The sequence below is a fragment of the Humulus lupulus genome, chromosome 4, assembly GCF_963169125.1.
Source record: "Humulus lupulus chromosome 4, drHumLupu1.1, whole genome shotgun sequence".
In the NCBI taxonomy this organism is placed as follows: Eukaryota; Viridiplantae; Streptophyta; class Magnoliopsida; order Rosales; family Cannabaceae; genus Humulus; species Humulus lupulus.
Window position 1 is genome coordinate 152375638 of NC_084796.1, and position 144179 is coordinate 152519816.

General features: G+C 38.5%; 1 protein-coding gene and 1 non-coding gene across 2 annotated transcripts; one reads left to right on the top strand and one right to left on the bottom strand.

Annotated features, from left to right (window-relative positions):
• Positions 1 to 16537: 16537 nt before the first annotated feature.
• Positions 16538 to 58366, bottom strand: LOC133832602 (uncharacterized). The gene is made up of 4 exons (XM_062262921.1): positions 58156 to 58366; positions 17888 to 18050; positions 16918 to 17785; positions 16538 to 16747 (listed from the first exon to the last, which is right to left on the bottom strand). Exons 1-4 carry the CDS (start codon positions 58364 to 58366, stop codon positions 16538 to 16540), a joined length of 1452 nt encoding a protein of 483 aa, XP_062118905.1.
• A 76580-nt stretch (positions 58367 to 134946) lies between these two features.
• On the top strand, positions 134947 to 135053 carry LOC133833646 (small nucleolar RNA R71). The gene has a single exon (XR_009893015.1). It is a non-coding gene; the product is annotated as a small nucleolar RNA R71 (small nucleolar RNA).
• The last annotated feature ends 9126 nt before the right edge of the window (positions 135054 to 144179 follow it).

Sequence of the window (144179 nt, forward strand, 5' to 3'; positions counted from 1 at the left end):
AGCTTGATGTAGCGATCAGCCCGATCTAAAAATTCTTGGGTAGTTCTCACTCCTTCCTTTCGGAGACATTTCCAGAGGGGAGAACGACGTTTAACCCCCGCGGTTATGGCCATCATTTTTCCTTCGTCCCCCATCGTTTTTGCTCCAGCTGCCGCTCGCATAAAGCGCTGGATGTACTCCTTCACTGATTCTCCATCCTGCTGGCGAATTTCAACCAGCTGGTTTGCTTCGGTCGGATGCACACGACCTGCATAGAACTGTCCGTAAAACTCCCTTACGAACATCTCCCAGGAAACTATGCTTGCGGGAGGGAACTTAAAAAACCATTCCTGCGCGGCTTCAGAAAGTGTTGCAGGGAAGATCCTGCACCGAGCGTCTTTGGACACTTTCTGAATGTCCATTTGAATTTCAAACTTGTTGACATGAGACACTGGGTCTCCATACCCGTCAAAGTTTGGAAGTGTAGGCATTTTAAACTTGCTTGGAGTTTCGGCATTAGCTATCCTCTATACGAAAGGAGTGCCTTTCCTCCTATCGTGGTCGATATAAGATGTCCTTCCCCCGACCAGCTGTTGCAATGCTTGGTTGAGGGCGTCTATCTGGGCCTGTACAGCGGCAGGAATCGCTGTGGCCTCTGTTGCTGGGGGGACGTTCTCGCCATGCCGCTCGCGGCGATCGTTGAGTACGTCATGCAAATCTTCATCTCTTCTCCGTTGTTCGCTACCCCCGAGCCGATTGAAGACATTATTTTGCCTGGGCTGCCCCCCAGCATCCCGTCTATCGGATTGGTCATCTTGAGGTACCTGGCTCCTGCCTTTACCTCTTTCTTCATTCCTTCGGCCAGCGTTTCCCGTGCATTATCATGCCGTGGGGGACCCCGGACTGCAGAGCCTAACTCTGAGTCCCTCCTGTTACCAGGGGGATACTGACCTATGTTCGGTAGGTTTGGCTCATCACCCCTACGGCGTCTAGGACTACGAGGCTGATGCTCGGCCCTATTCTGCCTCTATTGCGCGGGATTGCCGCGACCAGCTTGGGATGGTGGCTGCGCCTCAGGGTCCAGCGGGACATCGTCATGGGGCGCTTGAGGCTGCTCGGGCCTTTGTGGACTCGAAGGCTGGATCGGTGGGCTTGGATTAGGACCCCTCTGGGGTGGCCCATTGACAGCTTGGTCAGGCTGCGAAACAGGTGCGGTCTGATTCCTTGCCAGCTGCAAGGCCGCCTCGAGGGCTGCCATGGCTTCGCTCTGGCGGCGGTCCATCTCGGCCTGCCTTTCGCTTAATTCCGCTCGCTGCCGCTCAATCTCCCGCTGCTGCCGCACCACAACTTCGGCTGCAGTCTCTTGACTGGCTTTCAGACTAGCCAGCTCTTCCAGCAACGCCCCCAGGGTACTCTTTAGTGTTGCATCATCCATTTCTTCCTCCTCAAAATCCAGATGTGGCTCATCCTCCGCCACACTTGCAAGGGGAGGAGGAGGTGGATTTGATGGCGCAGCAGCGGCCGCCTGTCCAGCTTTCCTTCCAGTTTTCGCCATTAGTTTTCTCAGCAATGATAAATCAAGCTCTCAATGAAAGCAGCAGAATGTTGACCCAGAATTTGGTCAACTGACACGGAGTCAGAATATGCTTGATATGAATGAATGTGTTGAGAAGAACGCAATGACGAAAAAGTAATAAGAACACGATATTTATATAGTGGTTCGGCCCCAGGATCTGGTAATGACCTACGTCCACTTAGACTATTATTGATATAGGAATCAAAGGAGTGATCAAAGAACAAGGGTTCAATGAGTTTCACTAACCTCTGAAGAACAATACAATATTCCAAGGAGAATTACTCTAATCTCAAATAATTCAAAAGCCAAAAGTCCCCTCCTTGAGCTATCTTTTGCTATTTATAGGCTCAAGGGGGATTACAAAATATTGTTACAGATACTCTCTCCTGAATAATAGGATATTCCGGAGATTGTGTGAGTTAAATTCGGGATTTACAAAGATCTTCACAATAATGTTACTTTGTATGTGGAACTATCGACCAGACTGATCGTGTAACGACCCAAAATCGCTAATAAGGCTTAAGGACCTTGATTAGTGTGCCAGGAGGGCATATGGGAATTATGTTTGATTTTAATGAGTAAAATGCATGGTTATGATTTAAAGCATGTTATATAACTAATTGACTATTTGAGATGCATGACTATGTGTATTAGTATGCATGTAGGCCCTGATTGTGTTAGAAGGGCATGATTGTAATTTTGGCCATTTTGGGCATAACTGTATTGATATGTGATGATTGTTGAGACCACAGTGGTATGTGGGTGTATCCGTGATTTGTGACTCGAGACGATCCCAGAGAGCAGATTAGCGGAAAAGTCATGGCGGGAATTTATACCCGGCTCGAAGCGAGCATGGGGGTATAAGCAGGAATTTAGAGAATAGATTGAGATTAATTTTGATGATGGGGAATACTTATTTGGTGATTTATCAGGTGTTGGAAAGCAACGGGAAAATATTAGAGACACTTGAGGATTAGCGGGAATTGGTTAAATTGACTAAAATGGCCCTACATGGACAAAAGGGTTTAGAATTAATAGGGAGGGCATTTTGGTCAATTGGCTTTTTAGAGATTGATTATTGGGGCTTTATATACTTAGTGGGATTGTTAGGAAAAGTGAAAAGGCTGTGGAAAAGAAAGAAAAAGGAAGAAAAGAAAAGAGAGAAAAACAGAGGGGTTTTCCAAAGGATCGGTTTGGGGTTCTAGCACCTCTTCTCTTCAAATTTCTTGGGGCAAAGCTCAGTGGAGTGCTAGGATAGGCTGAGCATCAAGGATCTTAAGTTGGACTTGAAGATTTGGCAAGGATTAGCAAGATCACATTAACTTTTGAGGTAAGTTTTTTTAGAGATTTCAGTTTTAAGGGTTTGGCTGGTTTGAGTTGTGTTTTGAGCTGAGATGATGGAAATTTTAGGGAATTTCTACGCAAGCTTTGAGGATGAGCAAGCTATGAAGGTCTGGGGAATGAATCAAGGTCGAAATTGCATCAACGGTATGAATTCTAAGCCTTTAACCTTGTTGTTTGACTGAATTTCTGGGTTTAGGGTTGATCAAGGTGAATTTTGAGATTTGGGATGAATGTGCTTGGGTTTTGAGGATTTGAGATGCTTGGGATGAGTGGAGAGTGTTTATAAGCATGATTTTGAGTTTGGTAAAGATTTGGGGAAGTTTGGTTGAAAGAAATCGCAGAAAACGATTTCTGGTGTTGCCTGCCTGCAACTAGCGCTACAGCGCTAGTCTTTGGGCGCTGTAGCGCTAGGCCTTCTTTCTGGGGTGGTGCTGATTCTGCTTGTAGCACTATAGCGCTCTCTTTTGAGCGCTATAGCGCTACCATGCGCCCAGAATGGGGTTTTTGGGCTATTTGTGAGGGATTTTGACCTAGGGTTCGGGGTTCGACTCCGCCACCTTGTTTTGTGGATCTAGGACTTCCCAGGGGGGCTCGGGATTGGTCCCGAGGCTAGGTTTTCGGACTTGGGGTTCGGTGTTGACTTTGACCTATGGCTATGTTTAGGTGTGTGCTAAGGCTCGTGTGGGATCGTGCTCAAGGAGTCAAGTGTTGAAAGCTATCAAATTGACAGGTAAGAAAACTATAGCACCCGTAAGACAGGGCATGGGCCCATGATGTGATTTCAGGGCTCGGCCCTATATTGCATGCTGAGATGATTGCAGGGCATGGCCCTATATTACGTTACATGTTAGGGTGCAGACTTGATTGTTTTGATATATGTTCAAATGTTACTTGAGTTAGACTATTTGTGATTATAGTTGAATGAAACGGCGAGGATCCGAGAACGGCAATGGAGCCGAGAACGGCGAAAGGCCGAGGACGGCAGTGGGGCCGGAAGTAACACTTAGCACATGGGATGCTTATAGTCAGGGTAGGACCCAGTGGGTACATGTGATATCCTTTCGGTGGAGACCAAGACCCCCCAGGTTTTGGTAAGGCCTCTAGGACGGCATGGCCGTGTTTGTTTAATCTAATGGAATGCTTGGTTATCTGTGGACTATCTGATATGATTAACTGTATATTTTGCATGTGTTATGTACTGTTTGAGTTTTCTTGCTGGGCTTCGGCTCACGGGTGCTCTGCGTTGCAGGTAAGGGCAGTGATTGAGTCAACCAGCCATGAGTACAGAGAGCATGAAGCGACGCGTACATGTTTGGCCTGCCCAACTGCTTTGGTTGGGGGTTTATTTGAGAAATGGCTGTAATAATCCAAGATTTTATTAATTGAGCAATTGTAAACTTATTTTAGGTTGTAAACAGTTTTCAAACCTTATTTTGGGATCCCAAATGTTTAATACTAGAAGTTTTAGTGAAATAACGCATTTTTAAAGATTACAGCCTTAAACTTTTGATTAGTCACAGTTTTGTTTTAAAAACCTCGGTTAGGGAGTTCATGCACACTGTTTTGTCTTAAAACTCACTTGGTAATGGCTCTAAGGAAGTAGGGCGTTACAGGTCGCAGGTAAGACTGGGCTGCTTACTGCTTCTAATATGTCCTCTGGTCGATATACTAGCAGAGCTCTTCCAGGTGTCAGCCACGTGTCCAGGGATCACTTGCCATGTCATCAATGCTAATTTTTTGGATAACACTTTTGTATCTGAAAACCACCTATCGTATGTGTGGCAGTTAGAATGTTGTGATCCGTAAGGGGAAAGACCGGGTAAAAGCTGTGCAATCCCACATCGCCTGGGGAATGTCAAGTGTGATGATTCTAGGACTGTGTAGGTATGGGACTACATAGTTGAATGGGGCTTAAATGGTTTGATGGGTACTAACTATGCAAACAAGATTCATCTTCTTTTCGGTAGCCCATCACTTGAGAACTCTAAAGTTAAGCGTGCTTGACCTGGAGTAGTCCCATTATGGGTGACCTCCTAGGAAGTTTTCCCAGGAAGTGTGCGAGTGAGGACAAAGCACGTTGGAAAGACTCGTGTTAGTTTGCATGGCCAGTCGTCATTCCAGGAAGCATCCATAGTGACGTGGGCCGTTACAAATGGTATCACAGCCTTAACTCAGCCGAAAGTGTGGCCAACGTGGACGTCGGACCCCTAAGGGTTGGTGATTGTGACAGTCAGAAGCCCGTAATCCGCAGGGGAAAAGACCAGGTAAAAGTTGTGCAATCCCACATCGCCTGAGAAGGTCAAGTGTGATGATTCTAAGACTGTGTAGGTATGGGACTACAAAGTTGAAGAGGGCTTAAATGGATTGATGGATACTACCTATACCAATAAGATGCATATTCTTTTCGGTAGCCCGTCACTTGAGAACTCCAAAGTTAAATGTGCTTGACCTGGAGTAGTCTCATGATGGGTGACCTCCTGGGTAGTTTTCCCAGGAAGGGTGCGAGTGAGGACAAAGCACGCTTGAAAGACTCATGTTGGTTTTTTGGGTTTGTCGTCATTCCAGGAAGCAGCCATAGTGACGTGGGGCGTTAGAATATGAATTTTGAACCTAAAATCATAAAAACTTAAAACCCCTTGATTACAATTTCTCAAGTTAAAAAAATTCAAAGCTAGTAACAAATATGGGAAAGTGTTCACATTCTCATCCCCGTCTCCAGATTCCTGCATACCAAACGACCCCTACAGGTCTTAGAGTAATTCTAGATAATTGTTTGGCTATCTTAGAATTTATTTTGAGGACCCTAGACTATTATTTTATATATGTCTTGGAGATATACATTGATCATTTAAATAATGTAGACTATATTTTATGGTGTAGCCAAAATTATGTGATTAATAGAAGTTTAAGCTAAAGTTTTATTAATATGGTATTAAATGGTTTGGCAACTCATTAAAGGACATAATGATCTTATAATAAGTTAATTTCATTCCCTAAATGCCATTAGAAGCACTATAGAGTTTGACCAGCCCTAGTCATGGAGGAAAATCTTTGATTTCCAGTTATTTGAATATTGAGGGAGTTATCCAGAGGGTAAGAGATTAAGTGGATGATTACCACACATCATTTAACTCAGCTACTTTCATAATTTGAGGGAGAAGAAGATAGGATACCTAGAGGGAAAGAGAAGGGAGAGAACATTGGTTCTCCCTACTTTAAGCCAGTATAGAAGAATTCACAAGGGTGAGTTTTGATCAATTATATTGATTAATTCCATATTTGAAAATGTCCTTAGAAATCCTTTTGTTGTTCTAGAAGTTGGAGATCTCAAAGGGAAATCTCACATAGAATTTTTGCCCTAAAACTTGCATCACTAGAGTAAGTTTTGATCTTTGTCCTTCTTGATGCTTTTGGGTTTAGTGTAAATCTTAGAAGTCTTGATCCAACGGTCACAAAAATTTAAACAAACGTAGGCTTTATGGACTGAAGCGAAATTGATGTCAATGATTGGTTACAGATGCAATGGGGGGTGTGCCACGACTCCAAGAATGTTAAGCATACACACTTGCATCAGTTGAGATACCAAAGTGTGTATAATATTTACCATTGAAAAATGATATCACTCATCTTCTTTGTTAGTGCAAGATATTGCATGGAAGACAAGTGGTTAAAAAAGTCTATCTCTAAGGTGATATGTGTAGGAAAGCTTATTATTCATCTTGCACTATCTTGAGGTGTTTTCTCTATTCATACTCTGTTTTTTTCCATTATATCATATGCATGTGAACATCCCATTCTAGCTATGGCTCCTAGTGTGAGATTTATCTCATGCAAAATAAAATGTTTATTTTCCACATTTTTATTTTAGTGCCACGTGATTGTAGTCAAATCTGGAGTCTAAATAATTTGTCCCAAAGATAATTTTGTAATGTAAAAGTGTATTTAATTGTATGGCCAGGAAGGCTACTTTGTAATCCGTTTATAATTTGAATTGTACTTTAATTTGTAATTTGATTATTTTTATATTGTAGTGATTATAAAGACTTATATTGTCGTTTTGAAATAGTTCTCTTTTAGTATAGGTTAGGATTGTGCGGTTAGTAGCCAATGACGCTAAGGTGCCCCTTACTTTTTATCTTATGGTTCTATTTTCCTAGAACCTTGAACCAGATTAGATTACTAGATGCTGTTTCTTATTCCAATGATTACCATCATTAGATTCTTTCTTGTTTGCTATGCTTATTTATTGATTTACTAAATGTTATAGCTTAACTAATTATTTTATGTTGTAGTTAATGCATATACAAAATGGAGCAGTGAGAGCTTGAATTGGCCTTGCCCTAGTGTACATGTGGTCTTGCCCATGGGAGGTCAAATACTTTTTAAATGTTTTGTTAAACTCCATGAACTGAACTCTCACTCTAGATATTTATTTCACTAAAATTTTTGTAATATTTTAATTATGCACATACATCCGAAAAAAACTATATAATTTTAAAGGAACTATATTTTAAATTAAAAGCCCTTATTTTCGTATTTTAAATTTTCCATATTAGTAGTATGTTATAGTGTACCCTTACAATATTTGGGGATCAGAAAATGAGGCAACAACTATGTAAGTACCAAAAAGGGAATCAAAATTTAAACTTTATCGGAGCAAGCCACGTGTCTAACCATTTGAGGATTAGTTGTTGCACATTTCTGTTACTAAAGACTCAGTAATTGTATTTTTTTAACAAATCTATAAATTAAAAAGGATAAAAAAAACATAGATAACGCTAATATATTTAATAATTTATTTTCTATATTGAGAAATTATATATTTTTTGTAATATAACATAGAGAAATAAATCATCTGGGGCCAGACCTCCATATGTCATGATATGTCGAAATTCAAAAGTACCCCGAAAAACCTCATTCTTGAACTTGATAAAAGTAAAAAATAATTGAAACTTTTAATGTGCTTTTAGCGTCTTCTAGGTAATTAGTCTCATTAATAGTTAAATTTCTACAGTATGCATCATGATTAGTTTGCATGTTTAGAAATAAACCTAAAGCTATTGGAGGACCAGGTTGACCAAGTGGACTAAAAGTTGCTCGTCCCCTTTCAATACATATAGCCAAGTTTTTCCAGCCACTACTAAATATACTTGATAGCCATTATCCAACTTGATGATAACTTGACCCATGTTGAAGCCACTAGTTTCGGCTAACTAAATCCTATTATGTCATGTCGAAATAATAAATTATAACACAAAGTATTAAAATTAGGCATAGGGTTGGTTAGTTAGGCATTTTTTGGGTTAGCTTTCATTTAACCAATTTTTTTTCAATTGGTTCAATTGGTTACTTTTTCGGTTATGACATTTCTCAGCCTTTATATACTCTGAGCTGGTCCTCTTGTAAGTCACATAAACTTTTCGACTGTTTTGACTGAATGAAACAAGTCTTCGTTTCCTATTATGGTATCAATGACTATCTGACCTTTCTTTTTTTCTCCTTTGACTTCATGGCACGAACTAGAGCTACAGGACTTCGATCTACCAGCACCACTTCTACACTTCAGGAGCCTTCAACGGCAGCTACTAATTATTCCATACCCAATCCTGATGCTCATTCTCAAGGACCCCCAATTTCTAGGGTTTTGAGTTCCCCCATCCATGTCTCCAATCAATTATCTTCTTTCCCTGTTCTTGATCGACCTTCCCATGAAGATGGTAGTAGTCCTTACTTCTTGGGCACAGGAGATCACCCAGGCCTTGTTCTTACATCACCTCCCCTCATAGACAAGAATTTTCGACAATGGAGAAGGGATTTCAAGATCTCCATTCGGGCAAAGAACAAACTCCCCTTCATCAATGGATCTCTCCCTCAACCAACTGCAGATGATCCTCTTCTCAATTAATGGCTTCACTGCAATCACATGGTAATCTCTTGGATTCTTCACTCTGTTTCCCGTGACATCAAAAGTAGTATTATGTTCTTGGACACTGCTGCTGCTATGTGGACTGAACTCAACTGCAGGTTTGATCAAAGCAACGGACCTAAGATTTTTTATCTTAGAACATCTCTCATCAGCCTTCCTCAAGGCAATGACTCTATAAGTTCCTACTTCACTAAACTCAAAGCTATATGGGATAAGATTAATGATTTGCGCCCTAGAATTCCTTGTACTTGTGTTGCTTCCACCGACTCTCTTGATTTTCTTAATCAAGAACATGTTCTTCAATTTCTCACGAGTTTGAATGAGTCATTTCATGCTGTTAGAGCTCAAATATTGTTAATCGATCCATTTATCTCTTTGAAAAGTTTTTTCCATGATCATTCAAGAAGAGAATCAAAGGAAACTTCAACCATCTCAACACACAACTTTCATTGCTGATGTCCCTCCCTCTGTTCCGCCTTCTACCTCTTGCACCAAGAAGAAGTGACCTACTTGTACCCATTGTCTCAAACCAGGGCACCTCATGGAGAAATGTTTTTTCCTTCATGGATTTCCACCGGGTCATGGTGATAGATGCAAATCTGAATCTGTCAAGAATAATCAAGTCTTGGTTTCTACTTCTTCACCCAGTGCACCTATCCTTCAACCATCTCAATTGGAACTCAGCCAACAACTTATTGCTTTGTTGAGTCAACAGCTGCATCATACCCCATCCTCAAGTGATATTCATCCTCAAGTATCCAATATCATTGGTAAACTTGTATCTTCTCCTTTTTTTTGGATAGTCGATAGTGGTGCCACACATCATGTATGCCACTCTACCAAGTTCTTTATCTCTTTTAACAATCATATTCTTGATAAATATGTTACTTTACCTAATAGCCATAAAATTTTCATTCATAAATCTTGTACTGTGCGTGTGAACAAAGATCTTTTATTGACGAACGCTCTATATATCCCAGAATTTTTGTTCAATATTTTTCCATACCTCCCTATCTTCACAACAGTCCTAACACTATTTCCTTTACACATTCTCATTTTTTTCTTCAGGGTCCTCAGCTGACTTCAAAGATTGGGATTGCTAAGAAAGTGGGCAACCTATTCTTCATTCAACAAGATTCTTCTTTCTTATATTCGGGTTCTACCAATTTCTTTTTTTCTCATATATCTACTGTTGTGCATCCCTTTAGTCGTAGTAATACTTTGAACTCAAAATGTAATGATTTGAACCAATGGAATTTTTGCCTTGGTCATCCTTCTGTAAAAGTTTCAAAAGCTATCAATAAAACTTTGCAATTTTCATAAACCTCTCAAGATAATGTGTGTTCTATTTGTCATTTAGTAAAACAAAAAAGACTACATTTCCACCCTCAACATAATATGGCTGATTCTTCTTATGATTTAATTCATTTAGACATTTGAGGTGCATTCCATATCATGAGTTTAGAAGGGTACAAATATTTTCTTCCTATTGTTGATGACCACACAAGATATACTTGGTTTTACATGCTTAAGACTAAATCTGAAGTTCAAACCATTATACCTCAAATTTTTAATCTTGTTGCCACTCAATATTCTGCTATTATTAAAGGTATTAGAACTGATAATGCAAAAGAGTTTAATCTTACTACATTTTATGCATCCAAAGGCATTCTTCATTATCACTCATGTGTCGAAAGACCACAACAAAACTCTGTTGTTGAAAGGAAACATCAACACATTTTAAATGTATCCCGAGCCCTTTTATTTCAATCTCAACTATCTCTTCCTTATTGGTCCTATATTGTTAATATAGCGGTTTATCTCATTAATAGAACCCCTTCCATGATTCTCAAAAAGAAAAAATCATTTGAATTACTTCATAATAAACTTCCTTGTTATGATCATCTTCGTGTGCTTGGCTGCTTTGCATTTGCCTCTACTTTAGATAGTAAACGACATAAAAAATTTCCAAGGTCCAAAGCTTGCATATTCATTGGTTACCCTCCTGGAATGAAAGCATATACTCTTCTTGACATAGAAAGCCATCAAATATTCCATTCTCGGGATGTAGTTTTTTATGAGAATATTTTTCCTCTTAAAAATAATCTATCTCATCATAATATTGATTATTTGTTCTCACAATTCATGTTGCCAAATACAGAGATTAACTCTTCTTTACATCCTATATCTCACCAATCTGAAGCTTCACATACTTCACCAACAATCCCTCATTCGTCTACTACTGGACGTGTCATATCACGCCCAAAATACCTTGATGATTATGTTTGTAATCTAACTACCTCTACTGTGCATCCCTTACATGAGTTTTTGTCTTATGACAGACTTAATGGATCATTTTGGGCTGCCGTACTTGCTGTCAACACTATTATGGAGCCCAATAGCTACAAAATTCATCTGTCATACCAGAATGGCAACAAGCGATGGCTGTTGAAATCAAGGCTTTAGAAGATAACAACACGTGGAAAATAGTATCTCTCCCTCCTGGACATCACATCATAGGCAGCAAGTGGATATACAGAGTAAAATATCAAGCCAATGGCTCCATTGATAGGTATAAAACAAGGTTAGTGGCCAAAGGCTACACCCAAAAACAAGGTATTGATTACCTAGACACCTTTGCTCCTATTGCAAAGTTTAATACTCTCAAATTATTACTTGCTCTTGCTGCAATAAAAAATTGTTCATTATCTCAATTAGACATTAACAATGCCTTCCTTCATGGAGACTTAAATGAATATGTCTATATGAAACTACGAAAGGGTTATCAACCCAAAGTAGCTTTACCCCAAAATGTTGTTTGTAAATTAACCAAGAGTCTATATGGCTTAAAACAAGCCTCAATACAATGGTACACAAAACTCAGCACATATCTTACTTCAAATGGTTTTAAACAATCATATTCTGATAACTCTTTGTTCATCAAGAGTACCTATAGCACATTTATTGCTATCTTAATTTATGTTGATGATATAGTAATTGCATCTAATAATGACTGTTGTTTCCTTGTTTAAACAACAACTAAACTCAGTTTTTTAGTTAAAGGACCTTGGTCCTTTATGATTCTTTTTAAGGTTGGAAATTGGACATTAACACAGTGGGATTTCTGTATCGCAGCGCCGTTTAACTTTACAACTTTTAAATGACACAGGTTGCTTTGGCACTAAAGTTTCCTCCACTCCTATGGAGCCAAATACAAAACTCAGTAAGGATGAAGGTCCTCTCTTATTTGATCCTACAGCTTATAGACGTCTTATTGGTAAATTAATTTACTTAACTATAACTCATCCTAACATCTCCTTTGTTGTAAATCATTTAAGTCGGTTTTTAACTTCTCCTAGAATGCCTCATATGCAAGCTGCCCAACACATCCTTCATTACTTAAAGGGTACCTCGGCCCAAGGCCTTTTCTTTCACTCTTCTTCTACATCCCACTTAAGTGCTCATGATCAATCTAATTTTACTTCAGACTTCAGTCTTAAAAAAATTTCAGATGCCGATTGGGGATCTTGTCTTGATACAAGACGCTCAGTCTCGGGCTACTGCATATTCCTTGGCCAATCTCTCATTTCATGGAAGTCCAAGAAGCAAAGCATAGTATCTTGCTCTTCTGCTGAAGCTGAATACCGTGCTATGGCTAATGCTACTTGTGAAGTAACATGGTTGATTGCCCTTCTCAAAGACTTCCACATCATTCACAATAATCTAGCTTTCTTATATTGTGACAGTACAGCTGCAATTCATATATCAGAAATTTCTGTTTTTCATGAGAGAACAAAACACATTGACATAGATTGTCCCATTGTCCACGACAAAATACAAGAGGGCTGCATCAAACCCATTCATGTCCCTACAAAGCACAATATCGCTGACCTGCTCACCAAACCTTTATTTTCAACTCAATTTAAAGACTTAATCTCGAAGATGAAAGTTAAAAACTTGTACATTTCATCTTGAGGGGGTCTATTAGAATTAGGGTCATGGTTGGTTAGTTAGGCCTTGATTGGGTTAGCTTTAATTTAACCAATTTTGTTTAAATTAGTTCAGTTGGTTGCTTTTTCGGTTATGACCTTTCTCAACCTTTATATACTCTGAGCTGATCCTCTTGTAAGTCACATTAACTTTTTGACTGAATGAAACAAGTCTTCTTTTCCTAATACAAAGTACCAAAAGAAATATTATTTCAAAATAAATAGTGTGTTCACAGTTAGATCATATTAGGAGATCATGATATTGAACTTTTTTCACTCAAGTGAGATTCGGGTAGAACAAAATCTATAGGAATTGATGTACTCACTTTCACAAATTCGGGCACAACGTAGAAACAAGATTACTCACCTTCCTAGAAAAATAAAACTCACAAGTAAATTACGCAAATGGACGTTTGGAAAAATATATTTTTCTCATATCATTATTCAAAATGAACATTTTTTTATAATTTTTTTTTACAAAGTAGCCTTCCTGACACACTTGACATCTTGTCTGTAAGGCTACCTTACAAAGAATTACAGAAGAAAAAAAAAAGTCAATTTGCAAGGTAAGGGTAAAAAATATCTATTTTTGCCATTTAAACATTACATAAAATATCATAATCAAAAACAAGTTAACTACTCTAGAAATAAATATATGTATTTGTAAGAGAGTTACCCTATAAAATGTTAACTAACTCTTATGATCATAGTAAAAAGTAGGATTAACCTAAAGAAAAAAAATAGATGAAACCTTATAATTTATTTATTGAGTAATGATAATGTATTCCTACAACTTGAGTTGAGTTTAATTATTATTCAACAAATAAATATCTATTAAAATATATCATTTTAACATTAAAACTCACCGTCTAGCGAACTCAAATGATATCGTCCCTATTTTGTATTGTCATTTGACCTAAAGTATATTGTGAACCAGTGATGACATTATCAAATGTATAAAAAGCTTGCAGTTGTTCCACGTACTTCTTGTAAGGATTAGACTTTGTTCGAACATTTGCTTGCTATTATTAAATTTTAAATTAAATGGCACTTCAATAATACAAAATACTAATTAATACATAAACAATAAAGAAATCAAAATTAATGTGACATGCTTTCATGAAGTCCTGTAGTTTGCGATGTAAGTGGACTAATTGTGTTAGGAATAGGTCTTTGTAAATAACTTAGCTCTAATAAGATCTTCTTTGGTAAATTTCCTTATGGGGACTGTTCTAACTGGACGTCTTTTACCCTTAAATCTATTTTTCATTGATACTTGTCTCCCTATTCTGGTGCTCTTTTTAATTTATCGTCACCTTAGGACAAGAAGAAGGTTTCATCTACCACATAAATATATACAATGACTGTATACATATATCTGTATATTACAAAAATTTACTAGAATTTAACAAGTGTAGCAAAAAAAAACCTGAAAATCATAAATGTTGTTCTTTATTAAAGAATGATCGAAAGTTGGTTGTTTGTAAAAATCTACACAATCATAAATGTCTCCACTTTGTGTCTGTATATTTCACAAAACAAGTCAAATATATATATATATATATATATGCTATCTAAGGAGATATGAAGATGAAAAGAAAATACCATTATAGTCTTGATTGATGACTTATTTATACGCTCAAGTTGATTCTCTATTTTCAACTGTTCATTTCTGGATAATTTCACTGATTGTCCTTCGGCTTTGCAATAATATAAAAGTGTACACAACATAATAACTACCATAAAAAATCTCCTCATGTCCATATCCATGTATATGGATTTTATATATAATAAATATATATATATTCAACTAGCCAAACAATCAAAGTAAATCCACCAACAACAAAAAGCTAAATTTACTTACATATACAAATGAATTAGTATATTATGTCGAGAGTTATTACATATGTTACTTTCCTCACATAATAACCCTTCCACACATTAAAAAAATGTTATATCTAGTAACATTATATTCACCATTTCAATTCACACATTAAAAATATTCATTAAAAAAATGAATACTAGTAACAATATATTCACCATTTCAATTCTCTCACGATGTAGCAACCCTATTTTGTAAGACTAGACTCACGGGAAAACAACAACGAAGTCCTAGTGGTCAACTCAACCCTGGCAGTCAAATTTTGTAAAAACGGGTCGTTCGGGGTCTTAAATAACTTTGATAAACTAAATAAAGTATTTACATCGCAAAAACAAGTTTGAAAATATAAATGAGTCTCAGATCTTAGTAGTTTAAAACAGAACATAGTTAAAAATTGAATTTCCGTTTTTTATGATTACCAACTTAATTATTCAAATTAAATAATTAACTGCTGAACTGTTATATAAATGTTTAAACGGACACAGAGATTGTTTGAACGGAAACCAGATATGTTTAAACAGTTTATCACCAGAAGATAAAAACAAACATAAAGTAAAGAACACACAAAATTATACGTGGTATCAGCCATCTTTGCAGATTGCTACTAGTCCACGGGGCCACGCCCAGAGAATGAAATTTATTAGAAGAATATCTAAACGATTACAAAACCAAATTGACTTATACAAATAAAGACTCCCTCTTGAATTTGTCGCAACTATTGCAATCTAAACTCCTAATCAAATTTCTGAAGTGCTAAGATCTTGAACTCCCTTCAAATCATAACACTTGCACTTTTCTTCCCGAAAAGTGACTCATGAGCAAGACTTCTCCCGAAGCTTGATGAATAATGTCCAAGTGTGTTCAACCTGCACAATTAGCACAAAGAAAACAATACAGAAGTACACCGTAATAAATCACTAAGAACTTGATGGACTCAAGTTCTTAACACAATAAAAACTCTCTCTAAAGCTTAAAAAATATTTGAAAAATAATTCTCTCAGAGAGATACCGAAAAACCAACGACCTAAGGATGTCTATATACCATTTAGAATTCCTTTAGGTCGTGGAACACAAATCAGAAACCAATCAGCCAATAAATGGAAACTCTTCCCAAAAAGGAAATTCAGAATCTGTACAAACAGACTGTCAATCCGTTCAAACAGATTCATTGAACATAGATAGTTTTTAAACCCAGTTTCCTTAAATAAATAAGGAAAGAATATATACATTATCTTGGCAAGTTGTACACGGTTTCTAGACAAACAAATCATATCAAGAAATTAAAATAAATACCAATAATTTCCGTGTATACAAAAGTCAATAAAAGATATTCTTTTATAGGAAATAATATATTTATTTTATTAACATATATAGAATAATCTAATTAGAAAACATTTCACAGTAAAACAAGAACCAAACAATTTCAAAAATACCACACAATATATTTCGAAAATACATCCATAACTAATTTTGTCAATTTTATCAAATATGCCAATAAAGAATTTTACAATCTCCCCCTTTGGCAATTTGATAGACAAAATTAATTCAAAAAACCTGCAACACAAATGTTAGAAACAAGTAAGGAGAAAAAACTCCCCCTGCAAACATGCATTAACTTATAACAAACATATAAAGAAACTAAGACTTAACTCCCCCTCAAAATAAGAAGGTCCAGAGTTAAACAAAACAAAAACAAAGCAAGTTTTTGGATGTATCTACTCTCCCCCTTTGTGTCTTTCAAAGAAGCCAAAGAAACAAAATGCAAAAATAAAGACAAGAAGCCTAAGACAAAAGAAAGTATCAATGTTCTTAGGAAAAAAAAAACATAGAAATAAGGAAAACTAAACCGCTGGACCATTGGACAAAGCTTTAACAACATCCAAAGCAGAATGTTGCAGTCCTTCAATTGTCATCACTCGAGCAGCCAAAGAATTAACAGAGGCACGAACAACAGCTAGTTCTGTAGCAACAGGTGCTGAATCTGTGGGAACAGAGGAGGATTTAGGAGGAATGACATCCGAGGCAAATTTCAGGGATTGAGGCTTGGCTTTCTAGGATGATGGAGCATCAGCAACTTTAGTAGTTGGAGTAGATGCTTTGTAGGAAGCAGCAGTAGTGGGAGCCACCAAATCTTCTTGATCTTTCTTGAGATCTATTTTCTACATACTCAACACTTAATAAATAACTTGAGGAAAAGGAAGATTCAAGTTTCTCTTATTACCTTGTCGAAAGCCAAGTATATACCAATTCTGGTCACCACTTTGTACAAAAAGGAAGCCATGTCAAATGAAATAGTTGCGGTGTGAGAAGTTGGTTTCCAATTCGTTGTGGCAAACTTATGGAGAACAGCATAAGTGTAGGTGAGATTGGTAATCGAGATGACTGTATTAGGTGGCCATACCATTTTTTGCCCTACTAATTCAGTGATGACCTCATCCTTGTCAAGAGAGTCAAGATCATCATCATTCTCAACATCAAGAGGAAGATGCAAAGCCTGTGCAATATCTTGTGGGGAAAAAGAGAACCAATGTCCCCTAACATACACTTTACAATACAAAGGAGATTTAGGGTCAATAATTTCATCAGTAATATTGTAATAGAATTCCTTGACTATTCTATCCACAAAACCAGTAAATTTAACCAAGGAACCTGTCCATTTTTTATCTTGAAGCATAGTTAGCACACCATAAGGACGATGATCACTTAAGACATAATTTTTCTCAATGAGAAATTTCCTTTGAGCATAGAGAACCATATCACGAGCATTGTCATTATAACAAAAAAAAATAGGAGAATGAGGTTTGAAATTAACACCTGAGAGTCCTTGAGATGATACAGAATTAGAGATAGGTTTCTTGCCTTTAGCCTTGGACGACAATGGAGTTGCAACTAGCTCTGTGTAAGATTCGTCTTCTTGTTTAGTAGGGACAATGACTTCTTGTTCTGGCTCATTAGACTCAGCCTCTGATTCAGCATTGTCAGGAATAGATTCATCAGATATGGTGGTATCATGGGTTTCGTTAGACTCAAATTTTGCTTCCTCAGGTTCAGATTCAGAGGAAGACGAAGAAGGGGGGTGAGCCTTCAATCTTTTCTTGGCAGTAGTCAAGGGAGATGAAGACGAGCCCAACACCAACTTTCTTTCAGTAGCCAAAGAGTTCTTCTTGGACTAGCTCGGCTTCATGGGCAACTTGAGTAACCCAGCAGCAGCAGCTTTGGAAGAAGATGAAATAGACTTGGATTTTTCCCTAGCCGCCAGAGATGATTCAAATGGAAAAGGAGATTGGTTCTTGGCTCGAGAGGGCACCACCACTTCAGATGGTGGTGCGTCGTCGACAATATCAAACGAGATATCTGGAAACACCATAGGGTGTTCAGTAGAGAGAGAATGTAAGGAAAATATGTATTTTGCCTCAATGGAAATAATAATAAATTACAACTCTATGCAATATATTACAAATAAATAATGATTGATTAAAAAGAGTTACAACTCTATAATTGAAAATTACAAATAAACAAAGAAAATGAAGAAGCTGATGAAGGAGAAGAGAATAGTAAAATACAACTCTAAGAAAAAGGTTACAAATAAAGTGTTGACTCTCGTTTTGGTCAACTGTCACGGAGTCAAATGCTTGATGTGATGGAAAGTGTTGAAATAGATCTAATGGAAAGAACAGTAAACGACACAACAAATTATAGTGGTTCGGCCCCACGAATTGGTAATGACCTACGTTCGCTTAGGCTATTATTGATATTAATTGTCTAAGGAGTGATCAAAGAACTAGGGTTCTCCGAGTTTCACAAGCCTTAGAAGGATGAATAATACAATTGGAAGATAATAACTATAATTCTCTTGTAAAGCATAAACTTAAATTAGCCAAAAGTCCTTTCCTTGAGCTATTTTTCTCTATTTATAGGCTCAAGGAGGATTACATGAATTAGTTACAGATATTGTTTCCTAAATAATCGGATCATTAGGAATTATGGGAGATAATCTCGGATATGATTACAATTGTACAAGATCATCTCAAAATACACAAAGTATATGACCAAGCTGGTCGTATATAAAATCCAAATGTTATGCCAGGGAGAATCTCACTGGTCGATGGTCGAATAGAACCTCTGCCAGGTGTCAGCCATGTGTCAAAAATGTCTGCCAGGTCATCCATGCCTACTTTTGGATAACATTTGCCCCCCTAAATTTATTTATTACGTCCAGCAATAAATAAACTTTTAGCAAAACGACCCTTCGATTACCCCACCAAATCTATTAGAGTAGTTCGTGCCTCCTTGGAAAAAGTGACCTACTCACGTCTAATCATGCCTTTTCGGTTCCCAAGCAATCCTATGACGGCTATCACTCTTCCCCACACCTTGAAAAAAGGGAACTTATGATTACCTCTTTTTCCATATCTCAGAAGAAATATATAGCTTCCAGAATTTCCTTTTTACTTTACGCAAGCTATTTTCCTATCAAGAACTCCCAAGTCAGAACCCAGAATCTCTCTGAAGACCATCCTTCGACGTTCCAGGAATCGGCCTTTCGCACACCTACACTCGGAATTTCTTCAGAACTTCATAATCTTCGTATAGGTAAGCTTCAGAACTTTTGCACCCTTCATTTTGCTGTGCATGCCGATTTAAGTTAGATTTTTAGGTTCTGATATTGCTCTATGTTCTTGGGTAGAGATGCATGACAATAGGGTGTTTGTCGAGTGATGCTAGATAGGGTGGTGTATATTTGCCATTTAAGAGTTATGAATCAGTTTGATAGTCGAGATCATAAATTTAGGACGTAAAATCGAAGTAGAAATTCAATTTTTATGCTAGTTGAAAAACTGGGTTTTTCCCGCCCTTACTGAAGTTGAAAAAGCTTTTTCAGAAAAAACTTTTTGCTTTCACTTTTTGATCTGTTTTTCAAACTGTTCGTATGAAAAAATTAGTTTTTGTTAGAATGGTGTTGTATAAAAGTTAGAATTTTATACACGAGCAGCATTATTCTAACCAACTTTTTAGGCTCTTCATCCTCACCTCCCCATTTTTCTGTCCGCAGATTTTAATGCCAGATTTGTGGGGAGGTGAGAGGCCGATCGACGACGATCTTCTTACGCAGCTGCTCGAGGGCGAAGAACAGCCAACTCAGTGCGTCCACGAGATTCCTTTCTCTATAATTTCTCCTTCCAGACCTTAACCAACTCCAGCCAGAATGGGTCGTGTCAAGTCCACTACCCAAAAGAAGAAAAAACCTGAACACCCTTCAAACCCTCCAGCCCAGCCTGATTCACAGGCTGGGATTCCCTCGACCAGTGGTCGAGAAAACATTGTTCCAGACCCTCTCATCCAAGTTAGGGCCCGCCCTTGACATTCAGTTTTTCCCAATGTCGAGTGGTATATTTTCTCACTTAGCCAAGTAACCTCCAAGATGCTGGCCAACTACTTCAGAAAGTATGGCCTTACTGGGGTAACTCTCAAAATCTTTACTGCAGATCAGAGGGCAAATTTTCCTGGAGGTGTTTACAACGCCTGGTCAAGGTATCATATAGAGGCTGGGGCTACCCTTCCTCTCCATCCATTCTTCCAGGGGGTGGTGAACTACTTTGGTGTCGGCCACTTCCAAATTACACCCAACGGATATAGAATGCTAGCTGCACTCTATATCCTTTATAACCATAAAAAATGGCCAGAGCCTATCCCCCATGAGGTCAATTATCTTTTTGACCTTAAGTCCAACCCCCAACAATCTGGTACGGGGTCCTTTCATTTTTTTCACCAGGAGACTACCCGAACCTTCCTGAGTGACACCACCCACATTTCCAACGTGGGGAAATACAGTCAGGAGTATTTCCTCATGCTTGACATGGTCGCGAATAACTTGGCCTTCACTCGAGGAGGAAAATGTCTTTTTCCACTGGTCGCTATTTTTACTTAGCAAATTTCCTTGCATTTTTCTAAAACATCTTGTGTTTTTCAGGCCCATGGTTGCGACTAGACCCAACACCAGACATGGTGTTGAGGTCTGCCATGTTGGCCAGCATGACGGACGTTGAGAAGAGTGCCAAGTCCCTGGTCACCGAGGCCAACTTGAGGCTAGTTGGCCTCCTGGCCCCTCACTAGGATGTGAGGGAACCCGTGGTAGGAAGTGCGGCTGCTGAGGAAAATCCCGAGCAACAACCACAAGCGTCTCCTCCTCGATGGAGACCGACTGGGGTTACAATTAGGGAACCCGCTGGCACTCCCCCAGCAGAAAGGTCTTCTGCTCCCCAAGGAAAGGGAAAACAAAAGGCAGTCAAGCCTGTCATAGACTTAGACGAGTCCTCTGACGAAAACGGTATTGTTATTCCACTCTTAGATAACTTGCCAATTCCCTGTCATTTATTCGACGGGGACGACAATTTTACATATGCTCCAAACCTAGGGCCAGAGTTCTTCATGCTAGAGAGTGAGTGTATGACTAGTAGAGTCAATAGTATAGTGACCAGTAGTAATAGCTCGGGTATTTGACTCTGTAATTTTCTTTATTTCTTTTCTGATGTAGCATAACTTGTCATCTATTTTTGACTTACTGTCTGCATGTTTACCTCTTTGGCAGAAATGGCTTCTGCAAACATTTTTGATCTATACAGCACTCAGGGAAAATTTATACCCGGGCAGTTAACGATGATTGTCCAAGGTGGAAATGAGGAATCTCAGGAACTCGTCCCTAATCCTGAGATTGAAAAACCTCAGAATGCCGAAGGGGAAAATATCATCTTAAGTGATGATATTGACCCCAGAATAGGCGAGGATAAATTCGAGCTCCAAGATATCGAAGAGCTTGAGGAGGTAAATATCGATCAAGAGAATCCCTCGCGGATGGTAAAGCTCGGGAAAAATCTATGTGGCAAGAGGAAGGCGGAGCTGATTAAGCTCCTGCAGGAGAACCTGGACTTGTTCGCATGGTCTCATGAGGACATGGTGGGGATCAGTTCGAGCGTCATCATGCACACCCTCCATTTGGATAAAAGCGTGCCTGCAAAATCCCAGAAACAGAGGCGCCTAGGAACAACCTGAGCTGAAGCCCTAGAAAAGGAAGTAGCCCAGCTATTAAAGTGCAGCTTTATCCGCGAAGCTAAGTTCCCGGTCTGGGTCGCCAATCCTGTGTTGGTCCCGAAGCCCAATGGGAAATGGCGGACCTTCATCGACTTCTCCGATCTGAACAAAGCTTGCCCCAAAGACTATTTCCCCTTGCCAAGGATCGACCAATTGGTAGACGCCACGGCGGGGCACGAGCTCATGTCCTTTATGGATGCATATTCGGGACATGAATCAGATCGCCATGAATCCAGTGGACCAGGAGCACACTAGCTTCATGACCCTAACTAACATTTATTGTTACAAGGTCATGCCATTCGGGCTGAAGAACGCCGGGGCTACATACCAGAGGTTGGTCAACAGGATGTTTGCCAACTAGATCGGGAAGAACATGGAAGTGTACGTTGACGACGTGCTGGTCAATTCGAAAATTGCCGATAACCATGTTTATGACCTGGAGGAATGCTTTAAGATACTGAGAGAATACGGCATGAGGCTTAACCCACAGAAGTGCACTTTCGGGGTCGCATCAGGGAAATTCCTTGATTTCATTGTCAATACGAGAGGAATCGAGGAAAACCCCGATAAGATCAGGTCGTTGCTCGAGCTGCCCTCACCTCGGTCACGAAAGGACGTTCAAGGCCTGACAGGAAGGGTGGCGGCCCTTAATCGGTTTATCTCTAAATCTACCAACAAGTGTCTGCCATTCTACAACCTGCTCCAAGGGAATAAGAAGTTCGAATGGACTGAGGAGTGCGAACGTGCCTTCCTCGATCTAAAAGCACATTTAGCCGAGCCACCCGTATTGTCCAAACCAATGGTAGGAGGCCTCTTTTCCTTTACCTAGCTGTCACGGAAGATGCAGCTAGTGCCGTATTGGTCCGAGAAGAAGACCGATCTCAGAAGCCAGTCTATTACATCAGCAAGAGGCTTCTCGGAGCTGAGTCCCGGTATCCATTGATGGAAAAGATGGCTTTCTGTCTCATTAAGGCCTCCCAAAAGCTTAGGCCGTATTTCCAATCCCACTCAATACATGTCATAACCGATCAACCTTTAAGGCAGGTTTTGCAAAAACCTGAAGCATCGGGACATCTGTTGAAGTGGGCTATTGAGCTCATCCAGTTCGAGATTTTGTACACTCCGCGAACTGCAATAAAAAGCCAGGCCCTGGCTGATTTTGTGGCAGAATGCACAGGATTCTGAGAAGATCCTGTGGAAGATTCACCCCAGGCCTCCTTAGTCCAGGCCTTATGGAAGGTCTTCGTAGATGGCTATTCTAACGAAAATGGCTCCGGGGATGGAATCATTTTGATATCCTCAGAAGGACATAGATTCCACTCGGCGTTGAGATTCAGATTCAAGGCGTTCAACAACGAGGTTGAATATGAAGCTTTACTGGTCGGGCTAAGGGTGGCCCAGGAGCTGAAGGCCAGCTCCGTTCACTGTTACAGCGATTCCCAGCTTGTGGTAAACCAGGTGCTAGGTGAATACCAAGCACGGGGAACTAAGATGGGTACTTACCTGGCCAAGGTAAAAGTCGAGCTGCCTGCATTTGAACGGGGCTCAATCGAGCAGATACCTCGGGAGCAGAATGCCAACGCAGACGCCCTCGTAAAGCTCGCTACCTCCGGGGAGATGGAGACTTTGGGGTTAGTACCGGTAGAGTTCTTGGAGAAACCAAGCATAGAAGAAGTCGGGGCGGAGGTCGAGATGATCGACGCCAGACCTACCTGGATGACCCCCATCCTTGAATATCTCACAGTAGGAAAGTTACCTGAAGAGCGTAATGACACAAGGTGGGTACTTTACCAGGCTCCAAGGTATACAATGGTAGATGGGATATTATACCGGCGTAGGCACTCTCTACCCATCCTACGATGTGTTCTGCCAGGTGAGGCGAAGACCATTTTGCAAGAATAGCACGAGGGCTTTTGCGGAGATCACACTAGGGGGCAAAGCTTGGCCCTGAAGATCTTAAGGCAAGGATACTACTGGCCCACCCTATCAAAGGACTCGGTCTCTTACGTCAACAAATGTGACAAGTGCCAGCGACTCGCCACAGTTGCCCGAGCTCCCCCAGTCGAGCTGAAGATGATCTCGTCCCCATGGCCATTCGCGGTCTGGGGAATCGACTTGGTTGGCGCCCTCCCTACTAGAAAGGGAGGAGTCTGTTATGCGGTGGTGGCTATCGACTACTTCACCAAGTGGGCAGAAGCAGAACCCCTGGCAACAATCACTTCAAAAAGAGTCCTCTACTTCGTGGTCAAAAGCATTATCTGCCGATTCGGGCTGCCAAAGAAGATCGTATCAGATAATGGAATGCAGTTCGACAACGACCTCTTCACCGAATTCTGTGAGAGGCACAACATTGTAAAAAGCTTCTCCTCTGTGGCCTATCCCCAGGCAAATGGGCAGGTCGAGGCCGTCAATAAGACGCTAAAGGCAAGCCTTAAGAAAAGACTGGACGAAGCCAAGGGAGTCTGGCCAGAATAGCTCCCCCAGGTATTGTGGGCATACCGAACCTTACATTGAACGCCAACGGGTCATACTCCTTTCTCCCTGGCTTTTGGGAGTGAGGCAGTCCTTCCTGTCGAAGTAAAGGTAGCTTCGCATAGAGTCCAGGCATTTGACCAAGACCGCAATCACGAATTCCTCTGCGCGTCCCTTAACCTGATTGACGAAAGACGAGAAGATGCACAGCTACAGGTTGCGCACTATCAACAAAAGATCACTCGTTATTTCAACTCAAAGGTCAGAAAACGTGCCTTTAGCATTGGCGACCTGGTCCTCATAAGAGTCTTCTTAGCCAGTAAAGATCCCAAAGAAGGAGTATTGGGACCGAACTGGAAAGGGCCATACCAAATAACGGAGGTCATAAAGGAAGGAACCTACAAGTTAGCTCGGCTTAATGGAGAAGCAGTGCCACGAACTTGGAATGCCATCCATTTGAAGAGATATTATCAGTGATACCTTTGTAAGGCTTAGTCAGAAAGGCCACCTTTTGTTTATTAAGTAATGAGAATTAAATCTTTCTTCATTATTGTGTATATTTGTGGATGTAATGTCAAGTAACCACAAAAGACCCTTTCATAATTACTTGGGGGGCACATGTCCTGAATATAACCAGGTCGTCCTAAAAAACATAGAAGTTAATTCAAATTGATTGATCGATGTTTTTCTTAAAAAAACATGAGATATTAATAATGGATTAACGTGAACTAAGTTTTCAAATTAACATCCTGGATTCAACCAGGTCCTAAAAAACTTAGAAGTTAATTCAAATTGATTGATCGATGTTTTTCTTAAAAAACACGAGATATTAATAAAGGATTAACGCGAACTAAGTTTTCAAATTAACGTCTTGGATGTAACCAGGTCCTAAAACTTAGAAGTTAATTCAAATTGATTGATTGATGTTTTTCTTAAAAAGCACGAGATATTAATAAAGGATTAACATGAACTAAGTTTTCAAATTAATGTACTAGATACAACCAGAACTTAACTCTTAGAAGTTGCTTCAAGGTTGTTAACAGATGTTTTTCTTAGAAAAGCATAAGATGTCAATCACAACACCAACAGAAACTAAGATTATTACCAAAAGCATAGAAGAGAAATAAGATAGAGGCAAAAAGATGCAAATCAATTAAAAATAAAGTTGAAGAAATCAATTGTCTCGAGGTTGAAAAACCTCATCATATAAAGTTACAAAAAACCAATAAACGATAAAGGAGAAGGAGAAAATTCCTAGGCCCCACCGGGTCGCTCTGTTGAACTCACCACCTCGCCGTCCTGCTCGATTGCGGCTGGAGTTTCCCCGGTCTCGGAGGGCGCCTCTTGTTGGAGGCGAGCTTGAACTTCCCCAGGAAGGACTCCCACGCTTCCGTCCCCAAGAAGGAAAAGTCACCATCTGGGTTGAAGGCCCAGCAATGGTACAGCATGTTCTCCATGGAGGTGGTGGAGGTCGCCTTCTCAGCTGCAAGGGCAGCCTTAGCTTCTTCAAATTCCACCCTCGCGGTATCCAGGGCGACCTTGGTGGACTCGGCCTCCAGCATCTTAGGTCGAGATGCGTCCAGCTCAGCCTGCACGGTTGCCAGGGCGTCTTTGGCATCCTGTTCCTGTTTCTGGGCAGTCGCAAGGGCGGCCATGGCAGTCTGATGCTCGCTCCTCATCTCCTCGAGCCTAGCCCTAGATCAGGATATGCTCCGGTGAAGATCCAAAGACGCCTACGAGAAAGAAAAAATGTGTAAGGCAGATGCCTTAGAAATAAAGCAAATGAAAAGAAACGAATGGTAGAGCTTACTTACCGTGAGGGTCATCCCCAATGAAGACTCCATCACGTTCTCAGGACTCCTCGTCTTGATCTCCCGTTGGTCCCTCAGGGTGGCGTTGTAATAGTGGTCCACGGTGTAGCTCGCAGTCTCGTAGACTGTCCCCCAAAAGACATCAAGGATTTTCTCCAAGGCCCAGGGATTGACCGGGACGCGCACCTCAGGGGGCGTAATTGGCAAGGTCCCAACAACCGCCTCCTTTTCCCGAGCAGGGATGGGAGGTCACGGTAGAGGTGAAACCATCTTCTCTGTGGCAGGAGGGGGTGGAGGCACCTTTTCAGTGGCAGAAGAGCCTGGGTGTTTCCCCTTAGCCGGGGACTTAGAGGATGTCCCAACAGCCTGTTTCATCAACCGGAGCCTCTTCACCAAAGGCCCCGAGGGAGGATTTCCCTCTGGAACATGGCCCGCAAGTTGTCATCCCCAGCCTGCAACATCTCTATTGAAACAAAGACAAAGCATTAATATACATGTAGAAATATTTGTGCAAAAAAAAAAAAAAAATAGAGCTCAAGTATGTATTGAAAGGGGTCCTACCCTCCGAGCTAGAGGAGGAATCTATGGTCACGACCTCCGGCCCCGGAGCATTAGCAGGGGAGTCTAAGATAACGACTTCGCGAGCTAGAAGAGGCTCTGGGTCCAGATCTGCCTCGGGACTGGACTCTTCTACGTACTGCCTAAGACCCGGAGCTACTACACCCTCCAGGAGGGAGGGCCACGACCTAAGGTTGGTCCCATACTCCTCAAAGAAGGCCGACCTAAAGGCTAGGGTGTTGTCTACTACTACCGTTCCCCTAGGGCGACCCATTTCATTACACAGCACGAGCTGGTCAACACACTGGAGTAAGGTGATGTTGCGGTCTGGGTCTGTTCGGTGGCGGTGAACGATTTGGCTGGGGTTAAACCTAGCAAGCCTTAAGTCTGTAGTGGCTCTATCTAAATCCTTAAATAAATAAGGATTACCTTGGCCGGAGGGGCCGGCTGCTACCTCGGACTAGGCCCTCTCCATATTTATTTCTTGGGCAACCTCCAGAGACCGTTTCCACCGCACGAGGGGCACTTCATCCTCCTCGTCCTCATCCTCGCCCGGGGCCTCCTCCTCGGGGATGGGCACCATCTCGCGAGCAGCAGGGATGGTCCGCGGTCTCCTCAAGGCCAGATTCTGGCCCGGAGAAACTAACTTACACGCCAGCATCGTCTCGTCAGACACGAGCTGACGACAATCCTTTTCACTTGGGGGGAGCCCCGCCAAGGTCTCATATTGACCCCCAAGGGTCACTGACTTGGTCGTCCTCGTGAAAATGGCTACATGATAGTTTATAAGTCAGGAACGAATAAAAGAAGCTAATCAGCAATCAACTTACGAGCTGAGAGTAGAAGGTACTTATGAGGACGGTTGAAGTAATGGTGTTCGCAGTTGCGAAACCCCTTGGACATAAAAAAATGGTCCTTAAAGTCATTGGGGTGGCTGGGCAGCTCGATGACCACATCCGAATTCAGAAAACGGGTCAGGTAGTAGAACCCGTCGCCACGCCCCCGCTGCTCTGGGCTGGCCTTGAGGCAGAAGAAGTAGAGGATGTCCGCCGACGTGGGGACCTCCTGTTCCTGCTTCAGGAATAGATACTTCAACCCCGCTAACAGACGATATGAGTTAGGGGGGAGCTGGAAGGGAGCCAACTTCGCGTAATTTAAAAAATCTGCGAAGTACTAGTCCAGTAGAAGGAAGGCCCCAGCCTTGTGGTGCTCGTCGCTCCAAGCAGCGTACTCCTCATCGAGCGGCACGTCGCTCCGCTCACCTTCAAGGGGATGTCATGCGTCTAGGGCCCCCCTCCCTATCTCAATGTTATGGGAAAGGAAGATTTTATTCACTTTCCCCTGGGTGGTGACCTTCGAGGCGATCCTCTTGGCCTCGAAGAAAGCGTCGGGCCCCACCTCGACCTCCTTCTCCACAGCTGGACCGAAGGTGGGGATCCGGGAATCCGTGGCCACCTCATTTCCCTTGTTGGCTTGCTGGGAAGACGAGCTACGAGCACTCTTCTTGGTTGCGCTCTTCTTTGGTCCCATCTGGTCGCCTAATGAACAAAAGAAGAACATTTAGAAAGGGCGACCTAACAATAAGAAAGAATCTAGCGCGAAGTGTTTCCTTTACACGGGCTGAGGTATTCTCAGCCCGTGGAGAGTGAGACCACGTGGTTCTATGAACACGCGCCTGTGCTCCCAACGGGTCCCCGATTACTTGGAATCCGTGTGTCAGAAGGGTCAGAGTAAAAGTTTGCCTTGGAAGGAAAGTTTCAGTAGGCAACAGTGCAAAACCGTCTGTGAAGCGTGTCCCCTAAGCTACCCGGTTTTTGCACCCTAAGAACTGGTTATTCCAAACAGGCATACAAAAATTTTACCAAGAAAATCTCCCCAGAAAGTCTACCCTATGAGTCATGCTCCTAAATGGTTTTTCCTACAGTCAATGCCTCTAGGATAAAAACCTACGCCTAACCTACCAACAAAAAACCAGCAACATACTGCATGCTATTATAGAGACAATTTACCTAAACAACAGTGAAGGAAAACATTTAAAAAAATGCACAAACGGAGGACTTACATAAATGTTTTGCTGTGATGAGACGGAAAGGGTCATCTGGGTTGGAATCCTGCTGGGATTGCTGGTATCGAAGTCTCGAAGGAGCTCTCGTGCCTGAATTTTTGGAACCCTGGGAACAGTGACCGGAAGAAAGAGAGGGCTGGCCTTGAGACTGAGAAGAAAGAAGAAGATGAGAAAATGAGAAAATTTTCAAATGAACGGGTAGCCCATGCGAGAGGTGGCCAGCCCTTTTATATACGTAAAAGGCCAAAGGAGGAGGGTCGTTGGATCACCTTGATGTAGGATACGAGGATCACTACTCGAAAGATGAAACGACGGCCGAATATAGGCTAGGCCATTTAATGTAGTTCTCGGAAGACGTACCATCACCAACCACGATGCTCCACGTATTTGATGCCAGCGTAATGGGCGAAATGTGAAGAGTCCACAAAGAAGCCTAAAAGCCCCCACTGTGGCCCTAGGTGACGTCATATGCCACGAGCAGGGGCCTGGGGGGCAAATGAACGCCCTAAATATCCACGGGCTATTAGCGAGCTGAGAAATGGCATAATTATATCAGCCACGTGGATGTCACATACCCAGAGCTGCTGTTACCAAGTCCTACCTCTTTAGCTCGAGGTAACCAAAGTCTTAATGAGATTACTAAGGAGTCGGGTCAGGATTATGGACACCACGAGCTGAGAGTACATCAAGCTCGAGGTGCGAGCTTGAGTTGGCACCCCTGACCCCTTATAAAGTCAACCACGCAATGTAAATGTGCATATATCAGACATCACGTGTCTGACCCATCCTTGAATTCTTAGACACGCAGCATAAACGTGCGTATTCAGGCACCCATGACTGGGTTGGGCAGTGCGGCCCATTATCCCCCTTACCTATTGATTAGACCACACTTCATTGTCAGGTTTTAGGAATTAATCATGAATGTCACAGAAGTGACATGATGGGTAAGAAGGTCACGGGATGACCTCCCTTGCCAACCCCCAGGTGCCCTCTCCCTATAAATATGGAGACCCTGGGAGTTGCAAAGGGTTGGATTCTATTTTGTAAAGAAATACCCTGTAAAGAATATTAGAAAGATAGCAATAATATTGGCTGGTGGACTAGAAGGATTTTAACCTTTGAACCACCTAAAAAAGTATTTGTTTTATCATTTTACTTTGAGATCATCCATCTATTACGGTTCATTATTTAGCACTAATCCCACTCTTTACTCTATTAATTATCTGTTGCCGAAGAACCGCGTCAACAATATCTATTCGCAGGACCGAACCAAGCATAGTACTTTGGCTTGATTTAGCAAAATATAAATTTTGAAAAATACTCTAAGTACCGTAGCATGCTTTCACTTATTTTGTTCATGTGTTTACATACCTCTTGGTATGCTTTTCTTTCTATGTGCCTTATATGCCCCTCAAGTGATTGAGGAGCTTTAGGTCCTTGGTCACTTGCCTTGACCACAACCTGTACGAACATTATTGCTCGATATAAAATGCAAAACTTATAATACAGTAAAAAAACACACGTAATGAACAAGTACTTGTAAAAAATTACAAAGTTTGGCAAGAATGACTGGCTGCGCACAGTCCCTTATAAATCTTGTATTTAAATGGACTAAACATGTCTTTATGAGTGATCTTTGAAAGATCTTACACTTATAAGCGATTAGCCATATAACATGACTAACCCTTTTTCAAAACTTGGAAGAAGTAAAAATTAATACACGCCAGTCCTTTAAGAAGGACTGTTTACTGATAATACTTGCGCAAGTGTTCTCCATTCCAATAGCGCGGAACGAGATCTCCATTTAAGCCTGCAAGTTTGTATGTGCCTGGATGAAGGACTTCTTTAATCTGGTAAGGTCCTTCTCAGTTTGGTCCGAGTACTCCAGCAGTCGGGTCGCGGGTGTTTAAGAAAACTCTTCGATGTACTAACTCTCTGATGTTGAACTTTCTCTCTTTTACTTTAGAGTTAAAATATCGAGCGACTTTTTGCAGGTACTCGAAGTTGGGCTTTCTCTCGTTTCTCCTCAATCAAGTCTAGGGACTCCATCAGCAGTTGGCTATTTTGGTCTTGGTCGTATGTGATTCTTCGATGTGAGGGCGGATTTAACTCAACTGGAAACATAGCTTCATACTCGTATGCTAAAGAAGATGGGGTATGACTTGTTCCTGTTCGATGAGAAGTTCTATACGACCAGAGTACTTTAGGCAGCTGTTCTAGCCATACTCCTTTAGCTTCCTCGAGCCTTTTCTTCAAGGTATCCTTCAATGTCTTATTTACTGCTTCTACTTGCCCATTTTCTTGCGGATGAGCAACTGAAGAAAAGCTCTTGATGATGTCATGCCTTTCGCAGAAGTCTATGAACAAGTCACTGTCAAACTGGGTGCCATTGTCCGAGACAATCTTTCTTGGCAATCCATATCAGCAAACAATGTTCTTGATGACAAAATCAAGTACTTTCTTTGTCGTTATGGTTGCGAGTGGTTCAGCCTCGGCCCATTTGGTGATGTAGTCGACCGCCACAACTGCGTATTTCACCCCACCTTTTCCTGTTGGCAAGGACCCAATTAAATCTATACCCCATACTGCGAAGGGCCATGGACTTTGCATCTGCTTTAACTCATTAGGAGCTACCCGTGGGATCTTGGAAAACCTCTGACACTTATCGCATTTTCGCACAAACTCCATCGAGTCTTCGTTCATGGTCGGCCAGAAATAACCCTGCCTTAGAATCTTCTTTGATAAACTCTGCCCCCCAGCGTGATCTCCACAAAAGCCTTCATGTACCTCCTTCATCGGCTCTTTAGCCTTTTCTGGTGTAACACACCTAAGCAGTGGCATTGAGTATCCTCTTCGGTATAGAACCCCATCGACAAGGATATACCTAACAACTTGTCTCTAAAGGGTCCTGTCTTTGTTTCCATCTGTTGGTAGTATACCACTCATGAGATACTCCAAGTATGGTGCCATCTAGGTATCTGCTAACCGGACCTCTATATTTGTTTCTTCTGCTCGTATGCTTGGCGCGAGTAGCAGCTCAACTGGCACTATATTCAAAGTGTCAGCATCCTTTGCACTCGCAAGTTTGGCTAAGGCATCTGCATTTGAATTCTGATCTTGTAACGCCCTACTACCTTAGAGCCGTTACTAAGTGAGTTTAAAATAGAAATCGTGCTTTTGACTGACTCTAAGTGGTTTCTAAAACCAAAAGTGTGGATAAATCAGAATTTAAGGCTGTACTCTTTAAAATGTTTAACTTCATTGAAAACGTAAGTATAAAACATCTGGGATCCCAAAATAAGGTTTACAAAATATTTACAACTCAAAATAGATTTACATCAGGTTAACTATCAAAAGAATGGATCAATACAGCCATTTACAAAATGCCCCCAACCAAAGCAGTCGGGCAGGCCGAACATGTACGCGCCGCCCCCACGCTCTCCATACTCATGGCCGGTTGACAGACTCCTTGCTTTTACCTGCCACACGGAGCACCCATGAGCCGAAGCCCAGCAAGAAAACCCAAATAGCACATAACATATGCAATAATAATATCACTGGCATAATTCACTGATAAATAGGAAAATCATCGATTTAAACAAGCACGGCCATGCCGCCCCAGAGGCCTTACCAAAGCTTGGGGTCTCGGTCATTACCGTAGGATAACTCATGTATCCCTTGGGTCCCATCCTCGCTATAGCATCCCATGTGCTGAGCGTTGCTTCCGGCCCCACAGCCGTACCCGACCCTTGCCGCTCTCGGCCTTGCCGTTCATTCAATTACAATCACACATATCATACATTATGAAATAACCATTCAAACATACAATAGTTTATCTAAGATTACACATTTGGACACAATACAAGCTAGGGTCGTGCCCTACAATCACACAGTGGGCCCATGCCCTAATCTCAGGTGTTACGGTTTTCTTACCTTTAGATTCGGTAGCCTTGATCACCTGACTCCTTGAGCACGATCCTAACTGAGCCCTAGCGCTTACCTAAGAAAAATTCACAAGTCAAAGTCATCACCAATCCTCAAGTCCGAAACCTAGCCTCGGGACTAATCCCGAGCCCCCGGGAAGTCCTAGATCCCCAAAACAAAGTGGCGGAATCAAGCCCCGAACCCTAGGTCAAAATCCCTTCACAAAAGCCCAAAAATCCCCTCTTTGAACAGTGCAGCGCTACAGCACTCAAAAGAGGGCACTGTAGCGCTACAAGCAAAACCACCCTCACCAGACAGGGGCTGGCGCTACAGCGCCCCCTGCCTAGCGCTGTAGCGCTAGTTGCAGCAGACCAAAACCAAAAATCGCATCTTGCGATTTTCTTCCCCCATTTCGACCCCAAACTTGTCCAACTCTTTCTCAAGCCCAAAATCAAACTTATACACACCACACACTCATCCCAAGCACCCCATGAACTCAATCCCAAGCTCAAGCAACCCACAATTCAAAATCTAACCCAATGAACCCAAAAACCAAAAAATCACTCAAACAACAAGGATAGGGTCTTAGAAATCATACCGTGGGTGAAATTTCGACCTTGAATTGAACCCTAGACCTCCTTGGCTTGCACCTTCACAACCTTGACCTGTTTTCCCAAAAAACCCCATCCATTTAGCTCAAAAACACAGCTCAAAACCAGCAAAACCCTAAAACTGAAAACCTCAAGAACTTACCTCAAATCTCTGATGTGATCTTGCTAATCCCCAAGCCTAGCTTAGGATCCTTGATGCTCAGCTAACCCTAGCTTTCCACTGAACTTAACCTCAAGAAAAATCAAGGGAAAAGGTTGGGAGAGCCACAAACCGAACCTTCAAAGCCAAACCCTTCAGCTTCCCTCTCTTTTCTTTTCTCTTCTTTCTTTCTTCCTTTTCAGCCTATAACTTTTCTCTACTAAATCCACTAAGTATAAAGACCTTCTTTAATTTATCTCTTGCAAGCCTAATGACCAAAATACCCTCCCTTACTAATTCTAAACCTTTAAGTCCATAAAGGGCATTTTAGTCATATTACCCAAATTCCCACTAATTCCTCAAGTGTTCCTAATAATTCCCACTCGCTACCCAATACCGGATTAATCATCAAATATATTCCCAGATTCTCAATTAAACTCCCCAGGCTTAACCCAAGCCTGGTACAGGTTCCCGCTCTGACTTTCCGCTAACCCGCTCATTCTAGGATCGTCTCGAGTCATAGATCACAGGTATCAACGTAGTCATGCCCAACATGGCCAAATTACAAATATGCTCAATCAGGTCTACATGCATACTAATTCACATAGTCATGCATTACAATTAATCACATAATCATATAACGTGCATTAAATCATAATCATGCATAAAACTCATTAAAGACACACACAGAATTCCATTATGCCCTCCAGGCACACTATCCCAGGCCCTAAGCCTTAATACCGGATTTGGGGTCGTTACAACTATCCCCTCCTCATGAAAATTTCGTCCTCGAAATTTACCTGAACAACTCGGGATACCGCTCCCGCATATCCGACTCCAGTTCCCATGTCGCCTCTTCGACCTTGCTATTCCTCCACAGTATCTTAACCAAGGCGATGGTCTTGCTCCTCAAGACCTTGTCCTTCCTATCAAGGATCTGAACAGGCTTTTCTTCGTACGATAAATCCTGATCCAATTCCAAGTTCTCAAAGCTCAACACATGAGTAGAGTCCGAAACATACTTCCGGAGCATGGATACATGAAACACGTCATGAACCCCTGATAGAGCTGGAGGCATTGCTAACCTATAAGCCACCTCCCCGACTCGTTCCAGAACCTCAAAGGGGCCAACAAACCTGGGACTCAGCTTGCCCCGAACGCCGAATCGTTTTACTCCTCTCAGGGGTGAAACCCTGAGGAATACATGATCACCACCCTGAAATTCCACGCTCCTGCGTTTCTGATCTGAATAACTCTTCTGGCGACTCTGGGAGGCGAGCATACGAGCTCTAATCTTCTCAAGTGCCTCATTGGTCCTCTGAACCATCTCAGGACCTAAATACCTTCTCTCACCAGCCTCATCCCAGTGAATCGGCGATCTGCACTTTCTCCCATACAGCATCTCATACGGAGCCACTCCGATAGTCGCCTGATAACTATTGTTGTATGAGAACTCAATCAGAGGGAGATACCTACTCCAAGATCCCTTAAAATCCAACACACAAGCTCGCAACATATCCTCCAGTATCTGAATTGTCCTCTCAGACTGCCCATCCGTCTGAGGATGATAAGCGGTACTAAACCGGAGCTGCGTGCCCATAGCCTTCTGCAGGCTCTTCCAAAACTTGGAAGTGAAAGTGGGGTCTCTGTCGGATACTATCGACCTCGGAGCCCCATGAAGTCGAACAATCTCCTTTACATAAAGCTCTGCATACTGATCCACAGTATAAGTCGTCTTCACAGGTAAGAAGTGGGCGGACTTCGTATACCTGTCCACAATCACCCACACCGAGTCATGCTAACCCACGGTCTTTGGCAATCCTACCACAAAGTCCATGGCAATATCTTGCCATTTCCACTCGGGAATCTCTAGAGGCTGTAATAATCCTGCTGGTCTCTGATGTTCTGCCTTAATCTGCTGACAGGTTAAGCATCTAGCCACATAGTCCACCACGTCCCTCTTCATGCCTGACCACCAATACAAAACCTTCAGGTCATGGTACATCATCGTAGAACCTGGGTGCAAAGAGTAGGGAGTGGTATGAGACTCGTCCAGAATCTCTCGTCGAATAACTGGATCAATCGGAACACAAACCCGTCCTTTGTACTTCAATAGGCCCATCTCAGAGAGAGAGAAGTCCTTGACTGCTCCAGTTAGGACATTCTCTCTACGTTCAACTAACTGGGGATCCATTCCCTGTGCTTCCTTAATCCTCTCGAGGAGCGTTGACTGAAGAGTAATGTTGGCTAACCTACCAACCACTAACTCTATACCTGCTCCGGTCATCTCTCCTGCTAGTCTGTCGGATATCTGCCTCGAACTATACAACTGTCCTGGGCCCCTCCGGCTCAATGCATCAGCCACTACATTAGCCTTCCCAGGATGGTACAGGATATCACAATCGTAGTCCTTTACCAGCTCTAGCCACCGTCTCTAGCGCATATTCAAGTCCTTCTGGGTAAAGAAATACTTTAGACTTTTGTGATCAGTGTATATCTCGCACCTCTCTCCATACAGATAGTGTCTCCAAACCTTAAGTGCGAATACCACTGCAGCTAACTCCAGGTCGTGCGTGGGATACCTCTGCTCGTACTCCTTTAATTGTCTTGATACGTACGCTATCACTTTCCCAGCCTACATCAACACGCATCCCAGACCCTGTCTAGAAGCGTCACAGTAGACCACAAACTTCTCATCATCTGTTGGCAGGCTCAGCACTGGTGCAGTAATCAACCGCCGCTTCAACTCTTTAAAGTTGTTCTCACATCGATCTGTCCACACATACTTGGTCTTCTTCCTTGTCAATTCTGTCAATGGAGTAGCAATCCTGGAGAACCCCTCTACAAATCGCCGGTAGTATCCTGCTAGTCCAAAGAAACTTCTAACTTCGGGAACATTGCTGGGTCTAGGCCAATCTCTTACAGCTTCCGTCTTGCTCGGGTCGACCAGTAACCCATCCTTACTGATAATATGGCCTAGAAATGAAACTTGCGATAACCAGAACTCGCATTTGCTAAACTTAGCATATAACTTATGCTCTCTTAACCGCTGCAACACCAGGCGCAGATGATGCTCGTGCTCTGACTCTGACTGGGAGTATACTAGGATATCATCAATAAACACAATCACGAACTTGTCCAGGTAATCCTTGAAAATCCTATTCATCAAATCCATAAACGTCGCTGGGGCATTGGTTAATCCAAAGGACATAACCAAAAATTCATAATGCCCATACCGTGACCGAAAAGCAGTCTTTGGTATGTCCTCTTCTCTGATCCTCAACTGATAGTAGCCTGATCGGAGGTCAATCTTCGAAAACACTGTACTCCCTCGAAGTTGATCAAATAAATCGTCGATCCTAGGCAATGGGTACTTGTTCTTGATGGTCAACTTATTCAACTCTCTGTAATCGATGCACATCCTGAGCGATCCATCCTTTTTCTTAACAAATAAAACTGGAGCTCCCCACGGCGAGAAACTCGGTCTGATAAACCCCAAATCGAGTAGTTCCTGCAACTGAATCTTCAATTCCTTTAATTCTGCCGGAGCCATTCTGTAAGGTGTCTTGGATACTGGCTCTGCTCCCGGAGCCAACTCTATGACGAACTCAATCTCCTGCTGTGGCGGCAACCCCGGCAGATCCGCTGGAAACAAGTCTGGAAACTCGCAGACAACTCTGGTTTCATTCGGTCCCACTGCCGCCACCTTGGAGGAATCTACTATACTCGCTAGGAATCCTATGCAACCCTCCTGCATCAGATCTCTAGCCTTTAGTGCCGAGATCATAGGCACCCGCGGTCCATCCACCGTTCCCACGAACACAAAGGGTGCCTCGCCCTCCGGTTCAAAGGTCACCATTCGTCGCCTACAATCAATGGTTGCTCCATACCGCGTCAACCAATCCATCCCTAGTATTATATCAAAATCGTCCATCTCTAGTTCAATCAAGTCGACAAACAATTCTCTACCATCTACCACTACTGGTAAGGCTATAACCCACCTCCTAGAGACTACCAGCTCTCCTGTAGGCAATATAGTCTGAAAACCCCTAGCATACAAAATACTAGGTCTACACAGCTGATCAATCACCCTAGCAGAAACAAATTAGTGCGTAGCACCAGAATCAATCAATGCAGTAAACAAGGATCCAGCGCTAAAAATCTGACCTGTGACCACTGAAGGACTGGCCTCAGCCTCAATCTGAGTCAAGGTGAAAACCCTAGCAGGTGCGAGGCTGTCTCCTTGCCTAGGCTCCACCTTCTTAGCATGCGGGCAATCTTTCTTCAAGTGACTGGTGCTCCCACAAACAAAGCATGCCCTGGTCCGGCACTCGCCCTGATGGCGTCGCCTGCATCGAGGACACATCGGAAGGCTTCTCCAGCTGTCATTTCCGCCCTGGCGGCCACCCATAGAAACGCGAACCCTCCGGTCAGAACCATAAGGAGCAAATGAGTCTGGTACTCTCCTCTTCTGCTCACTGGGGCCGCTGCCCCGACTAGGCCCAGAAGAAGAAGGCACTACTCTCCTGGTATCACGCCTAGCAGCGCCATCCTTCCAGATCTGATCCTCAGCCCTCTCAACAGTGAGGGCCTTGTCTACCACTTGAGCATAGGTAGACTCTGGAGTCATTGTGATACTCACGTCACGGGTGATCATTACATTTAATCCCCGTATAAATCTGTCCCTTCTGGCCGCATCAGTCGGCACTAACTCTGGCGCAAACTTCGCCAATCTGTCGAACACCAGGGCGTACTCGGTGACGGATAACCTGCACTGAGTCAGGTTGTTGAACTCATCCGCCTTCGCAGCTCAGACGGCTACGCTGTAGTATTTCTCGTTAAAAATGCCCTTGAATTCTTCCCAAGTCATAGTTGCAGTATCTCTCCGCTGTCCAACTACCTCCCACCATATTCGTGCATCCTTTCTAAGCATATAACTGGCACAATCAACCCTATCCCTTCCTTCAACCCTCATGAAGTCCAGGATCACATACATCGTACCCATCCACTGCTCAGCTTGCAGTGGGTCTGCTCCGCCCTCAAAGGTAGGGGGTTGCTGTTTTCTTAATCTTTCATACAGAGGTTCCAACCTCTTCCCAGTCACAGGTTGAACCGGAGCTGGTACCACGCTAGGCGGTGGTGGTATCACTGTGGCTGGTGGAGGAGCTGGTTGCCTCAACTGACTAAGCTCTTCCTCTGTTTTCCTCAACCTAGCCTCCATCTCGGCTAAAATCTGCTGCCAGTTCTGAGGAGCAGGTGGAGGGTCCTGCCCCTGGTTATAATCCTCGGCCTGAATGCCGCGGAGTTTCGATGATTGGCGAGGCATTGCACTAAATGCCTGCAATCAGTGACACCGCTCATTAGGCATGATAACAAGGTCAAATTTCCACCTCTCAATCTCAACAACAACCAAGATCAACCGACCAAAATGTCATGCAAATATCATACAGCATACATCGGGCCTTGCCCTAGCATCATGCATATGTTATTTCAATCATCATGCTCCTAATAACTTAAGCAGGCACACAAAGCATTAAACATATATTCATGAATACATCAATCGACCATACCAATCAACCCTGAGTCGAGTTTTTCAATGGCAGCGTGCGTACATGTTCGGTCGATCTCCAGAACCAATAAACCTTGGCTCGCTCTGATACCAAGTTGTAACGCCCTACTACCTTAGAGCCGTTACTAAGTGAGTTTAAAATAGAAATCGTGCTTTTGACTGACTCTAAGTGGTTTCTAAAACCAAAAGTGTGGATAAATTAGAATTTAAGGCTGTACTCTTTAAAATGTTTAACTTCATTGAAAACGTAAGTATAAAACATCTGGGATCCCAAAATAAGGTTTACAAAATATTTACAACTCAAAATAGATTTACATCAGGTTAACTATCAAAAGAATGGATCAATACAGTCATTTACAAAATGCCCCCAACCAAAGCAGTCGGGCAGGCCAAACATGTACGCGCCGCCCCCACGCTCTCCATACTCATGGCCGGTTGACAGACTCCTTGCTTTTACCTGCCACACGGAGCACCCGTGAGCCGAAGCCCAGCAAGAAAACCCAAATAGCACATAACATATACTATAATAATATCACTGGCATAATTCACTGATAAATAGGAAAATCATCGATTTAAACAAGCACGGCCATGCCGCCCCAGAGGCCTTACCAAAGCTTGGGGTCTCAGTCATTACCGTAGGATAACTCATGTATCCCTTGGGTCCCACCCTCGCTATAGCATCCCATGTGCTGAGCGTTGCTTCCGGCCCCACTGCCGTACCCGGCCCTTGCCGCTCTCGGCCTTGCCGTTCATTCAATTACAATCACACATATCATACATTATGAAAAAACCATTCAAACATACAATAGTTTATCTAAGATTACACATTTGCACACAATACAAGCTAGGGCCGTGCCCTACAATCACACAGTGGGCCCATGCCCTAATCTCAGGTGTTACGGTTTTCTTACCTTTAGATTCGGTAGCCTTGATCACCTGACTCCTTGAGCACGATCCTACCCGAGCCCTAGCGCTTACCTAAGCAAAATTCACAAGTCAAAGTCATCACCAATCCTCAAGTCCGAAACCTAGCCTCGGGACTAATCCCGAGCCCCCGGGAAGTCCTAGATCCCCAAAACAAAGTGGCGGAATCAAGCCCCGAACCCTAGGTCAAAATCCCTTCACAAAAGCCCAAAAATCCCCTCTGTAAACAGTGCAGCGCTACAACGCTCAAAAGAGGGCGCTGTAGCGCTACAAGCAAAACCACCCTCACCAGACAGGGGCTAGCGCTACAGCGCCCCCTGCCTAGCGCTGTAGCGCTAGTTGCAGCAGACCAAAACCAAAAATCGCATCTTGCGATTTTCTTCCCCCATTTCGACCCCAAACTTGTCCAACTCTTTCTCAAGCCCAAAATCAAACTTATACACACCACACACTCATCCCAAGCACCCCATGAACTCAATCCCAAGCTCAAGCAACCCACAATTCAAAATCTAACCCAATGAACCCAAAAACCAAAATATCACTCAAACAACAAGGATAGGGTCTTAGAAATCATACCGTGGGTGAAATTTCGACCTTGAACTGAACCCTAGACCTCCTTGGCTTGCACCTTCACAACCTTGACCTGTTTTCCCCAAAAACCCCATCCATTTAGCTCAAAAACACAGCTCAAAACCAGCAAAACCCTAAAACCGAAAACCTCAAGAACTTACCTCAAATCTCTGATGTGATCTTGCTAATCCCCAAGCCTAGCTTAGGATCCTTGATGCTCAGCTAACCCTAGCTTTCCACTGAACTTAACCTCAAGAAAAATCAAGGGAAAAGGTTGGGAGAGCCACAAACCGAACCTTCAAAGCCAAACCCTTCAGCTTCCCTCTCTTTTCTTTTCTCTTCTTTCTTTCTTCCTTTTCAGCCTATAACTTTTCTCTACTAAATCCACTAAGTATAAAGACCTTCTTTAATTTATCTCTTGCAAGCCTAATGACCAAAATACCCTCCCTTACTAATTCTAAACCTTTAAGTCCATAAAGGGCATTTTAGTCATATTACCCAAATTCCCACTAATTCCTCAAGTGTTCCTAATAATTCCCACTCGCTACCCAATACCGGATTAATCATCAAATATATTCCCAGATTCTCAATTAAACTCCCCAGGCTTAACCCAAGCCTGGTACAGGTTCCCGCTCTGACTTTCCGCTAACCCGCTCATTCTAGGATCGTCTCGAGTCATAGATCACAGGTATCAACGTAGTCATGCCCAACATGGCCAAATTACAAATATGCTCAATCAGGTCTACATGCATACTAATTCACATAGTCATGCATCACAATTAATCACATAATCATATAACGTGCATTAAATCATAATCATGCATAAAACTCATTAAAGACACACACAGAATTCCATTATGCCCTCTAGGCACACTATCCCAAGCCCTAAGCCTTAATACCGAATTTGGGGTCGTTACAGATCTCGAGGTATTTGCTGGAGGGTATATTTCTCAAATTACGCCAACAGATCTTTGGTTTTGTTCAGATAGGCCACCATTTTCAGACCTCGTGCTTGATACTCCCCTAAGACCTGATTCACTACCAGCTGTGAATCACTGTAAATATCTAGCACTTTTATGCTTATGTCTTTGGCCAACCTTAACCCAGCGAGTAGGGCTTCATACTCGGCTTCGTTTTTTGAAGCGGAGAAATCAAATCTAATTGCGCAGTGAAATCCATGCCCTTCTGGTGTTATTAATATCACTTCTGCTCCTGCATGAGATTCGTTGGATGATCTGTCTGTGAATTGCTTCCACGAAGGAGCTTCAACTTGAGGCTCAGGCGCACTAGGCTTTTCACCCTACTCGTTGTCTGGGAGTTCAGTAAATTCGGCAATGAGATCAGCCAAGACTTGTCCTTTTATTGCTACTTGTGGTGAGTACGTTATATTGAACTGCCCGAGTTCGACTACCCATTTCAACAAACAGCCAGCAGCCTCTGGCTTTTGCAAAACTTGCCGAAGGGGCTGATCAGTCAAGATTGTGATTGGATGAGCTTGGAAGTAAGGACGTAACTTCCGCGAGGCCAAAATTAGGCAATAGGCTAATCTTTCAATGGGAGGATATCTCAATTCGGCCCCGATTAATCTCTTTCTCATATAATACACCGCCTTTTGTACGCCTTCTTCTTCTCTTACTAGCACCGCACTAGCAGCATATTCGATGATCGCCAGGTAAATAAACAAAGTTTCCCCATCTATAGGCTTTGATAAGATGGGAGGGTGCGCCATGTGGGCTTTTAAGGCTTGGAAAGCCCGTTCATAGTCTTCAGTCCACTCGAACTTCTTGTTGCCCCTAAGTAGATTAAAGAACGGGACGCATTTATCCATCGATTTTGAAATAAATCTACTGAGCGCGGCAATTCTTCCAGTCAAACTTTGCACATCTTTGATCTTTATAGGCGATTTCATATCGATCAGGGCTTTGATCTTTTCAGGATTAGCTTCGATTCCCCTCGAATTGACAATGAACCCCAAGAACTTCCCTGATCCTACTCCGAAGGAACACTTGAGAGGATTTAGCTTCATTTGATATTTATTCAAAACATTGAAAAACTCTTGTAAATCCTTCACATGTCCTTTTGCCATTTTTGACTTTACCAGCATGTCATCAACGTATACCTCCATGTTTACTCCGATCAACTCCTTAAAAATGTTGTTAACTAGTCGCTGGTAAGTCGCACCAGCGTTTTTCAATCTGAAGGGCATTACTTTATAACAGTATAGCCCTGTATCGGTCCAAAAGATAGTGTGATCCTCGTCAGGGGGATGCATACTAATCTGATTGTATCCTGAGTATGCATCCATGAAAGAGAGGATCTCATGGCCTGCAGTTGCATCGACCAGCTGGTCAATCCTTGGGAGTGGGAAGCAATCCTTAGGGCAGGCTTTATTAAGGTCTGTGAAATCGACACAGGTTCGCCATTTTCCATTAGGCTTGGGAACCAATACTGGATTAGAGACCCATGATGGATAAAACGCCACCCTAATGAACCCATTCTCCTTTAGTTTTTCAACTTCTTCTTTTAAGGCTTTCGATCTTTCTTTATCAAGCACCCTTCTTTTATGTTGCACGGGTGTAAAGCTTTTGTCAACGTTCAGGACATGGTTGATGACTGCAGGATCTATCCTAGCCATGTCTTTATGTGACCACGCGAAAACTTCCTGGTTCTTCCTCAAAAATTCCACTAGTGCTTGTTTGGTTGTTGCTTCTAAATTTTTGCCGACCTTTACAACTCTGGCTGGAAAATTTTCATCGAGTTATACCTCCTCAAGGTCCTCGACAGGTCCTACATCTTCTTCAAAATCCCCAAAGCGAGGATCTAAGTCTCTATCCTCACTTTGGGAAACACCATGTTTGGTGACTTCATCACCTGATTGGGCTTGTATATCAATGGTCATCTGTAACTTTTCTGGGGGAGCGCTCCTCGACATTCCCTTCTTGGCCTTAGTGATTGAGGCATTATAGCACTCCCTTGCTTCCCTCTGGTTTCCCAACACGCGTCCTACCCCTGCGTGTGTTGGGAATTTCATGGCCAGGTGCCATATTGAGGTGACGGCTCGAAGGTCAACTAGTATGGGTCTTCCAATTACAGCATTGTAGGCCGAAGGACAATCGACTACTATGAAAGTAGTGAGTAATGTCCTGGTAGCGGGCGTTGTACCTGCTGTTACTGGAAGCCTGATTGACCCTGTTGGAGCGAGTCCCTCACCAAAGAAACCGTAAATTGTTTGGTTGCAGGGCTCCAAGTCTTTGACGGACAACTTCATTCGTTCTAGCGAAGATTGATACAGGATGTTAACTGAACTTCCTGTATCAACCAACACTCTTTTCACCATCGTATTGGCAATTTGAACATCCACGACCAGCGGATCAGAATGTGGGAATCGGACATGTTGGGCATCACAGTCAGAGAAGGTTATTTCACCGTCCTCTATCCGAGCCTTCTTTGATGCCCGATCCTCCACAGTCATCATCTCGATGTCCTGGTCGTGGCGTAGGGTCCGAGCGTATCGTTCCCTTGCCTTTCCGCTGTTTCACACAAGATGCGGGCCTCCGCAGATGGTGAGTAAGGTGTCAGCCACGGGGTCAGGCTGTAAAGGTGCCGAGCGTTGGCGTGTAGACACCTTCTTGTTGCCACCTAGAGCCTCTCGTTGGGAAGCTCCCGAGGCTCATACGTATCTCCTCAAGTGTCCTTGTCTAATAAGGAACTCGATTTCATCCTTCAGCTGGTTGCACGCGTTCGTATCATGTCCGTAGTCGTTGTGAAAATGACAGATCTTGGTGGTATCCCCTTTCGAAATATCCTTTCGAATGGCAGCAGGTCTTTTATAAGGCACACTGGAACTTGTGGCCTGATACACCTCTGCTCGAGACTCAACAAGGGCAGTGTATTTAGTGAACCGTGGTTCATGACGGTTGCCCTTAGCGCGCTTGCTCTTGGAAGTAGAGGGTTCATTATGGGGCCTCTTCCCCCCATTCTTGCCATTTCCATTCCCATTGCCTTTGCCTATGCCATTGGGTTTTGACCCATTGGCGGGTTTGGCGGGGTCTTCGGTCCCCTTATCTTTATTTGGGGTCTTTCCCTCGCTAGCAATGGCATCCTCGAGCTTGATGTATCGATCAGCTCAATCCAAAAATTCTTGGCTAGTTTTAACCCCATGCTTCTTGAGGCTACTCCAAAGGGGCGTACGGCGCCTACTCCTGCAGTTAAGGCCATCATTTTTCCTTCGTCTCCCACTATTTTGGCTCCAACTGCAGCTCGCATAAAACACTGGGCGTAGTCTTTCAGTGGTTCTCCTTCTTGCTGGTGTATCTCGACCAGCTGGTTTGCCTCTGTTGGGTGCACACGACCCGCATAGAATTTTCCATAAAAATCCTTTACGAAACATCTCCCAAGATACAATACTTCCAGGAGGGAACTTAAAGAACCACTCCTGTGCAGCATCAAAAAGTGTTGCAGGAAAGATCCTGCACCGAGCATCTTCGGACACCTTCTGAATGTCCATTTATATCTCAAACATGTTGACATGAGATACCGGGTCACCATACCCGTCAAAGTTCGGCAATGTGGGCATTTTAAACTTACTGGGAGTTTCCGCCACAGTGGTCCTCTGAACGAAAGGAGTGCCCCTTCTCCTGTCGTACTCGATGTGTGACGTTCTTCCCCCGACCAGCTATTGTACTGCTTGGTTCAGGGCATCTATCTGGGCCTGAATGGCTTCAGGAATTGCTAGGGCCTCTGGTGCTGGGGGATTGTACTCGTCATGCCGTTCCCGGCGGTTGTTGAGTACATCCCTTAAGTCGTCATCTCTTCGTCGTTGCTCGTTGGCTCCGAGCCGGCTAAAGACATTGTTTTGCTTGGGCTGCCCCCCAGTATTACGTCTCGCTTGTTGGTCTTCTCTAGGTGGTGGGCTTCTGCCCCCACCTCTCTCCTCGTTCCTCCGACCAGCATTCCCTCTGCCTGAGTCGGCCTCATTGTAGCCATGGCCATCTCTGAACCTCGATTGGCTATGGTGGGATTGACTGTCTCCTCGGTTGCCTCCTCGGGCTGGAACTTCCCGAGCGTTAGGGGGAGGCCTGCGCTGGTCGGTAGGTCCCCATGCATTATCATACCGTTGGGGGCCCCTTACTGCAAAGCCTGTCTCTGAGTTCCTTCTGTTGCTAGAAGGATGATGTCCCCTGCTCGGTGGGTGCGGCTCTTCACCCCCCTGGCGTCTAGGGCTGTGGGGCTGCTTCCCAGCCTTATTCTGCCTTGGCTGTGGGAGATTTCCTCGACCAGCCTAGGATGGAGGACCCTAGGTGGGACATCATCTTGAAGCATTGGTGGCTGCTCCGGCCTTTTGGCTGGATTGGAGGGCTAGGACTAGGACCCCTTTGAGGTGGCCCATTTGAGGGTTGATCAGGCTGCGAGGCAGGTGCAGCCTGATTCCTAGCCAATTGTAGGGCTGCTTCGAGGGTTGCCATGGCCTCCCTCTGACGACAGTCCATCTCCGCCTGTCTTTCACTCAGTTATTGGCGCTGACGCTCTATTTCTTGCTACTGTCGCGCCATGGTCTCCCTAGAACTTTCTTAACTGGCCCTCAGATTGGGCAATTCATCTTGCAATACTCCCAGGGTGTTTCTCAGCATTTCAAAATCTAGTTCCTCCTCATCAAATTCCAAATGTGGCTCATTTTTAGCCATGTTCAGAGGAGGAGGATGAGATGGTGCAGCGCCAGTCGCCTGCCCAGTCTTCTTTGCTGTCTTTGCCATTAGTGCTTGAACAACCTCGGCCCCATGAATTGGTAATGACCTATGTCCACTTAGGCTATTATTGATATTAATTCTCTAAGGAGTGATAAAAGAAATAGGGTTCTTCGAGTTTCGAAAGCCTTAGAAGGATGAATAATACAATCGGAAGATAATAGCTATAATTCTCTTGTAAAGCATAAACTTAAATTAGCCAAAAGTCCCTTCCTTGAGCTATTTTTTTTCTATTTATAGGCTCAAGGAGGATTACATGAATTAGTTACAGATATTCTTTCCTAAATAATCGGATCATCAGGAATTATGGGAGATAATATCGGATATGATCACAATTGTACAAGATCATCTCAAAATACACGGAGTAGACGACCAAGTTGGTCGTATATAAAATCCAAATGTTATTCTAGGGGGAATCTCACTGGTCGATGGTCGAACAGAACCTCTGCCAGGTGTTAGCCACGTGTCAAAATTGTCTACCACATCATCCATGCCTGCTTTTTGGATAACATAAAGTAAAGTTTTGGAAACAAAAGAAAAGAAAAGATTACAACTCTTGAACAAGAAATACAAGTAAATAGAGAAGAACAATATAAAGATGAAAAGCAATAGAATGAAAGAAAGGAACAAGATATAAAAGATAAACAACTTTAACTCACACTACCAAAGTGAAGAGTGTTGGGGATCACCAACTTGAACAAGGTTTGAAACTTTTGTCCAAAAACTTATTTCCCCCTAACTCAAGCACTAAGGGATCTCTCACAGATTATAGGAAATGCTTTCTGGAATTATCAAGCCTCAAGGTGTTTCTAGCCAAGTGCTCTAATGGATAGAAATGTTGTGTCTTACAAGTGACTTGGATAAAAACCTAATGCTCACTTGTAAGACACAACATTTCTATTCATTAGAGCACTTGGCTAGAAACACCTTGAGGCTTGATAATTCCATAAAGCATTTCCTATAATCTGTGAGAGACCCCTTAGTGCTTGAGTTAGGGGGAAATAAGCTTTTGGACAAAGGTTTCAAACCTTGTTCAAGTTGGTGATCCCCAACACTCTTCACTTTGGTAGTGTGAGTGAAAGTTGTTTATCTTTTGTATCTTGTTCCTTTCTTTCATTCTATTGCTTTTCATCTTTATATTGTTCTTCTCTATTTACTTGTATTTCTTGTTCAAGAGTTGTAATCTTTTCTTTTCATTTTTTTCAAACACTTTACTTTATTTGTAACCTTTTGCTTAGAGTTGTATTTTACTATTCTCTTCTCCTTCATCATCTTCTTCATTTTCTTTGTTTATTTGTAATTTTCAATTATAGAGTTGTAACTCTTTTTAATCAATCATTATTTATTTGTAATATATTGCATAGAGTTATAATTTATTATTATTTCCATTGAGGCAAAATACATATTTTCCTAACATTCAAAAGCTTATCCCTTTTTGTTTCAATGGAAGGGGAGACCATCAAGATCATGAACCAAGATCTAGTGAGGTTGGATAGGTTTGATGGATCCAATTTCACTAGGTGGCAAGACAAGGTAAAATTCCTTTTGAAAACACTCAAGATAGCCTACATCCTTGAGTTATCCTTGGCACCTCTAGCCGAGCCATCCGAGAAAGACACTCCCGAGGAGGTGGAGAAATGAAGGAAGAGAGAAGAGGACAACCTTCTTTGTAGGGGTCATATCCTTAATGCCCTATCTGATAGGCTCTATGACCTCTACACCGAGACCAAATTGGCCAAGGAGATATGGGATGCACTTGAGAAAAAAATTTAGGCGGAAGAGGAAGGTACCAAAAAGTTTTTGATATCTCAATACTTCGATTTCAAATATTTTGGTGATAAACCTATTCTTCCTCAAATTCATGAATTGGAAATAATTGTTAACAAACTGAAAGTTTTAAAGATTGAGCTTCCCGAGGCCTTTCAAGTTGGTGCTATAGTGGCTAAATTACCACCAACTTAGAAGAGCTATAGGAAAAGAATCCTTCATAAAAAATGAGGATTATTCTTTGGAGGAAATCCAAAAAAATATTCGAATCGATGAGGAATCGATATGTAGAGATAAACTTGTGGAGGGGTCTAATGGAGAGACTTCCAAAGCAAATGCGGTGTCACAACCAAAACATCCCAAAAACAAAGGGAAAAAGGGTAACGAGAAACCTTTTGGTCCAAAAACCAACCCAAAAAAGTATAAGGGCGAGAAATTTCCTTGCCTTGTGTGTGGGAAAAAGGGTCACTATGCTAGAGAGTGTAGGCATAGAAAAGACCAACAAGGACCTAAGGTGAACGCAACTCAAGAGGAAAACATAGTTGTTACCCTTAGTGAGGTGAATGCGGTCCAAGGCAAGGTGAAAGGGTTGTGGTATGATACATGTGCCACTGTCCATGTCACCTATGAAAAATCATTGTTCAAGACCTTTGAAGAGACAAAGGGCAACCATGAGATACAAATGGGCAACGAGGGCAAATCCAAGGTACTTGGCAAAGGTACTATTGAAGGCTACTTCTCCTCCGGCAAGAAAGTTACATTAGTGAATGTACTTTATGTTCCCGAAATGAGTAGAAACTTGGTAAGTGGTGATTTGCTTGGCAAGCCCGGCATTAAAGCCATTTTTGAGTCCGGTAAACTTATACTTACCAAATCAAATGTATTTTTGGGAAAAGGGTACTCTTGTGATGGAATGGTTAAATTTTGCACCAATGATGTAACTTTCAATGTTATCAATAAAAATGTTAATTCCGTCTATATTATTGAGTATGATTCTTTATTTTTGTGGCATCTTAGACTATCGCATATAGGTTTTTCTACCATGAAAAGAGTAGTAAAATTTGGTATGATTGCATGCAATATTAAAAACTATGGTAAATGTGAAACATGTGTTAAGGAAAAAATGATTAAGAAACCATTTCCTAGTGTAGAAAGATCATCTAATTTACTAGATTTAATCCATAGTGATCTTTGTGAATTAAATGGTGTTTTAACTAGAGGTGGTAAAAGGTATTTTCTTACTTTTATAGATGATTTTAGTAGATATACCTATGTGTTCCTTTTAAAGCATAAAGATGAAATTTTTGATGCTTTTAAATTGTATAAATTAGAAGTTGAAAATCAACTAAATAAAAAGATTAAGGTGCTAAGAAGTGATAGACGAGGAGAGTACTTCTCTAATGAATTTAATACATTTTGTGAAGAAAATGGTATAATTCATGAGTGCACTGCACCTTATACACCATAACACAATGGTGTTGCCGAAAGGAAAAATAGGACTTATCTAGAGATGATAAATTCTATGTTGGTGTTTTCTAAGTTGAACTTCAACATATGGGGTGAAGCGCTTTTAACCGCTTGTCACATTCTTAATCGAATACCGATGAAGAAAAATGAGATATCTCCATATGAGTTATGGAAAGGAAGAAAACCCAACATAGGGTACTTCAAAGTGTGGGGGTGTCTTGCATATTGCAAGAAAAACGAACCTAATATAACAAAGTTAGGTTCAAGAGCCATAAAGTGTGCTTTTGTTGGTTATGCCAACAATAGTAAAGCTTTTAGGCTATTAGACTTAGAGTCTAATATTGTGATCGAATCTAAAGAAGTTGAATTATTTGAGAATATGTTATGTGACAACAATTCTCAAGCTTCAACATCTCTAAAGGAGAATTTGTTATATGAGAACAATTCTCAAGCTTCTACATCCAAAGTTGATTCTCAAGAGGAGAATTCTCAAAAGTATGTAAAGCAACCCTTTGAACCTAGAAGAAGTCAAAGGCTTAAAAATTATAAAAGTCTAGTAGTGGATGAGATAGATTCTCAACGAATTTCATTCTACATGGTAGAAGGAAATAGAGAGGAAGTCATTAGGAAAATTCCTATTGTTCTTCTGGTTGAGGATGATCCTAAGACTTATAGAGAAGCTATGCAATCGAGAGATAGTGAATTTTGGAAAGAAGCCATCAATGATGAGATGGATCCCATTCTTTCCAATAACACTTGGGAAATGGTAGACCTCCCACTGGGGTCTAAGCCAATTTTGTGTAAGTGGATATTTAGGAGAAAATACCACACTGACAGCACTATCCAAACCTTTAAAGCTAGATTAGTAGCTAAAGGGTTTAGGCAAAAAGAGGGTATCGATTATTTCGATACCTATGCGCCTGTTGGAAGAACAACTTCTATAAGAATTTTGTTCGCTTTAGCTTCTATACACAACTTGTATGTTCATCAAATGGATGTCAAAACGACATTCATTTATGGTTACCTCAATGAGGAGGTCTATATGGAACAACCCGAAGGATTTTTTCTACAAAAATATGAACATAAAGTTTGTAGACTTGTAAAATCCTTATATGGATTGAAACAAGCTCCTAAGCAATGGCATGAGAAATTTGATCAAGCCATCATGTCTAATGGGTTTATACATAACAATGGAGACAAGTGTTTGTATTCCAAAACTTGTAAGGGATATGTGATCATTGTTTGCTTATATGTGGATGACATGCTTATTCTAAGTAATAGCATGAAAGGGATAGAAGAAACGAAGAGGTTTCTATCATCAACCTTCAAGATGAAAGATCTTGGAGAAGTTGATACCATACTCGGTATCAAAGTAAAGAAACATAGTGGGGGTTTTGCGTTAGGGCAAGCCCACTATGTTGAGAAAATATTGAACAAATTTAACCATCTCGAGGTTAAAGATGCCAATGCTCAATTCGATCATAGTATAAAACTAGAGAAGAATGAAGGAAGAGCGGTGGCTCAATTGGAGTATGCTAGTGCTATAGGGAGTCTAATGTACGCTTCCCTATGTACTAGACCTGATATAGCATTTGCGGTAAGTAAACTTAGTATGTTTACAAGTAATCCAAGTGTGGATCACTGGAAGGCAATTGGAAGAGTCCTAGGTTATCTCAAGAAAACCAAAGGACTAAGCCTTCACTACTCAAAATTTCCTTCGATATTAGAAGGATATACAGATGCAAGTTGGATATCCAATCATGGGGACAACTTGTCCACAACTAGTTGGGTATTTACACTTGGTGGAGGTGCAATTTCTTGGGGTTCCAAGAAACAAACCTGTATATCTCATTCAACTATGGAAGCAGAGTTCATAGCTCTAGCTGCTACCGGCAAAGAGGCCGAATGATTAAGGGATCTGTTGATAGAGATTCCCGTAATCAATGAGAATGTATCTACTATATCGATACATTGTGATAGCCAAGCGACATTGGCTAGAGCATATAGCGGAGTGTATAATGGGAAGTCTAGACACATTAGTCTAAGTCATGGATATGTAAGAGAATTGATTCAAAGAGGAGTCATCTCAATATCCTATGTGAGAACAAGTGAAAATCTGGCGGATCCATTCACTAAGTCACTAACGAGGGATTTAGTGGCCGCATCATCTCGAGGGATGGGACTTAAACTCCCTAAAGAGATTCACGATTGATGGTAACCTATCTTAACACTAGTTATTCAACTAGTGTTAGGTTCAATAGGTAATAACAAGTCAATCAAGTGAATATTAGTTTTACTCAAAACAAGTCCCATCTGAGATATTGAGTACTTGTTTGTTACCAAGTGGAGGGTTGAAACTGAAAGGTTTTTTTTAATAGAATTCAGTCTTGTAAAGACAATTATTTTTGGTAACAAAATACTGTAAGAATTCTACCTATATGGACCTAGGGGTGGTGCCGCCTCTCATGAGAATTGAGAGTATTCTCAAGAACGTCCATGAATGGAAAGTGCACATGGCCATTAACGGTGCAAAGCGAGACATTGAGGTCTCAAGTGAACATCGCAAAGGTGTGTGTGTTATCACCAATTTGTTATCATGAAAAGATGGTTCAATGCCTAGTGCAACCAAATTTTCGACAAATTTTGTGATAATTACACTATAGTAAAGTTTAAGTTGAAAAACAATTTTCTTTATGTATCAATGCAATGACTCCTATAAGAGAGAGTTCTTATTTAATCAAGTGGGGGATATGTTATATTTTTAAATATAATGATTGATTAAATAAGTGTTACAATAGATGACTATTTAATCTAGTGGGGGAATGTTATATTATTTTATAATATAATGTAATATTATATTATTTTATATGTGACATAGAGTGTCACATATTGTAACATATAATATTGAGTTACATTATTTGGATATATGTGAAATATCCAAACATGTAACATATTTGGTGTTACAAATTCATCACAAAATTGTAACTCCTAAATATCACCCATTATTGTGTAGATTTGTTGTTACACAATATTGAGATGAATTTCTCAAAGCCATATGAGAAATGGCTGATAGAGATGTGATTTTAACTCCCATATTGTGTATGGAAGTTACAAAATCAAGTGGGAATAAATTGGAAAGTTTTGGAAAAAACTAAAAAATTGGTTGCTGAAAATGACCAAGGGCCACGGCGCTTGAAACAAGCGCCCCGGCCCTAATGGCTGACAGCTTCATACAAATTCAGTTTTTATCAAATTTTGAACGTTTCCAAAAGCCAAGTAACTCTCAAATCTCTATTTTAATTCCATAAAACATCAAATTAATCATTGGTAACAACTATGGGGGTTGGTGGAATTTGAAATTCAAAGGGTGTCTCAAAACTCTATAAATAGGAGCCTAATGCTCATTTGTAAGACACAACATTTCTATCCATTAGAGCACTTGGCTAGAAACACCTTGAGGCTTGATAATTCCAAAAAGCATTTCCTATAATCTGTGAGAGATCCCTTAGAGCTTGAGTTAGGGGGAAATAATTTTTTGGACAAAGGTTTCAAACCTTGTTCAAGTGTGTGATCCCCAACACTCTTCACTTTGGTAGTGTGAGTGAGAGTTGTTTCTATTTATTTTGTTTGTTCTTTCTTTCTATTCTATTTCTCTACATCTTCATATTCTTCTCTTTTGTTTATTTGTATTTCTTGTTTTGGGTTGTAATCTTCTTTTCTTTATTTCAAACATTTTACTTTACTTGTAACATTTTGCTTTGAGTTGTATTTTCACTATTCTATTCTTCTTCTCTTCTTCTTGTTTTTTAGTTTATTTGTATTTTCAGTTATAGAGTTGTAACCTTATTCAATCAATAAATATTTATTTGTAATATATTGTCTAGAGTTGTAATTATCTTACCTATTTCCATTGAGGCAAATACATATTTTCCTAACAGAGATCACCTTCTTGCGCGCCTTGGATTTGAGAGTTTTCCCAACAGATGCCGCTGGTGCAGGTGTAGGTGAAGGCGTCGTTGACACGGATGGAGGAGGTGATAGAGAGGGTTGAGCAATGAGCTTTCTGGATTGAGTAGTAGGAATCTTGTTAGAGGAAGCTCCACAAGTTTTCACCATTGTTTCTTCTCTAAAAAACAACAAACACTCACAAAACAATGAGAGAAAAAAATAAGAAGAAGAAGAAGAGACTTATAAGGATCGTGGGTGGGTGAGAAAGTGGGAAGGTTACAAGCTTTTTAAGGACAAAGACTTTCCCATTTAAGACACACATGACAAAAAGAAGTTTCCCCTTTTTTTATTTAAAAATAAATAAAAAGGAAACAAACCTATTACACACGATCAGAGAAAAACTTACCCTTTTTTATTTTTTTATAATAAAATAAATAGAAAATGCCAATACTAAAAAGGTAATTGAAAACCCCACACGATCTTCCTAATGAACTTTTCCCCTTTTTTAAAAAAAAATGCTAAAAATGCAACAAAGTAAAAAACAATAAAGAGACATATCATGGTATTCCAAATAGAGTAAGTTGACAAAATAAATTCCTTGGAGACAAAGAATATATTAAATCACACAAAATAAATGCACAATTTCACATAATTGCCACAAAGATTCGGTCCACCATTAATTTCCTTGTCAATCAAATATTGTTTTTATATAAAAAATGCACAAAAATAAAACCCAACCAATAATATATGCTTTGATCAATGAGTGTCATCCTGAAAAAAAATAGAATCAAGCAACAGAAAATAAGTGTTAGTGTATAACCTGGATAAGAACACTTGTGAAAATGAAAAATTAGAATGAATATTCAAGAGAAATAATGCACAATTCAGTCACAAACACATATTCTTAAGGGAATCAATCAACATGTATGAGTCTTACACACATTTTTTTTTATATTATAAACTGTGTACAATTTTTTTTGCATAGTTTCAAGTATAAGTGTGTGACAGTGTATGCAAGGGAACATTGCCCAATGACAAATAAGTCTTTTTCGAAATTGTAAATAATTGTAACCCATAGAGACGCTACCACACTAAACCAGTGGTAGCCCTTTTCTATGTTAGCATATCCTCTTTATTACTCCGAAGTACAAAGTTCCAACTTACTCAAAAGATGGCTTTCACACACTGATGTAGGTAGCTCTATTCTTGCACAGGAGCTTGAAACAATGCTACACAAATGGAAGCTCAAACATCAAACATTGATTGGTTGATTGAATAGAATATGCCTAGGAGGAATTGATTATTTTTTTTTCTCTCAAGAATATACAACTAAAAGCTCATAAACACAAGTTATATTATCTTGCTTGACACACAACAAAATTTTCAAATTAATTGATAATTTTCTTAAACTTAAACAACACACATTTGATCAAGAGTATCTACATAATAACAAGGAAATTTAAAGAGAACAAACCCCCAAATATTGTCGGAGGAAATCAAAGCGAACCGAATCAGGAGCTTTAGTGAATATATTAGCAATCTGTTTATGTGCTTCAATATATTCCAAGACAAGAACTTTATTTCTCTTGTGAAATGATGGCGAATATCAATATGTTTAGTATGTGAATGTTGCACATGATTTTTTGAAATATTAATTTCACTTGTATTATCACAAAAAATAGTTAAAATGTCAAGATCAAACCCATAATCCACCATCATTTGCTTCATCCACAAAAGTTGTGCACAACAACTTCCTGCTGCAATGTATTCGGCCTCAGCTGTTGATAATGAAATAGAATTATGTTTCTTGCTGTGCCAAGAAACTAGATTATTTACAAAGTAGAAACATCCTCCAGTAGTGCTTTTTTTATCATCAGTGTTACTTGCCCAATCAGCATCACTAAAACACACTAGATTAGAGTTGGTTTCTTTTTAATACAAAATACGATAATCAACAGTCCCATGAGCATTTCGAATGATTCTTTTGACAGCTGCAACATGAGACTCCATGGGATTTCCTTGGTACCTGGCACACACACCAACACTATAACTCAAATTAGGTCTACTAGCAGTGAGATAAAGAAGACTACCAATCATGCTCCTATACAGTGTAGAATCAACTTTGACACCATTTTCATCTTTGGATAGCTTCACAGTCTTTCCCATTGGTGTTTTGGCAATCTTTGAACTTTCAAGTCTAAACTTTTTGACAAAGTTCTTAGCATATTTGCTTTGAGAAGCAAATGTGCCTCCATCTAACTACTTGACTTGCAAACCTAAGAAATAGGTCAATTCTCCCACCATGCTCATTTCAAATTCTTCTTTCATTTGTTCACAAATACCTGCACCTCATTGTCACAAGTAGAGCCAAACACAATATCATCAACATAAATCTAAGCAATAATTATGTTAGATTTATTATTTTTGATAAATAAAGTTTTATCTACTCCACCCCTTTTGTGTCCATGAGAAACAAGAAATTGAGTGAGTCTCTCATACCAAGCCCGAGGGGCTTGCTTCAAACCATAAAGAGCTTTCTCCAATTTGTAAACATGATCAGGTGCATGGGGATCTTCAAACCCTTTGGGATGTTCAACATATACCTCTTCATTCAAGATCCCATTGAGAAATGCGGATTTGACATCCATTTGGAACAACCTGAAAAAAATCAAACAAGAAATAGACAATAATAATCTAATTGATTCAAGTCTTGCAACAGGTGCAAATGTTTCATCAGAGTCTATTCCTTCCACTTGTGTGTACCCTTGTGCCACTAATCTAGCTTTGTTTCGAACAATTGTACCAAATTCATCATATTTATTATTGAAAATCCATTTTGTACCAATAATATTGGTATGCAACGGTCTTGGCACAAGAATCCACACTTTGTTTCTAAAAAGTTGTTCCAATTCCTCTTGCATAGCTTTAATCCAATTTTCATCAGCTAAAGCTTCTTTCACTTTTTGAGGCTCAAGTAAAGATAAGAAACAGACAAATTGAACAACATTACTAAACCTTCTTCATGTGACCATACTGTCTTTTGGATTTCCAAGTATTAAATCTGCTGGATGATTTAATTTAACTCTTGTTGATGGCTCCTTTTGAACTTCATATGAAATAATATCTGGAAATTTCTTTTCTTTTTCTGTCTGTCCAGAATCTGTTTCATCGGATTCGTGATCTGTTGGAACAGATGGTCAAGACGTTGCCACAATAGTATCATTGACAGAAGCTTCTTCGAGTTTTTCAGTAGGTTCATCAATAAACCTATCAATTTCTTCCTCAGTATAAAACTCAGAAAGATCCCTGGCATCATCAATAACAACGTTAGCCGACTCCATTATAGTTTGGGTTCTCATGTTATACACACGATAAACCCTACTGTTAGTGGAGTATCCAATAAAAATACCTTCATCACTCTTAGCATCAAACTTACCAAGATTTTCTCTATCTCTCAAAATGTAACAAACACATCCAAAAACATGAAAATAAGCCACACTTGGTTTCTTACCTTTCCAAATTTCATAAGATCTTCTAGATGTACCTGGACGGAGAAAAACACGATTTATGACATGGCAAGCAGTGTTAATTGCTTCTGCCCATAACCGTTTGGTCAAGTTTTTGCTATCTAGCATCACTCTAGCCATTTCTTGAAGAGTGCGGTTTTTCCTTTCTACAACTCCATTCTGTTGAGTTTTGGGAGCTGAAAACTCATGGGAAATACCTGCAGACTTACAAATATTATCATAGACAGAATTCTCAAACTCTTTACCATGATCACTTCTTATATGAACAATTTTCCCAATGTTGCAATCTTTTTCAACTTTTAATTTTAAGCAAAGAGTTTTAAATGCATCAAAATTATCAAATTTTTCTTTCAAGAAATCCACCCAAGTATATTTAGAAAAATCATCCACATAAACAAAAATATACATTTTCCCATTTAAACTCTCAATTTGAATTGGATCCATAAGATCCATGTGAAGCAATTCTAAAACTTTTGAAGTGTTTATGTCAGAAACACTTTTATGTGTAATTTTTAATTGCTTACCAAGTTGGCAACTCTTGCACTTACCATCAGATTCTTTACCTAGCTTAGATAAACCACGAACAATCCCTGCATATGACAATTTTTTAAAAGTTTTGAAATTTATGTGACCAAGTTTAGCATGCCATACATCAGTGTTATTACTCACAGCAGATTGACACAATATAGAAGGCAGAAGAGTATAGCAATTGTCATTAGATCTAATACCTTCAAGAACATTCTCACCATTCTTGTTTAAAACAAAGCAATTCTCTTTATCAAAGCTAAGAATATAACCTTGATCACAAATTTGAATTATGCTAAGCAAGTTAGCTTTAAGTCCTTCCACAAGTAGCACTCTTTTGATTCTATGTAACCCATCAAAGTTAAGAGTACCCATTCCAAGAACATTACCTTCAATTCCATTCCCAAAAGTAACAGATCCACAGTGCATAGGTTTTATGTCTGTAAGAATAGACCTGTCACCTGTCATATGTCTTGAACAACCACTGTCAAAATACCAAAAATATGAAGAAGCAGATCTATCATATTCACTAGTAAAACAAGCAAAACAATTATTCTTTTTTATCCATATTTTCTTTGATTGAACATTTTCCTTTTTTACTCTTTTGGAATTATCAAAATAATTGAATTTCTCAAAATATTCACTTTTGGCAAAATTCATAAGAGTAAAACACTTAGGTCGAATATGACCCTTCCTACCACACAAATGACAGATTGGAATGAATTTTTCGAACTTTCCATTGGATTTACCTGCTGACTCTGTCCTTTCTATTGGAACAATCTGAGTACTAGATGCAACATATTTCAGTGAAGATGACACAGGAACATCAGACGATAGCATCCCAGCTGAGATAAAGACAATTTTCTTTGATTTTTGAGAACTTGAAGCACCAAGTCCTATATGACTTCTTTGACCTGCATTCTGTATATTCGCAAAAACAGTTGAATCGGGGTTAAGCATTCTAACATTTTTCTCAAGAGTATCCAAATATTTAGACAACTTATTAATTTCAACATTGTTTGAAATTATTTCCTTTTCAAATTTTTCATTTAAGTCAGTAGGTTGTTTATTTTCAAAGGATAAATCTTTATTTTTGCTTACCAATGACCGATTTTCAGAACACACTTTCACCCATGAACCATACATTTTATGTAAGATTCACTCAAAGACTCATCATTCAATTCAGATTCATCACTATCAAAATTTTCTTCATCTTTTGAAACATTATTCCAGCAAATAATTTTTTCATTTTCAGATTTAGAAACAGGTAAAATAGAAGTGAAAGTGACATCACCTTCCTCATCTTCACTACTTTCAGAGTCATTATCACTCCAAGTAGCAATCATACCTTTTTTGTTCTTTTTGAAGGTGTTTGCACATTCAGACTGGATGTGGCCAAATCCCTCACATTCCCTACACTGAATAACCTTTTTATTAGTTTGAAAAGGTTTAAGAGAAGAAGGATTACCTTTTGACGGCTTGCCATTGAACTTCTTATTTCCTATCTTCTTCATATATTTTTTAAAATTCTTTGCAAGCATTGCCATTTCATTACGACCATCTTCATCATCTGATGCTTCTTTTTCAGTACTTCTGAATGTTATGGTCTTCTCATTCTCTTTGGAAGTACTTGGCTTGTCTTTTTTACGAATCTTTTGATTTAACTCAAAGGTACGAAGTGATCCCATCAATTCTTCTACTTTCATAGTACTGAAATCTTTTGCCTCTTCCATAGTAGTGAGCTTAACATTGAACCTGTCAGGAAGAACTCGAACAATTTTTCTAACAAGAACAGAATCATCAAGTTTCTCACCAAGTGAAAAATACTCATTAGAAATATCAGATAATCTCTCATAAAATTCAGATAGTGTTTAAGAATCAGACATCCTAAGGTCATCAAACCTAGTTTGTAACATAATAAATCTAGATCTTTTGACATCTACAGTTCCTTCAAACTGAGTTTAAAGAATTTTCCAAGCATCTTTAGCCGATACACATGTAGAAATAAGTTTAATAAAACTTTCTCCAACACCATTGAAAATGGCGTGAAGAGCTTTATTATTATAACTGGATAATTTTTCTTCTTCTATATCCTAAATAAGTTCAGATTTTACATTTGTGCTTCCATCTTCACCTTTATCAGTAGGTGGTGACCATCCAGAAAAAATTTCTCTCCATGCTTTCTCATCTTGAGCTTTTTTAAAAGCTCTCATCCTAATTTTCCAATATGGATAGTTTGAATCATTAAGCAATGGAGGTCGAGACACCGAACTACCTTCTGCAAAGAAAGACATTTCACAAAAAAAAAAAAAAACGGAAAATAACCACAAGATCTCACTAAGAGTTCAGTGAACCGCTCTGATACCAATTGAATTTCCGTTTTTTATGATAACCAACTTAATTATTCAAATTAAATAATTAATTGCTGACCTATTACAGAAATGTTTAAACAGACACAAAGACTGTTTGAACAGAAACCTGATATGTTTAAACAGTTTATCACAATAAGATAAAAACAAACATAAAGTAAAGAACACACGAAATTATACGTGGTATGAGCAATCTTTGCAGATTGCAACTAGTCCACGGGGCCACACCCAGAGAATGAAATTTATTAGAAGAATATCTAAACGATTACAAAACCAAATTGAATTATACAAATAAAGACTCCCTCTTGAATTTGTCGCAACTGTTGTAATCTAAACTCCTAATCAAATTTTTGAAGTGCTATGATCTTGAACTCCCTTCAAATCATAACACTTGCACTTTTCCTCCCGGAAAGATACTCATGAGCAAGACTTCTCCTGAAGCTTGATGAAAAATGTCCAAGTGTGTTCAACCTGCACAATTAGGACAAAGAAAACAATACGGAAGTACACTATAATAAACCACTAAGAACTTGCTGGACCCAAGTTCTTCACACAATTGAAACTATCTCTAAAAATTGAAAAATATTTGGAAAATAATACTCCCAGAGAGATACCGAAAAACCAACTACCTAAGGATGTCTATATACCCTTTAGAATCCCTTTAGGTTGTGGAACACAAATCAGAAACCAATAAGCCAATAAATGGAAAATCTTCCCAAAACGGAAAGTCAAAATCTGTGCAACCAAACTGGCAATCCGTTCAAACAGATTCATTGAACCTGGAAAGTTTTTAAACCCAATTTCCTTAAGTAAATAAGGAAACAATATATATTATCTCTGCAAGCTGTACACAGTTTCTAGACAAATAAATCAGATCAAGAAATTAAAATAAATACCAATAATTTCAATATATACAAATGTAAAGAAAATATATTCTTTTATAGGAAATTATATATTTATTTTATTAACATATATACAATAATCTGATTATAAAACATTTCACAGTGAAACAAGAACCAAACCATTTCGAAAATACCACACAATATATTTTGAAAATACATCCATAATTAATTTTGTCAATTTTATCAAATATGCCAATAAAGAATTTTACAAAAATAATCTTAAAAGAAAGTATTTGGCTATAAGGTCTTCTTAACCCAAACATGTAAATAAAACATAAAAGTCATTGACTTGAAACATAGCAGAAAACTTGAGGATACTCTTTCAACCTTGCAAGTTGGTTGATTCACAATATGCATACTTCAGACAAAATCTTTTCCAGCTACCAGCACGACTTCTAAGCTTTTCCCTTACCTACACACAGAGTAACTGATGAGTAATAGCTCCTAGTAAGGAAGCTAAGTACATACTAGAGAACACAAGTCTCAAAATCATAGCATAAACTCAATGCAATGTAAACTTTAATTTAACTAGCAATATATCTCAGACATTCATAAGCCAAGTATCTCATAATAAACACTTTCATGGCCATCTAGTTTAACATAGGGGTGATGAGCCTTGCAGCCTCCGCGGCCCGGAGAATACTTACCCCTGTACCAAATGGCATACTCCGCTAATTCCTCTATGACGTTACCTTTATTGTGGTTAGTCCCACTGTACGACTGCGTGGGGACCACATTTATAAAGTTCACATAGCAAGCACAAAATCATAACATTTGCACCTAAAACATTCAAACATAACTAATGCATTGAACCCTAATAGATGGGTTCTAATATGCACATTTCTAGCCATATAATTCAAATATACATTCGCGCATTTAATCTAGCAGCATTCAAAGCATGCAAACATTCATAGCAAATATTTCCAAAAACTAAGTTACTCTTTGTGTATACTTCCTTACATCTTCTCCTTAGCTTTTTGTGAAAAATTCCCTGGTGAGTGTTTCTAAATGTTTTTTAGATCCCATAAAAATAATGGGACAATATGACTAGTTTATGACTTACTAGGTTCTTACAAAGAGCATAGGGATTTAAGAAACAAAATACTATTCTTGACTCCCAGCCCAAACTCGAGCCCTCAGGGTAAAATGACCAAAATACCCCTTTTATAAACCCGTACTTAACTTACAAAATTATTAATCCCAATAATAATATAATCTTAATCCATGTCTGAAATTTCGAGTTATAACTTCAAGTATTATGACTTAACCCTTCCCGAGCCATAAGCTCTGAAGGGTAATTTTGTAAGCTTAAAATATTTTCTACATCTTTAATATATTTTCCTCAACTTTTTCTTAACAAACTTGAAATTAAAAAATAAAATCCCGAGTCTAAATCATAACTCGAAATTCAAGTAATAATTTCCTGATCCTTGTGCTCATTAAATTAATAAATGTTGCTTCTTATATGTAAAGTATCATATTCTATTACTTTGTAAAAACGTTTCTTATCTCATAGATAATTAGAAAAATACCACTTAACCGAAAAAATTATGTAGGGTCTTGATAAAACATGCAAGTTGGGTCCAATAGTTTAAAATAAAAATAAAGTGTCTGTATGAAACGTTTGAGGAAAAATAAAAATTCAAGTCCCACTGGTAAATTTAATAAAAAATTGGATGCTTATTTTGATCATTTATTCGTTCGTAGGAAATCCCCACGCCATACACACTCAGACGTTAGAACTCCCCACATCACAGCGTGTGCTAGAGAGAAACCATATTTATTACATGAAAGGGGGAAAGTAAGGGGGTGAGCTAAAAGCTCAATATGGAAGTACAACAAAATCAAAGATACGATAGGAAAGACATGTGTTACATAACAAAATTATTCATAATATCATCATACTCATATCTCATAATCAAAAATGTAACATAGTCATACATCACATTCATTTAACATAGTACATTATTCTTTGTAACATACAAGTCTTACCATTTGATAGCATAAACATAGGAATTTCATCTAACTTCCTTACGTTAGGTCCGAGCAGGGAAAAAATGAGAAAAACTTCACAACGAGCCTGTAATCATAATCAAACACCGTCGCTTAGAATCAAATAAAAATACTTATCCCCAACATATATACCCCACGTGTGCATGGGCCATGCACACGTGGCACAAGTTGCTCAATAATTGCAAACATACAACATTTCCACATAAAATCATAAAAGAATAATGCTAACTTTACCTATTAACCCTTCATGGTTACAATGTAAAAATAATGTGTTTGAATAATAGACATATATTTGAACGTAAAAATGCATTTACATGCAACATGCATACGTGGGAGCGTTCTTAAAATCTAACGTTTTAAAATTATAATTCTTACATACTTATTTCTTGCCTCTTCAATCAAAATTCAGCAACATAATTTAATTACCATTATTTGTTTCTCTAACTCCCAAAATTGTTAAGCAAATTTTAACAAATCATTTTTACTTTATAAAATAATCCATTAAGCCTTTTGTAATTTCTCATAAAATAATAATTCCATTTATTATTTAAATAGCATATAAAAATGTGAAAAAATTTGTAGCTATTTAGAATTACTCAAATAGGTTTCTTTTTTCCTTTAGAAGATAACTTTACTAATCTAAAACAAAATACATGTTTTAAGATGTGAAAATTTACAAATAAGTGTGGAAAATCACATTTTAATATATATTGTTCAAGACCTAAATTATTGAGGTGTAGGACTTATTTATCTTAATTAAAATAATCATTTTATCTTAATAACCCAAACTTTCAGAAACTATTATTTTGTTTAAAAACCACAAATGAATTTAAACCATAATCTTATTCACATTTTAAATAAAAAAACCTGCACAAAAATAATAATATGTAAAATACATATTTGCATTTGAAAAATACCACATTTATCATATACAAAGCTTAAAGTTTAATTTATTTGATGTATTGATTATATTTATCTCCTTTTAAATGACTTTTCTTATTATTAACCAAAAATTTCATAAACTATTTATTCAATAAAAATCACCAACTGGGATTAAAACTATATTTCCTTTCATAAAATATACAAAAAAAAATATTCATGTATTAATTTGATAAATACACCATTTACATGTGAAATAATATGTCAATTTATTTACTTATAATCAAATACCATTTTAAGAATTCATATGTGCAATTCAAAACATTAATCTACCATTATACTCACAATTTATAAAAAAAAAAAAAGAACAACAATCATAATTTACATAATACCCACTTTTAATCATGTTTAAACATTTGATTAGACCAAAACTTCATATACCAATTAGATCATCATTTGTAAGTGACTTAAAACAAATTCCCAAATTTAACAAAATAACCTATCATGTTTCTAATGACTATATGTGACATCAAATAAAATAAAATGACCAACATGGATTAATAAACCCTATAGGCCGAAACTTCATGGCACCAATCATGAACACAATACTAATAAACCCATTTGAAAATTCTCATATCAAGACCCCTTGCACCAAAATCCATCAAAGCATGACAAAACCCAATACAACAAAATCACAACCTTTCATCATTAACCTATATTGACCAAACCATAAAATACCACAAAAAACATAACCAAGAATGGATTCATCCAATCAACATTGGTAGAGAAAACCATTACCTTCCTTGGTAGAAAATCAAGGATTCAAAAATTCGGCCACCACTTGATTACCCCTAGGGCTTTGAAATCCACACAAAGAAGAGAGAAACAATCATGAATCTTAGATTCAATAGTAAGTAGAAACAAACAAAAACGTCATAAACCAAATACTTACCCTAGGGGTTTCGAACCCTAGCCACCAACCTTCTATGTTTTTGAAACACAATCAAAAATATTATCACCATCATTTTTCCTAGCTTAGAATCAAGAAGAAGAGAGAAAAACAACAAGGAAAAACAAAACTATAAACCTCAACAAATACCTTAAGAACACTAGCCTTGGCCATCTCCTCTTTTCCCTTCTTCTCTTCTCCTTCACATTTTTCTTCTGTCCCTCTCTCTCTCTAGAACTCTAAATCTCTCTCTCCCCCTTCTCTCGAAGCACACGACAGCCACCAAACCAAAATGAGAACCCTCATGTTCTCTTTGTTCTTATAGAGGCCCTAGTGGCCGAACCCTAGCTAATGGAAAAAGGAAATGTCCCAAATTTGTTTGATTGATAGCCTATTCCTCCTTTCTAGCCATTAATATCATTTCCTATTAAGAAATAAAGAAAATAAATAAACTAAACTCCTTTTCCCTTGGCTATCCATGGCTAATAAAGGAATTTATGTTATTCTCGTAACTCTAGGATCCTGGGACTTGGGGCTGGGTTTTGACCCGATTCTGTTGTGTTTTAGGGTAAACATGATTTCACAAAAGTTGTAGGAAATTTCAATAGCTTCCGATTGGTACTAGTTGTGTCTAAATCGGATATCCACAGCCCATGCTATGCACATTTTTCTGAGACTGGGTCCAAGGTTACGAGAAATCAGAAAAAGGCAACTCCCTTTTTCTACACTTGTTTCCCAATTCTTATTTATGTGAACACAAAAGCTTACCCTATTTAATTATCCCATTAATCCTCTTTTTTATTTAATAAAAATAATAAAATAAAACTAATTAATTAATAAGGGAAAAATCTAGAAGAATGCATGGGAAAATCCTTGCATGCTGACCATGCAATCATGCACATGCAGACACACAAGTGCTAAGGTGCATTTCTACTAACCATGCACCTTGGCGCATTCAACCAATACTCATTTTACTTACAAATTAAATAAATAAACTAACAATTAAATTCACATAATTTCTAACAAAAAATTCAAACAATTATATAATTTCTAACACTTAACAATTATTAATAAAACAAAGCACAAAATTAATTAATCTAAAATAAATTCGATGCCTTACAATACACCCTCCGTAAAAGGAATATTGTCCAGAAATTTTTTCTTACCAAATAATTTAGGGTATCTTTCTCTCATGTCTTCCTCCAGTTCCCATGTTGCTTCTCTTTCTGTGTTATTCTTCCACATGACCTTAACTAATGGAATCCTTTTGGATCTTAGTTCCTTGATTCCCTTTTCAATGATATGCTCTGGCTATTCATCGTAACTCATGTCCTGCTTCAGTTGTAACTGCTCATAACTCAGAACATGAGAGGGATCTGACACATACTTACGCAACATCAAGATGTGAAAGACGTTATGCATTTCAGCTAGTGCTTGGGGCTGTCCTAAACGGTACACAACTTGCCCTACTCTGTCCAAAATATCAAATGGACCTATAAATCTCAGGCTCAACTTCCATTTCTTCCCAAAACTCATAATACCTTTCATCGGTGAGACTCACAAGAACACAAACTCGCCCACCGAAAACTCGATGTCTCTTCTCTTAAGGTCTCTATAATTCTTTTGCCTACTTTGATGATAAGCATCCTTTGGCAAATTTTCTTGATCGCCTCGGTGGCTTCCCTAACTGCCTCGGGGCCTAATATTTGCTTCTCCCAAACCTCATCGCAGTGCAAGGGAGATCTACACTTGAGCCTATAAAGCATCTCATAGGGAGACATCCCAATAGTGGACCGATTGCTATTGTTATAGGAGAAATCCATCAAGGGTAGATATCAACTTCAAGATTTTGAAAAGTCCAATGCACAACATCTCAACATGTCCTCTAAAATATGTATAGTCCTTTCAGACTGCCCATCGGCCTGGGATGAAAAGCGGTACTGAACTTTAATCTTGTACCCATAGCTTTCTGTAATCCATTCAAGAAAGAAGTTCGACATGAATACTATCCCTCGATCATAAATAATCAACTTTGGAACCGCATGAAATCTCACTATCTCACTCACATATAACTCTACATACTACTTCGCCGAGTAGGTGGTCTTAACTGGTAGAAAATGGGCGGACTTAGTGAGCCTATCCATTATTACCCAAGCAAAATCATGTTGTTTTGTGGTCCAAGGTAACCCTACCACAAAATCAATTGTTATATCTTCCCATTTCCATTACAGAACATAAAGCAGTTGAAGTAACCCTACTGGCCTTTGGTTTTTGGCTTTGACTTGCTGACATGTCAAATATCTGACAAGAAACTCAGCAATGTCCTTCTTCATTCCAGGCCACCAATACAAAGCCTTAAGGTCTTGGTACATCTTTGTAGACCCTGAATGTAAGGAATAGGGTGTTGTATGTGCCTCTTTCATAATACTTTTCTTAATCTCATCATTGCTAGGCACACAGATCCTACCACTTTTCTATACCAATGCCTCTTGCTTCATTAGAGCATCATCCACTTTCTACCCTTCCCTAATATGTTCCAGTAGGGAGGATTATAGAGTGAGGTTTGCTAGGCCTCCTATCATGAACTCAATACCGGCGTTTATAATCTCTTTATGCAGATGCATCTCTATTGTGCTCAGAGATGAGACATTCCCATGTCCTCACCTACTAAATGCATCGACAACCACATTGGACTTGCTCGGGTGGTATCGAATTTCGCAATTATAGTCATTCACTAACTCTAACCACCTCTTCTGTCTCACATTCTCTTCTTTTGGAGTGAAGAAGTACTTTACACTTTTGTGATTAGTGTAGATTTCACACTTATCACAATAAAGGTGATGTCTCCATATTTTTAGTGCGAACATCACTGCTGCTAACTCAAGGTCATGGGTGGGATACCGTTGCTCATAGTCCTTGAGTTGTCTTGAAGAATAAGCTACCACCTTCCCATTCTGCATCAACACACAACTAAGCCATTCATTGATGCATTGCAATACACCACAAATTTCTCACCCTCTATGGGAACACAAAGGAAAGGTGAAGAGATCAACTTATCATTCATAGTCAGAAAGCTTTCTTCACATTTCTCACTCCATGTGAACTTCTGGTGTATGCGGGTCAAGTTGGTCAAGGATGTGGCAATCTTTGAAAAAACCCTTGACAAACTTCTGGTCAAAACCTGCTGGGGCCAGTCTCTAATGGCCTTGATCTTCGCCAGATCCACTGCTATTCCATTCTTCAACACTATATGCCCTAGGAAAGTCACTTGTTCCAACCAAAACTCATACTTAGAAAAATTAGCATATAGTCAATGCTCTCGTAGTTTATTTAGTGTCAACCTCAGGTGCTCCTCATGCTCTTCCTTAGTCTTTGAGTAGATAAGGATGTCATCTATAAACACTACTACAAATTTATCCAAGTAGTCCTGAAATACTCTGTTCATCCTGTCCATGAATGTTGCTGGGGCATTAGTGAGTCCAATAGACATCACTAGAAACTCATACTGTCAGTAACAAGTTCTGAAAGTTGTTTTAGGAATATCTCCCTCCTTTATCTTTAACTGATGCTACCTGGATCGTAGATCAATCTTTGAGAGCACTGCTACGCCATGTAGTTGATCAAAACGGTAATCAATCCTAGGCAAAGGATATTTGTTCTTAATGGTGACCTTATTGAGTTCTTGGTAATCGATGCACATTCTCATGCTTCCATCATTCTTTTTCACAAATAGGACTGGTGCCCCCCACGGCGAATGACTAGGTCATATGAAACCCTTATTCAACAATTCTTGTAGCTAGGTCTTGAGTTAATACAACTCTACAGATGCCATTCGATAGGGTGCTTTAGATATTGGTGTTGTTTCTGGTGTAAGTGTTAGGAACAAGTTTCCTAATACGCAACGGAATTGTGTGACGGGTTGGCCAAGTGTACAACAAAATTTTTGTAACATATTTAAACTACTTTTAAATATGCGGATCCATTAATATACATACATTAATCATAAACAATAAAAGAATAAAGAACATTCCTCTTGATGCATCAAGTGTCCTTGCTATCTTTTCGTAAAATAAATGATCTTCCTATCAAAGCTGCTCCCAAGTACTCACACCAAGATCTTCCACAGCGTTCTCTACACCTCAAGAAGTGTGTGGGCACTTAGAGAATAAAGGATGGCATATTTCTGATTCAACTTAATGTACTCAACACATGAGATCAAGAGAATAGGCCTGAGATTGGTTCTGTATCTTTTCAGGGAGAGATGGAAAGTATCGTTCTTTTCTTATACCGAATAATTGAGTATTAAGTATATTTGTTATTTTCTGATAAGTCTAACTTATATAGAAAATATTTAAATTTAAATATGTAACCAATTACAGTTTATCTTTAAATTAATTAATTATCTTATTAATGAAAATATCAAAACTATCTTTTTGAATTTTTCATTAATTAAATAAAACTGAAAAATTCATTCCCTGATTTCTATAGCTGCAAGCCACACACAGTCCAGGGATTATGTGTGTCGTGCAGCACCCTATAAAATAGAGGAATGTGATTTTTCAACAATAATTTAATTATTTATTCAAACTACCTTATCAGATAAAATCCAACTACTTGATACTTAATTCAAATTTGAATCTATTATCTTTTTAACTAATTATCAAATATAATTAATTATTTGAATAAATATTAATCTTTTTAAATTCAAATCCAATTTGAACTTGTCAAATTGTTATCTCTCACTCAAATAAAGATATTTAATTAATTCTACTAACTAATCAAAACAAATATTAATTTCAAAAATGTAATATTCATTTTATTATAATTTCAAAAATTATAATAAATTAATTATTTATATAATTTTGAAAATTATACAATATTTAATTATTAATTAATTTTGATAATTACAACTAATTTTTAATTAATTAATTAATTACTATTATCACATAATTGCATATTTGGCTCAAAGAACAAAATTCTTCTTAAATATGTCTTTTTACCATTTTACCATTTATATCAACTCTTGCCTTGAATAATGTTGATATAGCCGTTGTGGGGACCTATGGATCTATAATTCTAACTCCAATAAATTTGTGATTATTAATTAAACTCTTTAATTAAATAATCTTAATTTATTAATATCATGATTACTTCACTATAAATATGAGATTGTACTCTTGTAATTATAGACATTTCATTTACTGAGTACTTTATAACAATAAAGTGTTCATTGATATAATCATTACATACAAATTAACCCTCTAATAATGGTTCATAATTAACCGGGAATAAAACTACCATTTTACCCTTTTAATTATATCTTGTTTCCTTAAGTACCATCGACTTTACTAGTGAAGGTTAATTCATAACCAAATTATGAATTTGAGCTCAATAACCTTTCAGTCCCAAAAGTCAACCCTTAAGAGAATCATTATTCAATCTCTTATGAGAAGCTATAGATTCCTTATCTGCATACTATGTCCCCAACTATTTACATTAATGAGTTCCCAAAACAAAAGTTTATAGTCTGATCATTCTGACAAACCCTAATGAGTGAATCAAAGAACTCATATAACATAAACAGGAGTTCATAGTAACTTCAGGAATAAGAACTATTTGTATATGATCATCAGTTGATATATTTAATTAATACTTCGAAACAGTATTTAACTAAGTATAAATAAACATATCTGGTCCAGTTCTATATATTCTCTAATATATAAAGCACACTCACTAAAGTGTCCTACTACACTAGTAATCCGGCTCTAGATCACATGTATTCGTAATACTAGTGGACCGTACTTGTAGTAATTAATCTAAAGATTATTTTACTGCGAACTATTCAAGTTCAGTTATCTCAATCACAATCTTCCCGTACCAATACATGGTTGAGAACACATATATGAACTTAGGAATTTTTCTGATATTTACTTAATATTATCACATAATAATATAGTCCATAAAATATATGCATACCAAATTCAATTTATCTATTTATTTCTTAAAAACAACGTCTACTGCATATGCTTTTAGGGCACAATTCCCAATAGTAAGTTCAATCACAAATTTGATTTCTCTGTCCGGGGGTAAACCTGGTAATTCCTCGGGAAACACTTTCGGAAACTCACAAACGATGTGGACATTCTATAGTTTCAACTCTATCTTCGTAGATTTATCCACCATACTAGCCAAATATGCCAAACACCCATGCTGCATCATATTCGGAGCTTCCAGTGCCGATATTATGGGTCTACAAAAGCCCAGCACTTCTCCCTTAAAAGAAAAGACTTATCCTTCCTCTGGTCGGAACTCCACGGTCTTTTGCTGATAGTCAATCATCGCTCTGTATTTGGATAACCAATCCATGACATGTATGGTGTCATAGTCTGGTATGTCTAACTCTATAAGGTATGTTGGGCACTCTCTTCCCTCTACTATTATAGATACTGATTGTAACCACCTCGTTGACGACATCATGTCTTTTGATGGTAACATTGTACGAAAACTACGCTCAAATAGTTTACAAGGCATACCCAGTTTATCATTTACATTAATAGAAACATAAGAGTGAGTCACTGAAGAATCAATAAGGACTCTACATATCATACCAAAAATAGGGAGCTAACCTGTGACCATGGTGTTACTATTGGTTGCTTCCTTTTGGGTCATTGCAAAAACCCTCGCTGGCACTAGGATGTTGTTACCACCTTGCCCTGCTTTCCACTCTGGGAAATCCTTCTTCAGATGGCCTGCCTGACCGCACTTGTAACACTTGTTGGTGGCAAATTGACATTCTCTCAAATGTCAACATGAGCATTTAGGGCAGTTGGGGTGCTCAACTTTGTTGTTCTGGTGATTTTTGTTGTTATGATCATTATTGTTACTATTACAGTTGTTGTGGTTGTTATGATCGTTGTTATTCGTGGTCAGGGGTCTTGGCCTCTTGTCATTTTCGCTACTCTGACCTTCATGGGTTTTCCTTTTATTGCCCTCATGGAAGCCCTTGATTTTGTTGGCCACTCTCTTGTAGCACTGCCCTTCCATACACAGTCCTCCAAGTATTCTGCTTCTAGTGCCTTACCCAACCCCTCAGCATAACTAACCACCTCAGCACTGGTCATCTTGAGATCTTAAGAAATCATTTGCTTTAGATCTCTCATGAACCTTTGGACCTGTATGGCTTTAGTTGGTGCTATCTCAGGTGAATACCTTGCCAACCTATCAAACTTTTGTGCATAGTCGGTAACAGAGAGGTTCCCTTGAACCAAATTCACGAACTCGTCCACCCTGGTTTCCAACACAGTTCCACTGTAGCACTTCTTACCAAATGCCTAAACAAAGTCCGCCCAGGTCATAGTATTCAAGTCACGAGTCTGCTTTACCACATCCCACCATATTCATGAATCCAACTTGAGTAGGTGGGTTGCACATGAAATCCTTCGATGATCGTTCAACTCCATGTGATCAAAGATGGCTTCTGTCGATTTCAACCAATCCTCTGCCACCATAGGGCTAGCTTTCCCTTTGAAACAAGGTATGGCTTGTCTAACGCCCTGGATAGCCAAGTCCGTTACACTGTGTGTTTATAAAGTGCCAGACTTGCTAATCCCAAGTCATTTAAATAAAATCGTGTCATTGAAACTATAAAGGAACTAGGGTTAAAAGCGTTTTGGTCTCAAAAGCCACATTTTCATTAAAAAGTATTATCTGTTACATGGGATCCCAAAAATATTAAGTTCAAAGATCGTTTACAAAAGACTCAGGGTTTATATACAACAACTGGCCATGCTAAGGAAAAACTAGTAGTTAAGTGATCCCTGTCCTGGTCCACTCCTCGACCATGGCGGTCGAACCGCTGGCTATGTACATTCCACCTCGGAGCTCTCCACCTCAGCCTTGGTCCAGCTTGCACTTGCCTTTACCTGCACCACGTAGCACCCGTGAGCCAAGGCCCAGCAAGAAAACACAACAACAACAGAGCATGAACAATTAGCAGACAAGTCAATATCTCATGTTGCATCACATAAATTCAGACATATCACCAGTCAGTATAATCAAGTATTCCATATACTAGGCATATCAGTTCATAGCATACACAGTTCACAAATGATAACCAGGGCTAGCGCTCTCGGGTTGCTCCCTCCGTTATCCTGTTATTCCTGGCTACCAATGGCCAGTTCGCGCCCTGTGCGCTAATATCAAGTACGGCACTCTTAGGCCGCTTTTACATGTCCCTTGGCGTGATACCAACATTGACACGACACAATTCTTGGGAGCACATAGTCCCATCACCAACATTTATCCGGGTGCAGTTTTCTTACCTTTCAATTCACTGGTTTCCGATGCCACGAAGTCGCGAGCACGGTCCTCTACCCCGAGCCTCTCCAAAGTCCTAATCACAACACAAATGAAACATCCTTCGTCACTAATCAATCCAAAGCTACCTCCCCGGAACAAATCCCACACTCTCGGAACCCCCAAATCCCTAAAACAATGCACCGAAGACATCCCCCGAACCCCCGGAGCAAAGGCTCAAAATTGCAAATTCCCATATCCTGAAATTGGCCTAGCATCGCGGCGCTGCCCTATAGGGCCGCGGCGCCCAGCAAGTCAGAGAGCACACACACCGCCCAGAAACAGCCTTGCGCCGCGGCGCGCTAGAACAGCGCCACGACGCTCCTTCGCGAGCCCAGAATTCTGGGTTTTTCCCCTGCGTTTTCCCGAACCCAAATCACTCCAAATCACCCCAAACTTATACCTAAGCCTCAAAACCAACTCAAAACCCCAAATAAACCTTTCAAAAACCTACAAACATCATAATCTAACTCAATCACACAACTATTCTCAGAATTCACACTTAAATTTCAGATTCAAACACTTAAACCAAAACTTGAGAATAGCACAAACCAGACTTCTAAATCCTTAAACCATAACAGCTACGAGATTGCAAACATATTTCATACCCTTACCTCAATCAGAAATTCAACTTGAGCTTCCTCCAATCCAAGCTTTAAATTGAGTTTCCCCTTGACAAACCAGCTGAGTTTTCATGCAAAACAAGCCACAAACTTGCTTCAATTCATGCTTATCCTCCAAAAACTAGACTTGAAACTTAAACAAATCATAGATAGACCCTTACCTCTGAGAAATCTTGGCCTAGGCTTAGCTTAATTGCCTTGAATCATCAAAATTCTCTTCTTAGGTCACCCAACTTCAGCTTCCCTCTTTCTCTCCTTTCTTCTAGATTTTCCTCTAATTTTCAGCATAAATCAATCTTCCTAAGTGTTATACGTGACTAACTTTTCCTCAGCTGAAGCTCATCTATTCACTGCCAAAAGACCACTTTAGCCTTCCTCAAATATCCCTTTCTAACTAAACCTCAAGGGCACACTTGTCTTTTTACTAACATTACAATTCTACCACTTTCCAGCAAAACCTGTTACTCTCTATGGTTACTAACAGTCACGCAGGTTACCAAATCACCAGTTACCATTATCTAGCTTTCTAGGACCGTCCCGGCACGTGCATCACATTGATACCACCACACCCACGCGGTACAAATCACATAGCATAATTATCACATAACATAATTCACATAGTCATATAACATACTTTAAATCATAGTCATGCATCTTAATCATAAAAATCACACATAATTCCCATTATGCCCTCCAGGCACACTAATCAAGGCCCTTAAGCCTAATTAGTGAATTTGGGTCGTTACAGCTTGCTTTCTGAAGCACTCATAGACTAGCTCAAATCCATAAGCCATAGGCAGTGGTGCAGGTGGTGGTACTGGAGGCTCAGGTTGTACCACCGGTACTTCAGGAACATGGAGTGCTTTCATAGCTTGATCCAACTCCTCATCCCTCTGTCTCAGTTGTTCCCTCAACCTCGATATTTCTACAACCAAATCCACGGTCAGTGCAGCTGGGGCTGCTAGTTGGGCTGGTGGCATTCCCATATCAGGAATTTATGTAGCATTAAAACTTGTAGAGGCACCTCTTCCTCATCCTCTCCCTTTTCCCTTTCCTCTTCTTGCTCCTTTTCCTCTTGTTGACATTATGAAATTCTAAGGCACCAAAAGAAACTCATCAGAGAGGATAAATTGCATAATGGTTTGGTTCTTAAAGAAAGTCATGAAAGTTGTCATACATTCCATATCCACACCATTTAGAGTTTGCAAGAGAGAAAATATCAAACCATAATATTCAAACCTTGTTCAAAATTATTCAAAAATTTAAACTTCCCATAAAATGTTTAATAACCATAATAAAATCCATAAGTTCTATAAGGATTATTAAGAAAAGTCCCATTTTATTCGTTAACATTTATTGAAGGAAAATTCGAGACGGGCTCTAGTCCTCAATCGTGGACTCGTCCCCTGAACTGTAGTCGAAGACGTCTTTCAGTACGTGGAAGTAATTAGGAGCGCTAGCCAATGTCCTCATCCTAGCACTTACTTTTGCTATGGTGTGCACTGCTTCAAAACGCGTCATCTCCCCTTCCAAATCATGGACCGTCTCGAATCATTCCTCCATCATCTTTCTTTACCATGATTGGCTCCAAACGACTAAAATTGTAATTGTCTACGAGCTCGTAAATCGTGTATTCGATCGTGCTGAAATCCAACTCCTCCTGAACGACATCGTGCCATGCTATGGTCAGGTGGAGGAGAGCCCGGGATATGTAGACAACGATTCCCTCAGCACCTAGTATTATTCTATGGGTCACAACAGCGCCCCTCTTTTGTTAATCAATCCTTGGATACGATCGCAAACAACTGGTATCATTTCAGTACGGCGATCCTCTAATCGATGTGATCCTCGTCGAGTTGAACCTTAGATATTGCGCGAATCTCATTGTGTAATTGTTTCTTATTGGTTCTAATAATAGGAGGTGTCCTTCTAACTGCAATTACAAAACTATGAAATTTAAAAGTGGAAAAATATAAATAACACTTAGAGCAAGTACTTACAACGCGGTGAGGTGAGATTTTCCCATCTTTAGTGTGTATGGGGAGGATCATTGGAAACATGAACGACCTATCTCTGATACCATTAGTAAAGTGTAATATTCTATTACTTTGTAAAAATGTCTCTTAACTCGTAGATAATTAGAAAAATACCACTTAACAAACAGAATTCAGTGAGGCCTTGATAAAACATGCAAGTTGGGCCCAACAGTTTTAAATAAAAATAAAGTGTTCATATGAAACGTTTAGATAATAAAAATAAAAATTTAAGTCCCACTAGTAAATTTAAAAATAAAGTCCATAACTAAAGGCCTTTTAAACTCGAGGCTTAAATTGATCGTTTATTCGTTCATAGGAAACTCCAACGTCATACACACCCATCTGTTGGAACTCCCCACATCACAGCGCGTCCCGGAGAGAAACCCTATTTATTACCTGAAAGGGGGGAAAGTAAGGGCCTGAGCTAAAAGCCCAGTAAGGAAGTACAACAAAATAAAAGATACGACAAAAAATATATGTATAACATTACAAAACAATTCATAATATCATCATTCTCACATCTCATAATCAAAATTGAAACTGTTAGGAAAACTTATACATGATCTTTATTTATTTTCATGAATATCTAGTATTAAACCAATTAATACGAGATAGCCTAAAACATGTTTCTAAAATTGAATTCAAAGAGAAACAAAGAATAGAATACTTATAGTATATGCAGCGGAATGAAACAGTCATTCCTTCAATTTCTCTAACTCATGTATCCTCTCTGTCGTAGAGTATTATCAAGAAACTGAACCGATCTTCTATTTTCTTCACAATCTTCCAATGTATCCTTAGAACCACCTAGACTAGTGTGGGAAATTCTAAACACATGAGATAGATATAGAGAGAATAAGGGAAAATAACAAAGAGGCTTAGAAAAGGACTTTTGTTCAAAGAGAATCTAAAACTATCAGAAAACCAGTGATTAAACTTCTTTGTCGTCTCAGAAATCTTCACTGATGACTTCTCTCTAAGCACTCCTTTTATAGAATCAATTAGGCCATTTAATTTAATTAAAAAATCAATAAAATAATAGCCATTTTGAAGCCCTAGGTAGAAATTATCATGGGCTTTAGGCCCGTGAAATTTCCCATTTGATTATAAGCCCATTGGACTTAAAATCAAGGCCTGTATTATTTTCTATTGATTTAATTAATTAAATAATTATTTAAATCCTTTATCAAATTAATTATTTATAATTTGATCCTTGATTTAAACTTATTTATTAATTTAGATACCAATTTATCTTAATTAATAAATCTGCCATAATTTCTCTTTTCTTCTCAAAATTACACAACTCTGTGAAACTATGCAAAATTGACCTAGTCAACTTTGATAATTCTAATTGATGATTAAATCAATTAATTGAGACTATCTAGATGATTTTATCCAATGTACAATGGGGACCATGGGCCTATGAAATCAAGCTGCAATAAGTTATCAGAAATCTAACAAATAAATTTACTAACTTATTAATTCCTCGTGACTCCACTATAGACTCGGAATTGCACTCTTGAATTCATAGAACGCTCTATAACAAATATAGATACGCTATTAATTATCAATTGTTACAACCATAATTGTCACTCAGTCCTCTATAGACGGTCTACAATGAGATAGGACTAAAATACCATTTTACCCCTCATTGTATTTTATCCTTAAAACACTTAGTTCCTTGTAAATGATATTTTAGTAAACTAATTTAATTACTAAAATGAGATCTCTATCATTTAGCACCTTAAACAAAACTAAAAGGAAACCATCATTTCACTTCTTCATCAAAAGCTATAGATGTTCATATCTATGATTAACACTCCCACTCAATTATACAACCGAGTTCCCAAGATGTAAGTATGGGCTCACTGCACCAAACAACCATTTCTACAATACATGATTATAACTTTATTGAAAAAGTATTATAATAAGTAAATTAAAGAATCCATAAATTGAAACAAAATGGAAAGGAATTGAAAAAGTATTATAATAGATATGGTGGGAAAGTGAAACTAAAAAATAAGGCGCTAGTTTTTGGGCAAAGCCCGCTCATTTTTTCAGTTTGACTTTATAATTTAGTCACATTTGTCATAGACTTGCTTCGTTCCCATTCTATGAAACTCTCATTTTCTCTCTTTTTCTCCCACTTTTCATTGTCACTCTCTCTGCTCGATTCCTTTCTCTCCAGCGACTTCGCCTATGCAGGTACTCTCTTCCCCCCCCCCCCCCCCATTATATATAATGTATATATATTTATGAGTAAAACCCTAACTTTACTAATCTTAAAATCCAACTCAATTCACTTTCGCACTTTTTTGTGACCTCTCTCTCATTCCACCTTTCACCTTATCTCACAACTCCTCTATCTCTCTCAAATTCTTAATTATTCATTACAGGGCAGCAATCAACGGAAGTGCAACCCAGTGACCACATTATCTTTCTCTCACAGTCATGGCAATAAAATACCCTGACTTTCATCAATAATTTGAGCTAGTACTCTGTCTTTGGATGTGTTTTGTTCTACAATTTAAATATATATATATATAATGTTCTGGAAAACGCATCTCTGAAAGGTTTGAGAAGAAAACAACGGAAGTGCAACCCTATTGTTCCTGGGGTATGATATATCTTTAACTCTCACCAATTTCTAAAATTTATACATGTATATGAATGTACCATTAACAGAAAGATCTATTTATAATGAACCGCTTCCACGTAAAAATCTTGGGTGAGCAGAGCACTGAGCAAAATATAAATACTTTTTATCATTGGATGGCTATCATAAATAGGATTGTGTTCTAGTGTTTGTTTTTCATATTTTTCAAAATTAAAAAGCATCCTTTTTTTAATTATATTTTCTCTTGAAATCGTACAAAGTTTCCTAGGTGGTTTTATATAAGTTACATAATATTAAGTGAAATTTAACAAGGATATATATGCAATTGTCATGGAGTGGAAGTTGCAGGTGTGATGGTAATTGCCCTTGCTAATGGTGAAGTGAGTAGATTAGTCCTTAAATTTATTTTCTGTTCATTCCACAATTATTTTCACCTAGTCTTGACATTTATTTCCCATTTCAAGGGGAAGGTACATATTAGATATAGTGATATTTTATTTTTATCTTATATATAACTAATTGGTAAGTGTGTAATTATTTGTTGAATTATATTAATTTTCTTGGAGATTGAGAAAATATATAAAATATTATAATTGTATTCTACTGTATAAAGGTTATCTATTGCGGTCGGCAATGTAATCTAATTGCCATCAACAGATTAGTTTCTTTGTTTCATACTAATGAGTTTATTATCTTTCAGAATTGTAGGCTTGTAATCATTTACAACAATTTATGTAAATGTTTGTAGCAAACAAGTCTAAGCTAGATTCATATGAACGAGTCAAAAAGTTTTTTATTCTCAAATTCATGCAGGGTATGGTATTTTCCATTTTTCGATTTTTTGCAATTTTAAATGCCATGAATTTTTCCTTTAACTCTTGTTAATTTGGTGCAGTAGAGGAATATTAATTTATCTATTTCTTGTTCTGGATTATCTATGTTAGATTTATAATTTGCATTCATTTTTGTTAATAATTATGATATTATGTTGTATATTTGAGTCTTTGTTGGCAGATTAACTTATTATGTATCTATGTTTCTTAACAATTCATTATGAATATTGTGTAGCAAGGTGCACTTTTAACTCTGCTTTTTGATATCTTTGACTTTAGTTCTGGGATCTTCTTAGCTACACAAGTGACATTCTTCTTTCTTTTTATTAGAAAGAGTTCTTTTTTCTAACTTTATTTTTAGTTTTATTGCAGAAATTCGACTAAACCTTATATTAAATATGCTAAAGAAGTTTCCAGGTGCATTTTATTTTATTGCTTTTCTTTATGATTTTGTTGTATAAGAAGTCAAAGTGTGATTCTGTTTATATTCTTTAATTTTTTTGGGGATATATTGACAGAATTTGGAGTTCTAGAATCAATTCTTCCTCACATACTTTTTTTATCATTGAGAATGATAAATTTGTTATCTTGATACATTTCACAAGCCTTGTTTTAAGTTGCATGTTTTGCTGCTTTAGTCGTTGTTTTGCATGGTAGTACATCTTGCTATACCCTGCTGTTTCGTCAAGTTTTGGAGTTATTACAAATTTAATTTAAACTTTATATGCTTACAGGTTGAAACTAGCTTAAGTCTTGTGTTCTTAATAATAAAAGGGCTTTTCTTTTACAATGTGCAGGTATATTGAGAAGATTTCTTTGGAGCAATTCTTGACAACATTTGTAGTTGAGGCCTTTAGAATGGAAGAATGTATTTCACTAATTTTTGTATACATTTCTTGTTTTGTATTTAGTGATAAAGGAATTTGAATTGGGCATAAATTATGTTGTAATATGATTTCTTAAGCCTAGACTAGTAGACTAAATATTGTAATTACATTTGAGTAAGTAATAAAAATCTATTTATGTTACCTTATTTGGTTTCAATTTTCATATTTTTTTTCCTATTCTTGTGTAAGTAAAAAAAGATTATGTTTCTGTAAGCTAATATATACAAAAAGAACTAAAGTTATCTAAATATTAATAATGTTAGAAAAGTATTATAGTATAATATATTATAATACTTTTGTATAAGCATGAAGATGTGTTATATCATCTATTATATATAATAATATACAAAGCTTATAAAAGTATTATAATAATATAAAAAAATTGTTATCGTATACAATATTATAATACATCTTTATAAGTATTGTTGACTGCGTTTTTAGCCAATGACGTGAGAACGTCAATAACGACAAGCCTTCAAGAGAAATAAACGACAACAGACGGTATAATAATGAAAATAAAGAACACACAAGAGATTTTTATAGTGGTTCAGCCCCGATTGTCGGTAATAGCCTAATCCACTTAGAGTTTTGATTTATAGACTATACTCAAGATCAGATGGACTGAGCCAACTGAGTTTCTTCAGTACAGATTGTGAAAATACAAGAATTCTCTCAGATTTCAGCACTTTCTCTCTCTAGAATAGACAGACCCAATTTTCTCTCTCTAGAAAGAAGAAGCAGAAGAAGCCCTTCTATCATCCCATAAGCTCTCTATTTATAGGCCTGGGATCCTCAACTGATATCCCCTTATAATAGGGATATTTTATTATATTTATTACATTTATATTACAAATAAACATTCAAAATTCGAAATGTAACAAACTCCCCATTTGTGGGAAGAATGAGAGATTCCCGCGTATGTTGTTGAAGCTGTGTCTGACTTAGTCTCCTCTAGCTAGTTGGTCCACCTCCTACTCACTACCCATGCAAGTGCTGGTTGAACATGAATGGTGGTAGGATATGCATGGTGGTAGGACATGTTTTTGGTGGGTTGAACGTGCATGGTGGTAGGAGATGCACTTCTCTCCTCTAACATGCACTCTCCTCTAGCATGCCATGTTCCTCCTTGAACCAATCTCCTTGGCTTCTCCTCGGACCAAGGTGGTCCGAGGCAACCTCCTTGGCACCTCACCTTGGACAACATTGAGGCAACCTCACCTTGAACAACATTGAGGCAACCTCACCTTGAACAACATTGAGGCAACCTCACCTTGAACAACATTGAGGCAACCTCACCTTGAACAACATTGAGGCAACCTCACCTTGAACAACATTGAGGCAACCTCACCTTGGACAACATTGAGGCAACCTCACCTTGGACAACATTGAGGCAACCTCACCTTGGAAAACACTGAGGCAACCTCCTTATCAAAATCTAAGTCTCCATTCTCTTGCATGAGACTCCTCCTCCTTAGCTATTTACCTTGGACACGTTCGAGCCAACACTTAGAAAACCTTGGGAGGCTTACCTCCTACACACCCTTGGGATCTCCTAGGACCACATCCTCCTTGGGGTCTCCTAGGACCATTCCCCTTAACTCTCCTAGAATGCACCTTCCTATTTTTTGGGTATAACAAGTATTGAAATGTGCTATATAATAAACTTTAAATAATATAATTAAACACTTATCTATTTATTAAAGTAACACAGAAAGTGTGTTATCATTGACAATATAATAACACATCTGTATAACAATGATAAAGTGTTATGTAAAGTACCCTGACCTACGATAACATAGTCGGTCTTCACACATCAAAAAGTGTTATGGTATGAATTGATAACACATTTTTGGTGTTATTAAAAGCATTTTTTCTTGTAGTGGCTAGTCCGTAGGGTAAGCTGGTAACGAACAAGTCAAAGAACTCAAATAATACAATCAGTTAGAATACTAACCACTCAGAATTGAGATTGAATTGACCTATGGTCAACTATATGATATGACTAGAATAGATAATAACTGTATGTTTACTTATCTTATCAACTGTCAATATCGTACCTGTCCGATGTAACAAATACATCCGATCTTATCTACTTTGCTAATGTTCTGGAAAGAACATAACATTGTAATGTGTAAGTAGATCATATCGTAGATTGGCAAGTCAGTGTAAATCCTGTGCACTGACTAATCTTAGGACTAACTTATTTTGAACATGTAATTATATTTATATTCCACTATGATTACGTCACTATAAATAAGATTAGCTATATGCTCGGGATTTAATAGAAGTTTATATTAAATAAATAATCATGAAAATAAAACATGTGAGCAAAGTGATGGACCAAGTCAAAAAATGATTTCTATTCTTTTATTGATAATAAAATGAGATTACAAAGAATTTGGGTTTTAATTAGAGCATAAAACCCCAATAGAAACATGGTGTTACATCACATTCATTTATCATAACCATACTCTTTGTGATCATGGCACCTCTGTTGTCCATGTCACACCTTGAGGTAACCAATATAACTGGGCTGGTAAAACCTCCTCTGTGAGGTAAACATGATCTCAAGTCCTTCAATAACCTCGGCATGTTTTCCCTCTGAGTTACGTCATGTCCATAGTAATTCGTTTGTGGCATTGCGTTCAGCACGCTAGCAACCATCTCTTTTCATTCAGCATAAAAAAACATGTATTCCATTTCACATCAAAACAAAGGAAATACATGTTGCCTCACACTTGTCATAATATTTCAAGATAGAATTCCATTTTCCATATTACATGGTTTATCATCAAAACATAGCACATTATTCCTTGTAACATACGAGTATTACCATTTCACAGCATAAACATAGAAATTCTATCTAATTTCCTTACCTCAGGTCCGAGCAATGCAAAAATGAGAAAAAATTCACAACGAGCCTATAATAATAATCAAACGTCCTCTCTTAGAATCACATAAAAATACTCATGCCAAACACATATACCCCATGTGCATGGGCCATGCACACGTGGCACAAGTTGCTCAATAATTGCAAACATAAAACATTTCCACATAAAATCATAAAAGAATAATGCTAGCTGTACCTATTAACCCTTCATGGTTACAAAGTAAAAATCATGTGTTTGAATAATAGGCAAATATTTGAACATAAAAATGCATTTGCATGTGACATGCATACGTGGGAGCGTTCTTAAAATCTAATGTTTTAAAATGATAATTCCTACATATTTACTGCTTTCCTCTTCAATCAAAATTCAGTAACATAACTTAATTGTCGTTATTTGCTTCTCTAACTACAAAAATTGTTAAAAAAAATTAATACATCTTTTTCACTTTACAAAATAATCCATTTAGCCTTTTCTAATTTCTCATAAAATAATAATTTGATTTATTGTTTAAATAGCAAATAAAAATGTGACCAAATTTGTAACTATTTAGAATTTCTTACATAAGTTTCTTATTTCCTTTAGAAAAGAACTTTACTAATCTAAAAAAATACTACATGTTTTTAGATGTGAAAATTTATAAATAAGTGTGGAAAATTACATTATCATATATATTGTTTAAGACATAAATTATTGACGTGTAGGACTTATTTATATTAATTAAAATAACAATTTTCTCTTAGTCACTACTACAAAATACCATTTAAGAGTCACCTTTTTATGACACACACCTAAATGTATGTCCTAAAAAATGTCTCTGGAGTTTTTAGGACTCTCATTGAGTGTCCTTAAAAAACACATTTTAGGACTCGCAATGAGTGTCCTAAAAACATATATGAGTCCTAAAAAATGTATTCAGGGCTCCCAAAGTGAGCCATAAAAACTTTTAAGTAAAATTTGATAAATAATGGTCATCATTTTCGAATTGAGGTTTTTAGAGAGTTAGGGTTCATAAAAAACTTTCAGCACACAAAGAAGAGAAGAGAGAAGAAAGGTCTCAACTGGGGTTTGAAACCAAGGGGTGACAACGGCGATGGCAGCAACGGAGGGGACGCAGGCCCCACAGCAGGCGCGCATACGGTTTCTGGGACGCAGGCGCCTAATGTAATGCCCCAAAATCCCTAATGTGGTTTAATGGTCGGATTAGTTGGCCGGGAGGGCCATAATTGCTTTATTATGCCATTAAACTATTATATGCATGTTTATGTGAATTATATTATAATATGATGTTAAATGCATGCATTTGGGTCCACATTTCATGACATGGGTATTTCGGTAATTTGGCCCGTTGAGGGCATAATTTTATATTTGTATGCATGTCGGTGATATATTGTTGAGGCCACATTATAATGTGTATTTTTTCGAGCTATTCGGCATGAGACGATCTTTGAGTATAAATTAGCAGTTTAATCATAACGAGATTAAATTCGAGGCTCGGGGTGAGTCTCGAGGTGCTTTAATGATTAGAACGTTGCCGGGAATTAAAGGGGTAACAGGATGTGAATTTTTGGTATTTGAGAATATCGAGAATAGCGGGAATTGGAGAGCGTTAATTATGATTAACGAAATAAGTGGAAGAGGACAATTTTACCCTTGGGAGTTTTTAGAAACTTTTAAATGACTAGGGGAAATTTGGTCATTTGGCAAGGGATATGTATGACCTTGGTAAGCTGTAGAAGGCCATTAGCATAATCAAAACAAAGCAAGATTTTTTCCTCACCCGTGCACCATTTTTCCTCCTTCTTACTTCTGATTTTTGAAGCCCAATTTGAAGAAATAAGCTAGGAAATTAAAGGTTTGAGCTTAGGATCTTGGTTCATCCATTGAAGAGGACTCAAAACCAGCTTGAGGTAAGAAATCATCCCTGAACTTTAAGCTTTATTGTAGCGTCCCAAATTTGCTAATAAGGCTTGGGGCCTTGATTAGCCTGCCTAGAGGGCAATAAGTGATTTATTATTATCACATATGAATTTGATGAGTATGTGACTAGAAATGCATGTTTAGGTGAATTAAATATGCATGTGGACCCCATTTGGTTATTAGGGGCATGTTTGTAATTTAAGCCCGTTGAGGGCATAAATGAAATATATGTGATATATTGGTGATATATTTGTGATGCATGATCCGAGATGGTCCTAGGGAGCCGATTAGCTAGAAAGTCAGAACGGGGTTAAATACCCGGCTCGGGAGGAGCTTAGGGGTATTTTGGGAATATTATAAAGTATTTGGGAATTATTGGATAGCAGGTAGTAATTTAGTAATGATTGAGATATGTCAGGATTAAATGGGGATTTGTAGGTTCACCTGAGGAGGTAGCAGAATAAGGAAAAGGACGGAATTGCCCTTGAGGATAGTGTGGGAGTCTTATTAGAAAGATGGGCAAATGGGTCTTTTGGTGAGGATGTACATGAGCTAGATGGGCTGAGTAGTTTTGAGGGATTACTAGAACTCAGAGAAAGAAGGAAAATAAAAACTCTCAGCTTAACTCACTGTTTTTCTCTCTCAAAATCATTTTTCTCTCTTTGGTGGCTAAGGATTTTAGAGGAAAGCAATCTTAGGAATTCAAAGCTAAATGTCAGCTGAGTTTGGGGAGAATTGAAGTTGGAGCAACTGGAGTTAAGCCTAGGGCAAAACTAATACAATGGTAAGGGTTTAAACTTGATTTCTATTTAATTTTCCTCTGTTTTGCTGAAGTTTGAGGGGTTAAAGCTTAGATAATTGAACTTGTGTTATAGTAGGATTTTGGTTGGTTTCTCTCGGCTTATGTGCTGCTTAAAGTGTATTAGGATGATCATGGAACTCAATTTTGTTGCTGGGGTGCATTTGGGATGATTTCCAGAGGAGTTAGCTTGTAAAATTGCATGGAATTTCTGGGTTTCGGGGTTGAGCCGCGGCCCTGTTCATCAGCGCCACGGCCTACTTGAGTTTATAGGTTAGTGGAACTTCGGGAAATTTCCTAGGCACCGCAATGCAAGGTTTGGGCGCCGTGGCCCTAGGCTGGCAGATGAGAGGCAATTTTGCCTCTGCTTTGGGGCGTGCCGCGGCGCTTAAGGGAGGCTAAGTCATGGCCCAAATGTGGATTTTTGGCAAATTGAGGGTTTTAAGCTCGGGAACTTGAATGTTAAGGCTCTGGAAGGTTTCTACTACCCAGTTCGGTAGAAACCAAGGTCCCGGAGGTTAGAATTATTTCTTGGAACTATTTAATGAATTAGAATGTGATGGTTGATTATTGTTCATGTGTTGTGACTAGGATTTCTTCAAGGCTCGGGTTAGGGGACTGTGTTCGTGATCGCGGTGCACGGATAGCTTGGGGCACAAGTAAGAAAACTATTGTACCCATAGAGCAGGGCGAGGCCCTATAGTTTATGTTGTAGAGCCTAGCCCCATTGATTGTGTTTATACATGTTTAAATACTTGTTAATTATGCTATGTGTGCATATATGTGAATGAATGGCAAGAGTCGGGAACGGCGAGGGGCGGGAACGGCAAAGGCTGAGAACGGCAAGGGGCCAGGAGCAGCGTTTAGCACGTGGAGTGCGAGTTGCCAGGGCGAGACCATAAAGGATATCTGGGATATCCTCACAGTGTGGACCGCGAACCCAGGGCCTGGTAAAGCGCCTGGGATGGCATGGTCATATGTGCTTAGCTTATTGGCGGCTTGGTTACATGTTGAAAGTTAAGTATGTATATGTTATCTACTTGTGAGGGTTTTCTTGTTGGGCTTCGGCTCACGGATGCTCTATGGTGCAAGTAAGGGCAAGGGGAAAGTCAACCAACCATGAGTACGGAGAGCGTGAAGCGGCACGTATATGTTTGGCCTTCCTGGCTGCCACGACCAGGGGTATTTTGGGAGATAGTTGTACTAAACCTAGATTTTTTCGTTTAGCCGACTTTAGTTGTAATGACCCAAATTTGCTAATAAGGCTTAGGGCCTTGATTAGTGTTCCTGGAGGGCAATAAGTGAATTTGTGTGAATATGTGATTAGAGATGCATGTTTAGGTGAATTAAATATGCATGTGGGCCCCGTCTGGTTATTAGGGGCATGATTGTAATTTTAGCCCGTCAAGGGCATAAATGTGATATATCTTTGTTGCACGATCTGAGACAGTCTTAGGGAGCAGTTAGCTAGAAAGTCACAATGGGATCGAAAATCCGACATGGGGCAAGTTGAGGGGTAATTTGGGGATTAGACAATTTTATGGGGTTATCGGGTTATGGAAATAAATATTTGGAGATATATCTGAGGATACGATGTTTAGGAGGGAATATTGGGGAAATTTACTATTTTGGCCTCGAGGACCTAATAGGATTTGGTAAATGACTAAATTGTCCTTGGGTTGCTTAAGGATGGAGGTTAAGCTTTAGGGGCAGCTTGGTCATTTGGCAGGGGTATTATTTGTTTTAGATGACTTAAGAATCTGCTGGAACTAAGTACAGGAAACAACTTCTAGCTTCATATCACTTGGTCGATTCAGCACTTTCCTCTTGGGTGCATCATTTTGAGAGACTCTAACCAGGAATCTAAGGCTTGGAGCTTGGAAGAGATGAGCTTTGGAGGTTGAGGAGCTAGTGAAAGCTTGAATTCATCAGTTGAGGTAAGGAGCCTAACTCTAAAAATCCCTTAAGTTTCAGTTGAATTATAGCTAGATCTTTAAGTTGCATGTGAACCAGAATTTTGAGTTAAGTTTGTTTATGGGGTGAGTTTATATGATAGTTTTGGATTTTTTGTGGAGCCTAGATGATGTGGTAGGGAGGTTCAAGATTAATTTTGGGTTTAGGTATTGAGATGGGATGGTTTTAGAAGGTTTGGCATGAAGGAAATGCAGGGTGAAATGGAGGTTTTCTGGGTTTGGAGGTGAGGGTCGCGGCCCTAGGAGGGGCATGCCGCGGCACGTGTGCACACAAGGCCTGGGGAGGCCACTGACCTTGGGGCGCACCGCAGCGCTTGGCCAAGCATGGCGCAGCCCGTGTGTGTTTCCAGGGAGGCATTTAGCCTCTACTTTGAGGAAATTTGCAACCCTTAAGGGGGTGGGCCGCAGCCCTAGTTCAAAATGCAAGGTGTCTTGAGGGATTTAACTTGGGAACGTAATTGTTAAGGCTCGGGATGGATTTTATCACCTAGATTGAGAAAATCCAAGGTCTCGGAGACTAGAATTATGATCCAAAGCTATTTAATTGATTAGAACTTAATGAGTGGATATTTTTAATGCGTTGTGACTAGAGTTCTGGCGAGGCTCAAACTAGGGAACTGTGCTCGGGACATCAGTGCTTGGAAAGCTTGGGACACAGGTAAGAAAACTACTGCTCCCATAGAGCTTGGGTTTGAGGGAATGGCCCTATATGACTATGTTTCAGGGCATAGCCCTTTGATTGAATTTATATGTGTTTAAATATCTGTTTAGTTATATTGTGTGTACATATAAATGAATGAACGGCGATGACCAGGAATGGCGAAGGTCGAGAATGGCACGGGGCTAGGAGGAGGGTTTAGCACGCAAAGTGCGAGTTGCCAGGGCGAGCCTCTATAGGATACCTGAGATATCGTCACGGTGAGGACCGCGTACCCAGGACCTGGTAAAGCGCCTGGGATGGCATGGCCGTTTGTGTATAGTCTGATGATGGCTTGTTTATATGTTAAGTGTTTGATATGCATATATTATCTGCTTGTAAGGGTTTTCTTGCTGGGCTTCGGTTCACATGTGCCCTATGGTGCAGGTAATGGCAAGGGGAAAGTCGACCAATCTTGAGTATGGTGAGCGTGATGAGCGGTGCGTACATGTGTGGTCTGCCTGGCTGCCACAGCCAGGAATACCTTTGGGAGAAGCTTATACTAAACTTAAATTTTGTCATTTAGCCGACTCTTGTTATATTTTTTAATTGTAAATATTTCTAATTAATATTTTTGGGATCCCAAATGTTAAATGCTTTACAATTTTAAATGAAAGGTTTATTTTCAAAGTTTATGACACTAATAATGGTTAAATTACACTTTTTGTCTTAAAACCTCAATTAGCGAGTTAATTGCATGTTTAAAACTCACTTAGTAACGGCTCTAAGGCAGTAGGCCATTACAACTTGGTATCAGAGCAAGCCAAGGTTTATGGTTTCTGGAGAATGACCGAACATGTACGCTCACTGTCAGTGGCAAGCTCGACTCAGGGTTGGTTGGTAATAATTGACTTATATGTTGAAATATGTGGTTAAATGCCCTGTTTACCCGTTTATTTCATATAGAGCATGATGAATGAATTAACATAAGCATGATGCCAGGGCATGGCCCGTTGAGTGTTATATGCTATTTGTATGTTATATGGATTGTTGTTTGTGGTTGACTGATATTAATGGGAGGTGGTTTTGGATGTTTTATCATGCCTGATGAGCGGCGTCATTGATTGCAGGCATATTTGTTGAGATGCCTCGACAATCATCTAGACTCCGCAGAAGTCAGGCCGAGGATGATAACCAGGGTTAGGACCCTCCACCTGCCCCACAGAATTGGCAACAGATGTTTGCCGAAATGGAAGCAAGACTGCAACAAATAGAAGAAGAACTTTGACAGTTGAGGCAACGGGCCCCTCCACAGGTCACTGGGTTGCCAATTCAGCAGGTTATGGCTCCAGTGCCAGTTCAACTTGTTGTGGAGAACAAATGGGAACCTTTATATGAGAGGTTCAGAAATCAGCATCCTCCCACCTTTGAGGGTGGACCAGACCCACTGTGGGCAGAGCAGTGGATGAATATGATTTCCTCTATTCTCAATTTTATGAGGATTGAGGGGAACGAGAGGGTAGCTTGTGCAAGCTACATGTTCAGAGAGGATGCCCGCATCTAGTGGGATGTAGTAGTTTAGAGGAGAAATGTGACAGCTATGACGTGGGAAGAGTTCATGAATATTTTCAAAGAGAAGTATTATAGTGTTGCAGTCCAAGCTGGGAAGGTTGATGAGTTTATCAACCTGACCCAGAACTGGTTGACCGTAACAGAGTATGCTCTGAAATTTGACCAATTGGCAAAGTTTTTGCCAGATTTAGTGCCGACAGATGCGGCAAAAAGAGACAGATTTATACAGGGATTGAACGTTATGATCGTCCATGATGTGAAGATCACTTTGGATCCAGAGACTACTACCTATGCTCATGTTATGGACAAGGCCCTTACAGCTGAGGGGGACGAGGACCAGATCTGGAGAGAGAGCGCTATCAGGCGCGATGCCAGGAAGACAGTGCCTCCTTTTATTGGATCCAGTCAGGGTAGTGGATCCAGTGAGCAGAAGAGGAAGGCCTTAGATTCCTTTGTTCCTTCCAGTTCAGATAGGAGGACATGGGGTGGTTCCAGTGGCCGTCAGGGTGGAAGTGACAACTGGAGGAGTTTTCCAGTGTGTCCTCAGTGCAGAAGAAGACATCAAGGTGAGTGCAGGATTAGGGCCTACTTTGTCTGTGGGAGTGCCAATCATCTGAAGAAGGACTGCCACAAGCCAGGAAGGAGGAGCCAAAGTAGGGCGACAGTCTCGCTCCTGCCAAGGTGTTTACTTTGCCTCAGACTGAGGCAGAGGCTAGCCCCTCGGTGGTGACATGTCAGATTGCTAGTGCTGGTTTTTCTTATACTGCATTGTTTGATTCGGGAGCTACTCACTCATTTGTGTCTGCTAGAGTGATAGATCAGTTGTGTAGACCTAGTGTTTTGTATGCTAGGGGTTTTTAGACTTTGTTGCCAACTGGGGAACTTGTAGCCTCTAGGAGATGGATTAGAGCTTTACCAGTAGAGGTAGATGGTAGGGAGTTGTCTGTTGATCTGATTGAGCTTGCGATGGATTGACTGCAAGCGCAGGATTGTGAATTTTGAACCAAAAGGGGAGGTACCCTTTGTATTTGTGGGGAGAGCTAGTGGACTGCGAGTACCTATGATTTCAGCACTGAAGGCTAGAGACCTGATGTAGGGAGGTTGCATAGGATTCCTAGCGAATTTTTTGGATACCTTTAAGGTTGTGTCGGTTGGACCAGGGGAGACCAGATTGGTATGTGAGCTTCTAGATTTATTTCCATCAGATCTGCCAGGTCTGCCGCCATAGTGGGAGATTTATTTTGTTATAGATTTGGTACCAGAAGCGGAGCCAGTATCTAGTACACCTTATAGAATGGCTCCGGTGGAGTTGAAGATTCAGTTGCAAGAGTTATAGGATTTGGGGTTCATCAGACCGAGTTTCTCGCCATGGGGTGCTTCAGTGTTGTTTGTCAAGAAGAATGATAGATTTCTTAGGAGGTGTATTGAATACAGGGAGCTGAATAACTTGACCATTAAGAATAAGTATCCATTGCCTAAGATTGACGATTTATTCGACCAGTTATAGGGAAGAATAGTGTTTTCCAATATTGATCTCCGGTCAGGTTTCCATCAGTTAAGGATCAAAGAGGAGGACATAATAAAGACTGCTTTCCGCACGAGGTATGGACACTATGAATTCCTGGTTATGTCCTTTGGATTAACCAATGCCCCAGCAGCTTTTATGGACATGATGAATAGGGTTTTCAAGGACTATTTGGACAAGTTTGTGATTCTGTTCATCGATGACATTCTGGTGTACTCTCAGTCAGAGACAGAGCATGAGCAGCATCTGCGACTGGTATTGCAGCAGTTGAGGGAGCATAGGTTATATGCTAAGTTCTGCAAGTGTGAGTTCTGGTTACCGCAAGTTACGTTTCTGGGCCATATTGTCAGTAAGGAGGGGATTCTGGTTGACCCAAGTAAGATTGAGGCAGTGAGAGACTGGCCTAGACCGAGCAGTGTTCCTAAAGTGAGGAGTTTTCTGGGATTGGCAGGGTATTATTAGCGTTTTGTTGAGAGGTTCTCTAGGATAGCTACACCATTGACAGAATTGACAAAGAAGAAGACAAAGTATGTTTGGACAGACAAATGTGAGAACAGTTTCAAAGAGTTGAAGCAGCGACTAAACACTGCGCCGGTGTTGAGTTTGCAGACGAACAATGAGAAGGTCATGGATTATCGTGATGCTTCCAGACAGGGTTTAGGGTGTGTGCTGATGCAAGCTGTGAAGTTGATAGCCTAGGCATCAAGACTGTAACTCCCTGGATAGCCAAGACCGTTACACTGTGTGTTTATAAAGTGCTAGACTTGCTAATCTAGTCGTTTAATTAAGAACGTGTTATTGAAACTATAAAGGAACTAGGGTTAAAATATTTTGGTCTCAAAAGTCACATTATTCATAAAAAGACGTTTCCTGTTTACACGGGATCCCAAAAATATTCAGATTAAAGACCGTTTACAAAAGACATAAGGTTTAAATACAATATTAGCCATATTAAGGAAAAACAGACAGTTAGGCAATCCCTGTCCTGATCCACTCCTCGACCATGATGATCGAACAGCTGGCTATGTACATTCAACCCCGCAGCTCTCCATCTCAGGATTGGTCCAACTTTCCTTTGCCTTTACCTGCACCACATAGCACCCGTGAGCCAAGGCCCAGCAAGAAAACACAACAGAGCATAAGCAATCAACAGACAATTCAATATCTCATATTGCATCACATATCCTTAATCATATCAATCATTCAGAATAGTGAAGTATTCAGCATACTAAACATATCATTTCATAGCACACACCAAATCACATATGATAACTATGGTTAGCGCCCTCAGGCCGCACCCTCTGTTATCCCACTGACTCTGGCCCGCTTAAACCGAGCTCAGTGAATATTAAGATGTCCTCGGCTACCAGTGTCCAAGCCACGCCCTGTGCGCAAATATTGTGTACGGCACCCTTAGGCCGCTATCACATGTTCCATGGCATAATACCATCATTGACATAATACAAATATCGGGAGCACTTAGTCCCATCACAAACATATAACCGGGTGCAGTTTTCTTACCTTTCGATTCGCTACCTTTGATCACTTGACTCCTTGAGCATGATCCCTCTTGAGCCCTAGCGCTCACCTAAACACAACCATAGGTCAAAGTCATCACCAAACCTCAAGTTCAAACCTAGCCTCGAGACCAATCCTGAGCCCCCGGGAAGTCCTAGTTCCACCAAACAAGGTGGTGGAATGGAACCTCGAACCCTTGGTCAAAAACCCTTGAAAACAACCCTAAAATCCCTTTCTGGAAACAGGGCAGCGCTACAGCGATCTTAGGAGGGCGCTACAGTGCTACAAGCATAACCAAATTCCCCCAGAAAGCTTGGCCTAGCGCTACAGCGCCCAAGGCTAGCGCTGTAGCGCTAGTCACAGACAGGCAATACCTCAATTTTCCTTCCTGCGATTTCCTCGAACCGAAATCAACCAAAACTTCTCCAAACCTTCACCAAACTCAAAAACAAGCTTATTAACACACTCCATTCATCCCAAGCACCCAAAATACTCAAAACCCAAGCACATGCATCCCTAATCTCAAAATTCACCATAGCAACTTCTAGACTTGAAAACTCATCAGAAACCAGTCAAAACATCAAAGTTAAAAGCTCAGGGTTTATACCTTTGATGGAAATTCAACCTCGTGTTTCCTCTAGACTTCCTTATCCAGCTCCTCCTCAACCCTTGGCTCCAACTTCCCTAGAATTCCCCATCAACTCAGCTTAGATACCTTAGTTAAAAACCAAAACCAGAACTGAAGGAACTACAGAATTTTACCTCAAGTGATGGCCTATCCTTGCTAAATCCTTGCCAAATCCTCAAGCTTAGCTCATAAACCTTATGGCTTAGTTGACCTAGCTCTCCTCTGAATTTTTCTCCAAGAAGACATAAAGAAATGCTGAAGGAGATTACCAACCGACCCTTAGAAAACCAGCTCTGTTTTCCTCCCTTTCTCTTTTCTTTCTTTTCCTTCTTTTCTTTCTTTCCTCAGACTTCTGTAGTATTCTACTACTTCCACTAACATAAAGCGTCAATAATACCCATCTTTAAAAAGCCTAATGACCTCAATGCCCTCCCTTTTAATTCCAAACCCTTTAATCCACTTAGGGGCATTTTAGTCATTTCACCCCAATTCCCGCTAACTCCTCGAGTGTCTCTAATATTTATCGCTTAATTCCCGATACCTAATTAATCACCAATTATGTTCCTCGATGTCAAAATAGACTCCAATATACTCACTAAATTCCCATTTATACCCCCAGGCTCACTCCGAGCCGAGTATAAATCCCCGCCATGACTTTTTCGCTAATCTGCTCCCTAGGATCGTCTCGAGTCACAGATCACAGATATATCCACATAATAATGTGTTCTCGACAATTATCACATATATCAATACAGTTATGCCCATAATGGCCAAAATTACGATTATGCCCTTCTAACCTAATCAAGGCCTACATGCATACTAATACACATAGTCATGCATCTCAAATATTCAAATAGTCATTTAACATGCTTTAAATCATAATCATGCAGTTTACTCATTAAAGTCACACATAATTCCCATTATGCCCTCCAGGAACACTAATCAAGGCCCTTAAGCCTTATTAGCGAATTTGGGTCGTTACAGAGATAGTTAAAGGAGTATGAGCAGAGATATCCCACGCATGATGTAGAACTGGCAGTGGTATTCGAACTTAATATTTGGAGACATTATCTATATGGCGAGAAGTGCGAGATATACACCGACCATAAGAGCTTGAAATACTTCTTTACTCAAAAGGATCTAAATATGCATCAGAGGCGGTGGCTAGAGTTGGTTAAGGATTACGATTGTGACATCCTATACCATCTGGGGAAGGCTAAAGCAGTCGCTGATGAATTGATCCGGAAAGGCCCAGGACAGCTGTTCAGTTCGAGACAGATATCTGATAAGCAAGCTGAGGAGATGGCTAGAGCGGGTATAGAGTTGGTGGTTGTTCGGTTAGCCAACATCACTCTTCAATCCACGCTTCTTGAGAGGATTAAGGAGGTGTAGGAGAAAGATTCTCAATTGAAGGGTCATAGGGAGAACGTCTTAGTCGGAGCAGCTAAGGACTTCTCTATCTCAGAGATGGGGTTACTGAAGTGCAAAGGTCGGATCTGTGTTCCGATGGATTCAGTTATCCGACAAGAGATCTTAGATGAACTGCATACTACTCCCTGTTCTTTACATCCAGGTACGACGAAGATGTACCCGGATCTAAGAGCTTTGTATTGGTTGTCGGGCTTGAAAAGGGATGTGGTGGATTATGTGGCCAAATGCTTAACTTTTTAGCAGGTCAAGGCTGAACATCAAAGGCCAGCAGGGCTGCTGCAGCCTCTAGGAATTCCAGAGTGGAAGTGGGAGGATATCACCATGGATTTCTTAGTTGGTTTACCGAAGACCGTGGGACAGAATGATTCCGTGTGGGTGATTGTGGATAGGTACACCAAGTCCGCCCACTTTTTACCAGTCAGGACAACTTATACTGTGGAGCAGTATGCCGAGTTATATGTGATGGAAATTTTTCGACTTCATGGGGCTCCAAGGTCGATAGTATCCGACAGGGACCCCACCTTCACCTCCAAGTTTTGGGAGAGTCTGCAGAAGGCTATGGGCACGCAGTTACGGTTTAGTACCACTTATCATCCTTAGACAGATGGACAGTCTGAGAGGACAATTCAGGTATTGTAGGACATGCTACGAGCCTGTGCGCTAGATTTTGGGGTATCTTAGAGTAAGTACCTTCCTTTGATTGAGTTCTCATACAACAGCAGTCATTAGGTGACTATCGGAGTCGCTCCGTATGAGATGCTATATGGGAGGAAGTGCAGATCACCTATCCATTGGGATGAGATAGGTGAGAGGAGGTACTTAGGTCCTGAAATGGTTCAGAGGACCAATAAGGTGGTTGAGAAGATTAGAGCCCGAATGCTCGCCTCCCAGAGTCGCCAGAAGAGTTACTCAAACCTGAAATGCAGGAGCGTGGAATTTTAGGTTGGTGACCATTTGTTCCTTAGGGTTTCACCTTTGAGGGGAGTGAAACGATTTGGTGTTCGGGGCAAGCTGAGCCCTAGATTTGTGGGCCCCCTTCAAGATTCTGGAATGGGTTGGAGAGGTAGCTTACAGATTGGCGATGCCTCCAGCCTTGTCAGAGGTTCATGATGTGTTTCACGTGTCCATGCTCCGGGAGTATGTGTCTGATTCGACGAATGTTCTGAGTTATGAGAATTTGGTGCTAGATCAGGATTTGTCTTATGAGGAGAAGTCAGTTCAAATTCTCGACCGGAAGGACAAAGTCTTGCAGAGCAAGACCATCACTTTGCTGAAAGTGCTATGGAGGAACAGCAAGGTCAAGGAGGCGACGTAGGAACTTGAATCTGAGATGCGGGAGCGGTATCCTGAGTTGTTCAGGTAATTTTGAGAATGAAATCTCTGTAATTAGGGGATAGTTGTAACGACCCAAATTTTCTAATAAGGCATAGGGCCTTGATTAGTGTGCCTTGAGGGAAATAAGTGATTTATTGTTATAGTATGTGAATTTGTGTGAATATGTAATTAGAGATGCATGTTTAGGTGAATTAAATATGCATGTGGGCCCCGTCTGGTTATTAGGGGCATAATTGTAATTTTAGCTCGTTAATGGCATAAATGTGATATATCTTTGTTGCACGATCCTAGACAGTCTTAGGGAGCGGTTAGCTAGAAATTCACAACAGGATCGAAAATCTGACGCAGGGCGAGTCGAGGGGTAATTTGGGGATTAGACATTTTTATGGGGTTATCGGGTTATGGAAATAAATATTTGGAGATATATCTGAGGATAAGATGTTTAGGAGGGAATATTGGGGAAATCTACTATTTTGGCCTCGAGGACTTAATAGGATTTGGTAAATGACTAAATTGTCCTTAGGTTGCTTAAGGATAGAGATTAAGCTTAAGGGGCAGCTTGGTCATTTGGCAGGGGAATTATTTGTTTTAGATGACTTAAGAATCTGCTGGAACTAAGTAAAGGAAACAACTTCTAGCTTCCCATCACTTGGTCGGTTCAACACTTTCCTCTTGGGTGCATGATTTTGAGAGACTCTAACATGGAATCTAAGGCTTGGAGCTTGGAAGAGGTGAGCTTTGGAGGTTGAGGAGCTAGTGAAAGCTTGAATTCATCAATTTAGGTAAGGAGCCTAACTCTAAAAATCCCTTGAGTTTTAGTTGAATTACAGCTAGAGCTGTAAGTTGCATGTGAACCATGAATTTTGAGTTATGTTTGGTTATGGGCTGAGTTTATATGACTGTTTTGGATTTGTTGTGGAGCTTAGATGATGTGGTAGGGAGGTACAAATTTAATTTTGGGTTTAGGTATTGAGTTGGGATGATTTTAGAAGGTTTGGCACGAAGGAAATGTAGGGTGAAATGGAGGATTTCTGGGTTTGGACGTGAGGGCCGCAGCCCTAGGAAGGGCATGCCGTGGCCCATGTGCACACAAGGCCTAGGGAGACCACTGACCTTGGGGCGCGCCGCGGTCTTGGCCAAGCATGCCGCGACCCGTGTGTGTTTCCAGGGAGATATTTAGCCTCTTCTTTGAGGCAAGTCGCCACCCTTAAGGGGGTGGGCCGCGGCCCTAGTTCAAAATGCAGGGTGTCTTGTGGGATTTGACTTGGGAACCTAATTGTTAAGGCTCAGGATGGATTTTTTCACCCAGATTGATAAAATCCTAGGTCCCGGAGACTAGAATTATGACCCAAAGTTATTTAATGGATTAGAACTTAATGAGTGGATATTGTTAATGCGTTGTGACTAGGGTTCCGGCGAGGCTCAGACTAGAGAATTGTGCTCAGGACATCGATGCTTGGAAAGCTTGGGATAGAGGTAAGAAAACTACTGCCCCCATAGAGCTTGGGTTGCAAGGCTCGACCCTATATGACTTTGTTGTAGGGTGTAGCCCTTTGATTAAATTTATATGTGCTTAAATATCTATTTAGTTATATTGTGTGTACATATAAATGAATGAACGGCGATGGCTGGGAATGGCGAATGCCGGGAATGGCGAAGGCCGAGAACGACGAAGGTTGAGAATGGCAAGGGGCCGAGAGCAGCGTTTAGCATACGAAGTGGGAGTTTCCAGGGCGAGACCCTAAAGGATACCTGGGATATCCTCACGGTGTGGACCGCGTACCCAGGGCCTCGTAAATCGCCTGGGATGGTATGGCCATTTGTGTATAGTCTGATGATGGCTTGTGTTATATGTTAAGTGTTTGATATGCATATATTATCTGCTTGTGAGGGTTTTCTTACTGAGCTTCGGCTCACAGGTGCTCTATGGTGCAGGTAAAGGCAAGGGGAAAGTCGACCAATCTTGAGTATGGTGAGCGTGATGAGTGGCGCGTACATGTCTGCTCTGCCTGGCTGCCATGGCCAGGAATACGTTTGGGACATGATTGTACTAATCTTAAATTTTGTCGTTTAGCCGACTCTTGTTATATTTTTTAATTGTAAATATTTCTAAACAATATTTTTGGGATCCCAAATGTTAAATGCTTTACAATTTTCAATGAAAGGTTTATTTTCAAAGTTTATGACACTGATAATGGTTTAATTACACTTTTTGTCTTAAAACCTTGATTAGCAAGTTAATTTCACGTTTTAAACTCACTTAGTAATGGCTCTAAGGCAGTAGGGCGTTACATTAGTTATACTTTTGAGCTGTAAATATTTGTAAACAGTACTTTGGGATCCCAAATGTTAAATTCCTTATGTTTTTCAATGAACGGAATTATTTTCAAAATATGAGACTCTGTTTATAGTTTAATTACACATATGCCTTAAAACCTTGATTAGCAAGTTAATTGCACGATTTAAACTCACTTAGTAGCAGCTCTAAGGAAGTAGGGCATTACATTTACTCTATTTTTCTTATAGTTTTTCAGCTTATAGATTTTGATGCGGATAGTTGGGAATTAGTGGAAGTTTTTGAGTAAGATTTCTTGGATTTTTATGAGGGTTTGATGTAGATGAAGTTTAGGGGTTGAATTGGATGTTTTGGTAAGGTTTGGGATTGGTTTGGAGGGTTGGTTTCAAGGGAAATCACAAGGAGGGAAAACCAGAAATTTCTCTGGTCTGAAGATGGCGCCCCAGTGCTATGCAGGGCAGGGACGTGGGCCTCTCTGCCTTGGGACAGTGCCCCAGCACCAATTGGAAGCACCCCAGCGCTAGGCCAATTGCAGCAAATCTCATTTTTAGGGCTCGGGATGATTTTTAAGGCTCGGGGGTTGGTTCCTTTACCCCATTTGAGTAGATTGAGATTCTCGAGAGTTTGGGATTGATCCCGGGAGTGTGGTTTTAGATTGTGAACCATTTATTGATTTAATTTATTAATGGATTCCAATTGGTTATGACTAGGTGGCCACTAAGGAACTAAAAGACAGATCATTCTCAAGGGTCGTTCTGTTATTATTTCTCGCTCGAACTCGAGGTAAGAAAACTGCACCTTGTGTATATGACATGTGTGGTTTTTTTGAGGCATGTTGGTTATTAAATGGGGACATTGATTTCATATTAAATGCTTAGCAAATCTCGCTTACTTGTGTATGTCACTGACTATTCAGAATCGGCACTGTTCGCGTATTACTGACCTGGGAGTTAGGAACGGCATAAGCGTCTTGAACGCAGAGCCGATAAAAGATTAGATCTAATCAATATCAGTGTTGAATGACTCTAGGAGCATTAATGTTGGACTGACCCTAAGGTCGATGAAAATTATAAGCGCTTGACTAGTCTAAGACTAGTTACTCAGACAGTGGGCCTGGGGCCTAGGTGATTATTTGTCACGTGGCTAGGGAGCGGAATCCCATGGTTGTGACTCTATGGTCATGCGGTAGGTTATTTTCGTGACTAGTACATCAAACACCTATCTTGTTAAGCTAGTGAAAGGATCACTTATTTATAAAGCCCAGGTGACCCTATCGTCACATGGCTGGTGGGAACGGAACCCACCTTAGTGACTTTTACAACTGTCACTCCTCTATTTTGGACCGAAAGTCCTGAATGATTATTACGATCATTGTTGATATTATATTCATGCAATATTGTGTTTTCTTGTTGGGCTTTGGCTCATGGGTGCTATGTGGTGCAGGTAAAGGGAAAGAAAAGCTCACCCACCCTTGAGTGGAGAGCTTAAGTGGTGATGTGTACATATGCGGCCGCTTGACCACCACGGCCAACGAGTTCTCAGAGGAACTAGGGGGTTTACCCTATTTTTGCCGCTTAGGTGGGCGGGTTGTAAAGTTTAAACTGTAATGACCATTTTTAGTTGTAAATAACTTGTAAATATTTTGATGGGCCCATGGACAGTTTTATGTTTAAAATAAAATGTATCATGTCCTTTTGATTGGTTTTCCACCTTAACCTATTAATAACACCTTGAAGCACAATTTTAACCAAAGAACTCGGTTAGCGAGTTAATTTCACGGTTCAACGTTCACCATAACGGTCTTGGGGTATCCAAGGCGTTACACCTGGTTTTCTCAGCCACGACTCTTTGGCAGTTGGGTTTCTCGTCGGCAGTTGGCGATGGCAGCAGGTCTGGCAGCGGCAGCAGCAGGGACGGCGACGGCAACACGTATATTTCCTCTTTTTTTCATTTCTTTGAGTAATAATGTTTTACATTCATTTTATTGAGTGGGTAATTATTCTCTTTGAGTTTGTTTATGTTAAATTAATTCTTTGCTAAATTTATGAGTTTCAATTATTAAAAATCCAAAAATTTCAGAAATTATATATAATAGATAGTTATATATGAAACCTACATTCTTTGTTTTTAAATGTGTATATAATAGATAGTAATTGTTGATTGAAGATATTTCTTTATTTTTTTTAATCTAACTAAAAAAATTACTGTTGTATTATGATAAAAACAAGTGTGAAGAGTAGTTCTCGTAGAAAGTTATAGAAACATTCATGAATATTATTCTACTTATTACTAATTATTTAACAATTATGAAATAATGTGTTTATGATTTATAAAATATTTTACTTATTCCTTTTAAAAATAAAAGAATTAGTTATTTGAAACACTTGGTATAAGATCTATAGGAATTAACATGATTTACTATTTGAATTATATTTATGTGCACTTTTTAAAATTAATGTCAACATCTAACTTTTTTATTTTTTATAATGTTGATAATAATGTTTAGGTTAATATTCTGATTGGTCTTGAAGCATTGGATTGGTAGCTAATTGCAAGAAGTATGTTGTATTTGATTTTTTTTAATTTTCAATATTTTTACAATTTTGAATGATAACTGTATTACTTTAGTGGAGTTTGAATATCTTAGATATTCATCCGTAGTGAAGTAGGTTCTGGGAATTATGTGTGCTGCGGTGATAACGGAAGATTGAGAACCTGAATGTCTTAGTGAAGTAGGTTCTGAGAATTTTGTGTGCTGCGGTGATATATGGATGAAAACCTATGTGTTGTTTGATTTGTTTGACATGTTGGTGTTGATTGTGACAGATGGCTAGGCTAGTAAATTAGGGGATATGCTGTCCGATTTTCTATAGATTTTTTTATACTTAGTTTTTATTTTCTATGTTTATTTTATTTTCTTAATTTTATTTTTTATTAAAACAAATAGGCGCAATATGGAAAAGGAATGGATGTCAGCTAATAGGTTGTCAGTAGAATATATAAAATGGGTCGATGAGTTTCTTAAATTTAGTTTGGATCATGCGAAAGATTCAAACTATATTTGTTCTCCTTGTAGCAAGTGTGGAAATATGAAAAAGATGACCGCCACAATGATAAAAGAGCACTTATATTTCCACGAGATAGACAAAAGTTATAAAATATGGTATTGGCATGGTGAAGAGCTTCATGTTACTCCATACCCTCCTAGGATGAATGAAGTTAGGAATTATAGGCAATTTGATCATGAGGATAATTTAGATGAAATGAATGATGATGCATATTATGAATCAGAAGTAGATCCCACTAAGTTTGAAAATCTTCTTAATGACGCTGAAAAGCCGATGTACCCTAGTTGCACTAAATTTACAAAGTTGTCAGCCCTTCTTAGATTGTACAATATGAAAGCCAACAATGGATAGAGTGAGAAGAGTTTCACGAAATTGTTAGTTTTTTTGAAAGATTTATTGCCTAAAGAAAATGAGATGCCCGTATCATTTTATGAGGCTAAGAAAACTATGTACTCATTAGGCTTGCAAAATGAAAAAATACATGCTTATCCTAATGATTGTGTATTATATCGGAACAGCCTTGTAGATGTGAATTTGTGTCCTACTTGTGGTGTGTCTAGATGGAAAAAGAAAAAGAATTCAGAGAAAGTTAAGGAAGGAGTACTAGCAAAAGTTTTATGCTAGTCATATATAATTTACTGCCGTGGCTTTGTATGAAGAGGAAGTTTACCTTATTGACCTTGTTGATATCAGGACCTAAAAAACATGGTAATGATATTGACATCTACTTATCTCCCCTAATTGATGACTTGAAAACTTTATGGAGTGAAGGGGCTAGGGCTTATGACGCATATCGAAAAGAATAGTTTACCCTTCGAGTGGTGTTGTTATGGACAATCAACGACTTCTCCGCTTATAGAAATTTATCCAGTTATAGCGTAAAAGGATACAAAGCTTGTCCTATTTGTGAGGAGAAGACGTTTTCTTGATATTTGAAACATTCCCCCAAGGTGCGCTATCTGAGACATAGAAAATTCTCGCCACGGAGACATTATTTTAGAACTTTGAAAAATGCGTTCAATGGTGAACAAGAGTTTTGTTTGGCTCTAGTTCCTTTGACTGGGAATCATGTACTTAATAAAGTATCTGCAATTCAGTTTTATGTAGGAAAGCCTATTGTTTGTCCAATTAAGAAGAGGAAGGGTCATGGAAAGATTGTTGGCAAGGATCAAACTGAAGTTAGTATGACTAGTCCAGATGAGTCTAAAAGTCTTTGGAAGAAAAAATCAATTTTCTTTGAGCTTGAATATTGGGGAATCTTACTTTTTCTACATAATTTAGATGTTATGCACATTGATAAAAATGTGTGTGATAGTCTAATAGGAACTTTATTAAATATTCCTAGTAAAAGTAGGGATGGCAGTAAAGCTCGGAACGACTTGGCTGCAATGGGCTTGCGAAAAAAGCTACATCCAAAAGCTAGCCCTAAGAGAACATTTTTACCGGCAGTTTGTTACACACTCACTAAGGATGAGAAAATAGAACTTTGTGGTTGTTTATACAATATTAAAGTTCTGAAGGGTATTCTTCAAACATAAGAACGTTGGTGGATATGAAGAATTTGAATTTGTTCAGTGTGAAATCTCATGATTGTCATGTCCTAGTCCAACACAATCTACCTGTGGCTATTCGTGGTGTGCTACCTAAAAAGGTTCAAGAGATAATCACACGGATGTATTTATTTTTCAAGTATTTGTGTCGTAAGACGATTGATGTTTCGACGTTGGACAATTTACAAGTGGAGATTACTATAATCCTGTGTTACTTGGAGTGATTCTTCCCACCTTTTTTTGACATAATGGTGCATCTTACAGTCCATTTAGTTATAGAGATTAAACTATGAGGATCTGTTTACTTAAGATGGATGTATCCCTTTGAGCGATACATGAAGATTCTTGAGAGTTATGTTAGAAATAGAAGTAGACCCGAAGGATGTATTGTTGAATGCTATATTGCAAAAGAAGCCATTGAATTTTGTTCATAATACTTGCATGGTGTGACAAGCGTGGGTGATCAATCTACATTAGATAAAAGTAATGGTAGTTATGGTGGAAAAGGTGGTGCTGTATGCTCAATCAGCCAAGATGAAAGACATGAAGCACACTGTCTTGTATTTCAAAACATTGATGAGATTCAACCTTACATCGAGTAAGTTATCTTTGACAGTACAATATGATAAAACATTATTGTGATATTTGTATTAATTCATACTAATTTTGTACACATTTATGAAGGGATCATTTCGTTTGGATTCAAAAAAAATATCCATCTAAGTAAAAGAACCAAAAATGGATCCAAGATGAACACTATCGTACGTTTAGTACTTGGTTAGAGAACAAGGTATTGACTTGAGTACATAATTTTATATCTTTTGTTTTGAATGCATGACATGTCATTAATTTTTTATTTCATTTTTGGTTTTTAACAAATGTTGCAATTGAAGTGACTCAAACATCAAGTCATGTGTTAGACATAGTTAAGTGAATTTCCTGTGGTCCTTCTCTGAATGTGTTTAAGTACCCATCATATATCATCAATGGTACTCAATTTAATACTTTGGAACAAGATAATGTAAGAACCACACAGATAGTGGAGTTTTTATTGTAGCAAAAACTGTGCAAATCTCTAGTTCAAAGGACAAAAATCTTGTAGAATGTGATATGACATTTTATGGACTATTCCAAGAAATTTGGGAATTAGATTATATTACAACTAGAGTGTCAGTCTTCTTATGTGATTGGGTGAAAAGTGACAAGGGAGAAAAGGATGATGATTTAGGTTTTACATCGGTTGAATTAAATTGAATTGGGCACAAAAATGATCGTTTTTAATGGCAATACAAGTCAAACTAGTTTTTTATGTGAGTGAGCCATCAGACAAGCAATGGCCAGTCGTGGTTCCTACTCAACCGATAGATTGGAGAGACAAAGAGAATGATGTACATGACCTACCACTCCTTCAGCAACCTATCACAATTCCCAAACCACAGCTAACTGAATACCCTATTGATGATGGTGTAGATGACGATGATATTTGTTTGCGTTTTGATGGTGACGATGTATGGGCTGATCATATAAGTTGATAAATGTTGACTTTTTTTTTTTTCTTCTAATGGTTGGATGTGTCATTCTATATTTAATTTTCCTATTATGTTGATGATTGTCTATTAACATTGTTAATAACCGTTTCCTTTTCCAATATTTCCATGGCTGATCCAGGAGGTTTTGATAATGATTTTCCACTTCTTGGACTTGATGATTATTTTCTACTTCCTAGACTTGATGATGTTGGTCAGGTGAAGAATGATGAAGATGGTATAGAGGAGGTGGGATCTGGTAGAGGACTATGTACCATGCCTGACATAGCCAAGATGCGAAGTGAAGGTGTTAAGGTACCGATCAAGTTTGACAAATATGGACAAGCGATCGGTACAATAAGATCAAAATTAGGATTAATGATCGGATCAACTATAAAGAGGTGTGCTTTAATCACACATGCGAGTTGGGATAAAGTCCGAGAATCAGACAAAGAAAAATTTTAGAATACCATTACGGTATTTTCTCTATCACTATAATATATGTTGTTTGTATTTTTAATATAGACTAATGATATGTATTGTTTTCAATTGTAGGTTACATTTGACATAGACTATAAAGAAAAAATAAAAATTATGTCAGGGGCGGCAAAACAATGGAGATTATTCAAGTCCTATCTGACTAAAGTATGCATCCACAATAAGCTAGATGCAAATCCGACCATCAAGACGTTCAAAATGCCAAGAGGTTACACACAGTTGATCACTAAAACAGAATGGGATGAGTTTTTTCTTTCTCGTCTGAGTGATGATTGGAAGAAAAAAAGAAAAATACATCAAGATCATCGAAAAAAAGAAACACAACCATCATATGTCATGAGGTGGGTATTTGTTGGCAGCAGAAAGGCTACAACAAAAAAATTTTGGACTAGAGGTGTCTAAAATCGACAGGTCACAGTTGTGGTTGGTGGGACATTTTAACAAAAAAGGTGAGCATATTGGTACCGAGGCAACAAGCATAGCTCGCAACATAGTAAGTGTACTACTTCTTATATGATTGTATTACTTAGTTTTAATGAGAATAACTATATTTTAATTTTAATTTTTTGCAGGAGCACTATAGTTAGCTCATGAGTGATGGAAAATTCGAACCATATGGGTCGAAGGATGTGCTTACTATGGCCTTAGGCACACTTGAGAGTAGAGGGTGAGTGAGGGGTATTGGGCTCGGTGTAATGCCTAGTCAATTCTGGAAAACCCCATGATCCAGTAAGAAGAAGGGAAAAGAATTTGAGACTTCCTCAGTTGACGCTCGATTTACAATGATGGAAGAAAACTACCATCAACAAGAAGAAATAATGAAAAAATAGTAGGAAATGATCAAACGACGAGGAAATGATGCAAAAATTTATGGAACAGATGAAAGAAAAACATAGTGGCTTTGGAGGATCTTCTCATGCGTCAATGCCAAACAATGGATCACCCATAGACCAGGCGACACCATCTCATCGGACATCACCGCAATCACAGCATCAACCTCTAGCGCCACCTCCCCCACAACTAGAGGAGGCACATGTGTTTATCCCCACTCCTGGCTCAAATAAGGTATAACTTTATCTTTTTAAAGTCTAAATTCTTGAACTTGTATAACATATTTATAAATAAAAATTTACAAATATGTGCGGGATAAAATGTTTGAATGCAAATTTGCATTAGGGTCTATAACCAACATTGTTGGTAGGGGATGCATTCTAGTTAGTAGTAGCACAGTCATCCATGGAGAAAATATAGGAGAAAACTACCACTGTGCAATTGAGTTTGTTGGCGATGCTCTACTTGTTAACATGATCCGTACCAGTGAGATTTATATGGTCAAACAAGATATTGAGACTTTGATACGTTGGCCCAAGTCGCTAGTCATCTTCAATGGAGCGACACAGGTAATTTTTTTTAAGACCATTAAATTTTTATTTACTTATTCCATTATTAATTATTTGTTATGCATTTATTAGGAGGTCGTGAAAAAAACAGGAAAGCAAGCTAGAAAAAAAACTTCTCTACCATTAGCACCACAAACACAAAAACTAGTTCTAAAACGAGCACCTAAGGCATCATTGTCACAAGAGGTGCAACAACCATCTCCATTGTCGCCTAAGTTGAGACAAGTATATGAAATCGTCAATGATTGGCCTAAACATGATTATGTCGTTGAATTGTTCATTGACTTTGATGTGTTATGCTATGCTTGTGAATACTTTGCTCTGTTTCGGGATGAAATACTTGAATTTTGTAGAAAGGAGATGATTAGACAATCATACATTGTATTCTACATGAGGTATTCTCTATATGAAGTTAATAATATTTCTTGTAAGGATTTTCTTTCATCAACTATTTAGTTTTCTTTTAACTTTTATTTTTAATTAATGATATTTGTTGGTAGGATTTTGTACCTGACACTATTATTAGATGAGGAAAAGAGAGGATCGTTGTTGTTTATGAATCCGAATAAAGTTTCTACTTCTGTGACTCGTGCAGATGGTTATTCCCTATAACCATGGGTAAGTTTAATTGATATGCTTTTCATTGATACAAAAAAATAGAATCTAAAGTTAAAAACTTTGTAAAACTTGTTCTTTCAACAGGGAGCATTGGATGTTATTTTTATTATATCCCAATTGACATTATTGTTGTTTTCTCAATCCTCTCAATGCACCATTAGATAACAAGACATCCATCAAGGAGACCATCCATGATGCATTTGAGATGTATTTCACAAAAAGAATGAAAGCACGTAAAAAGATCAACAAACACCCAACAGGAGTAATGTTTTTCCAACGTACGGTATGTTTTTAGTTGTATATGGGTTTATGTATATATAAAGATGTTTAAGATATTTAATACTAAGATTTGTACATGTATTACCAATCTTTATATAGTTTCGTAAACAATCAAACAATATCAACTGCGAATAATACATTATGAAGATGATGTAGAATGTACTTATCAATGCTCCTTATATCAAACATTTCTTGTCGAAAAAGGTAACAATGAATATACAACTACATAATATTAATATAGTATAATTTTTGTATATGCTTTGAATTTATTACCACTGATATAATTCTAATTAAATTTTTGTTTCTTTATTTTTTTAGTTTACCTCTAACAAACCATATACTACTCCAGAAATTGATAAAGTTCGAGAAGAATGGGCGATGTCATTTTTACAATTGGTTAGAGAAAAATGAAAGATGTTATAATAGCTAGCTTACAATACATGTTGAGAAATTTAAATTTCTTTAAAAAAAATGAGCGTTTTTTTAGTATTTTCTTTTCAAATTTCTTTTACTACATTTTGGACACTCAAGGGGATATGTTTTTTAAATCAAAATGAAAATTGTAGCTGTATTTTTTTTAAAAAAATAACTTTTAAGAGAATGCAAAGAGATCTCTAAACACATTGCGAGTCGTAAACACATTGTTTTACGACTCGCAATGCGAGTCCTAAAAAACGTTAGTTTTGAAGGCTCTCAAATAGAGGACTTGTTCCACGTGAGCCCTAAAAACCCTTTTTTGTAGTAGTACCCAAAGTTTCAGCAACTATTATTTTTTTAAAAAATGAAAAATGAATTTAAACCATAATCTTTTTCACATTTTAAATAAAAAATACTACACATAAATAATAATGTGAAAAATACATATTTGCATTTTTAAAATACCACATTTATCATATACATAGCTTAAGGTTTAATTTATTTGATACACTAGTTTTATCTATCTCCTTTAAAAGACTTTTCTTATTATCAACAAAAAATTCAAGCAACTATTTATTCAATCAAAATCAACAACTTGGATTAAAACTATATTTCCTTTCATAAAATATACAAAAAAAATGTGCATGTATTAATTTGATAAAAGCACCATTAACATGTGAAATAATATGCCATTTTATTTACTTAAAATAAAATACCATTTTGAGAATTCATATGTGCAATTCAAAACATTAATTTACTATTGTACTCACAATTTATAAAAGAAAAAAAAGTAGCAAGCATAATTAACAGAAAATCCACTTTTAATCATGTTTAAACAATCGCTTAGACCAGAACTTCATATACCAATTAGATCATCATTTGTAAGGGACTTAAAATAAATTCTCAAATTTAACAAAATAACCTATCATGTTCCTAATGTCTATATGTGACATCAAATAAAATAAAATGGCCAACATGGATCAATAAACCTTATAGGTCGAAACTTCATGGCACCAATCATGAACACAATACCAATAAAACCCATTTGAAAATCTTCATATCAAGACCCCTTGCACAAAAATCCATCAAAGCATGACAAAACCCAATACAACAAAATCACAACCTTTCATCGTTAACCTATAATGACCAAACCATGAAATACCACAAAAAACATAACCAAGAATGGATTCATCCAATCAACATGGGTAGAGAAAACCATTACCTTCCTTGGTAGAAAATCAAGGATTCAAAAATTCGGCCACCACTTGATTACCCCTAGGGTTTTGAAATCCACACAAAGAAGAGAGAAACAATCATGAATCTTGGTTTCACGAGTAAGTAGAAACTAACAAAAATGCCATAAACCAAATATTTATACTAGGGATTTCTAACCCTAGCCACCAACCTTATGAGCTTTTGCAACACAATCAAACCTATCATCACCATCATTTTTCCTTGCTTAAAATAAATAAGTAGAGAGAAAAACAACAAGGAAAAATAAAACTATAAACCTCAACCCATACCTTAAGATCATTAGTCTTGGCCTTCTCCTCTTTTCCCTTCTCTTTCTCTTCTCCTTCACATTTTTCTTCTCTCCCTCTCTCTAGAACTCGAGCTCTCTCTCTCTCTCTCTCTCTCCCTTCTCTCTAAGCATATGGCAGCCACCAAGCCAAAATGAGAACCCTCATGTTCTCTTTGCTCTTATAGAGGCCCTAGTGGCAGAACCCTAGCTAGTGGGAAAAGGAAATGTCCCAAATTTGTTTGATTGATTGCATATTCCTCCTTTCCAGCCATGAAGATCATTTTCTATTAAGAAATAAAGAAAAGAAATAAACTAAACCCCTTTTTCCTTGGCTGTCCATGGCTAATAAAGGAATTTATGTTATTCTCGTAACTCTAGGGTCCTACGACTTGGGGCTGGGTTTTAGACTGTTTTTGTTTCGTTTTAGGGAAAATATGATCTCACAAAAGTTGTAGGAAATTTCATTAGCTTTCTAACGATACTAATTGTGTATAAATTGGATATAACAACTGAAGTTATGTTCATTTTTCTGAGACTGGGTCCAGGGTTACGGGAAATCAGAAAAAGTGACTCCCTTTTTCTACACTTGTTTCCCAATTCTTATTTGTGTGAACACAAAAGCTTACCGTATTTACTTTTCCCATTAATCCTCCTTTTTATTTAATAAAATTAATTAAACAAAATTAATTAATAATGAAAAAATCTAGAATAATGCATGGGAAAATCCTTGCATGCTCACCATGCAACCATCCACATGCACACACACAAGTGCTAAGGTGCATTTCTACTAACCATACACCTTGGTGCATTCAACCAAAACTCATTTTGCTTACAAATTAAATAAATAAATAAAACAACTAACAATTAAATTCACATAATTCCTACCAAACAATTAAAATAATTTCTAACACTTAACAATTATTAATAAAACAAAGCACAAAATTTATTAAACTAAAAAAAAAATAGTGTGCTACATTAAAATTATTCAAATTCCCAATGAATAATTCTCAAGCCTTGGTGTTACTAAACCCGAGACCTTTGTTAAACATACTAAGTATTGGGACCAAATTACCATTTTGGTCCCTTATAAACATGTAAAAAAAGCACCCATTTCTTTATCGGTTCTGGGAGAGCAAAGAAAAAAGGGGATGTTTTGTTAATAGGAAAATGAGTTGTTTGTAGCCGCAGTGATATAAACAAGAATACTCATCCGAACCGCAGGAATGCATGAGACGTGTCTCGAGCACCTAAATGGTGTTAGTGACTTTTGACTTACACCAATTGGACTCACTAAAGTCCTTCCAACACCACGAACAATATCATCATCTTCCCCAATATCATCATCAACAACCTCATCCAAACCACCACCCATAGGTGGTTACACCTCTCGACCATAGCATTAAAGCCCCAGGGCTAGTGCTTCCCTTTCTTTCTGATCCTATCATCACATCTTCGAGCACCTTGGAGTGCTAACCACCCAAACCATGGATTTTGGTAACATGTATACCAAGTGTGCAGCGGAATGCACTGGGTGGTGGGCCCGAGAGATTTTAAAAAAATTATTTAAATAAAATTTGAATAACAGATCCATAAATATACATACATTAATCCATACACATATAAAGATTAAGAACATACCAGTTGAAGTCTATCAAGAGTCCTTCCAATCTTTTAGTATATAAATAACGAACATCCAATCCTAGCAATCTCTAGGTACTGAGACCATGATCTTCCAAGATGTTCTATACACCTCAAAACGTGTATGGGCACTTAGAGTAGTGATGAAATTTTTAGTGATTCACAAGATGTACTTAAAACATAAGATCTTGGAATCAGGTCTGAGAGATTCGTTTTCAAGTTTAGAGAAAAGATACGATAAATTTCTCTCTTGGAAAATCTGAGTCAAAACTTGGAAGTTTCTATAAACTTTTTCTATGAGATTCTTTTATAATTGAATTAAAATCAAAATTAAAAAATTAAACAGTTTGATTATTAATATTATTAAATAAATAAAATACCTCAAGACTGAGTCTGGGACTCAGTTACACGCTAGTCACAATGCAAGCACTGTGATTGGCTGGGGACACTTGTCATTTTCAGGGCATGTGTCGTAACCATTTTATTTATTAATTATTTAATAATCTATTTATTCAAAAAATTATAAAATATCTTAAAACTCATAACCAATCTTATCATATAAATATTTTAATCATCTAAATAAAAATATGAACCAATTCAAACCCAATTTGACTATCAGATTTATTTTTCACATTATAAATAAAAAAACTTAACTAATTCAAAATTAATTATTTTTATTATTTTTTAATAATTTCAAAAATTATAAAAAATTAATTAATTAATCTCAATTGCATATTTGCCTTGAGGAACAAATTTCTTCCAAATATGCAATTTCACTTATTAATCCCGGTTTCAAATCTTACATTAACAATGTTGATAGAGCCACCTCGGGGACCCACGGACCTATAATTTCAATATCCAATAAATTTATATTATTAATTAAATCTTTTTAATATAATAACCTTAATTTATTAATCTCAATAATATTTCACTAAAAATATAAGACTGCACTCTTACAATTATAATCATTTATTTACAGAGTACTTTTTAATGAAAAAGCATCCATCAATTTAATCATTACATACAATTCAATCATCTATTAATGGTTCATAATTAAAGTAGAGATAAGATAATTGTTTTACCTATTTAATTATTTCTTGTATCCTTAATGTAACGACCCAAAATTCTCTAATAAGGCTTAAGGGCCTTGATTAGTGTGCCAGGAGGGCATTAATGGATTAATTGTGATTATATGTTTAGTAATGTTTTTATGATAATTTGATATATATATATATATGTGTGTGTGTGTGATAAATGTGAGAACCACATTATTATGTGGGTAGGTTTGCAGGGCACGACTCGGGGTGATCCTAGAGCTAGATAGCGGAAAAGAAAGTCACAACGCGATTTAAAATATGACTTTGGAAAAGTAAGGGGTACTTTAGACTATCGGGTCATGAAAATAAATATATGGAGATATATGTGAGGTTAGAATGTCTAGGCGGGAGTATTGGGGGAATTTACCGTTTTGGCCTCGGGGACAGTTCCGACACCCCGAGCCCTAGGATTAACTTAAGGAGAAGGATAAAAGTTTAGAAGCTTTTAGAAAAGTAATAAACCGACTTTATTTTCTACTCAGTTGGTTACTCTCTCTCTCACTCTCAAGGGAAACAAGGGAAGAAACACTCAGAGGAAAATTGGGAAATTAGAGCTGAAGAATTGCTGGAAATTTAGAGGAACTCAGGAGCAACTTAGAGGATTAGCTCAGTAGACAATCAAGGATTGAACCAGGGCTAAGGTAAGCATGAATTTCTTTCATTCTGTGGTTAGAAATTGAGTTTCAGCTTGGTTATTGAGGTGTGTTCAATTGATGGTTAGGGTGGATTTGAGCTTGGAAAATCCTTGGAATCAGCTGGGTTTTGGCTTGAGGAAGGGTTCTATCAAGAAGGTAAGTTTTACTCCAAGAGTTAATGATTTGAATTTGAGTTTTGACTGGTTAAAAATTAGGTGTTTAGGTTCTTAGAGTTTTAAGAATTGAAAGTGAGATATCTATGGGTTTTGAGCTGAATTTCTGTTGAATTGTGTAGCATAAGTTGTGGTAATGTTGGGTGTTGAGTTAGGGAGCTTAGGGGTGGTTTTGGCTGAGGTTTTGAGCTTTAAAATGGTGGGTTTTCTGGGCACGAAGGGAAGGGCCGCAGCTCTGTTCTAGAGCGCTACATCCCTAGGATGAAGTTAGGCCAAGGAGGCTCGGCCAAAGGTTGGTGTCGCAGCGCCCAAAGCAAGGGCCGCGGCGGGTGTCTTTGTTAGGTTGGCCTTTGTTTTGTTTTGAGGCTAGGGCCGCGGCTAAACTTCAAGGGCTACAGCCCTTGGTTGTGCACATGAACTTTTGGGGATTTTAGGCATGGGAATGTGGTCTAATTTGCTCGGGATTGGTTTCACCACCATGTTGTTGGTTTTTATTGATCAAATCAGAGATTATGCGCAGCAGAACAACAATCAAATTGTCAATTTAATCCCATAAGATTTCTAGATCTACTTCTTCACACTCATATATATATTGAATCAAGGACAAGAATAGAAACATTACCTCAGGTCCTTCCTTGCTGCTATCTTTTCGTATGGCTGAATCCTTGAGATCTCACACCAAGATCTTCCAAAATGTTCTCAGTCACACAAAGAACGAGTGTGGGCTCGATATACAAATAATAGGCAATAACTATTTATCAGATATTCTCAACACATGAGATCTGATAAAGTTTGGACCTAGGTTTTGTGAAGAACAATGACCTTTGCTTTTGTCACTGATCTTTTTTTTTTAGAGAATCCTAGATATTTTTCTATCCCTGAAAACTTACGTACTGTGAAAACTGATATCCAATATTTAATAATATCCAATATATTAAAATATTTGTTATTTTAAACAAATTCAAAATAACTGATCAGTTATCAGATTTTTGTTTAAATAATAATATTTAAATCAAATCAAAATATCTCATTATTTATTTAATATTTAAATAACTAAAATTGTGGAATCAAGAGACCAAGTCTATCTCTTATGCGTGTAGCACAGTGCCTATGCACTGTGCCACACGTGTACCACATGCATGTGCAGGCATGTGATTTTTCCCAATTTTATTATTATTTAAATACCAAAAATCCCAAAAATAAATTAATTCAAAATTAATTATATTTTTGTTAAATCAAATAATTAATTAATTACACATAATTAAACAATAATTATGTTTGATACATAAAAAAATATTTTACTTATCACATAAGTCATTTTTGCCCATTTTTGTATTTGCCTTTGGCTGTGATTGTTTGAGCCATTTTGGGGACCATGGACCTATAACATTAAGCTCCAATAAATTGAAACTAAATAATTAAACTCTTTAATTATAATAGTTAATTTATTAATTTTGATATTACTCCACTATAAATTCAGAATTGCACTCTTTATGTTATAGATATACTTTTACAGAAATCTTTTTCTTAAGTCGTCCATTGATATAACCATCTTACAATAGTTCAACCCTCTAATTAATTAGTTCATAAATTAGAATGAGAGAATTACCATTTCACCTTTCTAATTTACTTCTTATTCCTTAAGTACCATTAATTCACTAGTGAATAATTAATCTATAATCTAATTATAGATTTGAGCTCAAAATAATTCAGTTCCAGAATTAACCCTTAAGGGAACTAATATACGATCCGTTAGGAAAGATTAGATTCTGTATTGTTGATACATGTTCCCAGCCATCCATGATATTAAATCTCCAAAACAAAAGTCATTAGCCTCATTCTTTGAAGAGACCTTAACGAATGAATCAAAAGATTTAATAAACATGAACAGGAGTTCATGAACACTCAGGATTAAGGTTGATCTATAAATGATCATCAGTTATGATATGAATTACAAGTCTTTATTATTAAATGGTTTTTGGATAAAGACTTTAATTCACATCGGTCCATGTCATATATAATCATATTATATAAAGCACCTTTACCGAGATGTCTTTCCACATTAATAATCCGAATCTAGATTATTTGTATCATTATGATACTTAGTAAACCATACTTACAACTCCAATTAAAGAATTCCATAACTTTAATTTGTTGTTGTTGACTATTTTTATTCATTCATGTGATCTTAATTCTCTCGTACTAATACAAGATCACATCCTCAATAATGAATATGGAATTTTTCTGATATTTACAAAATTATTCAAACAATAATTTAACAATCTAAATATAACAATAATAATAAACCCATCGTATTTATTTATTCACAGAAAAAAGCAAATGTCTTTACATGCTTTTAGGACACACTCCTAACACATGCTTGGTGGAATTCAGATTCCCGGGAGATAGTTTTGTAGCCGGAAACCTATATTTGAATGACAATGGAACCTATGGTTTGGTTGTGGCTAGGTGATAAAGGCTTAGGCTCAGGAACGAATTGTGCTTGAGGAGCGTTGCTCGTAATTCAACAACTGTAAAGATTAAAGGTAAGAAAACTGCACCTGGTTGAATATATGTGACGGGGCTAAGGGTTCCCTATTGTAAAGGCTTGAAATGATGGTACTATGCCATGCAAGCCATTTATTGAACCAACGGCCTAAGGGTGCCAAGGGTTTCACTAGTGCACAGGGCGCGGCTCGGCCACTGGTAGCCGAGGACAGCTTATTATGCACTGAGCTCGGTTTAAGCGGGCTGGAGTCAGTGGGTTAAACAGAGGGTGCAGCCTAAGTCGTCAACCCTGAATATTATGTGATATGAGTGATTGATTGCATCTTGAATCTGGGTATATGTGCTGAATTAAATGTTGAGAAATCATGCTTGATGACTTAACTGTTAGATATCATTGATTGTGTTATATATGATGTTTTCTTTCTGGGCCTTGGCTCGTGGGTGCTACGTGGTGCAGGTAAAGGCAATGGCAAGTTGGATCAGCCCTGATTGGAGAGCTCAGCGAGTGGAATGTACATGGCCAGTTGCTCAGCCGCCACGGTTGAGGTTTAGGCAGGGACGCAAGACCCAAAAACTATCTATTTTTCCTTAGTATGGCTAATGACTACTCATATACCTTTGGGAGTCTATAAACTTACTTGTAACTCTGTTTCTTTTGGGATCCCGTGTATGTAATAGTTTAATTATATAAAATGAGTCTTTTGAGACCAAAACCTTTTTTAACCCTAGCTCTTACAAGTTTAATGACACGTTTTTAAAATAATGACTTGGTTAGCAAGTCTTGCACCGTTATAAGTTTTTAAAATAATGACTTGGTTAGCGGTCTTGGCTATCCAGGGCGTTACACTTAAGTACCATTAATGTTACTAGTGAATGTTAATTCATGAACTGGTTTATGAATTTGAGCTCAATAACCTTTCTATTCTGAAGGTTAACCCTTATGGGAACCATTATTCAATTACTCTTAGAAAAGTATAGATTCCATATTTGTATACTATGTCCTCAGCCACTTACATCAATGAGTTCTTAAAACAAAAGTTTTCAGCCTGATCATTTTGACAAACCATAACGAGTGAATCAAAGGACTCAAATGACATAAAAATGAGTTCATAGTAACTTTAGGATTGAGATCAATTTATATATGATCATCTTATTGATATGTTTAATTAATACTTATAAAACAAAACAGTATTTAACTAAGTATCAATAACATATCGGGTCCAGTTCTTTGTAATCACATTATACAAAGTACCTCCACTAAGATGTCCTACTACGCCAGTAATCCAGATCTAGATTACATGTATTCATAACACTATTGAATCGTACTACAATTTATAATCCAAATATTCCATATTTCATAACAAAAGTGAATCGTAATACAGTTTATAATCCATAGATTCCATATAACTTTTTTTTACTGTGAACTATTTAAATTTGTTACCTACAATCTTAATCCTCTCATACCAATACATGATTGTAGTAAAAATAACGAATTTGGAAATTTTCTAATATTCATATAATATTATTCAAATAATAATAATAAATAATTAATATATAAAAAATTCTTCTCAATTATTTATTTCATAAAAATATTATCCAATATATTTGCTTTAAAGGGAATTGCATCGCCCTACTAATCCAGGATTGTTACACCGTGTGTTTAATGCTTAACTCGGTAAGAGAGTCATTTGGACTCCAAAGTATAATTAAAATTATACGATGGTTTAGGTACTAAAAATTTTGGTAAATAAACTTGAACTTTTTATTAAAAGATATTGAGGAGAGATGAAACGAATCGTGGCTTGATAACTTCTAAAATGTATTAAAGAAGCCACTATCATTCCAATTAGTGGATACTTAACCGATTTGTTCTCAAATTCAATTATATAAATCCCGAGCTAGAGACTTGTTGGCTTAACGAGTGAAGAAAAAAGTTAATAAGGAGAGATAAAACTAATAGTTGCCCTAAAAATTCTAAAATGTCCCAAAGAACTAACTAGCATTCCAATTAGTGGATATTTTACCAATTAGTACTCAAATTAGATTCAATAAGTTCCGAGGTAGTGAGTTGTGAGTTTAACGAGAGATAAAGAAAGATATTAGGGAGAGATAAAACAAATTGTTGCCCTATACATTCTAAAATTCCTAAAAAGCCACTAGCATTCCAATTATTTGATATTTTACCATTCAGTTCTCAAATTAGATTCAAAGTTTCGAGGTAGTGAGTTGTGAGTTTAACGAGAGACATAGAAAGATATTAGGGAGAAATAAAACAAATCATGGCCATCTATACATTCTAAAATGTCTTAAAGAAGCAACTCGCATTACAATAAGTGGATACTTCACCAATTTGTTCTCAAATTTAATTCAATAAATCTCGAGGTAGTTACTTGTGGGCTTAACGAGTGAAAAACAAAGTTATTAAGGAGAGATAAAGCGAATTTTGGCGCTATACATTCTAAAATGTCCCAAAGAAGCAACTATCATTCTAATTAGTGGATATTTTACCAATTAGTTCTCAAATTAGATTCAATAATTTATGAGGTAGTGAGATGTGAGTTTAACGAGAGATGAAGAAATATATTAGGGAAAGATAAAATGAATCGTGGCCCTATACATTCTTAAATGCCCCAACGAAGGCACTAGCATTCCAATTAATGGATACTTCACCAATTTTATTTCATATTGATTCAATAAATCCTGAGCTAGTGACTTGTGGCTTTAACGAGTGAAAAAGAAAGATATTAGGGAGAGATAAAATGAATTGTTTAACAATACATTCTAAATTTTTTCAAAGAAGCTTCAAGCATTCCTATTAGTGGATATTTTTCATATTAGTTCTCAAATTTAGATTCAATAAGCTCTGAGTGAGTGAGGTGTGAGTTTAACGAGAGATAAAGAAAGATATTGAGGAGATATAAAACGAATCATGGCCCTATACATTCTAAAATATCTTACAGAAGCATCTAGCATTCCAATTAGTGGATACTTCACCAATTTGTTCTCAAATTTAATTCAATAAATCCTAAGCAAGTGACTTGCGGGTTTAACGAGAGAAAAAAAAAGGTATTAAGGAGAGATAAAATGAATTGTTTCCCTATACATTCTAAAATGTCCCAAAGAAGCAACTAGCATTCTAATTAGTGGATATTGTACCAATTAGTTCTCAATTTAGATTCAATAAGTTCCGAGGAAGTGAATTGTGAGTTTAATGAGAGATAAAGATATTAGGGAAAGATAAACGAATTGTGGCCCTATACATTCTTAAATATCCCAAAGAAGCCACTAGCATTCCAATTAGTGGATACTTCACCAATTCTCTTTAAATTTGATTCAATAAATCTCGACCTAGTGACTTGTGCATTTAACGAGTGAAAAAGAAAGGTATTAGGGAGAGATAAAGTGAATTGTTGCCCTGTACATTCTAAAATGTCCCAAAGAAGCAACTAGCATTCTAATTATCAGGTATTTTTCAAATTAGTTCTCAAATTTAGATTCAACAAGTTCTGAGGTAGTGAGTTGTGAGTTTAAAGATATTCAAATTTAGATTCCAATTAGTGGATACTTCAGCCATTTTCTTTCAAATTTGATTCAATAAGTCCCGAGCTAGTGACTTATTGCTTTAACGAGAAAAAGAAAGGTATTACGAAGAGATAAAATGAATTGTTTAATAATACATTCAAAATTGTTTCAAATAAGCTTATAACATTCCTATTAGTGGATATTTTTCAAATTATTTCTCAAATTTAGGTTCAATAAGTTTTCGAGGAAGTGAGTTGTGAGTTTAACGAGAGATAAAACGAATCGTGGCCCTATACATTCTAAAATGTCTTAAACAAGCAAATTACATTCCAATTAAGGGATACTTCACCAATTTGTTCTCAAATTTAATTCAATGATTCCCGAGGTAGTTATTGTGGGCTTAACGAGTGAAAAGGAAAGGTATTAAGGAGAGATCAAGCGAATTGCTGCCCTTTACATTCTAAAATGTCCCAAAGAAGCTATTAGCATTCTAATTAGTGGATATTTTTCAAATTAGTTCTCAAATTTAAAATCAATAAGTTCGGAGGAAGTTAGTTGTGAGTTTAACGAGAAATAAAGAAAGATATTGAGGAGAGATAAAATGAATCGTGGCTCGATACATTCTAAAATGTCTTTAAGAAGCAACTAGCATTCCAATTAGTGGATACTTAACCAATTTTTTCTCAAATTCAATTCTATAAATCCTGAGCTAGTGACTTGTTGGCTTAAAGAGTGAAAAAAAAAGTATTAAGGAGAGATAAAACTAATTGTTGCCCTATAAATTCTAAAATGTCCCAAAGAAGCAACTAGCATTCCAATTAGTGGATATTTTACCAATTAGTACTCAAATTAGATTCAATAAGTTCCAAGGTAGTGAGTTGTGAGTTGTGGGTAATCCGGGGGGGTAATTATTGGCGACTAATTGTCAGCTAGGACGGTCCCATCGCTATTCCCTTTGGGCATTCAGATGGTCACGAGATCGTCTCTATCCTTGACGTTTTGGTCTCGGTCACCGTCTCTTCGATCGCTCAGATGTTCACACAAATTAGGGTCATTCATCGGTCTTGCTCCTTCTCAAAGGTGGGTGACGAGTTGTCAATGTTGGCACCATCTACTGCCTCATCTCGCCCACGTGGATAGTCATGAAGCGAGCGTCTAACTTGAACCTCCACCATGAACCTACGGCTAAGGTTGTTGCCGATATCCCTAGATTAGAGGTTGAGGGCATCGTTTTTCCTGGGTTCGAGATCTCTCAGGATTCACGGTGCTCCTTGAGCTTTCCCTTACTCCTGACTGGCGAGCTGTTGATTGCTCCACCCTTCTCTGTTTATGAGATGGGTTCTTCTTGGGGAGGCTTGGCGACCTCTTATTGCCATGCGGAGCATCACTTCAAAGGCGAGGGTCGCCTCTCTCTGACATTCTACTATTTCCCGTCGCTGAGCAGCCATCTTGACTACAACAACAGTGTTCTTGGCACGCATCAGTGCCATCTCTTATTTTAGGGTGGCGACGTCCTCCTAGACTACTTCAGGCTCTTGGGGGACATGGTCACCATCTCCTTCTTCAAAGTTCTCATGATGGTCTTCCTCAATGTTCCTTAGAGGAGGAGGAGGAGGAGGACTTGGTGGGGTCACAAGGGTCGTTTTGATTGGTTGTACTACATATGTGACATGACCAGCGAGGGTGTGAGCAACCTTGGGTTGTAGGCGAGGAGAAATGTAATGCCCTGGATAGCCAAGACCGTTACACTGTGTGTTTATAAATGTGCAAAGCTTGCTAATCAAGTCATTTAGTTAGAAACGTGTTACTGAGACTATAATTGAACTAGAGTTAAAAGTTTTCGGTCACAAAAGTTACATTTCATATATTCAAACACACTTTTACATGGGATCCCAAAAGTAATAACGTTTAAAAAGACAGTCTACAAAATTTCAGGTTAAAAGTACAGCTACTAGCCACTCTAAGGGGCAAACAAACATTTAGGCTTTTCCCGTCCTGTACCACTCCTCGACAGTGGCGGCCGATCAGCTTACTATGTACATTCAGCCTCAAAGCTCTCCCACTCAGGACTGGTCCACTTTACCCTTGCCTTTACCTGCACCACGTAGCACCCCGCGAGCCAAGGCCCAGCAAGAAAACACGATAATAGAGCATAATCATCAATCAAATATTCAGATAATTCATACAGTGTAATCATACACTCAACAGTCCAAGACATGCATATAATCAGGCATTTAGCATACCAAGCCTATCAATTATCATTAACAACCAATTCACATATAACAATTAGGGTCGATGCCCTTAGGTCGCACCCTCTATTTATCCCACTGACTCCGGCCCACTTAAACCGAGCTCAGTGAATATCAAGTTGTCCTCAGCTACCAGTGGTTGAGCCGCGCCCTATGCGCAAATATTGATTCCAGCACTCTTAGGTCATTTATCACATTTCCCATGGCATAATACCATCTATGACATCATACAGATATAGGGAGCTCTTATTCCCAATACAATCACATAACCAGGTGCAGTTATCTTACCTTTGAATTCCGGTAGCTTTGATCAATGATGAAAACCCTCAAGAACGATCCCTTCTGAGCCCTAGCGTACACCTAGTCACGGTCATAAGTTAGAACCATTACCAAACTTCAATCCCAAAACCTAACCTCAGGACCAATCCTGAGCCCTCGGGAAGCCCTAATTCCACCAAACGGGGTGGTGGAATCAAACCCCGAGCCCCCGGGCAAAAACCCTAAGAAATAACCCAAAAATCCCCTTCTGGAAACAGGGTAGCGCTACAGCGCCCTAAAGTGGGTGCTATAGCGCTACAAAGAGAAGAAAAAATGCCCAAATCAGCCAAGCATAGTGTTGTAGCGCCCAAAGGCTAGCGAGTCGCAAGTTACAAATATATCCACATAATAATGTGGTCTCAAAATTTTATCACAAATATTTATATTTATGCCCTCAACAGGCCAAAATTACAAATATACCCTTATAACCTAATCAAGGCCTACATGCATACTAGTACACATAGTCATGCATCACATTTATCCAATTAGTCATATAAGCATGCATTTAATCATTTAAATCACTCATAATCCAGTTATGCCCTCCCGGCACACTAATCAAGGCCCTTAAGCCTTATTAGTAATTTTTGGGTCGTTACAATTATCCCCTCCGTCTCAAAGGTCACCATCTTCTTTCTGCAGTCAATAGTAGCTTCGTATCTAACCAGCCAATCCATGCCTAAAATCATATCAAAGTCCTTCATACCCAACTCAATCAAGTCTACTGACAATTCCCTACCATCAACCATCACTGGCAGTGCTCTAATCCACCTCCTAGAGGCTACTAGTTCTCCTATAGGCAAAATAGTGCCAAATCCCGAAGTATAATACTCACTAGGTCTACACAGTCTATCAATTACCTTACTAGAAACAAATGAATGTGTAGCACCAGAGTTAATCAATATAGTTTAAGGAGAGCCAGTGCTAGAAACCTGACCTGTCACTACCGAGGGACTAGCCTCGGCCTCCTCCTGCGTCAGGGTGAACACTCGAGCTGGAGTCAAGCTGTCCACCTTCCGTGCATCTCCTTTCTTCACTATTGGGTAGTCCTTCTTGAGGTGTCCCACTACCCCGCACACATAACAGGCCTTAGCCTGACATTCACCCGGATGGCATCTTCTGCACCTCGTGCACTCACGATAGCTCCTCCATGAATCACCACCTCCCTAACGGCCACTCTGAGTACCCCGACCTCTCCTATCAGGACCAGGAGTGGTCGAAGCATCAGGGGTCTTTCTCTTCAGATCACTGGCGCCTCGACCCCAACCAGAACCAAAATATGGAGGCACCGCCTTGTGGCCATCCCGGCTTGCTGCACTCTCTCTCCGGATCTTATCTTCTGCTTCCTCAGTAGTAAGAGCCTTCTCAACATCCTGGGCATAAGTTGTCCCTCTAGGAACTGTTGTAATCCTCACATCTCAGGCTATCATAGCATTAAGCCCTCTGATAAATCTATCCTGCCTAGCTACATCAGTTGGCATAAGATCTGGTGCAAACTTCGCAAGTCTGTCAAACTTCAGGGCATATTCTGTAACTGTCATGTTGCCATGAACCAGCCCCACAAACTCATTTACATTCACTGCCCTGATGGCAACCTTATAGAATTTCTTACTGAATAGGTCCTTGAATCCCTCCCAACTCAGAGTGGTAACATCTCTGGTCTGTGATGCCACTTCCCACCAAATATGGGCATCCTCTCTCAGCATATATGTGGCACAGGCCACTCTGTCATGTCCCTGTACCCTCATGAAATCTAGGATAGTAGTAATCATAGTCATCCACTGCTCGGCCTTCAATGGATCAGGTCCTCCCTCAAAGATTGGGGGTTACTGCTTTCTGAACCGCTCATTCAACGACTCCCATCTGTTCCCAACCTCTACTGGCTGTACAACAGGTACCACTGCAGGTGGCACAAAAGGGGCTGCACTCCCTGATGGAGCCTGCTGTCGCAGAATTTGGATCTGCTCATCCTGGCTCTGTAGCCGTGCTTGCATGTCTGCCATAAGTTGCTGCCAGTTCTCAGGGACTGGTGGAGGGTTCTGGCCCTAGTCATCACCTCTAGTCTCAGACCTGATGCTGGCTAGTCGCGTAGACTATAGTTGAACTAGGGTTAAAAGTTTTCGGTCACAAAAGTTACATTCCATATATTCAAACACACTTTTACATGGGATCCCAAAAGTAATAACGTTTAAAAAGACAGTTTACAAAATTTTAGGTTAAAAGTGCAGCTACTTGCCACTCTAAGGGAAAAAATAGACATTTAGGCTTTTCCTGTCCTGTACCACTCCTCGGCCGTGGTGATCGATCAGCTGACTATGTACATTTAGCCTCAAAGCTCTCCCACTCAGGACTGGTCCACTTTACCCTTGCCTTTACCTACACCACGTAGCACCCGTGAGCCAAGGCCCAGCAAGAAAACACAATAACAGAGCATAATCATCAATCAAATAATCAGATAATTCATATAGTGTAATCATACACTCAACAGTCCAAGACATGCATATAATCAGGCATTCAACATACCAAGCTTATCAATTATCATTAACAACCAATTCACATATAACAATTAGGGTCGAGGCCCTTAGGTCGCACCCCCTATTTATCCCACTGACTCTGGCCCGCTTAAACCGAGCTTAGTGAATATCAAGCTGTCTTCAGCTACCAGTGGCCGAGCCGCGCCCTGTGCGCAAATATTGATTCCGGCACTCTTAGGTCATTTATCACATGTCCCATGGTATAATACCATCTATGACATCATACAGATAGGGAGCTCTTAGTCCCAATACAATCACATAACCGGGTGCAGTTTTCTTACCTTTGAATTCTGGTAGCTTTGATCAATGATGACAATCCTCAAGCACGATCCCTTCCGAGCCCTAGCGTACATCTAGTCACCGTCATAAGTTAGAACCATTACCAAACTTCAATCCCAAAACATAACCTCAGGACCAATCCCGAGCCCTCGGGAAGCCCTAATTCCATCAAACGAGGTGGTGGAATCAAACCCCGAGCCCCCAGGCAAAAACCCTAAGAAATAACCCAAAAATCCCCTTCTGGAAACAAGGTCGCGCTACAGCACCCTAAAGCAGGCACTATAATGCTACAAACAGAAGGAAAAACGCCCAAATCAGCCAAACCTAGCGTTGTAGCGCCCAAAGGCTAGCGCTACAACGCTAGTTACAGCACTTCAACACTCTAGTTTTTTTTTCTCCTTCGATTTTCCCTGAGCCAAACCTCTATAGAACCCCTCCAAACCTCAACCATACACCAATTTTAGCCCATCATCATCTACATCTCACCACACATGACCCAACAACCTCAATTCTAACCACATGCATCATCAAACAAAGAAAGTAAGCATTGAACTTAAAGTTCAAGAACCCAACCAGAAACTCAAAACTAACCCAGCAATCAAGTTGATCAAACTTAGAGTTTTCTTACCTTTGATGGGGAAATCAACTTTAGGTTGTCCTCCAAAATTTTCCAGCTTTAAACTCCTTAATTCCCAAAGCTTAATTCTCCTAACTTCCATCAAAATTAAGTTTCAAAAATCATTTCAAACACATTTTAGAAAACTCAACAAAACCTTGAGACCTTACCTCAATTAAGTGACAAATCCCTGCTAAAATCTCTAGCTTCACCAAGGTCTCTAGCCCCAAGCTCCAGCCCAAGTTTTCCTAAGTTAAATCTTCAAATTTCCTCAAGAGGTGGTGGAAGATGACCAAACCGATTGGAGGAGAAGAGAGTAAGTCTAAGTGTTCTGTTTTCTCTTCTTTATTTCCTCTTCCAGTTTCTACTTCTTTCTAACAATTCCATTAAGTTCTAAAAGCTTAATATATCTTGTCCCTTTAAAGTCAAATGACCATATTGCCCTCCTAATTATAACTAAACCTTTAAGTCCTTCTAAGGGCATTTTGGTCATTATTCCTATTCCCGCTAATTCCTCGAGTGCCCCTATTAATTACTGCTTACATCCTGACACCTAACTAATCACCAATTATATTCCTCAATATCAAACGGTCTCCAATATATTTTCTAAATTCCCAAAAATATCCCCAGATGCACCCCAAGCCGGGTATAAATCCCCGTCGTGACTTTTCCGCTAAACCACTCACTAGGATCGCCTCGAGTCACAAGTTCCAAATATATCCACATAATAATGTGGTCTCAACAATTTATCCTAAATATTTACATTTATGCCCTCAACAGACCAAAATTATGAATATACCCTTATAACCTAAACAAGGCCTACATGCATACTAGTACACATAGTCATGCATCACATTTATCCAATTAGCCATATAAGCATGCATTTAATCATTTAAATCACTCAAAATCCAGTTATGCCCTCCCGGGACACTAATCAAGGCCCTTAAGCCTTATTAGTAATTTTTGGGTCGTTACAAGATATCACTCCAGACTCGCTCTCAATGAAAGCACCAAAATGTTGACTCATTTTCTTGTCAACTTGCATGGAGCAATGAATGAAGATTTTTTTTGTTTGTAAAATCTGGAGTGGAATCTTGGTTATGAATAATAACCAAAGAAAGTGAAATGAATGTTGTAATAAATGAAAGAGACCGAGGTTTATGGTTGTTCAGCCCCAAAAATATTACCTACGTCATCTTTAGTCAATATTATTGATGATTAACTTTGAACCCTCAAGAACAAGTTCACTTAGTTTGATCTTGTCCTGAGGCAGTTACAGCAATGGATAATGAGAGCTCTCTTGAAGATGAATAGTTACTGACTTAATGAGCTCGGCTAGATCCAGATTGATCCGACTTGATCCCGATCTCTCCCTTCTTTTTTGATCCCTCTTTGCATCATGATTTGCATTTTTTATAGCTATGGAGATGGCAAGACCTGATGGTGACAATTTATTTCTTGATCAGGCTAAGTTTTGGTACACTTGAACAAATGTAGGTTTTTGTCTCACAAAAAATGGTAATATGAGGTGTCTTGTTCATGTAAATGTTGAAGGCGCACTCTGATGCGGGAGAAGGCTCGGGTGGCGAAGCCCACTTGCAAGCAGCGAGTGACCCCGACGACTAGTGAGGGCCTCTAGTGACCAGCTAGGACTCTTGGCAACTAGCTGGGGTTTATGATGTGTACTCGATGCACTCTAGTGTGGGAGATGGCTCACGGGGCAACGACCACCGGTAATTGGCTAGTGCTCCTTGCGATTGCCTAGCACATCTGGCGATTAGCTAGCATTTCTCGCGATTGGTTAGCACTTGATCGGCTAGCACCCGATTGGCTAGCACCTGGCTAGGGTGATTGGCTAGCGCGACTGTCAAGGGGCATCAGCTAGGACTTCTCCCTCATGCGATTGGAGATTGGCTAGGACCATTGGCTACATACTAACTTAGCTTGATGGGAGTAGTAGACTTGTGTTGGTGATATCTTTTTCCACCTAAGTAATGAGGGAATGACAGGGTCATCCTTCCTAGGTGAGCGATGGTAGATGTGGTTTCTTGCCACTTCACCACTTGTTTTGACACGTCATCGGCTTCGTAGGCCGCCACGTGGTAATGTCATATTTTGGGTATAACAATTGTAAACTTTAATGAATTAGGTGAATTTAATTGATTAAGAAAATTTTATAAGGATATTGATTAAATTTAGTTTGTTTTTAAGAAAAACCAAGAGAAAGTTGATTTTATTTTAAAAAGATAGTTTAATCCATTTCTTTGAAAAATTAGGGCTTTGGTCCCTTTTTAATTTCTTAAACAAAGTTTCATTAATTAATAAAAATATTAATTTTCTAGTATCCAAATTAATATTAATAATTATCCAGTATGCTAAACTTAAATATATAATTATCAAGATTAAATTACATTTCTTATCCAAACACTTAGAAAATTTCCCATTTTTCTTCTAAGTATGAACTTTGTTCATTTTAGTTCTAAGTTGCCTACTTTAGAAAATTTTATTTTGAAAACTATAACTCTAAAAATTCCCAAACTTTTCAGAATCATTCTTGGTTATTTCAAGAAGTTTCTTGCAAAATTTTATACAAAAATAATCATTTTTACTTAATATTTGAAAATTCATAAAATCAAATTGATTTATTATTTAGGTCTAAAATTTGTTAGGCCCATATTAGATTATGTAAAAAAAATTCTATATGGAAAATTAACTCTTTTGGATAATTTTTACTCAGTGAAAAGTGTTCCCAAACATGGTTGTCCAAAAGCTATTTTGAACTTCCTGAATTTTTGCCTAACTTTCAAAAATCATATCTCTTAGCCATTTAAATATTTTTCTTTGAATTTTTACCTATTATATTACCAATATAAAAAGAGTGTTCATTCTAAAAATCATCCAAAAATACATTAATTTACTTATGGACACAAATCTTGTAAAAATTATAACTTGATCATTTAAAAACATTTTTGAACGTTTCGACATACTATGAGTATATAATCTTCCTAAACTACTCCATGGAATCAAGAAAATCCATAAACAAGTTCATATAATTTTCGCTTCACCCATTGAAAGTCAAGACTAAAAAATTTTCTCATAATCATAAATTGCCTATGGAATTTGGGTTCCATCACTAAACAATTATCCAAACATCCATGCATGTATGATCAGTAAATATATAAGCATTATTACAGTTCACATAATGAATTTAAACACATAAAATTACACTAAAATTAAAAAATCAAGTATAAATATAGTGGAGGTGAACATATACCTCTTGTAGACTACTTGGTTGATTTTGGATGACCTCTAGCACTTTTATTCCTAACTCAAACCATTAATCTACATATTTACACTCCTCAAAAGCCCAACAACTAGTTTATACAATCCAATAGTGAAACTAAATGAAGAAACTTAACCAGTCTTAAGAACTTTGACAAGGAAAGAGTCTAAGCTTTTTACCTTTGGTGTTCTTGACTTTAGTGGCATTCCTAGTATTCACAAATGACCAATTAGTTTAAGGCTATGTTTATAGAAGGGAGGATATGAGAGAATGAGAGATTTAGTTACGAATTGTGTGAAAAAATTCACAGAGGAAATGAGAGAAAACTTGGAAGCAAAGTTTTGTGAAATGGAAATTATGAAGACTTCTTTGACTTTTTCTTTTTATATGATGTAAAAATGAAACTTGAATTTTGCTTCTCAAGAATATATTATTACTCATTATAATATTCATACATAACTCACCACCTCACTCTTAGATACTAGTAGGTGCTTGGAATGCGAGGTGTTACAAGATGAAATTCAGGAAAAGTGCTTGTACCTTTTGTTATTTTTTATATATCACTCGAGAATGTACTCACTCGCAGACTCAGACAATTGAACGCATACCTAAGTCTCTGATCACTTGGGGGGCATAAGCAAGAGGCTATTCATCTTATGAGAATAACTACTCTTGGAGTAAGACCTATGGAACTCAATAAGAGGAATCTCCACTGGGTACCTTAGAGTATGCCATGAAATTGACGAAGAGCCCTATATTAGAGAGTAAGCTTGGGAACCTAGCTTAATTCCTAAAGGCCAAGTGCTCGAGAGACAAGCTAAGTACCCGAGGCCAAATAAAGGACTCGCAAAGTCTTGAGTTCATCTGAAACTTGGGCCCCAAAAAAAAGCGGATAAAGTTAAAGGTTGAATCAAATAAATTTGTTCGTAGCATTCAGGTATGTAAGAAAAATTTTAAAACCTTTTATGTTCTATGTCCAATTTGCAACACTACTAATCAATGTACGAAAGTGTAGACACATAAAAAAATGTAGAATAAATTGCAAAGAAGACACAATAATAGAGCGTAAAAGCCATTGAGAAAAATGTAGAAATATACACACTGCTCGGGAGCTCGAGCATTTGAATTGTTCATGCTCCAAAGAGATGGCTCGCATGCCTATTACAAAAAAGAAAAAAAATAAAGGTTGGAGACTAGTCCTAACCCCGAGGGACTTCCTCCATGAGTGTGAAGAAGGGATTGGCACTGGATGGCTCAGTCGTAACAACAACGGTTTTTTATCGAAGGCATTCCTCAATGATCACCCGAGCAGCATCAGCATTGTCAGTGAAGCCCAAGTCCATTAACCGGTTATAATACCAAGCCTTTTAAAAGGCATCACCCGCGATGTTCTCCACTTCATCACTCAGGACACTTTTCTCCTTGGCAAGGGCTTCAATCTCGGAGGCTATGGCCCTTTTGCGGTCCTAACCAGCTTGCTTCTCCTTGCGCAATGCATCCCCATGGCCTAAATGGCCTCATCTTTAGCCTTCGTGGCCTCCACGTTAACCCGAGAAATCTCTTCCATGGCCTTCATGACGTTCTCGAAAACCTTCTTGGCCTCCTCAGAGAGTCAGTTACGCTTCGTGAAAAGAAGGTCCAATCGCTCCTAAAAACCTGCCACCAGGTCGTAAGCTACCTTTGAGGCCACCCCGAGGTCATGGGATCAAGTTTTCTCCTCTTCGAGAATCGCTTGGAGTTTCTTCACCTCCTCAGCTAGTACACTGGACTTTAGGGCATCTAGCTTGTCCATGGCCCACTTAAGTTCATAGGATATCTACATCACTATGTTCCTTATGCATTGGACCATCAGAGTTGACTGAAGAAGAAACACAAGTTAGTACACACCATGGATAACATAATGCAAAAAGATATGTGAAGCATATACCTTTAATGTCGAATGCTGACAAGATGAGATAATGGTGGCCTCATTGTCATGCCCTAGCTGGGCATATCTCCTCATGGTCAAGTCACACATTGTGTTACTCAACCCTTGGAGGAGCTTTCCCACCAAAGGAGCGACAAAGGAGCCCAGCTTCTCTGCGAAAAGTGTCACCAACTTCTCTCTCTTCCAATAGGAGGCTTCAGTTGGCATATGAACACCCCCAACTCATGGATTATAGTGTTGCCCTCATCTAGTTGAGCATTGAAATACTCGATCACATAGTACCTCTCGAGCATCTTACCATCATAATGCTTGGGGTACACAAGCAGGTTGGAGACTTCAACGGGCGACGCTGGAAGTGGGAGATCACATGGAACCATGTCGTGAACCTCAAAGGATGGGGTGTCCTCATAGGAACCTCCAGTATAGAGACGTCGGGCCCTATTCCAAGTTCCTCAATGAGAGTCTCACTCACTTCCTCTCGCTTCGGCAATGAGAAAGGCTCTACCACTTCTTAAGGTCTCTTTTCTCCTCCGGCCTCTGAGGAAATAAGAACTGGCTGGTGGGTAAGCTCGATGAACCTCATTTGATCTATAAAATGGAAAAATAATGGGTCAACACTTACACGAAAAAAGGAAAACAAAATAGTACAATAAAAAAGAGCACTTGAGCTTTTCGGGAAGCTCCATCATTAGAAGGTTCCTCCGGGTGAAGCATTGAGTGAACAAAGGCAGCTATTAGTCTATCCATCTCCGGGGTTGCGTTGGACTCGTACTGACAAAACCAGGAGGCCTGAAACAAAGTCACACAATCTAAAGGAACGAAGCCCCAAGGAGGTAAATGGTTATTCGGGTGATGGAGGTAGTATTCGATCACGTCCTGGTACTCCTCCTGGGGCCATCAATGATCACTGGAGAAGCCACATCAGGGAATAGTGAGGGAGGCCCAGAGGTAATTAGGACTTACCCCCTTGTCATCGACTTGCTATGAAAGACAAGGAGAGGAGTTTTACCTTGATCTTAGGTGGAGGCCCCAACTCCTGCTTCTGTCTCCTCCTCAATCTCCTGCTCGAGGCGAGCTTCAAGGCAGTTTGAATCACTTGAGCACTTTCTCGGTGTTTAGGAGCTAGTTACTGACCGTGCACTTACCTAGCCAGCCTGTTCCTTAGACCACTTGGAATTCTAAAACTTGGTGAGTTCCAAGTTCACAATGTCCTTGCCCATCCAGAAAAGTCCCACCCAGACGAGTTTCTCTGTGGTCACTCTATCTCCACATCTAAGAATGTCTTCATCTCCTCCAGTTATTTTTGGAAGGCATCCACCCATGGTGTGCGAAGGAAAGGACCTAAGAAAAGGGAATTAATGTAAGTAAAAGAAAACTAAGTCTAAGAAGTCCTCAGGACATTACACTTAGACTTACCAACTCTGGCAAGGTTGAGAAGTATACTTCGGTTGGACTGAAAGGGAAACCACGTCATGTAGAAGAAGTGGCCCTTGAAGTCCTAAGCATGGCTCTCGTTTTGGTGACGAGCCTGGTAGTTTAACTAGGAGTACTTCATGAGGACGTAGAATCCATCAAGGTTACTTCCCTTCTTCTTTGGGCAGGCTCAGAAGTTGTAGAGATACAATATCTCAGCCAGAGAAGGCTCGAACCAATTGTAGCGCTCGTATAGGATGTACAAGTTCATAAAGACCTGGTAGCCGTTGGGGATCAACTGAAAGGGCCCCACAAACTTTAGGAAGTTGATGAAGTATTGATGGAGGAGAAGTGTGGCACTTGCTTGCAGATACAATAAGCTCTAGGCCGCGAAGTTGTGAACACTGTGATGGGACCTCTCTGTTTCCCGACACAGTCGTATCAGGTAGCCATCTTGGAGAATCTTGTAGTGTGACTTAATGTGGGCCCAAGCATCCAAGTTCCTTAACTTGGACGGGATGTGCTCTGCCTCAAAACCCAGAGGATTTATATTTGACTGCCTCGTTGAAAAGTGGGCCCAGATTGACCTCCTCCTCCTAAATGAGAAGATACTACCAAAGTGTGCCTTTACTGCCAGTGGTCTCTCTGACATTAAAGCGACCTCAACTATTTACAAGCGCTCAGTATTGCGATAGTTTCCATGTGCAGATATACATAAGACAAGTAATAATAGAGATAAGTAGAGTATTGTCCCACAGAGATTGTTATTGACTACCAATAATTAACTTCCCAATTCTATTTGGCTAATAAAACTTGGATTCAAGAATATCCAGAACTGAAACAAGAATAGAGAAAACTAACAATTAACAAATAATAAACACATATAAATGCAAAATTAATTCAATGGATGAAAATATAGTGTATTTAATTTCATCATCTATCCACTTTATTACTTTTTCAATACAATTTCACTATTCTTTCACTTATTGTGATAGCGGATTTACTAATACAATCTATATTCTTATTAGGATATATAAATCTCTCAACCTATATGTGAATCTTCTACATCTTTGTGATAAATTCCAAGCATAAAGCAAGCATCAAGAATAGAAATCCTAAAAGCTACACAAACCATATAGGTACTCTCGTCCTATATCCAAATCTATGTCTATTCAACTATAGCATATTTAATTCTCACCTCTTAGATTTTGAATCAAATTCATAAGCAATGCAAATAACGACAACAAATTACTCACATTCATTAAGCACAAATTGAATAGATCACAATGAAGAAGAAGAAATCATAGAAATTGCATTAACTAATAATAAAGTATCAAGAGACTACATTAAAACCCTAGAAAATAAAATTAGTTCATAACTAAATTCATAACATCTATTGATTCAGAAAATAACATAGGAAAAGAAATTAAAGAAGAAAAGAAGAAGAACTCTTGATGAATTATCCAATCTTGATATCCAAGTTCCTCTTGTTCTCCAGCGGCCAGAAGTCATTTGAATCGCTTATAATTATATTTTTATAATAACCATAGCGATTCTCTGTGAAAAGACCATCTTGCCCCCATAAAATACGATTTCTATACGTTGTACGGACTCAATCACCGAGCCCAGCCATCAAGTGTCGCGGCCCTAGTATGATAAGCCCAAGTCGAAGAGCCTCTGACTTCGATGGCATCGCGGCCCAACATTCTTTCCCTGCGGCTCAGAATCCAAAGGTATAGAAACCTATCTGAATTAACTAGCGCCGCAGCCCAACTCAAAATATCTCCATCTTAAAAATTAACATTTTAAGCTTCTTTTCGACCCTAGATCTCTTCTAAAGTGCCCCAACATGACCAAACACCATTTAACACAAGAAATCAACCATTTATCTTCGAATTATCCCTTAGTTACACCACATCCACACAACCCTTAAGTAATCACTAAAACCTGAAAACACACAAAACACAAGCATAATTATGCATCAAAACAACTTAAAAGATTAAAAACACACCCTTAAAATCTAATCTAATACAATACTTAAATAGACCGAACAAATTCCCCCAAACTTACCATATATGTAGCGTCCCAAATTTGCTAATAAAGCTTAGGGCCTTGATTAGCATGCCTAGAGGGAGATAAGTGATTTATTATATTAATGTGTGAATTTGATGAGTATGTGATTAGAAATGCATGTTTAGGTGAATCATATATGCATGTAGGCCCCATTTGGTTATTAGGGGCATGTTTGTAATTTTTAACCCATTGAGGGCATAAATGCAATATTTGTGATTATTGTGATCTTTACCACGTGTGAGTGGTGATATATTTGTGATGCACGATCTGAGACAGACCTAGGGAGGGGTTTAGCCAGAAAGTCACAACGGGGTCAAATACTCGCCTTAGGAGTAGCCTAGGGGTATTTTGGGAATGTGAAATGTGTTCGGGATTTATGGAGTAGCGGGTAGTAGTTTGGAAATGATTTAAACATTTTAGGATTAATGGAGATTTATAAGAATACTCGGGGACTTAACGGGGTATGACAAATGACTAAATTTCCCTTGGGTTACTTAAGGGGTTAGGATGAGTTTAAGGGGAAATTGGGTCTTTTGGTAAGGATATACATGGTTTAGATAAGCTGAGGGGTCTAAGGAAGTCACTGGAATTAAGGGATTGGAAAGAAAAAGAAACAGAAACTCTCTCCCTCTCTCTCTTTCTCTCTCTCTCTCTCTCTCTCTCTCTCTCTCTCTCTCTCTCTCTTGATCAAATGTCACTCTCTTAAGGCTTGGGAGGTTTTGGGGATTTTTGAGGAGAAAGCTTGGAATTTAAGGCTGGGAGTTGGGGAATCAAAGCTAGGAGCAAGATTATTGTCAGCTGAGGGTCAAAACCATCCTTCAGGTAACGCTCTCTGCTCTGGTTTTAATGAATTCCTGCCATGTTTTAAGTGTTTTCTTCTAGGTTCAAACTTGAGTTCTGATTTTGAGTTTTGGTGAGGTTATGGAATAGTTTTTGGGTTCTAGTGCTGCTTATAATGTATTAGGATGATTATGGGACTCAACTTTATTGTTGGGGTGTGTTTAAAATGATTTTCAGGGAAGTTAGCTCGTAAAATTTGCATGGGATTTCTGGGTTTCGTGCATGCGTCGCGGCCTTATTCATCAGCGCCACGACCCGCTTGATTTTTTAGGCCAGTGGGGCTTCGAAGAATTTCCCAGGCACTGCAGCGCAAGGTTTTGGCGCCGCAACCGCGGCCCCAAAACTGTGTAGTTAGTGTTGTGATAGCATCTAATTCATGAATCCTAGCTACTTTTCTGTTACTTATAGCTCGCTCATTAGCCCATTGGCAGTTATTGATGGTAATTTCCTCCAACAATGCATAGGCCTCATTATCACTCTTTCCCATGAATGCTCCTCCTGCTGCAGCATCTATGATGGTGCGTGTAGTAGTGCACAACCCATTATAGAAATTGTGGACCGACATCCGCTTCTCAATGTCGTTATGGGGACACTTTCTCAAAAAATCTTTAAACCTCTCCCATGCGTCATATAATGATTCCCCATCATTATGGAAGAAGTTATTGATCTATCCTCTCAACCATGCAACATTTGATGGAGGAAAGAACTTTGCGAGAAACTTATGTGCTAGCTCCTCCCAAGTGTTAATAGAGTTAGCCTGCAAAGAGTTTAATCGAATCTTGGATCTTCCCTCAATGAGAATGGGAACAACCTCAATCTGATAGCATTGTCACTCACCCCATTCATCTTGAAAGTTGCACACAGGAATTTAGCTATGTGCATGTTTGGATCTTCTGTAGGTAATCCACCAAACTGAACGGTGGACTGGACCATTTGTAGTATTGACGGCTTGATCTCAAACTTGTTAGCAGCAATTGTGGGGTGTCTAATGCATGAATGAACTTCGGTAACAGTTGGGAGTACATAATCTTTTAAACCTCTAGCCCCTTGTTCAGAAAGGACCTCAGCAACCACTGCCCCTTCGACATTGTTGGTGACATTATTTACTGCATTCCCTTGATTTGCAACCATCCTTGCCTCCAACCTCTTATTCTTCTAGTTTTGTCTATAGGTTCTCTCAATCTCAAGATTCACCAGTAATATCTTAGCTATTTTACCTCATCGCATAAACCAAAATTACATGTGATAAGATGATTTAGACACAAACCAAGTTAGAATTCTAAAAAGATTAGAACAAAAATTAATTATTTTGATATCAATAAAACATTCCCTGGCAACGCCGCCAAAAACTTGTTGCGATAATTTCAATGTGCAAGTATACACAATCGTAGGCAAGTAATAATGGGGATTAGTAGAGTATCGTCCCACAGAGATTGCTATTAACTACCAATAATTAACTTCCCAATTCTATTTGGCTAATAAAACATTGATTCAATAATATCAAGAACAGAAACAAGAAATGAGAAAACTAACAATTAACAAATAAAAGCAAAATTAATTCAATGGATGAAAACCTAGGGAATTTAATTTCATCCATCCATCCACTTTATCACTTTATCAATACAATTTCACTATTCTTTCTCTTATTGTGATAGAGGTTTACTAATATGTTCTATATTCTTATTAGGATATATAAATCTCTCAACCTATATGTGAATCTTCTACATCTCTGTGATAAATTCCAAACATAAGGCACGCATTAAGAATAGAAATCCTAAAAGCTACACAAACCATATAGGTTCTCTCGTCCTATATCCAAATCTATGTCTATTCAATGATAGCATATTTAACACTCACCTCTCAAACTTTGAATCAAATTCATAAGGAATGCAAATAACAACGTCAAATTACTCTCATTCATTAAGCACAAATTGAATAGATCACAATGAAGAAGAAGAAATCTTAGAGATTGCATTAACTAATAATAAAGTATCAAGAGACTACATTAAAACCCTATGTAAACACCGACTAACTTCAAACCTCGAAACTTTAAAACTACAAAGATATAACTACTATCTTTCGGATACATAAATAAATAATAAAACTTTATTATAGAAAATCCAAAATACAGATGCCATTGTTATTACATAAAATCATAAAGAAAAACAAAACCTTTATTTAAATGTTCAAACACTAAATACGGAAATCATAAATACATAATTAAAAGACTCAAATATCAATGTCAACCTCGATCAATCCCATTAGTCCATTCCTTTAGTCCTCACCCAATACACATGCCAAAGCCACTTAGGATCTGTCCTGCCTTCCATGTTCATTTACCTGCACAATCTAAATAAAATGGAATGAGCCTAATGGCCAGTAAGGAAAAACTACTAAAGCATAACATAAAACATAAAAATGAACTACAATATTAATGGCCATTAACTCACTACCGTAGTATGTGATAGAAGCCACTATAGTCCTCTTGCTACTATTTAGAGGTAGGTTTAGACACAACTATAGTCTACGATAATTATAAAAATATCGAGATTTGCTATCTAAGCAACCATATTTCCCAAGCAACAGACATAAAAACAAACATACATACACAAAGCACATAGCACATAAATCTAACTTATTTTCCTTACCAAAAACTGGGGTATTGGAGACAAGTGCGAGATCGGAAACTCCTAAAACTAAACAATAAAACCATAAGTTTCCTAAACAAAAGAAGATGAAAAGAATATCTAAACCATCAAGACAAGAACTTACCAAAAACCTTAAGTTTCAAAAAATCAAGCACCAAATCAAAAGCCATTATAACAAGTTAGGATTTGAAGTAAAAGAAAAGAATAAGAGGAATAGCAATGAACTAAACCTGAGGATTAAGAGTACCTTAGATAGCTTAGAGCTTCAATCTATACCTCAATACCAAAATCACACTCTAGCTTACTTCCCAAGTGTTTAGAAAATCTTAGATTTGAAAGCTTTTAACCACAAAACCCTAGTGTTTCTCTCTAGAAGGAAATTGACAGCTTGGAGGCTCTGAGAAGTGTTTGAAAGATGACACAAATGGCTGAGTGAAGAGTCTTATTTATAGATTTCAAGGAGTGAAACTAACTCCCTTTAAAATGAATAAATAAATGAATAAAAATGGAATTTCTGCTCAACAGATGCCCAGAACTCAATCAAAATCATTCAAAAGCAAGTCCAAGTTGTTCAGGGTTTATCTAGCATCAAATTCCATGGATTTTCAAAATGGCCTGATCGAGCCGATATATCTCCCCAATAAACGATATATCGCCTACCCCATTTTCTTGAGGCTTTGTGGTTTCATTCGTGCGAAGTCGACGCATTTTCTGTATCAACATAGGCGATATATCGGCCCCTATAGCTGCGATATATCGGCTTACACTGATATATTAAATCACATTTTTGCACATTTTAAGCACACTAAAAGTTTTTTAAACCACTTTGACTCAGTAATACGAGATCCTAACATCTAATGGAAGGTTCTAGACTTCCTAGGTTTATCCTTGATTATTTTATTCATCTAAAATCCTTAAATCCTTAATAAACATACATGTGACAAATGTCACATTCTTAATTATTCTATCTACACATTAGGTTATAATAAATAATATTTCTAGGACCAGCTTCAATAATTAAACCTTATGATAAAATTAATATTTCTAAACTATGGGTTAAACTTATAAAATCCATAACTATCTCTATGAGTTTCCAAAAAATTCCTGGCTTGAACCAATAACCACGAAAACTAAAATACAACAGCATAAGATACTACTATCTAACTAAGTAAAATTCTGAGGCACTACACCCTAGAAAATAAAATTAGTTCATAACTAAATTCATAAATCCATTGATTCAGAAAATAACATAGAAAAAGAAATTAAAGAAGAAAAGAAGAAGAACTCTTGATGAATCTATTGTTCCTCTTGTTCTCCAGTGGGAAGAAGTCATTTGAATCTCTCATAATTATGTTTTTATAATAACCCTAGCGATTCCCTGCAAAAAGACCATCTTGCCCCATAAAAGTATGACTTCCATATGCTTTACGGACTCAAGCGCCGTGGCCCAGCCATCAAGCGCTGCGACCTTAGCACGATAAGCCCAGTTGTAGAGCCTCTGACTTCGATGGTTCCGCGGCTCAAAATGATTCGGTGCCGTGGCTCAACATTGAAGCGGCACCTCAGAATCCAGTGGTATAGCAACCTTTTTTACATAGCCAGTATTGCGGCCCAGCTTCAAGAGTCGCGGCTCAAAATAGCTCCATCTTAAAATTCAACATTTTAATCTTCCTTTCGACCCTCAATCTCTTCTAAAGTGCCTCGACACGACCAAACACCATTTAACGCAAGAAATCCGCCATTTATCTTTGAATTAGCCCTTAGTTACACCACATCCACACCAACCCTTGATTAATCACTTAAACCTGAAAACACACAAAACACAAGCATAATTTTGCACCAAAACAACTTAGAAGATTAAAAACAGACCCTTAAAACCTACTATAAAACAATAATAAAATAGACCTAACACTCGGACACACGAGCATTCATGGGAACTAAACCTGGTCTACGAGCCATGCCTTGTATCTCTCTATCAAAGTCGTAGAAACTGTGTTGATGAAGTTGACGAAGCTCCTTAGACATCTAAAACAATACCAAGCATTTAGTATCCTGTTTGAAAGAAAAATGGCCTAAACACGAGAATACCCTAAGACAATTTCTCGAGGATAGAAAAAGAAGGATTTTTTTTCTTTCTAAACTAGGTATTTTCGAAGCAACGAAATGCAACACGGAAACTCCATCGAAGATTCGAAGAATACGACCAAACAAGACTGGATTCTGGATACAAGACTAGATTCTGGGAAATTCCTAGAAACGAAACCCAGAAAGGCAAGTTTCTGGTCAAAACGTAATATAGTCACTTACACGTGGGTATTTCACCAGAAAGGGCATGAAAAAGAACACACAAAAAATATTCCCTAAAATCCTATCATGTTCATTGTCCCAAAAAGCTACTGAAATGGATTTAAAAACCATAAACATAAGCCTAGCGAAGAAAACTTGTTAAAAATCGAAGATACGAGCGAAGACGAGTACGAACTGTAAAATACTTGGCGTCGCTAACCCATAATTGTTTGTATTGCTTCAAAGTATTCAGGCTTAACACAAGAGATATGGGTTCTGGAAATGGATTTCTGGGGACGAAAGGTTTTTGCTTTGAGAAATGGATTGTTTTCTACAAATGTGAAAATGTAAGTGGGAAATAGAAGGAGGAGAAATGTTTAAACTCAAAACCCCAAATGTGGGTGAAAGATCTTGTGCTCCCCAGACGTTGATCACCTACGAGTAGGTACTCGAGCATGATCCAACGGTCACAAAAATCAAATGAAAGTCATACTTGAAAGGAGAAAGGACATTTCGGGTACAAAAAAGTCCCTTCATTAAATAACATCGATTTAACAATCTAAGAAATAGGGAGTCTACATGTGGCACCCTCTTTTTGGAAGTGTCAGTGCTCGAGGACCCTCAACGGTCATGACCTGAAGACAGATGCCTGATAAGACGACAATTATTTTATCTAAGTCTCCCCTACCCCCGAGGATGAGTGAAGACTTGGGGGGCAAATGATGCCCATGTTTTCAATATTGGACATGTGGCATGAATTACTACACTGATTAGTCTTCCTCGGGAGTTCGAGCCTAGTTCTCATGATTATTTTCACCATGGGAGGACCTTTCGAATCGTGACTAACTCTTCAAAATATTAGAAGACCTCCTCTAGGAGAAGATTGAAATTGCAAGGTGTTAACCAGAGAGGCGCTTTGGACCACAGACACCTGTCTGACACCCAGTGGGTGCAGGGATCGTGTTGTCAATTCCGTACAAGCGCCAAAACGGATGTCTCACGACACTGTCTGACATGGGAGAACGTACAGCTACCACCCTGACAGTGTCAAGGGCATTTTTTCAATAAAGTATTAGGGTTGATATCCAAGTATTGGGCATGCCTGAGATCTAATGAGGTCACCTACCTACTTAATACAAAAAAAACTTGCATTTATGTTATAACTGCTCTCATTATGAGAGGAATAATTGTAATCAGCTCCAATTAATGAGCTGAATCTCCCCACTTGCCTAAAAATAGGGCTAGGGCATTACTTGTAAAAGGATCCCAATTTTCGAAGTGAGAAAAAATGTTGCCTAAATTCTAAGAGAACTTGAGCTTTGCAAGTTCTTCATCTTCAATACAAGTGACTCATGGACTAGAGCTAATTTATAGCCTCGACCACGTAAAAACCTAGTCTTTCTTTTGCTTTTCTATTATTTTGGTAATTGACGATAAAGCCAGTCAACACTTGTGTTTTACCTCTCTGTGGATACGACATAGCCTGATTACTACTGTGACCGCTTAGGAATTTATTCAGTGACATCAACCACCACTACAAGAAAAAATGCTTTTAATAACACCGAAAATGTGTTATCAAAACATACCATAACACTTTTTGATGTGTTAAGACCGACTATGTTATTGTAGGTCAGGGTACTTTACATAACACTTTATCATTGTTATACATATGTGCTATTATATTGTCAACGATAACACAATTTCTGTGTTATTTTAATAAATAGATAAGTGTTTAATTATGTTATTTATAGTCGATTATATAACACATTTCAATACTTATAAATTTGTGTTATACTACACTTTAGCATAACACTTTTGTTGTGTTATACTACACTTCAATATAACACATTTTTTGTGTTATACTATACTTTAGTATAACACATTTTTTGTGTTATACTACACTTTAGTATAACACATTATTTGTGTTATATAATGAAGTTTTCATAACAAAATTCTTTGCATAAAAAGTGTTATTGTAATAGATATTATAACACAATTTTCGTATTATAACACTAATTTATTCTATTCTATTTTAATTTTTTTTATATAATTAAAATTAGCTTTCTAATATATACTAGCATCATCAAATGAACTTGATCTTCAAATAACAAAAAGTAAAAACATTCAACATTGTATCAACAATCCAAAAATTAGTTTAAAACATTCAACATTTTCATCAACAACAAAATGTTCTTTAAGTATTCAAGGAGTCTTAAATATTCAACATAGTAAAAAGTTACTACTTTCAACACAAAATATTCTACAGCTGCCCAACACAAAGCCTTAAAAATTAAGTATCCTTTTCTACTTCACTTGTCACATCTACATGAGAAAGTAGAAAGATAAGCAAAACAACAAGTGTGGTGGTCCTCATAGTCACAACATGGGTTATATCAATAAGATTGTCCATAATTTTTCAATCTATATCAAATACATTTTATCATATAGATTATATACATTGGAACAAGCAACAAGCATCTTTCATTTTTATTCTTTTCCTTTCCAACTAGGGCTGCTAGCAATTCTTGGCTCAATTCAAAACATGCCAAAAAAACAACATGGAAATAATTTGATTCCATTCTAATCCCAAGTAAGCTAAGTTCTCTAAACATGTTTTCTGTGGTGATAGGAGACCAAAATATCAGAGTATGCAAAACAAAAGATGATCAGTGATTGTTGAACCTTTCCAACAGCCTATAGTTCCAAAAAATAAAATAATAAACATAATAATAAGAATAAGAATGAAACCACATTAAAACCAGCATTGTTTTTAGATTTCACTACCTTTGCAGCACCAGTAGAACTAGGAATGATATTTTTTCCAGCTCCACGGCCTCCTCTCCAATCCTTCATTGATGGGCCATCAACAGTCTTCTGTGTTGCTGAACATTAGAAACAAGAGTCAAGTAACCAACTTGTAAACTATTCTCCTATTATAGAAACAAATAAAGTGAAAAACAAACCTGTAGTTGCATGAACAGTTTGTTGGAAAAAGCTTATACAGGATCTTTATTTATTTTCATGTATATCTAATATTAAAAAAATTAATACGAGATAGCGTAAAACATATTTTTAAAATTGAATTCAAGAGAAACAAAGAATAGAATACTTACAGTATACGCAGCGGAATTAAAGAGTCCTTCCTCCAGTTTCTCTAACTCTTGTATCCTCTCTGTCGCAGAGTATTATCAAGAAACTGAACCGATCTTCTATTTTCTTCACGATCTTCCAATGTATCCTTAGAACCACCTAGACTAGTGTGGGCAATTCTCAACACATGAGATAGATATAGAGAGAAGAAGAGAAAATAACAAAGAGGCTTAGAAAATGACTTGTGTTTAGAGAGAATATAAAACTATCAGAAAATCTGACTTGTGACTTATCTGTCGTCTCTAAAATCTTCTCTCTAAGCACTCCTTTTATAGACTCAATTAAGCCATTTAATTTAATTAAAAAATCAATAAAATAACAGCTATTTTGAAGCCCTAGGTCGAAATTATCATGGGCTATAGGCCCGTGAAATTTCCCATTTGATTATAAGCCCATTGGACTTAAAATCAAGGCATGCACTATTTTCTATTGATTTAATTAATTAAATAATTATTTAAATCATTTATCAAATTAATTATTTTTAATTTGAACATTGATTTAAACTTATTTATTAATTTAGATACCAATTTATCTTAATTAATAAATCTGCCATAATTTCTCTTTTCTTCTCAAAATTACACAACTCTGTGAAACTATCCAAAATTGACCTGGTCAACTTTGATAATTCTAATTGATGATTAAATCAATTAATTGAGACTATCTAGATGATTTTATCCAAGGCACAATGGGGACCATGGGCCTATGAAATCAAGCTCCAATAAGTTATCATAAATCTAACAAATAAATTTACTAACTTATTAATTCTTCGTGACTCCACTATAGACTTGGAATTGCACTCTTGAATTCATAGAACGCTCTATAACAAATATAGATACGCTATTAATTATCCATTGTTACAACCATAATTGTCACTCAATCCTCTATAGACGGTCTACAATGAGATAGGACTAAAATACCGTTTTACCCCTCATTGTATTTTATCCTTAAAACACTTAGTTCCTTGTAAATGATATTTCAGTAAACTAATTTAATTACTGAAATGAGATCTCTATCATTTAACACGTTGAACCAAACTAAAAGGAAACCATCATTTCACTTCTTCATCAGAAGCTATAGATGTTCATATCTATGATTAACACTCCCACTCAATTGTACTACCAAGTTCCCAAGATGTAAGTATGGGCTAGTCCGTAGGGTAAGCTGGTAACGAACAAGTCAAAGAACTCAAATAATACAATCAGTTAGAATACTAACCACTCAGAATTGAGATTGAATTGACCTATGGTCAACTATATGATATGACTATAATAGATAATAACGGTATGTTTACTTATCTTATCAACTGTCAATATCGGTCCTGTCCGATGTAACAAATACATCCGATCTTATCTATTTTGCTAATGTTCTGGAAAGAACATAACACTGTAATGTGTAAGTAGATCATATCGTAGATTGGCAAGTCAGTGTAAATTCGGTGCACTGACTAATCTTAGGACTAACTTATTTTGAACATATAATCATATTTATATTCCACTATGATTACGTCACTATAAATAAGATTAGCTATATGCTCGGGATTTAATAGAAGTTTATATTAATCAAATAATCATGAAAATAAAACATGTGAGCAAAGTGATTGACCAAGTCAAAAAATGATTTCTATTCTTTTATTGATAATAAAATGAGATTACAAAGAATTTGGGTTTTAATTAAGGCATAAAACCCCAACAAACTCCCACTTGCACTAATTGAAACTAATGCCT

Coding starts and splice junctions, on each gene's coding strand:
- LOC133832602 (XM_062262921.1), bottom strand. CDS start 58,366: ATGCTTAACCCCGATTCAACTGTTTTTGCGAATATACAGAATGCAGGT. Junction 17,786..17,887: donor GCTGCTGCTGGGTTACTCAA/GTTGCCCATGAA, acceptor TGCCAAGAAAAG/ATTGAAGGCTCACCCCCCTT. Junction 16,748..16,917: donor TATACTTGGCTTTCGACAAG/GTAATAAGAGAA, acceptor CCATCATCCTAG/AAAGCCAAGCCTCAATCCCT.